Raw genomic sequence first — 144,179 nt, 5'->3', positions numbered from 1 at the left:
GGTTATGAGAGGAAAAGAAAAGAATCAATTTTCAAAAACATAGTATGGTCCACATAGAGTCCCGTTTCCCAATTACTACACGTTATATTTAAGGTATATCCTTAAAATGAAAACAAGATTCATTCTTACCTGTACTATATTGCCAGCCATGCTGCAGAGGCAATACCCACAAAATGTTGTCTTTAGTTTCTGGTGCAAATCTTTCAAAATCAATGGCTGTCTTGTTCAGTAGGATTTTATACATCCCCATTCTCTCAGGGTATACCCAGGGATCAATAATGTACTTTCCATTCTCCACCCTGTAGTCACTGAACTGACCAGGACTCTCCTCCCACAGAGGGAGATACAGGTCTGAGAGACTGGAGTCTCCTGCTAAAGAAACAGAAAAGCAACCAACTAGTACACAGGCCCAAGGAGGAAGGAAACCCATTGTGCCAAAGCTGGCTGGGGATTGAGATTGTGGCAGAGCTTTTATTGGGAAATGGAGGAAGAAGTCATGGTATTGCTCTTATCACAACACATCAAAACTTTGTGTTTTTTCCTGGGGACAGGAGAGTGAAGATGGAAATACCTTGCCAGCAAAAATAGGGTGCCTCCATTGTTAAATAATGTGATTAATATAGTTTGTTATTCACCTGACAGTTGAAAAAGACTATGGAAAATTGCAATGTTTAGTGACTATTTTAAACACTTTATGTTTACATTGTATTTTTATGCCTACTAAATTAAGTACACACTTGCACATATATCTTGACCTTATTCATCTAGAAATTTAAAGATGTCGGCATTTACTTATCTTTGGAGAAAAGAGTTTACAAACTAGGCTTGAGATAGCTATCATTGGAAGAGTCCACTGGCAAGGTTGGCCCATGGCTCTTAAAGTTCCCAAACAAAAGTCAAGTGACAAGGGAGATTCACTGTGCCTAGACTGTGCAAACAATATGGTTTATGCTAAACACCTGCTGTCCTTGTAGAGTCTGAGATTTTCATACATGGCCAGCCCCCAGTAAACCAAAGGATGCCCACATGACCAGCCCCCAGTCAACAGCTTGAGAACTGCATCTTTAATGAGCATCCCTGGACAGAAACATCACACATGTTGCTGCATTTTTGTTACTAGGGAGAATGTATGCTCTGTGTGACCTCTCATAGGAGAAAGAATCACATGGAAATCTACACATGCGTTCCTCCAGACTCTGCAGGTGTCTTTTCACTTCTGTTCAGTTGTGTATCCTTATTACAACACTATAAAGCATCTTAGCCATGAGGATAACGATATGCGGAGTCTTGTGAGTACTTCTAGAGAACGTTTCAACATAGGCCCATGATGGAAAACCTTCACATACCCATTAGGTTATCTTCACAGAAGGCTAAGCAAAAACTTTTTAAACATTTATTCAGTATGTTTATTGAATATGAAAAATGCTCGCTCCCATACTGAATTATATATCTCTAGATTCTAGAGAAAAAGACCAAGTTTTTAATAGGCTCTAATTTCAGGTGTGTAAGTTTCAACTAATATAAAAAAGAAATTCCTGATGATTATAATTTTTTATAAAGGAATGGACTCTTAAAAGGGCTGAGCTTTCTCCATGCAGAGGCCATATAACCAATGTTGAGGGTGGGGGGGTTGTGGAGAAAATTTATATGTTGGCTAAGAATTAAAATAGTTGAATTTTGGAACTCCTTCTGTGTCAGAACCTAAAGAATAGGTTAGGATGGCCTATAATATTATAGATAAAATACTGTCTACAGAAACTTCCCAGGTGTTCCCTAGCCTACATTACGATTACAAAATATGTTACCAATGATATTAGGGTGTTCCTTTCTCATTAAGAAAAAGTTTTAATGTACAGAAAATATGAAATAAGTAGAAGTCTAGCATACTAGGATTTATAGTAATGTGTAAAGATGTACTGAAAAATATGTGAATGATCCACTTAATAGAAGTTTCTGTTGCAAGGAAAAAAGTTGAAGTATGCCTGTATGTCCAATAGACCAAGCCTATTTTTTGGCAAAATCTCCTAGTTAATTCTCAACTCCCCTTCCTCCTTAGAATTTTAGTTGGGAATATGGACATCTAGAATCAAGGCTACATTTCCAGTATCCTGTGCACAAGCAACCATGTTACTAAGTGCTGGCCACTGTAACATAAATGAAAATGGTACCCCATGTCCCTTAAAAGAAGAGGACATGTCACTTTCTCATCCCTTACTCTATGTCATGGCTTAGATTGTGGATGTGACGGCTGAAATTCCGTCTTGACACTTAAGGACAATGATACTATCTTGGGGATGGCAGAATGCAGAGCTGGAGGTTATATGAGTCCCGGAGAACTGTGGAGCCATGAGATATTCCTGAATCCTTAAATCCGCATTTTACCTGAGAGGGAATCAACTTTCTATCTTATATAAACCACTGTTATTTGGGTTTCACTTACACATAGCGAAAATTATTGCCTCACTAACGATTTCCAGCAGCACATTTGGAAAGCCCAATTATTAGCATCATTAAAAACATCTGTTTCATAGTAGGTCACAGGTATGGCTTATTCCTGGCATGATCCAGATTAAACATCCCTCAGCAGGATTCTACTCCCTTCTCCTGTTAATTTATTTACCCAATAGCCCTCTGATCACTCATTATTCAAATTTCCAAACATATTAATAATATAAAAGGGAAATGGTGGAAATTACTGCTATGTAATTTAAAATACTGTTATGTAAAATTTAAAGGCATTAGTTAAATATGGAAAAAATACTTAAGAACACTCATAAGGGATCAAAAATAAAATTCAACAAGTTTAAGTCATGCCTGTTCTTGGGTCGGAAGACTCAAAATTATCAAGACGTTAATTTATAAATTTAACACAATCACAATGAGAAATATTAACAGAATTTTTAGAAGCAGTATAGTTAAGTTTAAATTAAAAAAAATAAAGTAGAAAAACTCTATAAATAATAGAAAAAGTAATGAAAGTAAACTTTCCCTAACAAATATTAAAACCTATAATAAAATCTCAATAATTAAAGTAACATTAAATTTATCAATGTGTACAGTCATCAGTGGGATACTGTGACCAGATACACATAAATAGACAGATCATTGGACTAATAGAAAAAAGTCTTTTTTGAAAAAAAAGACGTGTATACAAATGAGAATTTAATGGGGAACTGTGGGGCTAGATCTGCACATTCCTTATATATCCACTGGAGGGATAGATATCGGATTTCTGCATACAATGAGAAAATAAGAGTACAAACTAAAGTAAGATATGTGTTGAAGATATATAAGAAATCATAAAGTTAATATCAGAAACTGGATCTATTGATCCAAAGATTACGAACAGTGCATGTAGGTGTGTCAAGCTAGTCAAAGAGAAAATAAATTAGAAACTTACAAATAAACTTCAAGTGAAGATCAGACTTATCATGGTATGGACTGCTAGTTATATATCCCAATATTCATTCTTCTCTTCTTTATTAGTAAGAGTACCAATGATTTTTTAGTGCAACTGGGTGTTCCTAGAATAAAGATTACGTTATCTTACCTCACAGCTAAGTGTGGCTATGTGATTAAGTTCTGTCCAATTAATAATAAGCCAAAGTGTTAGTTGCAACTTTCAGAAACCTCCTTAAGTGACAACTTGTCCTTTCCTATTTATTCCTTCTTCCTTTTGCTGGATGGAATAACTTGAGACTGACAAACTTTCTTAGATTATGAAGTAGCAAAAAGGGTAGTAATAATAGAGAAGAGCCTAGATCCCTGATATTCATGGAGCTCCAGACTACCTACTTCTGGACTCCAATTTCTAAAAAAGAAATGAAGTTTTATCACAAGACAATATTTTTTTTGAAAGATTTGTTACTATCTGGAACCTAATCTGAACTAACACTGTAATTATGTCTTTTAATATCTCTCTGCTTCATTTTCCTTAACTGTAATGTAGAAATAGCATTACATATTCCTAAATCCACTAATTATGACTAGTTCAAGTTGTTTGAAGTTTGTGATAATAGGATAGAAAATTTGTATTAGATTATTGGATAAAAAATTTGTCTGTAAATTTGAGGCACAAACACTAAAACAATTCAATCTGTATTTGTGTTTGAGGTACATGCACACATAAAATAGCTCAAACTACAAAAGATTAATATGAGATGAATACTAATATCCTAATTCATAATAGAGACACTGAGTCTTTTCAGGGTCAAGGACTTACTCAAAGTCAGTCTGGATGCAGATGGGAAACAAGCTAATTATTTCCACTAGCGTCCCAGCTTCACTTGGAGGGATACAGACTCGAAAATTTTCAAGAATATACATTCGACACTGAGAAGACAAGCAAGAAGGAAAAACCTAGGAAGAAATTTTTAATCTGGATGTTACCAAACAGACAAGAAATGAATAAGTTGGGCAAAATAAAACCCTAACTTTACCAGATTAATTAACTTGCCCATGACAGGGCAATTTTTATCTTTCTTTACAACCTTTATATTTTATTTACTTTTGTTTTTAATTACATAGACTAGGGCCTCTAATATAATGCTGAATTGTATGAGGGACAGGACATTCTTATCTTGTTCCTGAATTTAAATAGAATATTTCCATTGTTAGGAATTATGTTTTGTATAAGCCTCTGGAAAATACCTTTTATCACAAAAAGGAAATTCACATCTGTTCAGTGACTGCTAAAAACCTTGTGTCATTCATTGAGGCAGAATATTATCCAATGATTTTCATCTATTAAGCTATTCTGACCTTTTAACCTATAAATATGCTGAATTAAATTAGCATATTTTCTAATATTAAGCAACTTTGAAATTCTGAGGCAAAACCCAGTTTGTGACATGTGGTCACATTTTACCATATTTTCAAAAAATATAATTAAATTTAAGAACAAAGACAATTGGTTAGATTGCTTCTAATTAAAAATGTGATGATGTTTATAGGAAGAACATCAGGAAAACTAAATTCAAAACAGGAAATTCATCTAAACAGATTTATAAGCTAGGAAAAAAATGCAGTACAAAATATGAAATCCTCCTCTTTCACGTTTTGTATTGTGTTCTTTTCTAGTTTATAAATCTGACATGGAAAAGAAAAATAGTCTGGTTTAGCGTTCCAATTTAACTTCTGTCTTTGTAACATTTAATTTTCCTCTGGAAAACAGACAGTGATGGGACGAAGGGACTATAAGTAACTTTACGAAATTTATATAAAGCAACACATAGCAGGTAAAGAAAACTTCAGTAGCCTGTGGGGAAAAAAGTTATTTTACTTTATTTCACAAAATAATAAAATACGAATGCTTTTTTACTACACTAGTCTGTAGGTTTTATCTGAAATAACATCTTATCAGTCATAACAATGACCTACAAATCTTCCTTTATTTAAAGTATTCACTGATTCACATGGTGTTATTGTGAACTCATCTATCAAAATAATGGCAGTTAAGCATTTATTAGAATTTTTATAGGGCAGACAAAGGAAACTTAAGAAATTACATATTTTTCTATATTTAGATCTTAATCCTCTAAGTAATGAGAAATAATTTTGGCATCTGGATCAAGAGTGACCTGGTCAAGTTTTCTTTATAAGGGATATTTTATGACATATAAATTTAATGCTGTAAACACAAGCCCCCTAGCACAAGTTCAACTGGCCCCATCTTCTCAAAATAATAATTGAGTGGTCTTTTAGGAAGGATCCCTTGTCCAATTCAGACCAGTTCAGATCACTAGCCCATCAACTAGGCCTGTGCAAATGCCTGATAAGTGACTTTCTGACATCAAAGGGCTGAAAACTCCACCCTCAGATCACAGTAACACCACTATTTGGTGAACATGCATCCTATGAAGAGGCATGAGGCTTGACTATGCTTGTGCAGATTGTCAATCACCTCACTTCTCCTTACCTCCAATCATCCATCTCCACACTTAACACTGCCCCACCCCTCATCTCACAAATTTTTCCCCAAGCCCTGGATCAGGGAGACAGATCTCAGGGCATATGCCCCCTTTCTCCTTGCATATCAATCTAGCAATAAAGCTGGTTTCTTTTCTTAAAAGCTAATGCTATAATAATTGGCATTTTTTAATGTGCATCTGGTAGGAGAACCCCAACTTTGTGTGGTAACAATTTTGAAACCCACAGAAGGACTAGGTCCTGTGACTGCCCACCCAAGGCTCTGGAATCCCCAGTGGAGTGCATGATCTTTTTGTTGACCCTAAGTGGCCGCCCAGATAATTTTCTCTAGAGGCTTGGCTGATTGGATTCTGTCTCCCATTGTGGCACTCTAGACCTCTTGGTGCTTTTTTCTTTTGGAAGAAGAAACAGCTTCTGGGGCAAGATGTCTTTTGGGTGAGTGGCTTTGTTAAAAATTGTCTAATAATCTCATCAGGATTGTGGGTTAGAGTCCTCACTGGGGAGATTTTTGCTGGGTTACAGTCCCAAGGCTAGAATTGTGGGTTCAAGTCTCATTCCAAGGGAGACAATATAAAAGGGTACAGCCACTGGTGCACTCAAAGGAACAGTTTAGAGTCCTAAATTCTGAGTTAGAGTCCCAGAATACTCTGGGTTACAGTCCCAGAATATTGGATTTCTATGTCTTTTCATGTTTGTCTGTCTGACTGTTTTATTTGTTAAAATTAGCTGTTGGGGGACTGAGTTTCTCAGTGATGGTAACAAATTCTCTTTCCAAATAGCTTTGTTTCTTGCAGCCACCTTGGGAAGAGCTGCCTAAATTGGGGATAACTGTAAACAGCTGGCAAGATAACTTGGGATAATCTAAAATTACAGTGGCCAGTTTGGGTTCTTTTCGAGCCTCCAAACCAAGAAACAAGGAAAATCTTTAATCTTTAAAAATGTCAAGTGCTCCCATGATCTTGCACAATTGCTCAGAACCTAAAGGTATCAGAAGTTGAAAATATTTACAAAGAATGCAAAATCTTACCAAGCTTGTTTCGTGCCCTGAGAGCTTGGCTTGATAATCATCTGCTTGGCGGGGGTTGGGGGGATCCAAAGAATATGGTCAGACAAAAATGTGATTGCTTCTCATTTTTTGGTCAGAGATGGTTGGACAGAAATGCAGATTGCATTCCCTTTTGTGCCTAGGGGTCCTTCCAAACTGCTGTCAGCCTCAGGGGAATTACGTTGGCCATTGGAAGGAATATTCTGACTAGATAAGATCATTTAAAAGTTTACTTAAAAGCAAAGACATCAAAATTATTGAAGTAAACTTGTTGAAAGTTTTGTGACAAAAAGAAAATATAAGATATAAAAGATACCTAAAATAAAAGCCTATTAGGTCATGGCTTTACAGACATCCTTAATCTACCTTCACAGGAGGGCCCAAAATGAGCCCCTCTCAGAGTTAACAAGACTCAGAGACGTTTTTGAATGCTTCTAAGATAAAGATTACCAGAATTGTTCAGTACTGCCAGGTATAATTACTGCTCACCCCAGCTGAAATCTGACACGATATTTGAAAGGAGTTAGCAACTAATGATCAGAAATTCAGCCAAACTTGAAGCTGATATTTAGAGCCTGATGAGAATTTTCTTTCCAGGCCTTCTTCCCTAAATTAAAGTAAAACTAAGCACCCAGAGGGAAAGAAGCAAGTTAGGATGATGTAGTTGGACAGGTAGATTGAGCTATAATGCCATTTACATTACAACCCAAATTTCTGAGGAATTGAGAGCAACTATCCCCAACTTATAATCCTTGCAAGACTGGAAATGCAGCTCTAGAGGCAGTTCAGATTCTACCCATTGCCTTTATCCCAAAAAGCTTGTAACCTCTGTGGGGAACTGTTATGTAGCTCCTCACCAATTTCTGAAACTGAAGAAAAAGAAGAAAAATGGCTATAACAGCACCAACAACCAAAATCTAGCATCTTGAGTGTTTTCTCCATAGATATTAGTAGAAAAAGCTTAAAAAGATTTGAATTCAATTGTGCTTTCATAACTACTGAGCCTTATATTACTATATCTGATTCATGGCAGTAATTTTACAATGATAGCTGTGGAGTCTTCATGTATGTGTCTATATATCTATGTATATGTATATGTGTGTGTGTGTGTGTGTGAGAGAGAGAGAGATTATTTTTTTACCCCTGGATGGTATAATTTCTACAAGAGCTCTATTTAATTGGCTTAAAGTAAGCATTTATATAAATGTAATAGAAACTAACTCCAATGTTTCTTCAAGCTAGCATAATACAAAATAATCTTTGGTAAGTGAAAGTTTATTTAAGTTTGTTAGTTTGATTGAAATAGACATGTCCTCATAGTTATCAACATTGGATATGATTGAGACATGCAGCCTTTATTCTGCATTTATTGGTCAAATAAGCTCATATTATCTCTGTTACCAAACTGGTTAGCAAAAAGAACTTAAAATGATAGCTAATTTTGCCTAATGTCTCAAGAAGTTTTTAGGCAATCTGAATAATTATTGAGAACAATTGAAATAGATGTGAAAAAGATAAAAGTGTTAGGTGAACTTTTCAACAATAACTATGTGTTATAGTGAATGTACTTAACTTCAAAATCTCCTTGGTTACTTAAACTTTTAAAGTTTTGCTAGGTTAAGTTAAATGATGGAAAATTCATTCAGTGCTTAGGTCATTTTCAAATAAGATAAAATACTGAAACATTATGGCTAACCATGTCTAAGTTTAACTACTTTTGGTTTCTTGTCACTGAAAAACAAAAAAGAAGATGTTTGAGTCTATTAGTAAACATGTCTTATATTTACTATGAAGTAGCATGTTTCTAGAAATTATGAAAAGTATTTATAAACTTGTCAAGCCACAGAATGCTAATGTAAAAAACAGTTTACAATTGCCCTCTTCTTAGTTTTCACTAAAAATTAAGATCTGTAAGGGTTAAGAATTCTAATTAATATATATGATCAAAGCTACTAAAAATTAATAAGGAAAACATCTTTGTATTCAAGGAAAGTAAGATGTATGTTTTCAGTAAAGAAGGTAAAAAGAATGGAAATATTTTTGTTGTTTTGTTAAGAAAGATAAATTGGTCCTAAAGTACGAAGAGGAAAGAAAGAAGGCATGGGACAAATTCTGAATGTAAAAAGAAATTTATAGAAGATTTGTGGAAGAGTAATCCTGATTAAATTGTTGTGTACATGGTCAAGTTGGCTAAGATTAAAATGAATTTAATTAAGTGAATAAGTTTTAATGTCAAAGTAAGCTGATAGAAAAATTAAAATTTGGTTTTTCCTCTCTCTTAAAGTGTTAATTTTCCTAGACTTTTAGTCAGTTCTCAGCAAAGAGATTATAAAAGGTTTTTCTTTATTTTTGGGTAAATCTACCTAAAAGACAGAAAACCTATGTTTTGTCAAAATAATTTCCTATGATCAAAAAGCTGAGGTCTCTCTATTGGGACAACTAAGGGATTTTTTGTTGTTGCTGTTGTTGTTGTTTCACTCTCTCTGCTTTCATTTAACATCTTCTGTTGTGACCTTGGTTAAATAGGTAACTATGCCTTGCTTCCTATCTGATCAAGCGTTTTAAAATCTTTTGATTTTTTTTGCCAACTTCCCCAAAATTCAAACTTTGAGAATTTCCAATGGGGCACTGGGACTTCTCAAGGAATTTGTTATCTTTTTCTGTAGAGAAAGAGATATTAAACTAATTAGGCTTATTTGGTATGTAAAAATATTGGGAACCATTGTCAAATAAATGATGTTAAACCTTCTTAGGTTATATTACATGGGTAAATGTTATTAACATAAGAGTTTTTAAAATTAAATAACATTCTTAAAATTCTGATAGGTCCTGGTTATCAGTCATAATTATAGCTATTTTAAATTATTGTATGTCACAGACATAACCAAGTTTCTTTGTCAAATACCACTTTTAAATCTTTTGTCATTCACAGATATTTAACTATTTTTTTACTCAAGCTTTTGCAAATATGCTTCATCTTCAGAGAGATTCATGGAAAGGACTCTGACACTTGCTCTAGAATACAGGTTTCTGACAAATTTTCAGATTATAGAGCTGAAGTGGGTAAGAAATTAGAGAACTCTGACGGAGAAACTGATGACCTCATAATATGGCTAACAGAAGATCAAGATCAGGAGTTGATTACATGGGAATAAATGAAGTGATGGGGAGGATTATAATTTTTATCAAATTTTGTTTGAGTTGTTGCTGATTTTTAAAGTTTTGCTTTTCCAGATTTAAGGAAACCTTTTCTCCTTTCTTTTAAGCTAACTGTGACCTATAGAAATTTGGTAAATTATATCTTTGTAAGCAGAATTGAAATATTCATCTTTTTCTCCCTACCTGACCCCTCCAGAATTTGCAAACTCTTGATGAGTGAGTATTCTTTTTTTTTTTTTTTAAAGATTGGTACCTAAGCTAACATCTGCTGCCAATCTTCTTTTCTTCTTCTTCTTCTTCTCCCCAAAGCCCCCTAGTACATAGTTGTATACTCTAGTTGTGAGTGCCCCTGGTTATGCTATGTGGGATGCCACTTCAGCATGGCTTGATGTACAGTACTATGAATACTCCCAGAATCCGAACCAGTGAAAGTGGACTTTGCCCCCAAAGTGGAGAGTGCAAACTTAACCACTTGCCCATGGGGCAGGCCAGGATGAGTGAGTATTCTTGTTTCTATGGCAATATAGTTATTTGTATAAGTGCAATAAGAATCTGTTCTCCTTATAATAGGACACAAGTGGAAGAATTGGTTATATTACCAAGGCTTTGACTGGAATGTAATATTTGAGGGAATCATGCATAGACTCAGACATGACTAAACAGCTTTAAGGAACATGGATTGAATTTATGGAATAAAGCCACTTGAAAATATTGGCCTGGCACCTTGCTTACAGGGTTCCCAGCAACCTTACCAGGTGAATGAATAATATCACTTCCCTGGAAGGTGCAGAGAACCTCAGGGTATTTTGGAAACCTCAAAAGAAGAGAGGAATTCACCCAGATCAGTAGGTATTGCAGGCAGAGTCTGACTACAAGTCCTTGGCTTGGGTTTGCTGGTCTCAAGAGGCCTTTAAAGTTCAATCTGAGATTCCTTATAAAAAGTTACTGCAATGCAATTTTAAAAGAGTCTATATGATCAATAGCTATTCTTATCTATAGTTATGTAAATAATTTGGCCAAGTTTATTGAAATGAATTATTTTGCCAACCAATTAGTCCTAATTTGGCTATCTTTGGTAAAATGAGGGTAAGGGGACAGGCTGGTGGCACAGCAGTGAAGTCTGCATGTTCCACTTCTCAGCAGCCTGGGATTTGCCAGCTCAGATACCAATTGCAGACATGGCACCACTCGGCAAAAGCCATGCTGTGGTAGGCATCCCACGTATAAAGTAGAGGAAGATGGGCATGGATGTTAGCTCAGGGCCAGTCTTCCTCAGCAAAAAAAGAGGAGGATTGGCAGCAGTTAGCTCAGGGCTAATCTTCCTCACAAAAAAAAAGAGAGAGAAAAAAATGAGGGTAATTTTAGAGAGAAAAATTATGTTACAATAGAAACTATAGTACACACTTGGGGATATGAGATTCTAGTTCTGTTAATTGAGGTTTTTGTTTTCTATCTGTAAACTTGACTGGATCCTGAATTCTTCTAGTCTCCTAAAATATCTGGCTACAAATCTCCACACTAGCATTTTCAATTTATCCATCATTGTCATTTGGAATCATTGAGAGCTGAACCACCCTTTTTCCTGAGGGCTTGCAAAACTGAGGCTGGACAACTTGATATAAACTTAAGAGAGATTCATGCCTATTGCTGTGTAAGCCACTCAGAAAGGTGCCTGAACACGTGATGACATCATCAGAGACATTTCCAACTGCAAAAGATGCTTTGACCCTGACATCTAGAAATCTTCTTGACTTGCTGCTCCCTCGGCTCAGAAACTGATTTATAATTTGCTCCAAACATTAGCCTTATTTTTCTTTTTGTTTCTTTAGGAATGTTCCCTATTAAATACCTGGTTACTTGCTTACACAGTATAGGTCTAACTTTGGGAGCCCACATGAATCACCACCTTACTAAGAAACTGGTTCAGTGAGATGGAACAACCTGTGCTCTTTATCAGCAAGAAGAAGCTGGAGTGGTTGGTCATCACACTACATCCCTCAAGATTGAGGAATGAACATCAAAAAAGGGAAATTTGTAACCACAGGCCCTCCATGACCAGTTCAGCTGACCCCATTTTATCAACAGAGCAATTATGAGTGGTTTTTCAGGAACTGAGACCCCTTTTCCAGGTCAGGCCAGTTGAGACCACCAACTCATCAACTAGGCCTGCAAAAATGCCTGATAATTGAACTTATGATGTCAAAGGTCTGAAAACTCCACTCTTGCGTCATACTAACACCACTATTTTGTGAAAATGAGTCCTATGAAGAGGCATGAAGCTTGACTATGCTTGCACAGAACATCAATTATCTCACTTCTCCTTACCTCCAATCACCTATCTCCTCACTTCAGACCACCCTGCCCTTCATCCCATAAATATTTCCCCAAGCCCTGGATCAGAAAGACAGATCTGAAAGCATATGCACCCTGTCTCCTTGCAGATCAATCTAGCAATAAAGCTATTTTCTTTTCCCAAAAGCTGATGCCATAGTAATTGTTTTTATTTTTTTTTAATGTTCATCTGGTAGGATAACTCCAATTTTGTGCAATAACAATACAATCTCGACAAATCCAAAAGTAATGATTTGGGCACTTGGTCAAAAGTTATGAAATTTAAGTTAAAGAACAAGCATGTGAAAATAGCCCAAAATATCTGAAATATAAGAGCAATAGTGGAAAGACATTGCTTTTCAGTCTGCACTGGTGAAGCCTTTGAGATATATTTATACAACACAAAGTAGAGAATTTTTTCTATAGTGATAAAAAATATTGCTTGTTTCACTTTTTAATCACAGAGTCCAGAATGAGGTTGAGTTTTGGCAATGATTCTTTCCGCCTACACACACATCTACACCCATACACACATGCACATGCACACAAAGGTATTCATCCTGTAATCCACGCCTATAATCAGTGATGAATCTCTATGCATGGTGTGCCTGTTAAAGAAAAATTTTTCTGATACTTTTTAAAATGGTAAGGAAGACTTTATTCAAAACTATTGCAATAGAGGTATTTAAACCAGGGAGAGAGATGGAGCTCAACTCCAAATACAGCAAAGTCAGCTGGAGATTAATAGCCAAGGAGATGAGTGAGGTCAATGGATGGAAAATTACTAAAAGGAGACATCAAAGGTAAGACAATTATTGCTGCAGTGGCCTACCAAGATTGTTGTTAAAGACAGGTCAAGGACTTAGACATCAAAGGTGGGGGACAAAGAACTTGATCAGACATCAAGGGTAGAGGATTGTCTCTAAATTGCTTTGTAGGATTCTTGTTAAACTTAGACTTAGCAAGGACATATACCAAAAGCCAAGGTGGAGGCCTGATCAAGAAGAGGACATAACTAATGCTTGGTCAAGGAGAGTGTCTTTTTCATGCACCATTCATCATTGTTCTTCACCATTATAAAGTTATCTCACTATAATGCATAAACCTGATTTTTCCCACTTCCAGAAGTATACTCTCTAGTTTTTGTCAAAGCAATAGCAACCAGAGCACAATTTATAACACTCACTGTGCTCCAGGCACCCCACTAACTGCTTTATATACATTCTGACACTGAATCTTCCCAAACTCTATACAAGATGTATTTTCATCCTCCTTTTATACATGAGGAAACTAAGTTTTAGAGAATTTAAATAGCTTGAACAAGAACATCTAGGTGAGTAATACTGAAATTTAGAATGTCTAACCAGAAGACCTATTTTCTTAATCTTAACTGACCCAATGATTTGTTTATATTGATATATGTGAACATATAGTCATCTCACACAATGTTTTCACTATGAACTACAAATTTAACAAGAAAAACAAAAACTATGTTTACCATAGCACATAGCACAGAAAACCAATATAAAGTTTTTCAAAGATATTTTTAGTTACTATTAAATGCATGTGCTCCATATATTTAATAAAAGGCAAGTGCATTTAGAAGTATCTTTTATGAATAACTTTTAGTATCATTCTGTGATGATATTGAGGATTAGTTAAAACATCAGCTGCAGGAAAGCAGAATCATCAGATGAGGAATAAGAGATCATTATTAATTTATTCTTTTATTCCAGACTTGGTGCTAGGTACCAGGAAGAGAATGGTGAACATGGAAATTATGTACTGTCCTACCTACTAGCACATTCACATGGTGACAGTCTAATTTCCTAAAACTGAAATACACCGCCTTAAAAGGATTCTTCTCTCTCCCTCATCCACCCAGCCTCAGAGAACACGTGAATCACACATTTTACTTTTAATTTTAATAAGAGACGGCAGGAGTAATTTAAGAATTAGTATTGCTACATCTACTAAGACAATAAGATAAAAAGCACAATTAATTGTAGAAAATATTACCAGTACTGAAATTTGCTCTGAAGCTAACTAAATTAATGATAAAGTTGTTCTAAAAGTTAAAATGTTATTCGAAAATATGTATAATTTTTATACATGGCAATTGAACATTAGATATTATTTTCTTCTGTGTCACAGAGTATTTTCACAGAAAGGCATTACACAGCACACAAGTGTTCGTGTTCGTGGCATGTAGGTCTCACCTAGCCATGCCCCTCTGATCATACTGTGGTGCACAGATCGAGGTTTTGCCTGAGTGTACGTGCCCAGGAGGAAATGGAGGAGCAGTGTTGAGACGCTGCCACCATGTGGCAAAAGAGAAGAGGCAGTGGGTCCCAGCTAAAAGACAGAGGAGCAAGAGAAGAAACTGCCTTCATTGGAGGTTTTGAGGAAGTTGTCGCCTCCCACCACTGAAATAGCTAATCGCTAAATAACTACTGATATTTTAGGTTTACTATACCTTAAGGATTATTAAAACAAATCATGATTATGTTTATATACAAAGGTCTTTCTATTAATGATTTTCCTTAACATAGTTTTCTGATCATGCTATTTGGGAAAAAGATGAAAAGAATAATTCTATTTAGAGAGTAGGCAGTTAAATGTTTGATAATCCAACCCTTCTTAATTTATTTCCTTAACATTTATTCATTTATTCATTGATTTAGTTCAGTGGTCCTAATGATAAGAAAAGCAAAACAATTTAATAGTTTATTGGCAAAATTTTGGTGAAGATCCTTCATTTTCTTTCAGATGCATTCTTAAATTTCTTTTAACAAAATGGAATTATATTATCCAGTTTTTCAACTTAACTGTTGTTACATGTAATTTAATCCTGTATATTCTCTAGAAATATTGCTACTTTTTTTAAGTGCCAGCTCTTATAAATGTAGTTTATTCTTTCTAAGGTTGACATAATACTACCTTGCAAGTACATATAACCAGCCTCTTAGCATGGGAATTTTAACTGGTTATGAATTCTTTTATCATTTACCATTTTATTCTCAGTATCGCACATAATAGTTGACAATGAATATTTACTAATCAAAAAATGTGTATCTTCAGTCGGAAATCTTTTCCTTTAGGTTAAAATGTATATAACTTTAAATTTTGAGAAGTGTTATCACATGGAACTTCAGGAAGGATATATTAATTTACACAACTACTAGCATTAAATAAATTTGCACACCTCAACAACTCTGATGCTATTGTAAATTATTGTAATCTTTGCAATCTAACTGATTAATTACCTAGTCACTTTCTTTACCTATTTTTCTATTGAGTTATTTATTTTTCTTAATGATCGATGAAATCCACTTATATAAGATGGTCTGGATATCAAAATTTAACATAGAATCAAGAGGAAAGTTAGCAGAATATAACAGAGTTAATATGCAAGGAAGACACAGAGGAACAGAGTTTTGTTTAACATTTTGGCCAATGATGGTCTACATATCAAAGGAGACAGAGAGAAGATAGGAGACACAGACAACAAACAGACTAGGCACAGATTGAGTGAGGAGCCCACTAATGATGTACCAAATCCTGGGGACAAACACCTCTCCCTGTAGAAATTTAATGGACAAAACCAAGGACGGGTGCTCCATCGACAAACTCTAAAGTCCCAACATAGTCGCACTGTGTGCCACTTGCAGATTTCTGGCTGGGAAACAAGGCAAAAGTCAATGAGAACAGTAAATATTCTGTTGCTATTGAGTTATCACCACTACAAACAGCAGGCCCCAGGAACATGGACTCAAGAGGCCCCATCCTGAACACCTCAGGCCCTGTGTTGCTCTAAACCAGTGGTTCTCAAGGAGTGGCAACTTTGCCAACCAGGGGACATTTGGCTGGAAACATTTTTGGTTTTCATACCTGGAAGAGAGCATGCCACTGACATCTAGTGGGCAGAGGCCAGAGATGCTGCTAGATATCCTAGAATGCACATGACAGCCCCCATAATACTTACGTGGCCCAAAATAGTGCCAAGGTTAAGAAACCCTGCTCTAGATGAAGGAAAGCTAATAGATTCACTCAGTATGATCTCTCATTAAAAGAATGTCAGGGCCAGCCTGGTGGCGCAGCTGTTAAGTTCGCACGTTCCACTTCAGCGGCCAGGGTTTGCCAGTTCGGATTCTGGGTGTGGACATGGCACTGCTTGGCAAGCCCTGCTGTGGCAGGTGTCCCACATATGAAGTAGAGGAAGATGGGCACAGATGTTAGCTCAGGGCCAGTCTTCGTCAGCAAAAAGAGGAGGATTGGCAGCTGATGTTAGCTCAGGGCTAATCTTCCTCAAAAAAAAAAAAAAAAGAATGTCAAAGACTGTCCATCAATAAAACAAACACTGAGTTTCTTCACTTGCTCAAGCAAGATAAAACAGCCCAGTGAAGAACTTCTTTGAGTGACCATCGAAAGAAGAGAAGAAACTTTTATATGATAGAAATAGAAAGTTTACTGTGGTTAGACTAATTAAAGGATTGAATGTTGGACCCTGCAAACTAACAGGATTAGTACAAACATCTATGTAATTGGTTAAAACCCATCCTATTTTTCACTGGCCATGAAGGCGTCTCCCATTAAGTCCAGTGAAGATCAAGTATGTCACTGGACCCTAGTATACTTGAGTTTATAGTTGTTAGTCATCTTTGGTTAATGCATAAATAAATTTGTTCATCACCTTTAGATGATTAGAACCTATTGTGGTTAAACATAACACCCAGTTTTTTTTAAGAATCTTTTTTGTTTTGGAATAGTTTTAGGTTTACAGAAAAGTAAAGAAGATAACATGTAGGGCTCCTACATAGCCCACACTCAGTTTACCCTCTTGTTAATATCTTACGTTAGCATGATACATTTGTCACAATAACGAGCCAACATTGATACACCATTAACTAAAATCCATTCTTTTTTGTTTTTTCTGAAGAAATATCACCCTGAGCTAACATTCGTTGCCAATCCTCCTCTTTTTTGGCTTGAGGAAGATTAGACCTGAGCTAACATCTGTGCCAATCTTCCTCTATTTTTTGTATGTGAGACACATTCACTGCATGTCTGGTGAATGGAGTAGGTCCACACCCGAATCCAAACTCGTGAACCTAGGCCACTGAAGCAGAACGCACAGAACTTTAACCACTCAGCCACAGGCTGGGCCCTAAAATCCATTCTTTATTTAGATTTCCTGAGTGTTCATCCCATGCTCTTTTTCTCTTCCAGGATCCCATTTAAAATTACATTTACTTGTCATGCCTCCTTAAGATTCTCTTGACTGTAATAGTTTCTCAGACTCTCATTGCTTTTGAAGACCTTGAAAGTTTTGAGGAATGCTGGTCAGGTATTTTGTAGAATGCCTTTCAATTGAGGTTTGTATGACTTTTTTTCATGAGATTATGGATTTGGGGGAGGAAGTCTACATAGCTAAAGTATCATTCTCATGTCATCATATCAAGTGTACATGCTATCAACATGACATCGCTGCTGATATTAACCCTGATCATCTGGCTGAGGTTGTATTTGTCAGGTTTCTCCATTGTACAATTGCTCTTTTCTCCCTTTCCATAATGTTCTCTCTGGAATAAGTCACCATATGCAGCCCACATTTATGGTGGGGAGAGTTATTTATTCAATCTTTGTTTATAGTAGTATGGACTCATGAGTATTTGTTTCTTATCTTGGATTTAATCCAATACTGTGCTATTAATTTTGTTGCTCAAATCATTCTAGCTGTGACCAAACAGAGCTCTTCCAGTTGGTTCCTGCACCCCTTTGACATGTCTGCATCATTGTGTTTTATGTTTTATGTGGATTTTTTGCTCTTTGCTTTTGTTTTTTGTTTTATTTTGTTTTAGAGGTAGGGGAGAGGGGTTAGAATACTTCCTTGATTTCTGGCACCACATGATTCCTCAGACTCATCATGTGTGTTCCTTGCCCCTGTCTTGGAATCAACCATTTCTCCAGGAAGCCCCAGTCAGTTCCTTGTATTGGAGGAATAGTATTAGAAACCAAGATCTGGGTACTGGGCATGCTAGTTCTTACTAAGCTGTCCTTGTTTCTAAGCCCTCTCAGCTGACAGATCAAGGAAATATATGTGTATGTACTAATCTATATTTCTATAAGTATTCCTATAAGTAGCTGTCTGTATCTATATTAAGCTAAACATGAGTTCATACGGATGTATCCAACTCTAATCTATTACACCACGGAATATCCTAGCCTTCTCCTTTTGTTTGTCTGTAACGCCCCATTACAAAACTGAGAAATCTCGCTCCCACTATCCATGATTCACTTACTTAATTGTTCAGTTCCCATGTGTGTTAGCAGTTTCAGAATTGTTAACCCTTATCCCAATGGGAAACAATGTTACCAACTGGAGTGTAGTGTATATATGTAGTTCCTTCTACTTTTAGTCTTACAGACTCCACTTGTTTCCACAGTTACATAGGTTAGCATCTTTTGTCCTCACATCCTTTAGTGAGATTATTTCATAGTTTTCTAATATCACAGTTTGCATTCCATCCTTAAATCCCCCTAAACTCCTGATTTTTTTATTTGAATACTTTAAGGTTCATTCTTTGTGCTGTAAAATTTAATGCATAGTGTAATTCATCCACCATTACATGATCATACAGGATAGTTTCACCACCCTAAAGTATCCTCTCTGTTTCATCTACCCAAATCTCCCCACACCCCAAACCTATGGTATTCATTGATCTGTTTACCATCTCTATGGTTTTGCCTTTTTGAGAATGCCACGTAAGTGGAATCATACAATACAAGCCTCTTCAGACTGGTTCCTTTCAGTTATTAATGTAAATTAATTAATTTACTATTTATTAATAATATCACAGATTGTCAACATCTACAAAAAGCTTACCGAGATTTCGACTGTGATTGCTTTGAATCTATAGTTAAGTTGAGGAGTATTGATATCTCAACAATAATGAATCTTCCAATCAACTAACGTGGACTATCTCTCCATTTATTTTGATTCCTTTCATCACTTTTATGTAGCTTTTCACATACACATCCATACAGATTTTGTTGGATTTGTATCCAAACGTTTCAGCTTTTTGGTGCTGTTGTAAATGGCATTGCTCTTCTCATTTCTAATTCTAATTGTTTTTTGATGGAATATAGGAAAGAAATGGACTTTGTATTGTGCAACCTTGATATACTCATTTATTTCTTCCAGGAAGGTTTGCTTGTTTGTTTGTTTGGAATTTTCTACATACAGAATCATGTCAGCTGCAGATGAAGATAAGTTTTATTCTTTCCCTTGCAATCTGTATACATTGTATTTCTTTTCTTTGTTTTGTTGTGCTAGCTAGGACTTCCTGTAAGATGTTGAACAGGAATAGTGAAAGAACATCCTTACCTTCTTCCTTATCTTAGGAAGAAAATATCCAATTTCTCGCTATTCAGTATATAGTTAGCTATAGATTTTTTTGTAGCTGTCCTTTATCAAGTTGAGGAAGTTCCCGTGTATTCATAGTTTTCTGAGAGTTTTTGTCAAGAATGAGTATTGAATTTTGTCAAATGCTTTTTCTGCATCTATTGATATGGTCATATGATTTGTTGTTGTGACAATTACATTAATTGATTTTAGAATGTTGAACGAGCTTTGTATTTCCAGAAAGAACACCACTTGGTAGTGATGTATTATTACCTTTATGTATTTCTGGATCAATTTGTGAATATTTTGTTAAGTGTTTTTGTGTCTATGTTCATAAGAAATATTAATCTGTGGGATTGTTTGCCTTGTAATATCTTTATCTGGTTTTGGTATTGGAGTCATGCTGACATCCTAAGATAAATTGGGAAGTGTTCCCACTGCTACTATTTTTGGGAAGAGATTGCAGAGACTTGTTAGTATTTCTTTGCTAATTGTTGGATAGAATTCACCTATGAAACCGTCTGGACCTGGTGCTTTCTTTTCTGAGAGTTTTACATTATTAAGCTAATTTCTTTAGTAGATACAGGGATAGTAATGTTATTTTTTTCTCCTTGAGTGAGTTTTGGTAGTTTGTGTCTTTCAAGAAATTGGTCCATTTCATTTAGTTATCAAATTTGGGGACAGAATTATTCATACTGTTCCCTCTTTGTCCTTTGAATGCCCAAGGGATCAGTAATGGCAATGCTTCTTTCGTTTGTGGTATGGTCGTTCTTGTCTTCTGTCTGTCTGTCGCTCCTTTTTTTGTTTTGTCTTGGTTAGCCTTGCTAGAATTGTATCCATTTTATTAATCTTTTCAAAGAACTAGCTTTTATTTTTTGTTTCCTCTCTGTACTCTTTTTCTATTTCCAACTTTTCAAATTTCTGCTTTCATTTTTATTATTGCCTTACAGAGCAAATTTAAAATAATAGATTTCAGACAAAGTATGTTCTCAGACCACAATGGAATTAAATTAGAAATAAAAACAGAAAGTTGACTGGAAAACCCCCAAATATTTGGAGACTACAGAACACACTTCTAAATAACATGGAGGCCAAAGAGAAAGTCTCAAAAAAATTAAAATATATTTTGAATAAAATAAAAATAATTATATAGCTAATAAAAATTAATATACAGTAAAAATGGTGCTTAGAGGGGAATTTATAACCATAAATGCATATATTACAATAGGAGAAATTAGGAATGATCTAAAGTTAATAGCTTACAATTCTACTTTAGGAAACTAGAGGAAGATGAGTAAATTAAATCTAAGAAAGCAGAAGTAAAGAAATAATAAAAATGAGAGCATAAATTCAAACAGATGAAAATGGGAAAACAATATTAAAAATAATCAAAAGCAAAAGCTGGTTCTCCAAAACGATCAACAAAATGCATACACCTCTAGCAAGGTGAACCAAGACAAAATGAAAGGGTGAATTCCAAGCACCATCAATATCTTCTTAAAAGATCTTTTGTGCAGTAACTTAAGTGAAAAATGTTGTAACTCTGTCTTACATTTCTAATTGAGATGAATTGTATGGAATTTAAGTAATCTAAAAAATATCTGCCTAAATTTTAGCTTTCTGTTTTTGAATAAATTGGTTTTATTTAAGGTTGCTTAACAGCATCAGATAAGGTCAAACAAGATGACTCTTTGAGTAATGACAAGGACTGCTACTTCACTTCTATATCCCTACCCATCACGAGAAGTCTAAGCTCTATTATTATAACAAAGTGTATTTTTGCCTCAGAAATCTGAGTAGTAGGCCTCAGCTTCCTATAGCTTTATTTAATGCTACTGCAATCCTTTCAAGAAACCTAGGCTCCCAAGCTTCCTAGTGGTGCTGTAACTAACCTACTTGTTCAGTGGTCTCCAGAGGCAGCCTGGACAAATGAAAGGAAGGGAAAAAATTAGAAATTCTTCTGCTCCAGTGGGGTAAGTTCCAGGCAATCAGGAATTCTAGTTCCTTTTTGCATACACATTCCAGACTTTAAAGACAAATAAATTTTGTCCTGCCTGGGTTTTTGTTGTTGTTGTTGTTGTTTTTCTTTTAAGGAAGATTAGGCCTAAGCTTACCTCGGCCACCAATCCTCCTCTTTTTGCTGAGGAAGATTAGCCCTGAGCTAACATCCGTCCCCATCTTCCTCTATTTTATATGTGAGACGCCTGCCACAGCATGGCTTGATGAGTGGTGAGTAGGTCCACACCCAGGATGCAAACCTGCAAACCCTGGGCCACCAAAGCAAAGCACCCAAACCTAATTGCTATCTCATGGGGCCAGCCACCTACCTGGGTTTTAACCTCAATCAAATGACACCTTTTCATCTCTGATGTTGTCTGAATATTCAGAGATTACATGTCTTCAAATCTCCTTACTCAGAAAAACTGTAAAAATAAGGCACACCAGAAATTCCTAGTCACTTAAGGTATAAAGGTATTCATACCAGCTCCTGGAAACGTGGCCTTTTTCAACTTCTTTTCTGACCTCCTAGACTTTCTGAGATTCTAGTAACCCCAGGCCTGTCGTTCCTATGCAGGATCAATAAGAGGAGGATTGTCCTGTGGTCCAAATGCGCCAGTCACCAACTGGAATGTAATATAAGGAAACACGGCCTAGACTGTGTATCATTTCCCCTCAGGAAATTTATCATTTGTGTGTGATGAATAAAATGCTCTTGAAGGAGGTATGGGTTACTATTTTAACTCATCCACCAGGTAGACATAAATTAAATGACCTGGGGAGAAAAATAAAACACATATCTGGGCTAGGACTTAATTTCCCAGCAATCATGAGTTGACAGGTACCCTGCCTGCCTCATTCCCTCCTCCCAGCAGCCAATAGACCATGATAGCAAGTTATAAATTAAAAGAGAAGGAACCTTGAGATGAATGAGAATTTTAAACTTTAGAGCAGGAAGTGACATGAAATATCATAAAATCCAAAACACTCATTTTATGTCCTAGGAAACTGAGGTTCAGTCCAGAGGCACTGATTTGCCCAAAATCACATATTGGGTCAGGAACAGAACCAGGCCTAGAACCCAGATCTTGCAGTTCTTTCGTTTATAGGAGACGTGCCCTACATTTAAAAGGCTGTAGCAGTGGACTAATCAGGAGAGCGAGCTGGAGATGGTCTGGCCATATGGAAGAAGAAATGGCTCTAGGAAACAGGGGGGCCCTTTCCACCAGCAGAGTGACCTCACCAGTGAGGCAACCTGCCTGCAGGGGGCACACAGCTGCTTTCTTGAAAAAAATAGCAATCATCCTGGAAAGTTACCAAGATGGTAAATCTTACCAACCATGATCTGTGTCATTGGAGCCTGCTTGTTTGGGAACTTTGCAGAATTTTGAGATGTTAAGTTACTTCAAATTGAAGCCATAGAAGAGGGAGATGATATTTGCAGACTTTTTTTTATAACACCTTAGTTATGTATCACCTTCAATATGATTGAAAGTGTGGGTGTCAGTATAAATGTCCAGGCAGTCCAGGGTAGAGATGTATCAAACCAAGTTGTCAGTTCATGAGAAATAACACAGGCCCTTCATATTATCTCATCTTTATCATATAGTCACAATAATGAGTTAATGTGAGCATAGAGAAAAAGAAGCTAGATTTGGCTAACTAACTAACTCCAAGTCTATGCCTATATTTGGACTTAGTTTGACAGATTAGCCATGTTTTACCTTGAAAATCAGGGAACTGGCTTATAGAAATCAGAGAGCTAGTTGAGTGAAATAAATAAAAAATAGGAGAGATTCTGAGCATGGGGTGCTGACAGAGAGAACAGGTTTGAGTTAGGAACCAAAGAGCTGTTTTCCACTGAAGGAATGAAATGAGGATATAAAATGTCTGAAGATGTCTGGGTATGAGAACGAAGGTGGAGAGCACTGGTATAGGTTGCATTCAAATTCATTTTGGATTTTGAACTAAGTCTAAAAGCAGAAAAGGGTTTTTCAATGCTCTGTGGTGTACTTTTAATTTGAGAAAACAATCTAGTTTGATCAAGCATTACAGAGATTTTTATACTCACCTCATGCACAGGGGCAAGTTTCCTAGAAGCCAAAACAAAAATTCAAGCATAAGCTTCTTAGGTAAGAAGAGCTGTCTCCCTTCTCTCTCAGCCTCCAAGATTCCCATGGGATGTAACAGAACACCATCCTGCCAAAAATGTGATTCAAACAAAGACGTCATTTCACTGTGAAAGACACAACAAGACCTAGTGTTGCAAAACATTGAACAGAGTAGTAAATCTTTTGAAAAATCAGATATCAATATGCACAAACCTACAGTGGTCCCATTGGAAAAATACTTGTTATTTGGAAAGAATAATGAGATAGGGTTTTTTTTTTTCCTAGTTAATATGCAGTGTTGATCCAAAATTCAACATTGTTTCTTAGGAAGGCTCTTTGCCAATATAATAAAAGGAAAATAATTCATAGAATAATTTGAATAAAAATTCTTTCAACACACGTGCTTAGTTGTCACTTCTTTTGGAAAGAGACAACCTATTCATATTCCTATTTTCATTTTGGAGCCACTGCTCCTAATCCAGTGTTAATTAGTTAAGCAGGAAAACATTTTTAAGTGAGCTACCATCACTGATGTGTGGTAAGACCTGAATTTTAATACATCATTTGCATCAGTCCTTATAGCTTAAGGGAAGATTCACTTATGTTTTGACATTTGAGAATTAAATATGATAGATTTTATCTTTTAAAAAATCTCATTTCAAGTAGGTTAGCTGAGCTGATTTGTTTACTTAATTCCCATTGACATTCCAAAGAAATTTTAAAACATTAAGAGAAATCAGAGAAAAGTCACTTCAAGCAATTTCTGGAAGACACGCTGCTGATAAATTTAACTTGGTGAATGGTAAACCACCCAGCAATTCACTAGCCCACCTGGAGAGCCAGTGGCTAGTTTTCAGAAAGTTGTGAAAACATAATCAAGCTCCAAGCAGCAGGGAATGTAGGCAAGCTTAGCCTGAAGCAGGGCAGATGATGAGTGGGGATGGGGAAAGGGAGTTCTCAACCACGCCCTACATATACCCTATGGAAGCATGTGGCTGCTGACTCACAGGCTACCATTCCTGTCTTACACTTGGCCCAAATGGTGCACCAGTAACTGAATCCAACAGCAAATATATTTTGTTGAACAACAAAGTGCAAACAAACCTATCCATTCACATTAATGAAGACTATAACACAAATAAGATGAGACTGCACCATTGCCTACTGTTGTTCAGCATTGTTTAGAAAGTTTTAACCAAGAAAAAAAGAGAGAGAGAGGGAACGGGGAGGGAAGATGGGAAGAGAGAAGGAAGGAAAGAAGGGGAAAAAAGGAGGGAAGAAGAAAGGAAATCAACAGGATATACATATGGAAAAAGAAGGGTCAAATTTATGACTATTTACATGCAATAAGATCGTTTACCTAGAAAAGCCAAGAAAATCAACTAACAAACCATCAGTGTAGATGAGAGAGTTTAGAACAGCAATGTGTTCCTGGAATAAAAATAGAAAATTCAAAGCTTTCCTATCTTTGAGAAAAATAAAAGGTAAAACTAAAGAAAGAAAATAAAAGAGTAAACAAGACATTTGGTAATGGTTAAAGCACAAACTGATAAACAGAACAGAAAAATAAACCTAGAAATTGGCATAAATATTTGAAACAACTTGGTATATGATAAAAGAAGGATTTCAAATCAGTTTGATTTTTGAATAATGTATTGGTCTAAGCAACTAAAAATCAAGGTAGATTATTACCTCAGAAAAATTAATGCTACATCAAAGACAAAAAAAAGTATTTTAAAGAGTTAATGAAAACATTTAATTAGACAAACACTGGAATAAAATATTGATGAATAATTTCAGGTGGAGAGAAGCCTATCAAATTAAGTTACCAAAAGCAGAAACTAATAATGCATTAGTAAAGAAGATTCTTTTTATTAAAAAATTGTTTAAAATGGAAGTGAAATTTGAAAAATGGGATATGGAAACCCACTGAAATCCATAATTTTTTGGATACCCTTAATGTTGGGGGCTTTCCCATTTCAAGTTAATGAAGACTTTTCCTGGTGTTCTGCTAATGACTGAGCAGATAGAGCAGTTCTAGGAATTTCCACTACAGGTCTTCAGATACATGTTTCTCAGCTTTGGAATAAATATGGTCCTGCTATAATCTGCCCAAAAACACTTGGACCAGGGGCCATACAAGGCAGCTAGTAGAATATATGACTCAGATAAACAATGACTCAGGGTATTTCAGAGGTCTCGCAGCACCTAGTATGCCGGCTGTCAAAAGAAACCAGACATAAAGGTAACACTAGGAACTTGCATTGTTCAGATTTTCTAGAAGTATCCTTCTATTTATCTCTTGGATGTTAATATATTTAGATGTTCTCCAGAGGTCTGGCTTTATGAAGATCAGAGCATCGAACAGCTTGTCTAGAAGAGGATTGGTGAAAGTTAGCAAAAGTCTCTCATGACACAGCATTAAGGCTGCAGAAAACATGCTAGACACATATTTATTCAATTTTCTTCTTCATGACATGTATTGGAAGAGCTCAAGAGGAGATGGATGGCACATGATTGATATATTGTACAGATGTATACATATAACCTGGTACTATGCATTGTGGAAGAGAAGGGTGATGGGGTCCCATATTGAATAATCTCTTTCCTCTCCACACTCACTGAGTCCAAAAGAATTTGTAAAACAATCCTTTGATTCAGGTTTTAATCATATCTTCCAACATATACACATTTTACAAATAGTGAAGTATCAGAAGGAATTTTTCTGCCACATACAAATTATACTCAAATCATCAAGGGTCCTGAGAGGTTTCATCTAGGGTCTTAGAGCTATGCAGTATGGCCACTATGCTTGTTGCCAGCAGAGAAGAAGAAAATTTCCTCTCTGGGCCCACTGTCTCTTCTCTCCTCTGCTCTCAACTCCATATGTCCCTTGATTCCTCTGCTTCTACTCCCAAGTTCATGCCTCTTCTTCTCAGCCTGCCTTGGTACATGTCGTCAAGTGTTCCACTCCATCCACCTCCAAGGACCTGGAGTTACAAATGGAGCAGTAGAAAGCAAGTGGGAATCAAGGAATGCTTCCTCCTTGCATGTCTCCTTGGGGTTATTATGTCAAATTCCTCTCTGCCTCTTTCCCTGATTTACATTGCGTTTCCAAAAGCTAATTTTTATCTAAGATTTGCTTTACACTGGGTCCTAGAAAGAAGGATAAATGTAGGAAACGCGATCACCAATAGTTGTAAAAGCCACCATCTCAGGCTCAGGGAGTGAGGACAACAATTTAGCATAGAGGCTGGTCTCTCCATTGCGTGCTCCCTGGGTGAGGAAAGTCTTCTGCCTCATGGTAAATGACACACTGAGAAAGAAATCCAGGTGCCTAATATGATGGAAGAAGAGTAGGGAGTAGTAGAATGGAATGAAAATTGTGGGCCTGAAGGAAGTATGGGCAGATGCATGCAAAAGTATAGTTGCAAGTTCTTCTGGAGGTGTTGGTCCTATGGGTTTCCAGCAGGAAACTGAGGATCGAGGAAAATGTGGGAAATGTCTCCAGAGAACATAGCAATTTAGAGTTGATTCTCACGCAACGTCCACAGGGGGAAAGTGGGGAGGATTTCGTCTGCATCAGGGCCCTCATCAGAAGGGACCCATTTGGAGAGTCCTCTCACTTGGGATGATGCTCCAAAGAGAGGATAAAAAGACCACATGGAACCAGAGATTTGGTTCACAAAATGAATTAAAGCACACCCTCTTCCCAGATTCATCTCCCCTCTTTGAATTATCCTACAGAGTCTCTGGAGAAAGAGGCCTATTCTTCTTGTTTCATTTTGTTTCCATCATAAACCCAACTCAGCTAAGGGCTGGGGTCCTGTCAGCATTAGCGATGGGCCCAATCAATCCCTCGTTTTAAAGATGGGCTTCAGATGGAGTCATGGAGGCATCTGTGCTTCTAAATTTTCAGCTCAGATGAGAGGCAGGGCCAGGCACTGCTGACTCAGGCAGGGACAATTCCACTTTCCTAGAGTTTGGAGGAGGACCCCCGACAGCATGGTGAAGATGAGCAGACACACCCTATCCCTTAAACACTGCTACTTGGATCTTTCTCTAGCTACACTTATCTCTTAGCGTCACTGAATTATTTGTAAAACTGTTCCTGGTCAAGGCCAAGAGCAAGCTAAGCTATGTCTTGCCATGAAGAATTTGCTGAATAATAGCATTATTCTCTTTTATTTTTCAAGGCTACAGAACACACCTATAGGAAGGCCAGGAATCCTGCATTCTGCTTGGATACAGAAGGGCTCTCCAGTACACTTTCCCAATCAGGAAAATATGATCAAATGCCACTCTTTCAGGCTCCCCAAGATCTTGAGCCCTGAGTGTGTATATGAGTATTGATTCTTGATGCATCCCAGGAGATTCCTGGATTACCTCCAAATTTCTCTTGAAGGAAAGGATGGAATAGAGGGGGAAATACTGCAGGAGCTGCTGCTTTCTATATCCCTTGTGAAACATTTTAAAATTGTGATTAACGTGACTCAATTTTAAATAACTGCTGGGAAGCCAGATGGTTTCCATAAATATTCCAGATATACTTAGCAAAATATATCACCCGCACATTTATATGAAATTAAATATATTAAGGACTACAGGTATATATTTTAAGACGCCATTAAAATCTTCTGTTTCCACATAAATGAGATTTACATTCAAAATATATCTAATTTTAAATATTACCACTCAATCAACTACATTTATCAGCCCTTAGTTTACCAATGCCTCTAAAAACTGTTCTCATGCCGCTGGTTGATACGGGAATTGAAAATGGAACTAATTAACAAGCTGGAGTAGCAACTCTTTCTTACCTGAGGGAAGGATAGAGTAATATTTCCACACATAATGAAATCTTGTTAGCACAAGGGAAGAAAACATTATGTTCAAGTTACCTGCTTTCTCATGATTTTTTCCCCTTGTGGATCATATCAACATTTGAATGATCTCATCAAATAACTGGAGTTGTAAATATTAGCCTGATTTCAGCCTTTAGAGCATGGTATGGTGAATTCTCTAAAGATATGTAAATCTCTTGTTACACATCTAGTACTCCAGGGACAAATTTATTGATCACATGCACTATGAAATATCATTTCTGCAATAGAAATGTAAGTTTATACTAAAAATCATCAAATGGTGTTGAACTAAATATGATCTTAAAAATATTCAGTCAAGTGGTTAATATTTTTATAAAAGGAAATTAGGTTTCCCTTACTTTAAAAATCGTGCTGTAATATGTAGAAATAATAAATGTTAGAATCACATTGTTTTAAATCACGCATTTATAAAAGGGAACAGCATGGCTGCATTGATCCAAATTGGTGAGACTGGAGTAGACACGTGGATTCAGAACCAGGTTGACTGGCCAGCTCTGTGCCCTGTGGCTCCCCCTCTCCTCTGCTAGAAGCAAATTGCAGAATAGCTCTCCTGCTGGCCTCTGGGATGAGCAAGTGCATGCTCAGAAAAGGCCGCTAGTGCATACCTACATTTTACCTCGTTCATAGTAGCAACTATGTGATTCCCAGAAAGACGACTGTCTGTCTTACCAAACTGTTGCAAGCCTTGAAATCTGGCTCATTTTATACTGCATTTGAGGAAAGATGGCTGTTTTCTGTAAGAGAACTTAGCCACAATTTTTTAAACTTCAAAGTTATTGTCAACATCAACATTACAAAGCTGGTTTACTGATTATTAATTGGACTGATACTTTAAAGTATGCTGTTCTATTAATAGACCCATAAAATAAGTAAATTTGTTATTTCCAATTTATGATACCTTCTTAAAGATTACATTAAGCAAAACTTCCTCGGTTATTAAAGTGAAATATGAACAAGGATGAAATTCTCCAGATTACCACTAGGTGGTACCATGTAACCTATTAAATATAATCTATATGCCTGTTTTTGCTGCTCTGTTTCAGACCTTTCCCAGGTGACTTTTTAATGAATGCAAGTCCAATTATGACTAATATTTATTTAATAACGTCTATAGACACTGATCAAATAGTTTTGCACTAGGAGGGTGGTCTTGGACAAATCAGTTAATCTCCCAGTGCTTCAGTTTCCTCATTGATAAAACGAGCAGACTCTTGGTCCTCATGCAGGACACTTCACATCATGGCCCCTTGGCCTTGGCTGAATACCCAAGGGTGAGCCTATGACCTAAAAGGAGTGACTCTGAATCCTTCGCTGGGGTTTTTTCAAACTCGAATTAGCAAGAGCCAGCCAGCGCCTCCCTGGAAGTGGGAACACCGCGACGTAGGATGCAGGTGCAGAGGAAGCAGAGTAGCAAGCTGGCCTTGAATAGGAGAAATTGGAGCTGAAAAGCAGAGAAGCAGAGACAAGAAGCTGAGATAGAGAGTCCTGGCAGTGTTCATGTCCCCTGTTCCAGCTAGTCCTGGAGCTTGTGACGGCTCTGCCCTCCCAAAAGCTGATTCGTCTCACTTCTTTAATCACGTTTGACAGCAAGGTGTCCCTCCAATAAGTATCCCTTTTTGCTCCAGCTAGTTTGATTTGGGTTACCATGACTTTGACCAAAGGAATTCTTACTAATCCAGATGGTCACTCATTTTATCCATTCAAATGTGTAGCCAAACAGTTTAAAGTCCCTACTCCGTAATTTGTTCAAGTCTAACTCCCATTGCATTTAATAATACCAAAAGAGGAAAAACTCAAAGAGAGTAAAAGTCAAAATAAGGAGAGTTAACAGCAAAGTCATCTCTTCCTAACAAGCTTAACTTCCCACTTTTGTCTTTGTTAGGAGTGGCCCAAGTTTCCAGCTCTCTAAGATCATAGTATTAGGACTTCCTATGGCATCACACTTCCCTCCACCCACTATAGTTAATTCAGCCAATTCAGTTTTTGTCCCATTTGAATTCATTACTTCTTCTCTTATTTCCACAACTACTTTCCTAAACAAGATCCCGGTGACCTTAGATCAGATTACAGCAATTCCTTCCTTACTCTTTATTTTCCTCAGATTTACCCTCTCTCTGACTACAGGTAACCTCTACTCCCTTCTTCAAGTGTATCTCTGTTGATTTTCATCTCAAAGCAAAACTCAAACATTTTTGAGTGCTCTCTAGGGTCCTCTATCCCGGGTCCTAGGGTTAGAGCACTGAAAAAAAAAAAAGAAAAGAAAAGCTCTACCATCTTGAAGCTCCCATTCTAGAGTGGGGAGGCAAAGAGGCAGATAGGAACCAAATCAATTAACACAGAATATGTTAGGTGGAAGTAAGTGCTATGAAGGAAATGCTAAAGCACAGCTGTGAGGACAGAGCTTGTTTGTTGAATGGGCACAAATTTGTATAAAGAATTCAGAATATCGGGATAGTCAGAGAAGGTGACATTTGAAAAAAGACCAGAGGAGGTGTAGAGATGAGGCAAGCAATGATTTGGGGTAAGAGTATTCTTAACAGAGGGAAACAATACTTCAAAAGTCATGAGTCACAAGTCCTTTTGTAGTGTTGGAAAAACAGCATGGAGGCCAGTGTGAAAGGTGAACGTGAGATGAGAGCAGGGCAGAGAGAGTGGAGGAGCCAGATCATGTAGGGCTTCGTGAGCCATATATGTTCCTTGGGTTTTGCTCTGGAAGAGATGCCAAGCCATTTTAAGGGTTGAGCAGAGGAGCGACATATGTTCTGAAAAGATTTCTCTGGCCTCCATGTGGACATGACCTACACCAGAAAGAGAGCAAAGGTAGAAGCAGGGAGATCTTTTCAAGTAAGTGATGATTTCCTTCGGACTGCAGTGGTTGCAGCGAGAGTGGTGAGAAATGGGTCTATTTGGAATTTACTTTGTATTTAATGCTGACAAGACTACCTGATTGCTTGAGATGGTATATAAGGAGAAAGAGAGGATTCAAGAATTTTGAATCAAATACCTGGAAAGATGGAGTTTCTACTAACTGATGTTGGAAAACTGCTGAAGATACTCAACTATTCCGTAACCAAAGAGATGCTATATCTTTCACCTCGACCTCCTTCCTTGCCCTTGTCTATATCTCTCATTTCCTTTGCTTAGATTCATCCTCTCATCCACAACACTATCATTCAATTGAGAAAATTCATGAAGCACTCACAATTTGCAGAGCCCTGTGCTAGAAACTGGGAAGGATGTAAAAATATGTAAGATGTGGCCCCACACATTCCTAAAAATCTATATGAGAAAACTATATATATATATTTGTGATATTATAACAATATTATTCAAGCATGCAAATTTTTATGGATAAATAACCTTTTGTGAACAAAGACAGTGAATAGGTACAGAGGCACATAGGAAAACAGCTGAGAACAAGACTCAGCCCCTCTTCTCGAGAAGTTCATAACCGATGCTGAAAGTGTGATGGGTGACGTCATCATCCCATGGCTGGGATGTAGGAGTTTTCCATCAAGCACTAAATGAAAAAAATGAAACATCAGAATTAAAGTGAAAAGAGATCACTGTCAGCCAGAGAATTCAACAAATGGGCAAAACCTGCAGTTCTTTCAAAGCCAGCTTAAGCCTTGCTATTCCATGATGTTTTGCCTAACTCAGTGCCTCGCGGGTGAGTTTCCTCAACACCTGCATAAAATTCTCACTGGTCTGGTTTGCACTTACAGTTTATGTTTTCTTAGCAGTATACACTAGTTCTACTCTAGGATGTAAACTTGAAGACAGGAGCTTCATCTTATTTAATTCCCTTTGAACTTTATAAATACTAAATAAATATTGTGAAAAAGTTATAAATATACCTGAACATTATAAAATGTCTTACATTACTTTAAAATGCTTTTGGAAAAGAAAGGTGAGAGGGAAGAAAGAGTCTTCCCAAAGGTCCAGAAAACTTCCCCCTTTTGGAATATATGTATATTTTTCAGCTCAAAGTAGGAATCCACTAAATATTCAAGAGAATTATTCAAGTACTTGGCCTCTAATTTTAGTTCTCGGACTTTAAATCAAGCAATTTTACTATTTCCATATATTCTGTACAATTTCTACGAAGCATGAGATGTGTTATATAAAATTTCTGTTATGTGGCAATGCCTGTTATTTTAATTTCCTCTGAAGTATTTCTGACTTAAACCACTATCAGTTTGTAATAAACATAAAAAAACCGACAATGTGTGGAAACGTTACCAAGTTTAAAGCATTCTGTAAAGGTAGCATATTTTCAGAAACCTCTAAAACCTGCTATCATGCTCCTTCTGTCCCCTGGCAAGATGCTCTTGGTCAGGATGGGGCATTTTACCTAAAATGGCTGACACCAGACTGTTGCTTTGCTGATTTTGCTTTTCACACTTCAGAAGTACATGCTTATGTGGGGTGTGTGTGTGTGTGTGTATGTTTCAAACAAATATTCTTTAGATTTTCTCAGGCATTCATAGTATGAAGTCTTTGCCTTTCAAAGATGCTGAGGTTGACTAAACGTAACGGAAGAAATCACTGCACAAAGCTGATGTTTTCACTTTGAGTCAGGCACTCCTTAATTGTTTAAGCAAGAATCAAGATTATCATAATAATGTAAATTGACATATCATTTTTTTCCTTAGGCTTTTTATGTTAAAGGAAAAGAAAAAGCCAAAAAAGACAGCAAAGAAAAAAATCTTTCAAGTAAAGAATCATTGGTTCACATCCACATGGACTGGCTCATAAAATTTAGTTACTTTAATGGGTTGACTCAGTGAATGTTAAGCTTTTTCTCTTTGCTCTCGTTTTCCTAATCATTCATTTGTGTAACGATTTTATATTCTTCATTTCTAAAGGAAATCCAAAAGGCTCTTCACAGTCTTCTTTCAGAAAAGAAATTTAAAATAGTAAAAGAAAAATTATAATTTATAAGATCACTCAGCTACATCTCAGAGACAAACATCAACTAATTATAGTTCCATATATAGCAATAAATAATTGGAAAACATAGTTGAAAAATGTGCAATTTACAATTGAAATAAATATTTTGAACTACTTGAAGATAAAACCAAAAGACAAGCACAGGACTATAACAAAGAAACATTGTTAAGGATCGTTTTGAAAAATCAAAATCAATGAATAGATTGTTTCTATGAAAAATATTCACATGTTATAAAGACATTAATTTTCTCAAATAAATGTATAAAGTCAAATAATCACAACAGGATTTCCATAAAACTTGAGAAGCTAATTTTAAAGTTCATATGAAAGAGAAAATGGAAATAAATAGACAAGAAAATATTTAAACAAATAAGAGGGGACATCCCCTACCACATCCACATGGCCTATGAATTCATTGTAATTAAAATAGCATACATTAGCATGGAAAATGATCAATAAACAGAGTGGATGGTACAAAAAAGACATCTATTAATACTGAAATTTAGAATATTATAGAAATAGTATGATAGTTAAGAGTATGCATTCTGGAACAGGACTGGCTGCATTCAAATCTGATTCCAACACTGTGTCATCTTGGGAAAATTATTTAACCTCATAGAACCTTGATTTCCTAAGGTATAAAATGGGGGTAATAACAGTAACTATCTACTTTTAGGATTAAATTAGTTAATTCACGTAACTAATAAAAGGCTAGACTCTCCTTATCAGCAACCAAAAGATGTTATTTATAATCATCATCATCATCATCATCATAGTAAGAAGAAGAACAACGATTACTATTATCAGGCCAGTGGAGAAAGGATAACATGTTATTCATTTATTAAACCATATTTAAATGGCTACATCATGTCATTCACAAAAATAACTTCCAGATTTATTTGAAACAACTAATCATTCAAAATAAAAATGAAATTATATTTGAAATTAAAAATATGCATGAGAATGTAATTATAATTTTCTAATGAGAAGACCTTCCTAAGCTAGATGCAAAGCCCAACAGCTATAAATATAATGATCAAAAAATACATCTGTGGAGGTTCTCGTCAAGATGGTGCTGTGAGCAGACGTTGAACTCGCCTCCTCCCACAAACACAACCAGGTTACAAAAATTTTAGGAAGAATCACCCTGGATTGAAAACTGAAAACTGGATAAAAAGAACCCCCACAACAAGGGACAGTCCTGACGAAAGCAGAAGAGGCAGTAACTCCGGCCAGAGAGGAAAAAAGCCACCTTTGGGAGCAGCAGAACTTCTCAGCTGGCCAGGTGGGAGCCAACCTAAGAATCTACAACTAATTGGACATTCACTGATTAACAAAAGATATCCAGACAGCATCTCAAGACGCCTAAGAGTCTCGTGCTACTATACATCGGAAGGTGGATAGACTTCCCCCCCGGGAGGAGATGGAAATAGGTGAAAACTCTCTGACCCCTGACCCCCAACCCCCGGACAGCCTAGTTCCTGCAGGAGGCTCTCTTCCAGTGGACTCCCCCACAGCATCACCACACACCAAGGGCGGGAGTGTGCACTCACCAGCGGAGCGACGGTGGAAACAGGTGACAACAGCCCTACCTAAGCCCATGGGGAATCCCCAGGGTCCCGCACCCACCAGCAGGGAAGGCCTCCGCTCACCATTAGCAGGGAGACCCCACCCAGAATCCAAAACAAAGGGAAGCTCCTGGCAGGTGGATTCCCTGGCACAGCACCAGACCGCAAGCTGCTGTTGGGCCCACGGTCTCCTGCACAGAGGTTGGTGCAGGGGCACCCAGACTTCCCATAGACGTGCTTTGGGACATGGTTGGAGCTCCAGCGCCCAGCTCTGCGGCCCCGGGGGAGGCTCCAGGGTCCCGCACCTCCCCAGCAGGGAAAGCCTCTGCTCACCATTAGCAGGGAAGCCACGCCCAGAATCCAGGACAAAGGGAAGCACCCGGTGGGCGGATTCCCCAGCATTGCACCAGACGGCAAGCTGCTGCTGGTCTCTGGCGCAGGGGGCACCTGGACTTCCCTTGGATGTGCTGGGGGACTGGGTGGAGCTCCAACACCCAGCTCTGTGGCCGGGATGGGGGACACTCCAGGATCCCACACCCCCCCCCCAGCAGGGATGACCTCTGCTCGCCATTGGCAGGGAGGCCCCACCCAGCATTCGGAACACCAGGAAGCTCCCTAGAGCAGAATTCCCCACAAGGCAGCAGCTTACAAGCCACCACCAGGCCCACGGACTCTGGCCGTGTCCCAGACGAGGCAAGGGGCTCCCAGAGATCCTGTGAGAGTGGAGGGGGGCAGAGTGGAGCTCCGGTGAAACGGCTACATAGCCAAGGGGGGAACTCCAGGTTCCTACAGCAGCCTCAGCGAAAGCCTCTGCACAGAACTAGTGGAGAGGTCCCAACTGGCAATCACAAGGCAGGAAGGCCCTGGGGCAAAAGTAGCACAGCTAGGTGTGCTAACGACAGACTGCAGAAGATACTCGTAGCTCTGCTGGGACCTATAATGGGCAAGTGTGATCTTGTGGGCTCTGTTGGGGACAAAGCAGTGATTATAGGTGATCCTGCTCCTGGCTGCTGGGAAAGTCCACAACACTGCTGCAGACCACAAGGAGGGAGTGTGTCTAAGTGGGCTGCAACAGTAGGCACCAGCAGCCTGAGGCCCCCTTGCAATTACCCCCACAACCGACAAGGGACCCCACAGGACCACTGTGACTACGAGGGGTCCAGGTCCACTCAGTAAGAGCTGACAGGGTTCCTGGTTGCTGCAGTCTAAACAGCTGCCCCCCGACACACACCAGTCGCAACAAGTGGAAGCAGTGACAACTCTATCTCTATGCGGAGGCACAAATCCACGCCATCAAGCAGTATGAAAAAATATGTTATATCTCCAGAACAGAAGGAAAATTATAAGCACCCAGAAAACAATCCCAAAGACAATGAAATCTATAACCTAAATGACGATGATTTCAAAACTGCCATTATTAAAAAACTCAACGAGTTAAAAGAGAATTCAGATAGACAACTCAATGAGTTCAGGAGCTATGTCACAAAAGAGCTTGACACTATAAAGAAGAACCAATTAGAAATACTGGAGATGAAGAACACAATGGAGGAGATTAAGAAAAATCTGGACTCTCTGAACAGTAGGGTCGATAATATGGAGGACAGAATTAGCAATTTGGAGGATAGGAATATAGAAATGCTGCAGACAGAGGAGGAGAGAGAACTAAGACTAAAAAGAAATGAAGAAACTCTCTGAGAATTATCCAACTCAATTAGGAGATGCAACATAAGGAATATAGGTATACCAGAGCGAGAAGAGAAGGAGAAGGGGGCAGAAGGCCTGTTCAAAGACATAATAGCTGAGAACTTTCCAAACTTGGGAAGAGAGACGGAACTTCATGTGACAGAAGCCAATAGATCTCCAAACTTTATTAACACAAGAAGACCAACCCCAAGGTATATAGTAGTGAAACTAGCAAAAGTCAATGACAAAGAGAAAATACTAAGGGTGGCCAGGCAGAAGAAAATAACTTACAAAGGAAATCCCATAAGGCTATCAGCAGATTTCTCAGGAGAGACCCTACAGGCTAGAAGAGATTGGAATGAAATATTCAAAACTCTGAAGGACAAAAACTTGCAGCCAAGAATACTCTACCCAGCGAAAATATCCTTCAAAAATGATGGAGAAATAAAAACTTTTCAAGATAAACAAAAGTTAAGGGCGTTCATTGCCACAAAACCTCCTCTTCAAGAAATGCTCAGGAAGAACCTCATTCCTGAAAAATCAAAAAAAGGAAAGAGGTTACAAAATCCAGAACAAGGAGATAAGCAGAAGGACAATAACACAAAGTAACAGCTCTCCATCAGGACAAAATGCAAAAGAACCGGAAACAAGTGATAAAGTGGCAACAGTAGGCCCCCACGTTTCAATAATCACTCTAAACATGAATGGATTGAACTTTCCAATCAAAAGGCACAGAGTGGCAGGATGGATCAAAGAACAAGATCCAACAATATGCTGCCTCCAGGAAACACACCTCAGCCCCAAAGACAAACACAGACTCAAAATGAAGGGATGGAAGACAATACTCCAAGCTAATAATGAACAAAAGAAAGCAGGTGTTGCCATACTTATATCAGACAAAGTAGACTTCAAAGCAAAACAGATAAAGAAAGACAAAGAGGGGCAGTAATGATAAATGGGATGCTACACCAAGATGACATAACACTTATAAATATATACGCACCTAACACAGGAGCACCAAAATTCGTAAAGAAACTATTAACAAAACTAAAAGGAGACATCAACAGCAATACAATAATAGTAGGGGACCTCAACACCCCATTAACACCAATGGACAGATCATCCAGACAGAAAATCAACAAGGAAATTTTAGAATTAAATGAACAATTAGATCAGATGGACCTAATAGATATATATAGGACTCTTCATCCAAAAACAGCAGGTTACACATTCTTCTGAAGTGTGCACGGAACATTCTCAAGGATAGACCATATCTTGGGAAACAAAGCAAGCATCAATAAGTTCAAGAGTGTTGAAATAATATCAAGCATCTTTTCTGATCACAATGCTTTGGAACGAGAAATCAACTACAAGAATAAAGCCAGGAAAGGGCCAAAAATGTGGAGACTAAACAACATGCTACTGAACAAACAATGGATTATTGAAGAAATTAAAGAAGAAATCAAATATTATCTGGAGACAAATGAAAATGAAAACACACCATACCAAATGATTTGGGACGCAGCAAAGGCAGTCCTAAGAGGGAAATTCATTGCAATACAGGCTCACCTCAATAAACAAGAAAAATCTTACATAAACAACCTCAAACGACACCTAATGGAATTAGAAAAAGAAGAACAAACAAAGCCCAAAGTCAGTAGAAGGAGGGAAATAATAAAAATTAGAGCAGAAATAAATGATATTGAAACAAAAAAGACAGTAGAAAGGATCAATGAAACAGAGTTGGTTTTTTGAAAAAATTAAGAAAATTGACAAACCCTTAGCCAGACTCACTAAAAAAAAAGACAGAAGTCTCAAATAAATAAAATTAGAAACGAGAGAGGAGAAATCACAACAGATACTGAAGAAATACAAAGGATCATAAGAGAATACCATGAAAAACTATGCGCCAACAAATTGAACAACCTAGAAGAAATGGATAAATTCCTAGACTCATACAACCTACCCAAACTGAATCAGGAAGAAATAGAGAATCTGAATAGACCAATCACAAGTAGAGAAATAGAAACAGTAATCAAAAACCTCCCCAAAAATAAGAGTCCAGGACCACATGGCTTCTCTGGAGAATTCTACCAAATATTCAAAGAAGATTTAATACCTATCCTTCTCAAACTATTCCAGAAAATAGAGGAAGATGGAGCACTCCCTAATACATTCTATGAAGCCAACATCACCCTGATCCCCAAAGCTGACAAGGACAACACAAAGAAGGAAAACTACAGGCCAATATCACTGATGAACATAGATGCAAAAATCCTCAACAAAATTTTGGCAAACCAAATACAGCAATATATCAAAAAGATTATACACCATGATCAAGTGGGATTTATACCAGGGACACAGGGATGGTTCAACATCCACAAGTCAATCAACGTGATTCACTACATTAACAAAATGAGAAAGAAAAACCACATGATCATCTCAATAGATGCAGAGAAAGCATTCGACAAGATCCAACATCCATTTATGATAAAAACCCTCAATAAAATAGGTATAGAAGAAAAGTACCTCAATATAATAAAGGCCATATATGACAAACCCACAGCCAACATCATACTCAACGGACAAAAACTGAAACCCATCCCTCTCAGCACAGGAACAAGACAAGGGTGCCCACTTTCACCACTCTTATTCAACATAGTACTGGAGGTTTTGGCCAGAGCAATTCTGCAGGAAAAAGAAATAAAAGGAATCCAAATAGGCAACGAAGAAGTAAAACTCTCACTGTTTGCAGATGACATGATCTTATATATAGAAAACCCCAAAGAATTGATAGAAAAACTATTAGAAACAATCAACAACTACAGCAAAGTTGCAGGGTATAAAATCAACATACCTAAATCAGTAGCATTTCTATATGCTAACAATGAACTAACAGAAAAAGATCTCAAGAACTCAATCCCATTCATGATCGCAACAAAAAGAATAAAATACCTTGGGATAAATTTAACCAAGGAAGTGAAAGATCTATACAATGAAAACTACAAGACCTTCTTGAAAGAAATCGACGATGACATAAAGAGATGGAAAGACATTCCATGCACATGGATTGGAAGAATAAACATAGTTAAAATGTCCATTCTACCTAAAGCAATCTACAGATTCAACACTATCCCAATCAGAATTCCAATGTCATTCTTTACAGAAATTGAACAAAGAATCCTAAAATTCATATGGGGCAACAAAAGACCCCGAATTGCTAAAGCAATCCTGAGAAAGAAGAACAAAGCTGGAGGCATCACAATCCCTGACTTCAAAACATACTACAAAGCTACAGTAATCAAAACAGCACGGTACTGGTACAAAAACAGCTGCACTGATCAATGGAACAGAATTGAAAGCCCAGAAATAAAACCACACATCTATGGACAGCTAATCTTTGACAAAGGAGCTGAGGGCCTACAATGGAGGAAAAAAAGTCTCTTCAACAAATGGTGCTGGGAAAACTGGACAGCCACATGTAAAAGAATGAAAATCAACCATTTTTTTCACCATTTACTAACAATAAACTCAAAATGGATCAAAGACCTAAAGATTAGGCCTGAAACAATAAGTCTTCTAGAAGAGAATATCGGCAGTACGTTCTTTGACATCAGCTTCAAAAGAATCTTTTCGGACACCATAACCCCTCACATGAGGGAAACAATAGAAAGAATAAAGAAATGGGACTTCATCGGACTAAAGAGCTTCTTCAAGGCAAAGGAAAACAGGATTGAAACAAAAAAACAGCCCACTAGTTGGGAAAAAATATTCACAAGTTATTTATCCGACAAAGGGTTAATCTCCATAAGATACAAAGAACTCACACAACTCAACAATAAAAAATCAAACAACCCAATTACAAAATGGGCAGGGGACATGAACAGACATTTCTCCAGAGAAGATATACAGATGGCCAATAGACACATGGAAAGATGCTCATCATCACTAATCATCAGGGAAATGCAAATCAAAACTACACTAAGATATCACCTTACACCTGTTAGAATGGCAAAAATATCCAAAACCAAGAGTGACAAATGTTGGAGAGGCTGTGGAGAAAAGGAACCCTCATACACTGTTGGTGGGAATGCAAACTGGTGCAGCCACTATGGAAAACAGTATGGAGATGCCTCAAAAAGTTAAGAATAGAAATACCTTATGACCCAGCCATCCCACTACTGGGTATCTATCCTAAGAACCTGAAATCAGCAATTCCAAAAGTTCCGTGCACCCCTATGTTCATCGCAGCATTATTCACATTAGCCAAGTCATGGAACCAACCTAAGTGCCCAGCAACTGATGATTGGATAAAGAAGATGTGGTACATATATACAATAGAATACTACTCAGCCATAAAAAAGGACAAAGTCGTCCCATTCACAACAACATGGATAGACCTTGAGGGTATTATGTTAAGTGAAATAAGCCAGACAGAGAAAGACGAACTCTGTATGACTCCACTCATAGGTGGTAATTAACATATGGACAAAGAGAACTGATCGGTGGTTGCCAGGGTAAAGGGGGGGGGAGGGCACAAGGGGTGAAGTGGTGTACCTACAACATGACTAATAATGATGTACAACTGTAATTTCACAAGGATGTTAATTTCATAACCTTAATAAAAAAAAATAGAATTACCATATGATCCAGCAATTCCACCTCAGGGTGTACAACTAAAAGAATTGAAAGCAGGATCTTGAAGAGGTATTTGTACCCCATGTTCATAGAAGCATTATTCACAACAGCCAAAGAGCAGAAGCAACACAAGTGTCCATCCATGGATGAAGGGAGAACCAAAATGTGGTCTATATGGACAATGGAACACTATTCAGCCTTAAAAAGTAAGGAAATTCTAACACATGCTACAATATGGATGAAGCTTGAAGACATTATGCTAAGTGAAATAAGCCAGTCAAAAAGGCAAATAGTGTGTGATTCCACTTATGCGAGGTCCCTAGAGGAGTCAAAATCATAGATACAGAAAGCAGAGTGGTGGTGGCCCGGGACTCGGGGGAGGGGGAAGTGGGGAGTTAGTGTTTAATGAGTTAGTTTTACAAGATGACAAGAGTTATGGAGTTGGATGGTGGTGATGGTTATACAACATTTTGACTGTATTTGCTACCACTCAACTGTATACATAAAAATGGTTAAGATAGTAAAAAAAAAATACATCTGCATAGTAATTAAAAATTTTGTGCAAAACAATATAAAGTCAAGAGGCAAAAGACAGTCTGGAGAAAATATTTATGAATAGAATATAGAACAATTTATTATCTAGAATATTAAAAACTCCTAAAAATCAATAAATAAAATTGAATCCAATAGAAAAAAAGGTAAAAAAGATAATGAGGCAATTCAAATACAAATGGTATATAAAAAGATGCTCAATATTACTAATAATCAGGGAAATGTATATTAAGCTAAAATGATATATAGTTTTTTACGTAATATAGTGGCAACAATTAAAAAGATATCTAGTTTTGACAAAAAGGGGAATAATAATTCCTCTCACACACTTAGTAGGAAAATGCACTACTAATGACATTTTAGAATGTAAAAGGACAAATCTTTAGAAGATTAGAGGAACATTTACTTTAATCAGTAATTCACTTCTGGATATCTATTCTACAGAAAACACAGGTGCACAAGGGCATATGTACAAAGAAGTGGAGGGGTTTTTTGGTAAGGAAGATTGGCCCTGAGCTAACATCTCCTGCCAATCCTCCTCTTTTTGTGGAAGAAGATTGACCTGAGCTGACATCTGTGCCCATCTTCCTCTATTTTATATGTCGGACACCTGTCACAGCATTGTTTAATAAGCAGTGCAGAGATCCGCGCCCAAGATCTGAACCGACAAACCCTGGACCACCAAAGTGGACTCAACCACCGCGCTGCTGGCTGGCCCCCCAAAGTGGGTTTTTTTTTAAAGATTTTATTTTTTTCCTTTTTCTCCCCAAAGCCCCCCAGTACATAGTTGTATATTCTTCAGTTGTGGGTTCTAGTTGTGGCATGTGGGACGCCGCCTCTGCGTGGTTTGATGAGCAGTGCCATGTCCGCGCCCAGGATTCCAACCAACGAAACACTGGGCCGCCTGCAGCAGAGTGCGCGAACTCAACCACTCGGCCACGGCGCCAGCCCCAAAGTGGGTTTTTTTGCATTACTATTTGTAATAAAAAGTTAGACAATATAGATGTCATATATGTTGGAATATTCATAGCATGGTATACTAAGTAGCAACTGGAGAATAAGGAAATCCATATGACTTTTAAGGAAAGACAACTAACTCATATTGTTAAGTCAAAATAAAGCACTTTGCAGAACTGTATGCATAGTATGACCACATTTTATTTGTAATAAAAATTCATAAGAAAGACTAGCAAGCATATACACTAAACTGCCAGCAATTATCATCTTTGTGTTTGGAAATAGAACAAGGGGGAGATATGAAGGTAGACTCTCACTTTTTAGTCTATGTATTTCTATATTTTAAAAATGTTTTACAATAATATACTTAGGCACCACTTATATGTAAATAAAATAAATAAATAACCCTTAGTAGACTATCCTATTCTATAAAGCTCCTTTTTGGCCAACTCTATGATATTTTTGCTGCCCCATAAAGGGCCCAATCTCTTTGATTTCTCTTTCTCCATCTAAGATTTTCCACCACGCAAGGAACTTCAACCCCTTCCCCAACTATAATGCAAAACAATTCAACTCTGCCCCATTTTGTACCTCAAATCCAACGTGTAGAAATATGAAGGGAGTTGTAGTATAATCCCTTTTTTTAAAGCATATAGTTGAAGAATCTCAAAACTACTCTGAGAGTGTCTTGGTACCATTACAATTATGGCAAGTTTATTATAGACTAATTGACCCTCTTCAAAACTCTCCATCCACTTTCTTTCCCTTTAGATGCTGTGTCATGATGTGATGCCTTAAACCAAGACAAGATACTGCTACCACAGCGGTAAAGCCCAGGGAACGTTAGAGAAGGTGAAGCAAAACCTTAACATTGTTGAGTCATGAAATTAACCATTTCTGGGACTGACTAACTCTGGAAATCTGCAGACAAAAGTATCATAATTCATGCATCACACAATCAAAATAAGTAGGTGAGTGGTATTTCCACTGATCAAATTCCTGGGTTTTATTTTAAAGCTTAAACTTCATGTTTCAAGATCTTTTTTCTATCACTGCCTTATATGGACTAGAGAATGCAAGGAAGCTAGAAATGTGTGTCTAAGTGGTCCCAGCTGTCCTGGGTGGCCCCAGGTCCCCCCCATTCTGAAAGTTTCCACTCAGGACCCTTCTGATTATCAGCATGCTTTATCCACTCCCTGGGCTCCTGCTTATCAGGAATTCAACTTGTAGTGGCTGTATTAACTCCAGATCTCTAAATCTGAATTGATATCTCAAGCCCATCCCTAGAATTTAGTTCTGTTACCTGAGAGCACCCAATTTTTTCTCCTTTCTATTTGCAGTGAAAGCTGCACAAATGTTGAGAATTCTGGGGGTCTTATGGATCTTTAATGAATTTGTAAATTTAATGAATTTGTAATTACATGAACCAGTAATGATGTGGGGTCAATTGCTCCATCATTTACTCCAATTGAGTCAGATTTTTTAAAGTGTATCACACACAGTACTGTGGTATTCTTGTCATACGTAGATGACAGCCTTTCCTCCCATTTACTAATTTCCGAGCAGAATTTAGCTAAGCATCTAAGCATCCTATAGACTCTCCATATTAGCAACCACCATTTAAAAGTTGTCAGGTATTTGATTCAGACAGAGAGTCATGGTTTGCCTTAAGACTGAAGTACACATCTGTTGTTTTGGCATCTCAGCATCAATAATATCCCATTCTTTTGGTAACAGAGCCTTAATTTTCCTTTGGAAGACCACAAATCCCCCATTCTATTAATGTGGACTACTGGGATTGACCCTGACACTTAAGGTTAAGCAGCTAACACGTGGTGCAGAATTGGTGGTGATAATTGCACAACTCCACCACCAACGCAAGGGTGAACTCAAGACCCAGTTTGGAAAATGAGAGTCATGCCTGGAATTCCATTGGAGCAACTAGAAAACAGATGTCTTTACTCTCCAAAGGTTGCTGAGCCTGGAAGTGCTGGTAGTCCCCATGAATGGAGAGCCTGCTGAGATTGAAGTCGACACCAAGGAAAGCAGAGATAGGGAGGAAAAAGACAAATGGGAGATATGTTTTGAGCACTAGAATCCGGGTATGTCAGCTGTTCCTGAAGCCAGTTCTGCCCCTAAACTACTTTTTTCTTGTACTCAGGGTTAACTACTGTTCTGAATTTTATTCTTATTTCCTTGCTTTTCATTCTAGTTTCATTTCTATGCACACATCCCTAAATAATATATTGCTTAGTTTCATATGTTTTAAACTTACATGTGTAAAATTTTTTGTGCATGTATTTTATGATTTTCTTCTTTTGCTTAGCTCTGTATTCTTCAGAACCATCTGCACTGCTGTTTATAGATATGGTTCATGCATTTTCACTGCTCTACAGTAATCCATTGAATAAATATATCACAATTTAAGTTGTTTAATTTCTAGGATTTTGGCATTACAAATGTCTCTATGAACACACATCCTGGTAAACATACGAGAAATTCTATTCTTATGATGGGAGGTGCCACATTGTAGAAACCATGTTCCTTCAACGTTTCTGCATAACATTACATTGTTTCTCAAAGTGATGACATCAACTTATAATTTTACTTAATCTTACTTATTTATACTAATTTATAAGACTTCCTGTTGCCCCATATCCACTTAAATATTTAGTTTTATCAGACTTTTTAATATTTTTAAAATATGATAGGTATGATATAGTGGTCACATTTATTTGTATTTTCTTTTTACAAATAAGACTGAATATGTTTTCTATATTTATGGGCCATTCATGTTTGCTCTTCTGTGAATGCTTATTTGTGTCTTTTGACCATTAAGCTGTTAATCTTTTTCTTATTGATTTATAGGAACACTTTGAGATACTCTGAATACTAATCTTTTGTTATAAATTTGAAGCAACTTCTCCCAGTTTGTGACTTGTCTTTTCATTCTTATTTTCACATTATCTTTTGATGAACAGAAATTCTTATGTTTAATAAAGTCTAATGTACTAATCTTCCCATTTGTGTTATACACTTTTTGAATCTTACATTTTTAAAAATCTTTCCTTATCTCAGACTCAAAAAATGTAGTTCCTAATCTTTCTTTTAAAACTGTTATTGTTTTGCCTTTCACATTTTCATCATAAATCCATTGTCAAGTGGGTTTTGTTCATGATGCGATATAGTGGTCCAATTAATTTTGTTTCCATAGACTTACCATTTGTCTTAGTACAATTTGTTAAATAATCCATCATTTCCTTGCTGATTTTAGTGCTACTTCTGTTGCTTACCAAGCCTCTTTCCTTCCTCAGGCGGCCCAGGTTCAGTTCCCCAGCACAGAACCACATCACTTGTCTCAGTAGCCAAGCTGTGGTGGCAGCTCACATAGAACAACTAAAAGGACCTACAATTATGATATACAACTGTGTACTGGGGCTTTGGGGAGAGAAAAAAGAGAGAGAGGAAGATTGGTAACAGACGTTAGCTCAGGGCAAATCTTTTCCAGGGGTAAAAAAAAAAAGAGAGACTTGATAAAGTGATAGAGCAACAAAAAAAACTTAAAAAAAAATCATTATACAGCAGGCCATTGTCATTCTATACACTAACAACAAGCAATTAGAAAATGTGCTTAAAAAGAAGACACCTTTGACAATAGCATAAAATATCAAATACTTAGGAACAAATCTAACAAAGAATGTATAAGATCTCAAAACCAAAAAGAAAGTTGCTGAGATTCAGAAAGACAATCTGCATTAGATAAAATTATTATTAATTAATAATTATTAAGTAAATAAAAAGATATATCATGTTAATGTGGAGCTAATAGTAGTATCATAAAAATAATAATCCCTTCAATTGATTAATATGAAATTCCAATGACAATACCCACAGAGAAAATTCATTACTGGTAGTGAAAGAAAGAACTTAAAATGTATGCTTTTTCTTAAAGTAGACACTTCAAGATCAGCACCATACATAAAAGATATGAGATTGTGAGAGACATAATAATGTTAAAGTCTGAGTTATTGATACTATTGTTGCTTATTGTGCTTAATATCTTACATTTGACTCGTTCAGATCTCCTCTCCATCCAGGAGGCTGCCCAGAATGGATCACATCAAATGACTCCATAGCCCTCTGGATTTAATTGGATCAACCAATGGAAAGCCCCAGCAGGAGACCAGAGGCAGGGAGGAGAATGACATCATCTTGGGCTGACTGTGACCCAATAGAAAATCACTGTTCTTCTCAAGGTGGCATGCTCTGCACAAATGTTTTTTTTCTGGTTCCATTGACCACTCTGTTCTCTCATCTTTTTAGTACTATTGCCAATGATGTCCAAGTGTGGTGATAGTTCCTACTTGTTACTAAAATACAGGTTATTGAGGTATCCATTGTGGTTTCTCCTACATCTAATCCACATCTCAGAAATACTTCCATTGTAAATAAACCCTCTTCAAATTATCTTAAATTAAGTGTGCTTGAATGAACACTTACATACAATAAACATCATTGAGTGAAGAATAAATCAAGTCAAAGTAATCAGCATCCTGTCAGGTAAAAAAGTGCCCTGATCTTGGCATAACATACTATAGCTTACAAACTTAAGTGACTAGACGTTGAATAAAAATCTTACTGATATTTAAGAACTACAAGGAAAACAAGATATAAATTTTAAAATATAGGTGACACTTTGTTCATTTTTTCTATAAATGGACAAATTGAATATCAAAATATTACCTCTGCAGTTTACTTAACAAATATGGAGTATATAATAACGCAAAAAACTACCAGATCCATTTACAGTTGGTAGGATCTTTGTTTGAATACATCTATGCAGAGGACTCTTAGACATGCTTTACAGACAGCATGGAGGAATGTAGGAAGCAGAAATGAAAAACTTCTACTAAAATTTCCCAGTGAAATGGATGCCATCCTTTTTGGTCAACATAATGAGAATTAGCCTACAGTACTCATATTAGGTTAGTTTAATTAATTTTTTTAAAGATTGGCCCAGAGATAACATCTGTTGCCTATCTTTATTTTCTTCTTCTTCCCCCAAAGCCCCCTAGTGCATAGTTGCATATTCTAGTTGTAGGTCCTTCTAGTTCTACCATGTGGGACCCCACCTCAGCATGGCTTGAGGAGCAATGCTAGGTCCGTGATCAAGGTCTGAACCGGTGAAACCCTGGGCCACTGAAGTGGAGTACAGAAACTTAACCACTTTACCATGGGGCCGACCCCTACGTTAGTTTAATTATTGATGAAGGAGGATTTAGAGTAGGTGATATAACTGATTATTAAAGCATTGCTATAGAAAATTTGACAATTCTGAGTTATTAAACTAGTGACAGTAGGGGAACTTTAATGGTAACCTTAAATGTGGATAGTATTTACATAATAACTACCTGACTTGTTAAAAAATCTCCCACAAGATTAAGATAAGATTGAAAATGGGGTTAGGTTGAAAACAGACATCCCACAAAATTTTGGCTATAATGAGTGGTTAGACATTAGCTTGAATTACCAAGGGTGAATATTCATTAGTGTTTATAGAAAGAATACAATGAAAGTTTGACTACAAATACCCAACTGCAAACCTAGACAACAGCAAAAGCACAAGTAACTAAAACATTCATGGTGGAGTAGCAATTTCTGCCATTCACAAAGCAGCCTTAACCCAATATATGAATTAAGCCATTAGTTTTAGGTCGTAATGTCAAGTTATAACATGCAAACATTTACTCTGAGAGATTGTAGAATATACTTTATTGAGATGCCTGAAATTAGGTTAAACCCAATGTATCATATGGTTTGGGTAGCCTGCTTAGAGATAAAAAGATGAATCATGGTGTTTACAGCCCAAGAAGTCTATGATTCATGAGTTATTATCTAAAATGTAATCCAGAAAGCAAATGTGGCTTGTGACTGCATACATGTCAGTAAAGGTCAAGAAAATGGCTATATACAAGCTAAATTACTCTCCAAAAACAGATGACATGAAAATATAAGTTTTCTCTGTCACTAGAAGTCTACCGATCAACCCAGCCCCTCCACTGTCCAGCCTCTCTGTGCCCAACTCCCTGCTAGAGATAACGAGTGAAACAGGAGTATTATTTTAAGATATTTACCATTTGTGTGGACAACTACAAAATAATCCAAGACTAACCAAGTATTTCTAACAGTGTGGCATTATTCATTAGTTGTAGAAATTCAGAAATGGTAGAATTTGGTGTAAATTATTCTAATAATATTCCTAAAATATGAATAATGACAATAATAGCTAACATTTATTGACAGCTTACATTGCCAAGCACATAGTAATTGTGACTTATCATTATGATTATTGCATATCCCATGCACTGTGATAAAAATTACTTTCACCATTTTATAATAATAATCATATAAATTTGGTACTTTTAATGACATGCATTCAACAATATATGTTAAATGTACAGATAAATGAATGAATGAGTGAGTGGAAAAAAACTGAGGCTCAGAAAGTTTAACTAACTTGCCTAAATTTGTATGACAGAAGGATTTGAAACTTAAGCTGAACCTTAAAATATGGGTAGCTTTTGAACAGGAAAGGAAAAGGGACGGGCCAAATGTGGAAAATGGCAAGAAGAAAGGTTGCACAAGCAGAACGAACTCCACATGCTTATGAGAAAAAGAGAGACTAAGTCTAAGTAGGACAGAGAGTATGTGTGGTGAAGTGTTAGAGAGTGCATTTTGGTATAATTGGGGACAATGCATCATGAACATGATGCAGTGACTGTAAGCAGAGTAACGTGAGGAAAATTTTGTTTAATAAAGGTGTAAACTGGCTGCATTGGATAGTGTGGATTTGGCAGAAAGAAACTATGTCATAGAGGAAGAATTTACAGCAGTCTAAACATAGAACTATGAGGGTCTTAATTTTGGTAGTGATTGTGCAGGAAATAAAAAAGAAAAAGCCTAAAAAATATTTTGAAAGAAAAAAATGGATATAGAAGAGAAAGGAAAAGATTAAGCAAGGAAGAAACTAGTGTTTAGTGGGAAAGTATATCAAATGATTTCACTAAAAGAAAAATAGATATAGAATATATTGTTTTTCTTCACTAAAAGAAAAAAGATTAGAAATTGATATCAGTTGGAGGAGAGAAAAAAAATTGTATACGGAGTTTGAGGGGATAGTGTTATCTCCAAATGTAAATAGTCTGTGATATATGAAAAGATCAGATTAAGATACAGGTGCGAAAATAGCCTCAGAGATACAGATTTCTAAGTCATGGTATGAAAAGAGGCATACGGGAAGAATACAAAAAGCAGACTTGATGGAAGAGAGGACCCAAGTTCAAGTTAGGATTGTGAAACTGAACTTAAGTTGCTTAATATCCCTGAAACACAGTTAGTCCATGTTTTAAGTGGAGAGGATAGTATCTACTTCACACTATTCCGAGCATACAAAGAGAAAGGGCGCTGCAAACTCTAAAGCTATGTAGATAAAGATACTTTATATGCTTAAGGTCATGAATATGAAAGAGTAGATACTTTAGGCGATGTATTTCTTAAGGGCTTTGAAGTTGAGACTTCAGCCTTCTTTCCTTGATTGAAGATCCACGTCTTACTGTGTTACAGAGTGGATGATTCATTATGACAGACTTTAAAAGGCCAATTGGCCTGTCTGCTTCTGCAGCACAGTAAAAATAATATGAAAGCCTTTCTAAATTCTGACCAGTTCTTTGAATAATCATCTTTGGGGTTTGCTTAATTGGAGAAATATAATTTTAACTAGCAAAACAAGGAATAAACCAGATAAATTTCCAGTTCAAAAGTTCTTTTAATGGCATATTTATGTGAGTAAAGAAGCATCTTAAATACCACTTATATTTATTCTTTATTATTAGTTTTCAACCCTGAAATTGTATAACACTAAATTATAAATTGACAATTGTAAGCACATTGACCGCTTGATTTAAGTATGCATGATAATCTATTCTTGATTTTACCAGACTTTTTAAAGTTCCTAATGCATTGAAATAAATAATGCTACCTTAGGAAAAATTTGAAACATAGATACTTGAACAGAGTGCAAGTTCTTAGAGAAGAGGGATCAGGTAGGTTTTGTGTTCTCAGAGTACGTTTATAATATCATTATCTTATTTTTAAAGATTAATCAGAAGAAATATTTTTAGTTGAATGAGATCTGTGGATCTTGATATTTTTTAAGGAAATCACAACTCAAGTGTGAGTATATAATGACAAATTGCCTAATTTAAATTGTGATTACATTTTACTTTCTTATTTTTCTTTTATTTTTGATATGCTGTCAAGGTCTGAGCTATTTATCATGGATGTCACAGACATCACAATTCAACTTACCATAAGTATTCATAGAGTTATATGGAAATTATCCCAATTCTCATTCATAAGCTTGAGCCTCCCCAGAACAGAATTATTTCTTAATTTATCTTTGCATACCCAGCACCTTGGACAGTGCTGGCCATGCACTAGGCACTTACTATTTTGGACCAGCTGAATCCGTGAATGTTTTGTCCTGATACTATAGTTGTCTTATTTATCGCTGGAGATATTAATCACGAGGGCTTGAACGTCTTTTTTATTTTGCTGTAATGGTGTTGCTTGTATGCAAACTACTCATTGTTAAACTGAGTAAATTGTTACATAATTAAATTGTTTTATTTCATTTTTAATGCAGGATGTTACATTTGGAAAATAGAATTTTGCACTAAAATTCATGTTAGCATAAAGAATTATTTTATCAAAATATTGACTTCCTTTTACCTACAAAACCACGATATTGTTGGAAAAGAAATTTAATTACGAAAAAAATACCCTTTCGAAAGCAATGTTTACGTTTATTCTCACCTTCAAGTTCACCAAGGAATTCTTAGAGGTAGGAGGCAGACCTTCATGCTCCTATCCTCCCCCCAAAAAACAAAACTGGAAGAGAAAAGGGAATTTTCCTGTTGGGTTTTTAAAATATTATTACTGTGGAACACTGTGGATTAGTGTACATTGTAAAGGCATGTACTCTGAATTCCCTTTTTCCCCCTGAATTCCCTTTAAGCTTATATCTTATAAATACACTCTTGATGATTCGTGTTACCCACATGCACTACTATAAAGATTACAGATCCCGGCAACTGTTCCTTGTATTCAAAGCGGAAACTAGAACTTAATGAAGAGGAGAAGAAAATGTACCAAAGGCAAACCCGTCTGCAAATGATCTCTGTAAACCGATGTTATTCGGTTTGCACTAAACGAGTCGTTGCACTAAATTGCACAAGAACCCTTTGTCTGCGGGACGCTGGGTCTGGCAACCATTATCTACTCGTGGAAACGACGTCTGCTGACTCCGCCCGGGCTGGGGGTGGGGAGAGTGCACCGCGTGGAGAGCTCCGCTGAGGATTAAAGTGAACGAACAAAGAGAACTCCCAGCAGCCGCCCGCCAGCGCCTCGCAGCTGCACCGGGAGACGTCAGTCACGCCCGGAACGCTGTTGGAATCCGCCTCCCTGAGAAAAGAGCTCAAGTAAATAATTGATGGAAATTGATCCAGCCCAGGACAAAGCTTTACAGAAAACCGGTGCCTCCTATTTCGAGACGTTTGGGAATCTTCTGCCAAGCACAGGATATTGGAGTGAGGCAGGCACTTTGAAAGCTTTGAGAGCGACCACCGATCTTCCATCTCGGGCGTGGCTCTGGCCTTTTTGTCTTGCCCCCCCCCCCCCCCCCCGCCCCCCGTCCCTGCCTTTTTCTCTTTCCTTTTGAAAGTAGCTTCTCTTCGGTTACTTCTACCCTCCCTTGCAATTCCGCCCCCTCCCCTGCTGGGTCTGGTGAGGTCAGCTCATGAATATCTGTGCACTTCCTGGGGAGCGTCTGGCACGGCGTGGTACCTCGCGTGTTCGCCTCCTTCGAGCCGCAGATCCACCCCAGCCGCGGACTGATGAAGGAACCGGCTCTGGGGCCTCTGAGTCTGCACATTAACGCCGTTGTTTGGAGAAATCGAACGGGTGTGGAACTGGGGCGAGCGGGCCCAAAGTCGTGCTCGGCCAGAAAGTCGCACATCATACTACGAAGCTAAACTTCCCTCGTCTCTGAAAGACACAATCATAAACCCTGAGGTTCCTGGAAGATCGAAAGGGAAGGGCTGTTGATTTGCATCAACTTGGAAACATCGCCTCTGCTGAGAAGTGAGCAGTTCTTCTGGATTTCTAAAGGGATGGGCATGAGAAATGGGGTGGGTCAGTGGGCAGATGAAACCATTGATTAAAAATGTTGGTTTGGGCCATGCTGGGGTTGCTTGGTTGGTGATTTCCACGGGCAAAGCCTTGAAGAGACACAGCATCTTGTCACTTTGTGAGAACCACGTGACAGAAGCCAGGTACCTTTGATTGTGGGAGCTGTGTTCCTGTAAAACGAGCTTTCTCTTGGGTGAGAGCTGTATGGGGCCCGAGTTTAACGTTTCTCTGGTGGCACTTATCTCCAGAGTGATTCTGCCTAATTCAAGCTTGCGTTGGCAATATAACTTGTTTGGGTGGTCCACGTTAGTGTGACCCATGCCGATGAACTAGGCTCTTCTAGGAGCATGTGGCTCCCGGAGAACATGTAGAAAATAAGTTGATGGGCAACTTATTTTTTCTCTATTGTCTTCTTTCTTCTCTATTATTTTCCAAAATGAGTTGGAAGGAGATCCTAGAAAGAGAAAGGGAGATGGAGAAGGATACTTCCAATAATTTTTCTTTATAAAATGAGGTATCACTGAATGTTGACTAATAACAGGCATAATGTTAGTAAAATAACTAACAAGTATCTCCTCTCCTAATAGGAAAAAAAATTTTTTTTAAACAGAACTTTCTGCCTAGTCATACCCTTTTCGGTACTTTAGAGAGAAATTATAGTTCTAAGGCAAAGGCACCCAATTGATTAGCTTACTAGCTAGCTGGATCACTAGGGAGAAGAACCCAGGAGGCAATGGCTTGCTATTTTCCAGATTTTAAAACCCAGTGATAGATTTGCCTTGGGAAAAATGCACAATAGAAATTGCTCTTATCGCCATGAGTGAGGATGCACCAGCTGTCTTCGATGCAGCATCATTTTATCTCAGAATTTGGTTCCATAGGAGGGACTGGGCACTTTAAGAGTACAGCTTTGCCTACGATATGTATGATATGCCCTCCATGCCATTTTCATTCTTAAGAATGAAAACATTTTATATCTAGCAATTACACTTGAAACTAAAATGATTCCACAGAACTGTGAAATTTGGGTAAGTCTAGAAAGAGTCACCACCCGTAATTTAAGAAATTGTGCACAGCCTCGAATAAACTTTTCCAAAAGCATTTTAAAAAATTTTTCCTAAAGCTAAAAAAATCCGTTTAGGGTTGCTGATGACTAAACCATATAGATGATTCCTAATGCCATTATTTTCTTGAAACTGAAGTTGATTTAAAGTCATCCATTATTTGTATTTTCTCTTAGTTCTCATCTAAAGGAAATTGGGTACATTTCTCTAACCAAGAGCATTAAGGTTTAGAGTTGTTTGAGAATAGTGCCATTTATCCGTAGCAAATCTCTAGGAACCTTCATCATAACCCTTTCCCTCTAATTGACACTTGGGAATATTAATTAAATAAAACTTTCTCCACTAAACTAGGCTTTAAAATGCAGATTTGATAGTGAGGAAAAGCAAGGTCGAAAAAGCGGGGAGGGTATTGACAACTTTAGCATGTGGACATTTCCTTTTCCTTCTGAACCTTCCTCCTGACCTTATCCTCTTTTTTTTTTTTTAAATCTCTCTCCCTAACAATTCGTTTCTGTCTCCATATTTCACTCTTGCCAAAACCTGCTACCCTAGAATGTTAGATTTAGTTGCTTTCAGGTCGTCATTTACTGAGGTGGCGTCAGAAGGAGATGGCGCCTCCCTGGGCAAAATGAGAATTGATAATTGTGCATCCTATTCCTAAAGTCAAGGCTTCTATTAAGCGCCTTCCAAAAATCTCATTTTCTAGGGCTTCTCTTGTTTAAGAAAATCACTCTTTGCTCTGCAACAATTCAGACATGCTATGCGCTTCCCTTCTCTTGTTTTTGTGCCAGGTTAGAAAGAAAGGTTGGTGGCAGTGAGGAAGGAGGAGAATGATCTGGTGATGGACCGTTCTAAATCTCATTGGGTAGATTTTTTCTAGACTGCCATGAGTCAGCCACCGACGGGGGGCGCTGCCCCTGCCACCGCCGCAGCTTGTGCCGCCACTGCTGCCACAGAAGCTCGCCTGCACCCGGAGGGCAGCAGCAGAAAGCAGCAGCGTGCTCAGTCACCTGCTAGACTGAGGGACAATTCGGTCCGACAGACAACCGCGGCCGCCCGGTCCCCTGCGGGGGCCGGCACTAAAGTCAATTCTGTTCGACAGCAGCAGCTGCAGCAGCAACAGCAGGGCAACAAGACCGGGAGCCGCTCAGCGCCTCCAGCCATCGCCCGAGGAGGCGGAGGCGGAGCGGAGAAGGCAGCGCCCCTGGCGCCCAAAGGGGCCGCGCCGGGAGCTGTCCAGACCGCGCCTGGTGCTGAAGCGGCCCCCGCGGCGACCCTGGCCCCGGTGGGCGGCAGGAGGCCTGGCCCGTCGGAGGAGCCGCCCCGGGAGCTAGAACCCGTGTCCTCTAAACTCGGGGAACCCCCTCCGCTGGGGGAAGGAGGAGGAGGGGGTGGGGAAGGAGGAGGAGCCGGCGGCGGCTCCGGAGAAAGGGAGGGGGGCGCTCCGCAGCCGCCGCCGCCGCCCAGGGGCTGGCGAGGGAAAGGCGTACGGGCTCAGCAGAGGGGCGGCAGCGGCGGCGAGGGGGCCTCCCCTTCGCCATCCTCCTCCTCTGCGGGCAAAACCCCAGGCCCTGGCAGCAGAAACTCCGGAAGCGGTGTGGTGGGGGGTGGCAGTGGTGGCGGAGGGAGCTACTGGAAGGAAGGATGTCTGCAGTCTGAGCTCATCCAGTTCCATCTCAAGAAAGAGCGGGCGGCAGCGGCGGCGGCCGCAGCTCAGATGCACACTAAGAACGGCGGCAGCAGCAGCAGCCGCAGCTCCCCGGTCGCTGGCACCCTTGCCATCTGCGAGCCCCTCGCACTCCCTTCCGCCTCCCCAATGGCGGCGGCAGCAGAAGGCCCCCAGCAGAGCGCAGAGGGCAGCACGAGCGGCGGGGGCATGCAGGCGGCGGCGCCCCCATCGTCGCAGCCGCACCCCCAGCAGCTCCAGGAGCAGGAAGAAATGCAGGAGGAGATGGAGAAGCTGCGAGAGGAAAACGAGACTCTCAAGGTGAGGAGAGTGGGGGGAACCTGGTGGGGGAGGGGAGGTGTGGGCCTCGGAGGATTAGGGCGTGTCCGGGCGGGGGTGAAAGGCTGCTAACCTGTTAGGGAGCCTTGAAGAAGGAGAGGAACAGGAAATGAGGAGAGGGGGTTCCTCGGCCTTTTCCGGATTTAAAACAGCCTGAGATAGCGTTAGATTTTAATTTAAATCCACATCTGGGCCTTCGTTTCTCTGATTTATCATGGTATGTCCCACTTTTTCATAGAGCTAGAGTAGGAGAGAGAGGCCTAAAGAGGGTCCGTTTCTTCAGTTTCTTCTCCTTCATTCAGCTCCGTGTCACTCCTGTCTCATGGAGAAGGGGCAGTAAAGCTGGGAATTTGGACTTGGGATGGGGTGTACACGGTGTATGTCGGAGGGGTGGGGGAAGAGGCTAATTTTGACCCGCGGCCTGTTACCACCTCAGAACGAGATCGATGAGCTGAGGACCGAGATGGACGAGATGAGGGACACTTTCTTCGAGGAGGATGCCTGCCAACTGCAGGAAATGCGCCACGAGTTGGAGAGAGCCAACAAAAACTGCCGGATCTTGCAGTACCGCCTCCGCAAAGCCGAGCGCAAAAGGCTCCGCTACGCGCAGACCGGGGAGATCGACGGGGAGCTGTTGCGCAGCCTGGAGCAGGACCTCAAGGTCTGCGGCACCGGGCTGGGGACGCACAGCAGGGGCGGCGGGGCGCCGGGCGCGGGGAGCGGGGCAGGGTGGGGGGAACTCTGGTCAAGGGCTTTTTGCGCTGAAGGCCTTCAGTGGTGACTGGCAAAGAGCTTTAGGGACACGGAGTTTTGCAGCGCTGACCACAAAATACCAGGATCCCGGAAGGGGAAGATGCAGAACAGACAGGTGGGTTTGAAGAGTCCAGTGGGTGTGGAAGGTCTTGCGGAGAGGGAGCCCTGTGGGCTCTCCTGGGGGTGACTCTTCCAGAGGTGGGGGGAAGAGGGCGCCTCCGTCCCTGGCGGAAACAAGGGCGTGGCAGAGCGAAGGCTCTGGCCTTGATCTGCCCTCCAGGGGTTGTCTTCCTAGTGAAGGCCAGGCAGAATCAGGCACCCAAGAGCAGCATGATGAAGACTCCTCCAGAGGAGGAGCCCAGAATAAGATCAGCATTGGGAAGGTGTTAAAGTTAAGATTTCTCTCTGCAAGACCGCCCCCCCCCCCCCGCCCCCCATCCTCCAGGACTCCTTCCCTTCTGTGTTACCTCTGCGATATCTCCCCGGAAGGAAAACTGTCCACTTGCGGCTCCTTTTGGAGAAGTAAAGGGAGAGCGAACTAAATGAAAGAGCCTCCTTCTTAAGGTGAAGTTGCTTCTTCAGAATCTCCCCCAGTGGAGAAATTTTAGCCTTGAAATGCAGTTTTTAGGCAGGTGTGGGCTGTTCAGTTCAGTTTGACTGTAGGCAGATTCTCTGACAGTGCAAATCAGATGTTATCTTCATGGCCATGAACAAGGAAACAAACATAATTTTAGTTGTATTAACTTCGTCAAAATATACAAATCAATTGTAATTATCCTATATTTGTTTTAAAGAAAGCTATGAGGAAGCATTTTATGAAAGTTGTTGTATTATTTCTCTTTTCCTCTCATTTGTTGAGTACACACTAGGCACCAGGCACTGTGCAAGCATTGTTACATATATTATTATCTCACTTAGTTCTCAAGAAGAAAACACAACAAAACTGTAAGGTAGGGATTATTAATAGCATCATTTAACAGGTGCCCAAGCTGAACCTTTTACAGAGGTTAAGTGCCAAGCTTCCAGACCTGGAACTCAACTAGTATGTGGCCAGGCTGGCTCCCCACCCAGTCTAAAACCACAGCCTGGCACTGAGTCACTACACCAGGCTGCTCCACCTTTCTTCCCAACCCTAAAATTTCCAACGTAATCTCAAAACAGGAGGCAAAAATGCGCACTGTTATTTTTTTAGAAGTTTAATCTCAAGGACTAAAATGTTTCCTAAAACTAAACACCCGGAGGTATAGGATCAAAATTCAAGCCCCGTACACCACTTGTGAAAAATTTGTTTTCTGGTCTTTAAAATGTGTATTAACAGAAGCACCTCCCTCATAGGTTTTTTTTTTGTAGAATTATAGGAGATATGTGAAATTTCTCCTCACATAATAAAACACAATTGAACATTTATTACCACACTGTCATGTAGAAGTTAAGGGAACAAAGTCAAGAGCCAGACCCCTCGCCATTTGTTACCTATATGACCTTGAGCATATTACTTCACATCTCTGAGACTTAGTTTCCTCATCTATAAAATAGGAATAATAACAGTACCTATTTCATGGGATTGTTGTGAGAGTTAAATGGTTTATGTATGTCAATGGCTTATATTTAAAACATCTGGAAAGATGCCTGGCACATGGCGAACACTGTATAAGCATTGGCTCTTGTTACTTTAGTATGAATATCACTTTAGCCAACTTATTTTGTTGTCTTTAATTATATTCTCTTGTTACAAACTGCTTTCATTTAGGTTGCAAAGGATGTATCTGTGAGACTCCACCATGAATTGGAAAATGTGGAAGAAAAGAGAACGACAACAGAAGATGAAAATGAGAAACTGAGACAACAGCTTATAGAAGTTGAGATTGCAAAGCAGGCTTTACAGAATGAACTGGAAAAAATGAAGGAGGTTAGTATTCAATTATCTCTTAATGGACTATGTATTTTTAGTTCTTTAGGAAAGATTCCCAAGGACTAATATGACTGTTAAAGAATTGGCTTTTTTAATGATTATAGGACATTTGGTTGTTCTCACCCAATATAGTGACAGATATATGATTTCATACTAATAAGTAAGTAGCAAAGAAAAAATTTTGACCTTAGCCCTTCCTCTAACCTGACATATGACCTATGACTGATGTTTCATCCTGTGTCATCCAAATGTGTCTGTTAGTTAAATTACACAGCTGAACCAAGCACAAAGGGTGTCAAGATTATGAAGAAATAAGCCCTGTGTTAGTTGAGATGAAGAGCTAGTCCAGTGAGATTACTACTGAGTTCATAGAACCATAGACTTTTGGGATGAAAACGGCCATTTAATCTAATCTAATCATTGCTTGAATCTTCCTTATAACAAATCCTCCAAATGATCTAATGCTTAGAGCGTCACCAGTGACTAACCCTTCAGATCTTCTGCAGAAGCCAGTGCTATCACAGTATAGCTCTCTTTAGAGGTTTTCTTTGCTTCAAGTTGAAATCTACTCAATTGTAACTTTAACCAATTCATCTAAGTTCTACCCTTTAGGGTAGAAGAGTCAGAGTTCTCTTCCACATCTTCTATTTGAAGATTCCTACCATGTTTCCCCTGAATCTTCTCAAAGAACAAAATCAGTATCAAAGGAAATAATTGGAGGAGGAAAGAAACAGAAAAGATCTATCAAGAAATAATTAACTTTTTGATGTTACAATTTGAATTAAAATAATATTCATCTTTGAAAACTGCCTGAGAATATACAGTGCAACTTGTGAAAACTGTTATTGAGAGTTAGCAAATACATATGTAGTCCTTAGAATATTTTCCTCTGCTTAAATATGCAGAATTTAAATGAAAATCCTAGTCTTTCCATGGACTAACTGAGATATTGCACCTTCCATTGCTGTGCTTATCTCAAAATGGTATAAAAATATATCAACCGTGTAACAATGAAAATATCAATAGTCTGATTAAGAATATGTACGTGTCAAGAATTTGTAGAAGACTGTTTCAGAGGGGTAAACCATTTTGTGATCTAAGTTTCTACTTAATCTTATATCATCCTGACTTTAAATATTTTTTAACATGACAAATTAGGGCAAAATCATTTTAATGAGATAGAATTGTTGGCTAATACCCAAGGGTGACTGTGTGTTAGAACAGAAAAACATGAAGACTGGGAGCCATGTTACTATCCTCATCTGTAACTAACTGGGTAACTTAGAAGACCTCTAACTTCTACTTGCCTCAGTTTATTCAGTTGTAAAATGTTTTTGATGGTTCTCAGCATCTCCTGTGGCTATCGTGACTTTTATCATGAAACCTAAGACATTACTATTAGAGAACAGCACAGATTTTTTTCTAAAGTTAAGAGATCAAATATAAAAATAATATAGATTTAAATATATGTTTCCTCAGCAATAATGTACAGTTGAAGTGTGTCAAAAATTGAAAGTTTGAGTTCCAGGATGTGGGTAGGTAGATGTATTAGTTTGCTAGGGTTGTCGTAACAAAGCTCCACAAACTTGGTGGCTTAAACAATAGAAATCTATTTTCCTTACAGTTCTGGAGGCTTGAAGTCCAAAGTCAAAGTGCTGGTAGGGATTCCTCCTTCTGAGGGCTGTGAGGGAGGGATCTGTTCCAGGCCGCTCTCCTTGGCTTGTAGATGGCCATCTTCACGTTCACGCAGCATTCTCTTTGTAGCTGTCCATGTCCAAATTTCTCTTTTTTGTAAGAACACCTGTCTTATTAGATTAGAGCCTACACAGATGACCTCATTGTAGCTTGATTGCCTCTGTAAAGATCGTATCTTCCAATAAGGTCACATTCTGAGGTACTTGGGGTTAGGACTTCAACAGATGAATCGAAGGGACACAATTCAACTTTTAACAATAGCTACTGAATGCCTTCTTATAGTCCAAGAGAAAGTTCATTGTCAGTCCCATTAGGCTCCATTCCAGGTTCATACCTCTCTTGCCTTCTTCCATATTCTGCATTTATACCATTAAAAACATTCAAGTCAAAAAAATTTCACTTCATTACCAGGGATGAAAGACAAATACCTTGTGATTTGGTGTCATGTGACTGTGTTTCAAGTTGGATTTAAGAATGGCATAAGAGATTTCTGATTTTCATCCTGTTCCAGGAAAGGGGGAAATGCCTATAGACTGGCTGTCTGTAAGCCAGACAGATGGGACCCCTCCCGTCTTCAAATAAAAGCCAAAATAATCTGGCTACTGAAGAAGGACTGGAACCTGCAAATGTCCTCAAGGAGAATCATTGTGAAGATGCATTTCCTTGATTCTGTTCCCCACACTCTTCCCTATGACTACTTCTTCCTTCAGGGCTCTAACTCTGGATTGGAAAAACACTGTTGTAGAACCAAGCAGTGTGGGTATATATGTTCATGCCAAAGGGGCAATTCACATTCTCCCTGGAGTTATAAAAGCCGAATTCCAATCCCTGATTAGGGACTACAACAGTAAAATTGTAAGGAGTTTAGGAGCAGGGATGCAGGACATCAGTTCTTAAAGTAACCTTTTACTAAAAAGATGGGCTCTAAAATAGCATTTATAGTTTGAGAAGATGGATGGTGGTGGGGAAAAGAAATAGAAATAGAGAGGAAGGACAAACGAGTGGAAGATAAAGATCTGGGGGATTCTAAATGTAATACAGGGAAAATGAAAATATTCTAGGAGGGAAGTTCTGTAATCATTCATTTGAGATTGCCCTTCATAGTGTTCAGAAAAGTGTCAGAAGTAGAAAAAGTAGTTTGGAAATATGTTTAGAAATCAGAAATGGTCCATTAAAATAAGATTTTTCTAATGGTACTTCTGTTATCTTCCAAAAAGATAGCTCCTAAAACTAAGCTGCAGTAATAACTGGCTCATTTTGTGGGGTAGGAGTTGTAGGTTTGAAGCCTGACTTGTTCTTGTATGTCTGCAACAGCTCCACTTAATCATCTGCTTCTGGATTGTAAAATGAAAACATATTCAAGTCCTTGGTGGGTTGTAACCATACGACTGTCATCCCTTTGTGGCAGTCTACCAGTGGAGAAAATAGAACCAGGCCAAGCTTTCCATTATAAAGAAAAGACGTTAGTTAATGGAGCAAAATCATAAAATGTGAAATAGAATATACTAGAGAGAAGCAATCCTCCAACTCCCAGTTTTTAGTTTCTTATATGGAGTCAAAATGGATGTTGAACAACACAACTGGGACCAATAGCCCATCTGTTGAAGTTTGGAAACCATTTACTAAGAGTTTAACTGGCTTTGGGGGTGTTGACCAATTGCTCTCAAGGCTAGTGGCTGCACGAGGTTCTGTGCACCTGCTCACATCCATCTGCTTATCTTCTCCCCCTAAGAGTATGGAATAGGTACCTCGAGATAAGAAGAGTTGAGTAGAGTCAGGACGGAGGTAATTACTGAGTCTACTGCAACTCATTACTTGTATCAAAACAGCTGGTATTCTGCCAACTGCAAACAAGAGGGACCTCTTAGGAAGCTGCCTTAGAATCTTAATGACATTCTCTTCCTGATTATAAAACATTGATTGCCTCTAGCAGTATGCTTTCTTGCAGTAAAAAATGCCTTTACCTTTTTGTAACCTGGAGAAAAATGATGAGTTATCTTCCAGCATCACAAACAATTAGAAAGACAAAAGTTGTTGTAAAAGTTATTTCATGGAAACTACAACTAGTCTTTGAATGCCGGGATGGGTTAATGCACAAATAGCATAAAGTGAGGATATGGAGGAAGCTCTATCTAATATGGAGGAGGCTCATGAGAGGCGAGTCTCTGCTACAGTTAATTGAAGGTCACTGCCCTTCATGAACTCCTGTTTCTATAGGAAGAACCTTTCTTTGCACAACTTTATTTCAAAACCCCTTTGCTCTTCAAGAGGGAGAGGTCTTCTCATGTCACCTTTAAGGTCTGTTTTTGAGAAGCATTGATGATAGTCATTTGAGGAAAGAAATAACCAAGAGAGGACCTTTGAAGATGGAAAGGGGAGAAAGAGTAATTGAGATGATGATGATGATGAGAACTGTTTATTACATCTTTTTCATTTCAGAATCTGTACTCTTTGTGTTGTCTCTTCCCTCACCCTCACACAAGAGTCTTAAAAGAAAATGATTTCCTTAACTTTTCCTGGTCTCTGCTCTCTACAGGGCTGTTAACTGGCCAACAGCAATAACACCATCTGTCTTGGGACTTTTATTCTCTGTGCACTTGGCTAACATATCTTATCCATTACAATGAACTTTCATTGTAGGACACAAAAATAATTAATACTATAAATTGCAACAGTAGTGTCCCTGTTTTTTTTTTTCTTTTTTAGAGTACATAGGGAATACATCTATTTACTCAGACTCTCTTTACAGATATAAGACTTTAATAAACAAAAGCTTGTCCTGCATGTTTAAAATTACCTACTTATTTTCTTATGCAAAACAAAGAACTATATTTGGTTTTAATAGGGCTTGTTTATCTAAGTTTTAAAGTGTAAAAAAGAAATATTGAGTGATAAATCAGCAAAGAAGCAGTCCAATAGTTTAAATGGAGAATTTCTTTGGCATTTGAATATTTCCCCCTGGTTCTGGTAGTTAATTTATAATTTGAAAAATGGAACAGCCGTCATTGATATTTTTTAAGGAAATTGCTGTAAATATTTTGAAATGCATCAGTTAAACACCGTGACTTTAGTCACATCTCAGAGGCAATAGTTTGTTAAATCACGTAGGCAGGAATAATAGAGACTAAATTAAAAACAGAGAAGAGTGTTCCAGGTAAGCACTGGAAAGCTTATCTTCTGGGGCACCATATGTTGTGAATGCATTTTTAAAGATGTATTTATTTAGTAATTATAAACTTTATTGGATTTTTTTTCGTGAAATTATATATGTAGTCGCATGCACTCTAAAGTGATTCCCAAGACGCAGTCTTGGTTAAGTGGCCCTTTCTTTCACCCAGATGGCAAGCCTTCAGCAAAAGCAAAGTAGGACATAGATGAGAAAATCTCTGTTGGTGGATTATTTCATGAAAGATATTGAACTTATATTATAAACTTCAAATTTCTGGTTTTTTACATGAAAATACATATCAGCATCACATACCCTACATAGTTGATCAGATCCCAGTTCTTCTGTTGGCTGGAATTTTGAACTTTATATTCTTGAAACAGTAAGGCACTGTACAACTATGGATTTTATCTGATTAATCATCTCCTATGAGTATACACGCAGTTCCCATTTAAAATATCTGTTGATTTTGATGTTTGCAATGTCTTGGCTTCATAGAAATTGTTGAATGAATGTATGTTGAAATATTTGTTACATTTGCTGATAAACCATATCCATGAGAGCTGAGTTTTCAACCCTGGACTCTACTAGTTTAATGGAGGTCTGGGGATCTAGGCTGAACTTTGAATGATCCATGCCTGAAAGATGAGCAGCTTCTCGGTGTTTAAATATCTCCATAGAAGTATGTTACCTACATAGTTACTGAAGGATTGTTTACTTTTCTAACTTCTATATCCAGCCTGCCTTAAAAGGGGATTTGAAATGGTTCACAATAAATAATAACCATTGAAATCAGGGTTTAAAAATTTGGTTGAGAATTCTGGGAAGATGAAGGAAAACTTAATCCAAGAGATGTCCATTGTTATGAAACGGCTCTGAGTTTAATAGCAATCCAGGCAGAGAGAAAAATATTGAAAGAAATTCTTTCCTAGCTATGACCAGATATGGAGGCAACATCAAGTTTCATGTGAAACCTCCAGAGCAACCGTGAAGAAAGTCAATTATGGTACAGCAAAATGTTGACAGTTATAAACAGATTTTACATGGCAACCAATGGATGGATGCACCTTCTAAACAATTGTCAAGTTCTCTTCTATACAATCAATAAATTAGGAATTAAAGTTTTGCAGAAAATAAAATTCAGACATTTTGTCATTAGCTGTGAATTTGAGTGTGGTTTACTAGAGAGTACCTATGTCATAGAGTGTGGAAATTGTCTTTGAGGGTTCACCTCTCATTCCCTGTGACCGTGCATAAATAACTTGAAATATATAGGCCTCTGTTTCTTTATTCATAAATGCAGAAGTTAAATGGAATGCTCTCAAAGGTTCCATAAAAATGTCATTTTCTACTTTGTCAGCTATCCATCTCTGTTCTCCTTGAAAGTTTTATTCATAGTTAAGTATACCATTCCATTTCATTATTATTATTTTATTACTGTAATTATCTTTTTCATTTATTCAATCAACAACTATTTATCAGACAGTAATTCATGACCTGCTGTAATGTGGCCATATAGATACCCACAGAGATACAGACATCAAAGCATTGCCTTAAACTCAGAGTTGGCACTCAGTGAGAGTTCTGCTGAAGGGTTTTTAACCACGGAGACTAAGACCTACAATGTTCTCTGTGGTTGTTGCTACTCCTCAGCATTCAGGCCCTGGTTTAGTGTAGAAATCAGAACTGAAGACCTGACACATGGGGCTCAGGACAAGTGGTGCCTTCGGAATAATCTGAGCCATAGTTTGGATTTAGCCTTAGCTTTCCACTCCAAGAGGCCACAGAGATCTCATGGTAACCAAAAATTCCCCATCTTGTCCAATAAGAAATAAACCAGAAAATTGAATGATGGTGCCTAGACGTGCTAAGTTGTACAGAACATCTCTGAGGTAGGTTCTTTACTGTGTAGACTGTGGGGTGGCTTCTTCCCCTGGAAGACTGCCAGGTTCTCACCATATGGATGTGGCCTTGAGTTAGCGAGTGCTGGTCATCAGTGGAACATCCAAACATTTGTTTTCTGCTGTTATTGAAATTTATTTTCATCCCCCTGTGACTTCTCTGATGTTTTTTGAAGGTGAAAGTCTTTATATTTCCAGGAGCATAACAGGAATCTCTTGAGGTCACTTGGCCTTTGTGTGTGTGTCTGACAGACAAAAACCTCATGTAGGACCTACCCCTTTTAAACAACTCAGTCCTTTCCTTGAGGGACTCTGAGGGGTGTAGCTGTGACCTGACTAGTTCCTGTGTTGCCTTCAGGCTTTTGGGTAGTAATTAATGACTCCCCTCTACCACTCCCCTCTACCGTGGCCACTGTTGGCTGCCTGAGGAAGGCCTTGTCTCTAGCAGTGGCAGAAAACAGCATCTGCTCTCTGTCTCAGCCCTTTCCTCAAGGCTAAAACCCAAAAACTTTAATCTGACTTTAATTTAGCAAGCTTTTTGCAAGCTTTTATTGAGCATATGTGTAATTTATATAAGGGGATTAACAGTTAGTGTCACCATGAGAGTAGTCCCTGACATCAAGTTAATTATTTTCTGATAGAAAAGACATTCTTGTAGAGGTTGTACTTTGACAATAGTTACACATATGCACACTGTACTGAATACTTTGATCTTCATTACCTCAGGAGGGTAAACTCTATGAGGACAGGGCTGATGCCTGTTTTGATCACTGTGGCATTCTCAGCATCCAGTTCTGTGCCCAGCATGTAGTCAGTTAGACCACATTCTTCTATAATATTATAACAACTGTTATTTCATATTTAATTTGTATATATCTTTTTCCTGCACTAGACTATAAACTCCCTGAGCATAAGGACTGCGTCTGTCTTACTCATCATTGTGTCCTCAAAACCAGAAGTTGTTGATACAAAGTTGATAAACAATAAATAATGTTGAATGACAGAATGAATGGAAATTAGGAGAGGTGTTTCAGGCCCTATGTTGCAGGGAGAACAAGAAACGTGACTCAGAACCAGCCCTCTTTCCACGGTGCTTAGTGACATACAAACAAGATGAGAAGGAAGCAGATGAGTAACTGCAGCCTCACCCTGCTTCCAGAATAGAGGTCTCTTGAGACTTTGTTACCTCCTAGAAACTTCCAGTCCTCTACCTTGCTTCTCTCAAACCCCAGTTATTCCCCAGAAGCAAGTCTTCCCTGAGACAAGGTCTCACAGGCCCCTTGGAAGGGGGAATGAGGACAGGAGCTCAAAAACAAGACGATGGCTCTGATGGCCTGGACGTCAGCTCTGCAGTTTAACTTGTGTGTGCTTTGATGAGAAAATGTGAAATGGAGGTTCAGAGAATGAGAGAAGACTGCAGATTCTGGCACTCCTAAAAACTGTCCAACTAAGTTTGATTTAAATCTTCAAGGTTTGGGACAGTCAGTTCAGCAGTTAATTTGGCTGGAGAGGTATGGAAAATTACCCCAGGGCTTCAGTTGCTCAATAGGCACAAGCGTTGAGTCTAATTATAAGCTAGTCACTGTGCCAGATACTTTATGAATAATTATGTTGTTAATAGTTTCATTTTAGAGATAAATACTCAAGGCTTAGAAAGGTGAATATCACTAGTCGGCAGGTTGGGTCCACACTGGTCGGTCTGCCTCCAAGCCCACAGATTCCACTGGCCGGTGCTGCATGGCCTCACTGCTGGGACTCAGGCTGTCCCTTCCACAGCCATTTCCACCTTCTTCCTGACCCACAAATGACCTTCCCTCTTTAGGGGCCTCAATACTCCTAGAATCCCCAAGTTCTGCACCTCTAGCACAGTTTAGGAAATGCTCTGAGCAACCATTGAGAGAAGGATTCCAAGGTGTCTATAGGAAGAACCTACTCTGTCTCAAAGAAAGAGAATCTTTGGAGGAAAACAAAAACCTAGGACTATGGGGCTAGAAAAAATGTTTTCAGGTCTGTTGATCCTATCTCCTCTTTTTACAGACTTAATACCTGTGTTATTTCAGATAAGTCACTTAATAACCAACTCTCAGTTTAATCACCTGTTAAAGGAAAATGAATATTTTCTCTTTCCGGTCTATTCACAAGGATAACAAGAGATAATATGTGTGAAAGTGCTTTATAAACTGTAAGATACAATATAGACATCAGATGTCGTTTTTGTTGTTATCATGACTTAGCTCTTGATTAGCTGATTAGGACTTAACTCCTAGAAATAATTTTTAAATCCATGAGGTTGAAATTTTAGATGGATCTAAGACCTCAATTCATTTGTACAGGCCTTTGAAACACTTTTGCTTTCTCTATTTCCATGAATGTCTACCATTCTCTGAAGCTCCCCCTTTCGTCTCACTTCACTCTGAAGCCATTCTAATTTCTTCCACCTGTCCTTTTCCCTCTTCCACTAGGCATGTCCTTAGTCGTTACTGCTTCCCCAACCATTAGCTCACATTTGCAAAGGTTTTGGGGGATGTGCAGACAATGCAGCTGCACTGTCTGCCCCTGCGTTCAACAGGGCTAACAATGCTGACTTGTCTGGATAAATGTCTCTCTCCTACGTTTGCTGCTCTATAAATGTTCCTCTTAAAGAGAAATACCTTAACAGAGAGAGAAGGGCTAGTGTATTCAAGCATAAGCTACATTAGGTTGTTTTGTAGTTTTTATTGACTCCATAGCTAAATTCTATGCTCTTTGAATTTTAGAACCATGTTTCTATTTAATTCACACACACAGACTGTTATCAATAAATACTTGGGCAAGAGAAGAGGTGTTTAAGAAGATATGATCGCTGTCAGGGGAGTTCATTTTTAGCTCTTTAGATTAGAATTTACTCGGTTCCTTTGTTTTCCAGTACTTGTGTTACATTTGAGTAAATATAACATGCAATTTAACTTTATATTATGAAGTATTTTCCAAATTGAAAATTCAGTTGTATCTTGAAGATTTTAGACTTGATTTTAATGGAATACAGTCACTTATTTGATATCTCTGTTTTAATTCCATTTTTACATTTCAGGGTCAGTTAAACTGATCTTTATCCAGATGGTAAATGACATTTGAAGATGACATTTAAAGATGCCATTTAACTTCTCTCCTGACATTTCCGTTTTATGCTTGTATAGTTCACCTAATGGGGCCATTTATATTCAGCTTGATTCAGCTCAGAAGCACTTAAAATTAAAAATTCAAAGTATTCTATATTCGTCTGCTTACTAGCTCCATTATTTCCGATTTGTCTGGCCAATTAATTATAGTGGTGAGTGGTTAATAAAATAAACTACATTGTTTTTTCTTTCCTTCACGGAGTAAGTGTTCTTACCGTTACATTGACCAGGAACCCTGAATAATCGTAGAACTAATTAGACTGCCCAATTGATTATTGTAGTCAAGAGCACAATGAATGACTAATATGTTGGTATATGGTTGTATCCACTGCCTCCTTGCATATGGAAGAAAAGATTCATAGAACTTTATGATAGCCATTTGTGTGTATTCAGGAGGATCTGTTACATGGAAAGTATTGTCTTTCAAGGATAACATACAGCTATCAAATTCGTTTATTTAGAGGTATGGCTCGATTTAAATTAGAATAATTATGTTCTACAATGATTTGGAAAGTAGTTATCCTATTTTTAATGCTACTGGTATTAACCTGAAGTTCTTTTGTAACACATGTATGATTCTCAATTTTCCCAATTAACAAATTCAAGAATGAAACAAGGAATTAAGAATTCTTTCAGTTAGTCCAATCCCTTGGATTACTATCTGGTCTTTGTTAATTTAACGTGGGATTATAGATTAAGATTGTTACTATTAAATTATTCATTGATATAATATATAGTCTCAATTTAAAGGATTTTTTTACTTCATACGTAATTATATAGTCATATGAACAATTCTGTATAGTCAAACAATTTCAATACTTGCTGTCAATGATTTTAAACCACAACTTCTGTATTTCTGAGACTTCAACTTTAAATAATTTAAATAATACTCTTGATTTTTTTCATAAAAAATTTGTAGATGCCATATTTTCTGAGCCTTTGCACTTTTGAAAACAGCATTTGGATGACTTCAAACAGGAACGGCAGAATGGAATAATTGAGTCAAAAATTTTTCTTCTCAGGGCTGGCCCGATGGCCAATGGTTAAGTTTGGCATGCTCCACTTTGGTGGCTCAGGTTCAGTTACTGGGCGTGGACCTACACCACTCATCAGGGGTCATGCTGTGGAGACTCACATACAAAATAGAGGAAGATTGGCACAGATTTTAGCTCAGGGTGAATCTTGCTCAAGCAAAAGGAGGAAGATTGGCAAGAGATATTAGCTCAGGGCAAATCTTCCTCAGCAAGAAAAAAAAATATTTTTCCCCATATTGTATATTCTGTTCCATTAGCCTCTGGCATTTGTTTTGCAGTGGAGAAATGTGAGATTGGTCTGACTTTGATTCCTTTGTGGGTCAAATTATTTTCTCTCTACATATTTATGGATATGTTTCTTTACCCTTTGCATCAATCAGGCTCCTCCAGTAGGAATTAGAACTCACCTTAGATGAGTCAGATGAGTAGGATTACTCACAGTGTCCAGGGCAGGATTAAGGGAACATTCTCTTAATTTGGCCTGATGAGGCATTCAGGGAAGACCAACAACACTCAGAAACCATGAACACTTCTAGAAATAAAGATGCTGCTGAAGAAATGTTGGCACAGGGGCCAGTGAAAGCTGGAAGTGTGGAGGAGGGTCCACTCAGTGGGAGCCTGTGCTCTGGAGGGGTCTTAGCTACTGCCCAGATGTGTTATTGAAAAAGTGAGGGAGCAAGGAGAAATACCTTTAACTATCTCTCCTCCTACCTTCCATTCCTCAGCATTTCCACCAGGGCCTTCTATTGGCCAAACCCAACTAGAAGGCAACTGGTGGGAGAGGGAGCCCAGGTAAAAAAGTATGCAGAGGTTAGCCTCCTGGAGCTCAGAGTGGGGCAGAGAAGGAGCAAGAATGAATCTGGGTAGCTAAAGGAGAATAACCAGTTCAAAAATATTGCCAGGATATATCTAGGTGATGGTCTTTGTTTATTCTAAAAATTAACATTTATGTATTAATTAGCTCTGAGAGCTTTCTTGAATTATAGGCCTAATAATCACATGCACTTTATTTTTTCTTCTTAGGATTTGCTTCACTTTGTATTCTTTACTACTCTCTTCTCATCCTTTAACTTTCTTTTTATCCTTTTCACCTGTATCCTTGGACAATTTCTCAAGTTTGTTCTCAATATAGAGTTAATTTCCTGCCATGTCAGTTGGGCTTTTTGAAGACTCCAGTGCAAAATTTAATTCTTGCATTGAATTTTAGTATCTTCTGTGACTTTTCTTATTCTCAGCAGTTCCCTACTCTTCAGAGCTTAATCTTCTCTATGACCTTCTATTTTTAGTTCACAGAAGCCGTTATCTTATTAAGAATATTTTCTAAAACTGCCTTCTGTTTTTCAGAGTAAATTTTCAGACGTATATTTTTGTTTTTTTCCCTTCTCTTTAGCTGAATGCTTTTTTTTAATTGACCCAATACATTTTATTTTAACAGGTTTATTGAGGTATAATTTACATACATAAATTCACTCGTTTTAAGTGTACAATTTAATGTTTTTTAGTAAATGTACGTGTGCAGCCATCTCCATAATACAATTTTAGAATATTTCTATCACCCCAAAAAGATCCCTAGTGCCCATTTGCAGTCACCTTTTGTTCTCACCCCTAACCCTAGTCAAGCGCTAATCTGTTTTCTGAATCTATAGCTTTATATTTTCTGATTATTTCATACAATTGTAATCATACAATATGTGACCTTTTGCATCTGACTTCTTTTGCTTCACCAGTATTTTTAAGGTTCATCCTTATTGTAGCATGTATCTTTGTCTAACCTACAGGATAATTCAGTCTACTGTTTTAATTTAAGAGTTTTCTAGTTTTATCTCTTACATTCAGGTCTATGATCCATTTTGAGTTAACTTTTGTGTATGGTGTGAATTAGGCATCTAAATTCATCTTTTTTTGCATGTGGATTTCCAGTTGCACGAGCGCCATTTGTTGAAAAGACTATCCTTTCCCCATCGAAATGCCTTCATCCAATGAACTTTTATCTCCTTTCCTACTTTTTCTGTCTTTTTAGAAAATGTTATCGAATGTCAGTCTCTCTTTTTAAATTCATTGTTGGCTCAAGAAACTCACTGGGTAGCTTTTTTGTTAGTCCCTCTCACTACCCACTGAAGTTCCGAAGCTGAGGTGCAACTTGATATGCACAACTCGCCCCCAATTTCTGACAGCTAGTAGACATTCATCTAGTTCTGACCTATTCTGAAGGACTGTAGGAAAGTCTATTACAACAGCACTCAAGTCCATCGACTTTGAGGGAGATTTGCAGTTTGTCGTTGTTCTGGTGCCTACCTTTCGTATATTGGAAACCATAAACCCTAACATAGATGCTGCCAAGGCTTTTCTGCTTCTGCTTCTGCCTAGGAAGCCCTGAATAAGGAAAGAATATATTTCATGATTCATCGCACAAGTAGTTACCTAGCTCCTTCCCTGCTTCGTTCCTACTTGTATTGGGGTTTTAATAATCAGAGACTTGCTGATTGCAAATGGGCCAGGCCACTTCTCCAAATGCACGATAAAGCCGTATCTGTGCAATTCTTATGCATGTATTGGGTAAGGTAGAGTTGGGATGTCTAAGTCCTGCCTAGTTGTTTATTTTTTAATAACTTTATTGAGGCATGCTTTAAATGTTATATAACTAACCCATTTCAGCTGTACAATTCAGTGATTTTTTTAGTAAATTTTCCAAGTTGTGCAATTATGATGATAAATCAGTTTTAGAACATTTTTATCACCTCAATAAGATCCCTCAGGCCCATTTACTGTTAATCCCCATTCTTTGTCTCCCTCTCGCTACTCCAAGTAACCACTAATCTACTTTCTATATCTATTGATTTTCCTTTTCTAGAAGTTTCATATAAATGGAATCATACAATATGTGGTCTCTTATCTTTGGCTTCTTTCACTTAACATGTTTTTGAGGCTCATCCATGTCATATTATGTATCAGTAGTTCATTTCTTTTTTATTCTGAGTAATACTCCATTGTGTGGATGCCAATATTTTGTCTGTCCATTCACCAGTAGATGGATATTTGGGTTGTTTCCAATTTGGGGCTATTATGAATAATGCTGTTAAGAATATTCTTGGGGACCGGCTCCGTGGCCGAGTGGTTAAGTTTGCATGCTCCGCTGCGGCAGCCCAGGGTTCGGATCCTGGGCACGGACATGGCACCGCTCGTCAGGCCACGTTGAGGCGGTGTCCCACATCCCACAACTAGAAAGACCTGCAACTAAGATATACAACTGTGTACACGGGGGGTTTGGGGAGATAAAGGAGAAAAAAAAAAAAGATTGGCAACAGTTGTTAGCCCAGGTGCCAGTCTTTAAAAAAAAAAGGAAGATTGGCAACAGTTGTTAGCTCAGTGCCAATCTTTAAAAAAAAAAAAAAAAGAAAAGAATATTCTTGTGCAAGTCCTTTTGTGAATGCAAGTTCTCATATCTCTTGGGTATATACCTAAGTGTGGAATTGCTGAGTCATATGCAAATTTATGTTTAACCTTTTAAGAAACAGGGATGTCTAGTTTTGATTGGTCTGCATCTCCAATTCTTCTGTTTCAGGCAGTAAAGTCTACATAAAAGATAGTTTATATTTCTTGGTTGAATTCCACTGATGCTATTGTTAAAGGGAAATTTTCTCAGATTATAGCAAATGCTTGACTATTAACCTTAGTTTCCAGTGTTATTACATCTACGGTTTTATCTCTGCCTTTAAGTATAATTTAATAGGAAGAAAGTCATAGTTTAAAGCCATATTAACCAAAATTCTTTCAATTTGAGTAACAATGTAAAAAGGGTAAATTTTCTTTAAAAAAGATAATACTTTAGGAAATGAATTTGGTTCATCTATGATTACTTACCATAACTTCCTTAATGTGTGGATTATTTTATTCTTATTCCAGTGATATCTCATGCCCTTATGTTCATGTATGAACTCCCCAGGTACTTATTTATTACTTGTTAAGGCATCTCTATACGTGTAGCTGTTAAGTTGCTCTCATGTCTAAAGAAGATGTGTGTGGATGTGTGTGTATTCTTCAAAGTTATTCAAGGGACTAAGGAAATTTACTTAGCCTAGACTATGGTACTTGTTTTTGTTCAAATTAAAATTTCAGAAATTTAGTGATTTTCTATTTATTCCAAAATAACATTGAAATTAGCTGACTGATTTGATCAAATACAGTACACTTCCAAAGGATATCATGATAACCCTTAATATAAGTAAATATAATAACCCTTAATATAAGTAAAATCAGATTATGACTTATTTCAATGAGCATGTTTTCTGATATCTGTAATAGCTTTCAAATGATCTGTTTGGTATATGGATAGAGATTACAGATTTTTTGATTATTCCTTGTGTTTTGGAATTCACTGAGAAATTTTTAAGATGTACTAAAATTCCTCCCCAGACCTAAAACACATACATATATACACACGCATGCTCCAACACATACACCACACATATATTCACACACACACGTGTGCACATAGACATGCACAGACCCTCATACTCATTTTCTCTACTAATATGCGTATACACATACAAACAAAACACACTCCGTGGGTATGTTATTTGATTTTAAAAGCTTGGGTTCAGTTATTTGCCCTTTTAAATATACTCTGTGAATTTTTTGTTAAGCCAATTACTTCTCTATCTACTTCTTTTGTCTTCAAAAATGGGAAAGGGCCAGTTTTCCAGGAATAGTTGATGTCATTGAATAAAACCATGGGAACAAGATTTTTTTCTAATCCATTTAGATTTTCAGAGAAAATATTCTATAATCATACTTTATTCATGATTTTTACTTACTTGGCACATGGGTAGAGGTTATAGAAATTGTGATTGTCATGCTATATTCATAAATATGTTCATGTTTTCATAAATTTGTAATCAGAAGTTAACTCAGTCTTTCGTCTTATGCCATTTGTTTTCAAGTTATTTCAACTATGTCTCTAGTAAATAAAAGAACATCCAGGCAGCATCCTCCTTAGCAGCATCCTCCTTAGCAGCAATCAAGAAAGATATAGGCAAGGACAAAACAAAAAATCAGAATCATGTCAACATACTAGGGTTAATGAGATGAAATTTAATATGAATAAATGTGATATCCTACAATTTGATTTTTTTTTAATTTACAGAAATACAAAAAGAGAGAAATATATTCATAGCTATTTACACAAAAAAAGACAAGGAGTTTAGTTGATCATAAGGTCAACATGAAACCATGTCATATGACAAATGCTCGAAAGAACTGGGGAGAATGTATAGCCTGGAGAAGAAAATCCTTGAGATGTTAATATCACTGCATTAATAAGGTAGAAGCTGGTTGAGACACAGTATAAAAAAGACTGGACAAGTCATTGTTTCAACTTATAAATACTGGCTGCAGTTTTTGTTTCTTTGCCTCAGTATAGAGAAAGGCCATAAGGAACTTCTGTCACTGCCTAGCCATAATTTCTAAATGCATCGTAGTTACTAAATGCAATGGCGCTTAGAATCCAATTCATTAACTAGAGCAAATTAGAAGGGGATATAAATCTCTGCTTTTGCTGATGACGTTCATAGCTTAGTAAGCATACATTTACTGTGGGTCAAGTATCTAAGATATAAAATAATTTTTTAATGATGATTATTTGAAAAGTCATTAAACAGATTCTCAAATTTAAGACAATCTTGGCTGAGAAAGCTTCCAATCCTAAATCCATTTGCTTGTGTGGGACTTTCTGAGCCCTTTGCATTGTACCTGTCCAAGTGTAATATATAGAAGATAAAGTAGATTTATTCTTTGAATCACTTTAAGTGATTTTTAGCTTTAAGTAGATTTAAGATCAAAATAAAGACATTTTATCCATTAGAGTCACTGGTACAGGATTGTGTTGCCTGCCTCATATAGAAGCAAACCCCTGGAAAAGAGTAAGCAGGGTCTAGATGGTGCAAAAAGGAGTCCTGTAAGATACTGACTGGAAGACTGGGTTTCTTGAGCCCCTTCCATAGACATGACCTTAGCAGTCCAGGGCAGAGTCTGAACTCTCCACTGTTACTAGGGGCTGAGGAGGTTATATGAATGAGTGAAACTGTTTGTGCTGAGTGATGGGGCACCCTGGATATTGTATGTCTCAATATTCAGTTCCAACCCAAGGTTGCCACGCCATAACCAAGACCCAACTTTACCAGGTCTTCCAATTTTTCAAGTGAAACTGGAAATCTTGATTTTTAAAATGTATATTGTCTATATTTTAAAATTTGGCAACTAATTCCAAAATTTTTAAAGCACAATTGTGGGCTATCACTTTTTAACCTATATGATACCTACCTGCCATCTTGTAATAGCACTTGAAGCATATTTTTTATAAGATTCTGAACTTGATACAACAATGAATATTAGAGAAGCACATGTTATCATGTTGCCGTGGTTTTTTAAAGCAAGATGGTCTTGCATCGGGTTCAGTTCATTATTGGTAATTTGGAAAACCTTCTAACAACCTGTACCCTGCTCCAAAAGAGGGTTTCTACAATGACTGAAGAGTTTTTTTGTATCAAAAACTCTCTCACCAGTAGCCTTGAGCCCCTTAGGGGTCCTAGAGTAGCTTAAAGAATACAGAGATTGATTCTCCATAAGGATCTAGAGCTCTTTTGATCATATTGTGTGAAGCACACCACGAAAGGCAGGCAATTACTGAGCCCAAAACTGACTTTTTAAAGGGGATATTTTCCATGGAGATTTTATAAGCCCCAGCTATGACAAGATCATCTCCAGTTTCCTCCCAACCCCACTTCCTCTGGTTCCATAGCAACCACATCCCATTAATAAGAGAAGCTCCATTTGTTTTCTTCTCTCTGATAAGCCATGGTCCTTAAGACCTCTTAGATTTTCTGGAGTTAAGGTCACTCCTTTGCTTTCAAATTTCTGTATTACCTAAATTTCACTGTACTAGTCATGGAAAGTAAGTTCCACTCTGAAAACCTTCAAGCACTATTAGCAAACAGTATGCTAGGAAAAGAACAACAGTGTTCTAAAGTAATTACTAGCACCAAAGAATGACTTTTAAAGGGGAAAGAAACTAAGCAACTCTAGAGCCTTGCAAAGTCATTTGACTCTGAGGAGAGAACCCTGATTCTGATACAGGTGAAGATTCGAAACTTTTTTTCATTGGTGGCCTGGTTTGATAACATGTTCTACAAAGTTCACTCATTGGTATTCCTTAGCAATAAAGAATTCATATAGCTCTATAGTCAATCTGACTTCAGCTGTAGATATCTGTGTCAGCACAAAGGGAGAAGGATGCAGGAGCCAAGAAAAGGAAAATTCATTAGAGTCTTTTATTTTTTTTAAAAAACCTTACAATACCAAAGAACAAGATCCCAACTATTTCAATTTGGCATTGGTTCGTGGGTTTTACAGCAAAGATGTAGTTTTTCTGTTTTTTAAACTGAGTTCATAATAGTTTACAACATTGTGAAATTTCAGTTGTACGTTATTATTTGTCCGTCACCATGTAAGTGCTCCCCTTCCTCAGGTAACCACTGAACTGTTTTCTTTGTCCATGTGTTTATCTTCCACATATGAGTGAAATCATATGGTGTTTCTCTTTGTCTGGCTTATTTCATTTAACATAATACCCTCCAGGTCCATTCATGTTGTTGTGAATGGGAAGATTTTGTCTTTGTTTACGGCTGAGTAGTATTCCGTTGTGTATATATACCACATCTTGTTTATCCAATCATGGGTCAAGGGGCACATGGGTTGCTTCCACATCTTGACTATTGTGAATAACCCTGCAATGAACATAGGGGTACATAAGTCACTTTGAATTATTGATTTCAAGTTCTTTGGATAGATATCCAATAGTGGGATAGCTGGGTCATATGGTATTTCTATTTTCAGTTGTTTGAGAAATCTCCATACTGTTTTTCATAGTGTCTGCACCAGTTTGCATTCCCACCAGCAGTGTAGGAGGGTTCCCTTTTATCCACCACCTCCCCAACATTTGTTATTTTTGGTCTTGGTTATTATAAGCATTTTAAAGGATGTAAGGTGATATCTTAGTGTAGTTTTGATTTGCATTTCCCTGATGATTACTGATGTTGAACATCTTTTCATGTGCCTACTATCTATCTGTACATCTTCTTTCGAGAAATATCTGGTTCCCTTTGCCTTGCAGAAGCTCTTTAGTCTGATGAAGTCCCTCGCACTTGATTATTGTTCTTTTGTTTCCCCTGTCTGAGAAGACATGGCATTCAAAAAGATTCTTTTAAGATCCGTGTCAAAGAGTGTACTACCTATATTTTCTTTCATAAGTTTTATGGTTTCAGGTCTTACCTTCATGTCTTCGATCCATTTTAAGTTTATTTTTGTGTATAGCATAAGATAATGGTCTACCTTCATTCTTCTGCATGTGGCTGTCCAGTTTTCCCAACACCATTTATTGGAGAGACTATCTTTTCTCCATTGTATGTTCTTAGCACCTTTGTTGAAGTTTAGCTCTCTGTATATGTGTGGTTTTATTTCTGGGCTTTCAATTCTGTTCCATTAATCTGTGTGCCTGTTTTTGTACCAGTACCATACTGTTTTGATCACTATGGCTTTGTAATACATTTTGAAGTCAGGCATTGTGATGCCTCCAGCTTTGTTCTTTTTTCTCAGGATTGCTTTAGTTATTTGGGGTCTTTTGTTGCCCCATATGAATTTTAGGATTCTTTGTTCTATTTCCATGAAGAATGTCATTGGGATTCTGATAGGAATTGCATTGAATCTGTAGATTACTTTGGGTAGTATGGACATTTTAACTATGTTTATTCTTTTGATCCATGTGCATGGAATATCTTTCCATTTCCTTAGGATATCATCTATTTCTTTCAATAATGTCTTATAGCTTTAATTGTACAGGTTTCTCAACTCCTTGGTTGAATTTATTTCTCGATATTGTATTCTTTTTGTTGTAGTTGTAAATGGGATTGTATTCTTGAGTTCTCTTTCTGTTGGTTCATTATTAGAGTATAGAAATGCAACTGATTTTTGTAAGCTGATTTTGTACTTGCAACTTTACTCTAGTTGTTGATTACTTCTAATAGTTTTCTGATGGATTCTTTCAGGTTTACTATATATAAAATCATGTCATCTGCAAACAGCAAGAGTTTCACTTCTTTATTTCTGATTTGGATTCCTTTTTCTTGCCTAATTGCTCTGGCCAGAACTTCCAGTACAGTGTTGAAGAGTGGTGAGAGTGGGCATCCTTTTCTTGTTCCTGTTCTCAGAGAGATGTTTCAGCATTTCTCCATTGAGTATGATGTTGGCTGTGGGTTTGTCATATATGACCTTTATTATGTTGAGGCAGTGTCCTTTTTATCCACATTGTGTTATGAGTTTTAATCATAAATTGATGTTGGATTTTGTTACATGCTTTCTCTGAGTCTTTTGAGATGATCATTTGGCTTTTATTCCTCATTTTGTTAATGTGGTGTATCACATTGATTGAATTGTGGATGTTGAACCATCCTCATGTGCCTGGTCTAAATCCCACTTGATCATGGTGTATCACGTTTTGATGAATTGCTTTATTCAGGTTGCCAATATTTTGTTGAGGATTTTTGCATCTATGATCATCAGCAATATTGGCCTGTAATTTTCCTTTTTTGTGTTGTCCTTTTCAGGCTTTCGTATCAGGATGACGCTGGCCTTGTAGAATGTGTTAGTTCCATCTTCCCTAATTTTTGGAATAGTTTGAGGATAGGTATTAAATCTCCTTTGAATGTTTGGTAGAATTCTCCAGAGAAGCCGTCTGGTGCTGACCTTTTATTTTTGGGGAGGTTTTTGATTATTGTTTCAATCTCTTTACTTGTGAATGGTCTATTCAGATTCTTTATTTCCTCTTGATTCAGTTTTCTGAGGTTGTAAGAGTCTAAGAATTTATCTGTTTCTTCTAGATTGTCCAATTTGTTGGTGTATAGGTTTTTGTAGTATTCTCTTATAATCTTTTGTAATTCTGTGATATCCATTGTAATTTATCCTCTTTCATTTCTAATTTTATGTATTTGAAACTTCTCTTTTTTCTTTGTGAGTCTGGCTAAGAATTTGTCAATTTTTTTTATCTTCTCAAAGAACCATCTCTTTGTTTCATTGACCCTTGCTACTTCCTTTTTTGTTTTAATTTCATTTATATCTACTCTGATTTTTATTATTTCCCTCCTTCTGCTGACTTTGGACTTTGCTCTTCTTTTTCTAATTCTGTTAGGTGTAGTTCAAGATTGCTTATTTGGGATTTTTCTTGTTTATTAAGGTGAGCCTGTATTGCAGTGAATTTCCCTCTTAGGACTGCTTTTGCTGCATCCCATATGAGTTGGTATGGCATGCTATCATTTTCATTTGTCTCCAGATATTTTTGATTTCTCCTTTAATTTCTTCAATGATCCATTGGTTGTTCAGTAGCATGTTGTCTAGTCTCCCCATCTTTGTCCCTTTCTCAGCTTTTTTCTTGTAGTTAATTTCTAGTTTCATAGCATCATGGTCAGAAAAGATGCTCATTATTATTTCAATCTTCTTAAATTTATTGAAGCTTGCCTTGTTTCCCAACATACGGTCTATCCTTGAGAATGTTCCATGCACACTTGAGAAGAATGTTTATTCTGCTTTTTTTGGATGGAGTGTTCTATATATATCTATTCAGTCCATCTGGTCTAGGTTTTCATTTAATTCCACTGTTTCCTTGTTGACTTTCTGTTTGGATGATCTACCCATTAATATGAGTGGTGTGTTGAGGTCCCCTACTGTTATTGTGTTGTTGTTAATATCTCTTTTAGCTTTGTTAATAGTTGCTTTATGTACTTTGGTGTTCTTGTGTTGGGTGCATAGATATTTATAAGTGTTATGTTTTCTTGGTGGAGTGTCCCTTTGATCATTATATACTGCCCCTTTTTGTCTCTCTTTACCTGTCTTATCTTGAAGTCTACTTTGTCTGATATAAGTATTTTGATACCTGCTTTCTTTTGTTTGCCTTTAGCTTGGGGGGGGGGGGGGGGATCTTGTGGTAATGAACTCTCTTAGCTTTTGTTTATGTGGGAAAGTTTTTATTTCTCCATCACATCTGAGGGATATTTTCACTGAATAGAGTATGCTTGGCTGAAAGTTTTTGTCTTTCAAAGATTTGAATATAGCATTCCACTCTCTCCTAGCCTGTAAGGTTTCTGCTGAGAAATACACTGAAAGCCTGTTAGAGGTTCCTTTGTAAGTTATTTTCTTCTACTTTCCTGCCCGTAGTATTTTTTCTTTGTTGTTTTCTTTTGCCAGCTTCACTATTATATGCCTTACAATTAGTCTTTTTCCGTTGACATAGTTAGGAGATCTAGCTGTTTCTTTCACATGGATTTCCATCCCCTTCCCCACACTTGGGAAGTTCTCTGCTATTATTTCTTTGAACAAGCTTTCTGCTCCATTTTCCTTCTCTTCTCCCTCTTGAATGCTTATAATCCTTGTGTTGCATTTCCTAATTGAGTTGCATATTTCTCAGAGACTTTCTTTATTCCTTTTTAGTCTTTGTTCTCTCTCCTCCTGCATCTGAAACATTTCTATATTTCTGTCCTCAATGTTGCTGATTTTTTCCTCCATGATATCAGCTCTACTGTTCAGAGAAACCACATTCTGCATTATCTCATCCATTGTGTTTTTCATCTCCAATATTTCTGATTGGTTCTTCTTTATAGTTTCAATCTCTTTTCTGAAGTAGCTTCTGAACTCATTGAATTGTCTATCTGCATTCTCTTTTAACTTGTTGAGTTTTTTAATGATAACTATTTTGAATTCTCTGTCATTTAGCTTATAGATTTCTGTGTCTTCAGGATTGATTTTAGTTTTTCTGGTTTTTAAAAGTGTTTATTTAGGGGCCAGACCAGTGGCGCAGTGGTTAAGTTCACACACTCCACTTTGGTTGCCCGGGCTTCACTTGTTCAGATCCCAGGTGCAGACCTATGCACCACTTGTCAAGCCATGCTGTGGCAGGCATCCCACATATAAAGTAGAGGAAGATGGGCACAGATGTTAGCTCAGGGCCAGTCTTCCTCAGCAAAAAAGAGAAGCACTGGCAGCAGATTTTAGCTCAGGGCTAATCTTCCTCAAAAAAATAAAAATAAAAAAGAAATGAAAGTGTTTATTTAGGCATTCAGGAGATAAGGAAAAAATAAGTTTAGAAGACCTCATAAGATGGGAATGGGGCCTTTGCTTATGGGACAGAAGAAGGAGATCTTAGAATAAGAGGGTTGATTTATTCATTGCAGACGTGGGACTCCACCTCTGTGACATACACTTCTGTATGCTAGATACACCTCTCCACGTTTGTGACATGTGCCTCTATGACAATATCCAGAAGGGAGTTATCATCTTCCTCAAGAATGCAAACTTCACAGCTTTTTTATTTATTAGTATCTTCTGGAAACAAATTCCAGATTTAAATTGTTGATCAATTTTCTTTCCTGTATCTTCCTAGGCTGTTTCTTGGAGTAAATGAATAAATAGCGACTTTCCTTTCCACTCTCCTCCATTCTGTCCTTTTCTAAATTCTGGCCCTCTTACCTAACAATCAGTAGAAGTTTGGAAAATCTAATCCTTAAATTACAATTAAGAATTTTCTGAATACAGCTTCCTTTGAATTTATGTTGAATATGTCTTTATGTTTTGAAACATAAAGACCTAAATTGACTTAAGCAAGGAATCTTGTAAAATTAAAGTTATTTTTCTTCCACTGCCTAGGAAAACTATAGTAACAGAAGGACAAGCAATATTTCCAAAACTAGGGTTGTGATTGACAGATATAAATTAGAAACCTAGATCTCAGGGAGAAGGGGCAGAGCAAAATGGCGGGGTGAGCTGACCCAGGATTCTCTCCCCTCCAAAATACAACAAAGGATTGGAAAATCTGAATTTAGGAGAATAAATCTAATGCCAACATGTTAGAGACCTACAGTACCAAGAAGGTGGAGATCATAAACCTTGCTGACGGCCTCCGAGGCACTGGAACGGGTAGGAGAGAACATCGCTCCCTCCCCTAGAGTCTGCGATCACTGCTGCGCGGGTCTGGGAAGGAGCGGGGGAGGAGCCGCACAACAGAGGGATCATCCAGGACCCCTGCCGCTGGTTCAGTGGAAACCAGCTGATGGGGGAAAGCTTCTGTGCACAGGGACCCCATAAACCCAGGGCCTCGGGAGACCAGAGAACAGAACTGATCTGAATCCAGATCTGTGTGTGAGAATAGCAGCCCCTCCCTCCTGGCAAAGCTACTGGGTAGCCGCCATCTTGCCCTAAGGCGGAGAGCTCAGAACACACGGCTCTCGACCCCCATCTAGTGGCGACAGGCTGTAACTGCAATGGAATTCTACCACCGTGTGAAAAAACTGCTCCTCTACCATCCAGCAATTTATAAAAGCCCCAGACCAGAAGGAAAACAATAAAAACATAGAATTAAGTCCTGAGGACTTGGAATTAGGTAAACTAAGTGATAATGAGTTCAGAGCAGCTATAATCAAAAAACTCAATGAGGTAGAGAGAAAGAGAGAGAAACAAGCCAATGAGTTCTGGAGTTACTTCACAAAAGAGATTGAAATCATAAAGAAGAATCAAACAGGATTACTAGAGATGAAAAACACTATGGACCAGATAACACAGAATACAGATTCTCTGAATGCCCGTGTAGATACCATAGAAGAGCAAATTAACTTAATTGAAGATAGCCAGGCTGAATGGCTCCAGACAGAGGAAGAAAGAGAATTAAGAATTTAAAAAAACGAGGAAAATCTCTGAGAGATAGTGGATTCAATGAGGAGTAAGAACTTAAGGATCATAGGAATTCCCGAGAACGTGGAAAAGGAAAATGGAGCAGAAAGTGTGCTTAACGAAATTATTGAAGAGAACTTCCCAAATCTAGGGATTGATGGAGAAATGTGTGTAGAGGAAGTTTTCAGATCTCCTAGATTTGTCAATGTAAAAAGACCTACTGCAAGGCACATAGTAGTACAATTGGCAAGAAGGAAAGATAAAGAAAGAATACTCAGGGAAGTAAGAAAAAAGAAGAGAATAACCTATAAAGGAGCCCCTATCAGACTTTCAGCATATTTCTCTACAGAAACCCTACAAGCTAGGAGAGAATGGAGTGACATATTCAAAGCTTTAAAAGATAAAAATCTTCAGCCAAGAATACTCTATCCAGCAAGAATTTCCTTCAGATATGAGGGAGAAATTAAATCTTTTCCAGACAAACAAAAGTTAAGGGAATTTGTAAATAAAAGCCCTCCACTACAAGAAATCCTCAAGAAGGCTCTCATACCTGAAAAAAGAAAAAAGGGAGAAAGGGGTCACAATCCAGACTAGGGAGACCGATGGATAGAACCAGAACAGGATAGCAAATATTCAACTATAGCATTAGGGTAAAGGTAAGGAAACTACCAAAGCAAGGACGATCTTATCACTCTAACTACAAATTCATAACACGAAGTTTGAATAAGAAATGAAAATAATTATTTAGGAAGGGAAGAGCAAAGGGTCTAAATCAGTATTGGCCAAGTAAGTAAGAGACCACCAGAGAATAGACTATAATATACACGAGATTCTAAATACAAACTTCAGGGTAGACACTAAAATAAAATACAGAACAGAGTCACAAATCATAAATAAGGAAAAATCTAAGAAACCCAGCATAAGAAATTTCAGTATTAAATGGGTAGTCTAAAGCACACAGGAAAAGAAACACAGGAAAACACGGTAATGAGTGACAGATTGACAGCATTAAGTCCACATGCGTCAATAATCACTCTCAATGTGAACGGATTGAACTCTCCAATAAAAAGACACAGAGTGGCAAAATGGATTAAAGAACAAGATCCAACAATTGGTTGCCTCCAAGAAACACACCTCAGCCCCAAGGACAAACACAGGCTCAGGGTGAAGGGGTGGAGGACAATACTTCAAGCTAATAGCAAGAAAAAAAAGGCAGGTGTTGCAATTCTTATATCAGACAAAGTGGATTTCAAAATAAGACAGGTAAAGAGAGGCACAGAGGGACAATATATAATGATCAAAGGGACACTTCATCAAGAAGAAATAACGCTTGGGGGAGGGTACGGAGGGGGAAGTGGTGTACCCACAACATGACTAACAAAAATGTACAACTGAAATTTCACAAGCTTGTAATCCATCATAACATTAATAAAAAAAAAAAAAGAAGAAATAACGCTTATAAATATCTATGCACCCAACACAGGAGCACCAAGATTCATAAAGCAACTATTAACAGACCTAAAGGAAGATGTTAAAAACAACACAATAATAGTAGGGGACCTCAACACCCCACTCAATCAATTGACAGATCATCCAGACAGAAAATCAGCAAGGAAATAGTGGAGCTAAATGAAAAACTAAAACAATTGGACTTAATAGACATATATAGATCACTTCACCCTAAAAGAGCTGAATACACACTCTTCTCACAGGGAACATTCTCAAGGATAGACCATATGTTGGGAAACAAGGCAAGCCTCTACAAATTTAAAAAAATTGAAATAATAACAAGCATCTTCTCCAATCATAATGCTATAAGGCTAGAAATTAATTACAAGAAAAAAGCTGAGAAAGGCACAAAGATGTGGAGACTAAACAACACACTACTGAACAAGCAATGGATCATTGAAGAAATTAAGGAAGAAATCAAAAAATACCTGGAAACAAATGAAAATGATAGCATGCCATGCCAACTCATATAGGATACAGCAAAAGCTGTATTAAGAGGAAAATTCATCACAATACAGGCACATCTTAACAAACAAGAAAAATCCCAAATAAGCAATCTTAAACTACACCTAACTGAACTAGAGAAAAAAGAACAAATAAAGCCCAAAGTCAGCAGAAGGAGAGAAATAATAAAAATCAGAGCAGAAATAAATACTATTGAAACAAAAAAGGCAGTAGAAAGGATCAATGAGACAAAGAGCTGGTTTTTTGAGAAGATAAATAAAATTGACAAGCCCCTAGCCAGACTTACAAAGAAAAAAGGGAGAAAGCTCAAATAAACAAAATCAGAAATGAAAGAGGATAAATAACAACAGACTATGCAGAAATACAACGGATCATAAGAGAATACTACAAAAAACTATATGCCAACAGACTGGATAACCTAGAGGAAATGGATAAATTCTTGGACTCCTACAATCTCCCAAAGCTCACTCAAGAAGAGGCAGACAATTTGAACAGACCAATCACAAGGAAAGAGATTGAAGCAGCAATCAAAAACATCCCAAAGAATAAAACCCCAGGACCAGATGGCTTTCCTGGGGAATTCTACCAAACTTTCAGAGAGGATTTAATACCTATCCTTTTCAAGCTATTCCAAAAAATTAGGGAAGATGGAACACTTCCTAACACATTCTATGAGACCAACATCACGCTGATACCAAAACCTGACAAGGACACCACGAAAAAAGAGAACTACAGGCCAATATCACTGATGAACATAGATGCAAAAATTCTAAACAAAATTTTGGCAACCAGAATTCAGCAGTTTATCAAAAGGATCATACATCATGATCAGGTGGGATTCATACCAGGGACACAGGGATGGTTCAACATCTGCAAATCAATCAACGTGATACACCACATCAACAAACTGAGGAATAAAAACCACATGATCATCTCAATAGATGCAGAGAAGGCGTTTGACAAGATCCAACAGCCATTTATGATAAAAACTCTGAACAAAATGGGCATAGAAGGAAACTACCTCAACATAATAAAGGCCGTATATGACAAACCCATAGCCAACATCATACTCAATGGGCAAAAACTGAATACCATCCCCCTGAAAACAGGAATGAGACAAGGATGCCCTCTATCACCACTCTTATTCAACATAGTACTGGAGGTTCTGGCCAGAGCAATCAGGCAAGAAAAAGGAATAAAAGGAATCCAAATAGGGAGGGAAGAAGTGAAACTCTCGCTGTTTGCAGATGACATGATCTTATATATAGAAAACCCCAAAGAATCCATTGGAAAACTCTTAGAAGTAATCAACAACTACAGCAAAGTTGCAGGATACAAAATCAATTTGCATAAATCAGTATCATTTCTATACTCCAATAACGAACTAACAGAAAAAGAACTCAAGAACACAATACCATTCACAATCGCAACAAAAAGAATAAAATACCTTGGGGTAAATTTAACTAAGGAAGTGAAGGACCTATATAATGAAAGTTACAAGGCCTTTCTGGGAGAATTGGATGACGACATAAGGAGATGGAAAGACATTCCATGTACATGGATTGGAAGAATAAACATAGTTAAAATGTCCATTCTACCTAAAGCAATCTACAGATTCAACGCCATCCCAATCAGAATCCCAATGACATTCTTTACAGAATTAGAATAAAGAATCCTAAAATTCATATGGGGCAACAAAAGACCCCGAATTTCTAAAGCAATCCTGAGAAAAAAGAACAAAACGGGAGGCATCACAATCCCTGACTTCAAAACATACTACAAAGCTACAGTAATCAAAACAGCATGGTACTGGTACAAAAACAGGTGCACAGATCAATGGAACAGAATTGAAAGCCCAGAAATAAAACCACACATCTATGGACAGTTTATCTTCGACAAAGGAGCTGAGGGCATACAATGGAGAAAAGAAAGTCTTTTCAACAAATGGTGCTGGGAAAACTGGAAAGCCGCATGTAAAAGAATGAAAATTGACCATTCTTTTTTACCATTCACCAAAATAAACTCAAAATGGATCAAAGACCTAAAGGTGAGGACTGAAACCATAAGGCTTCTGGAAGAAAACGTAGGCAGCACACTCTTTGACATCAGTATTAAAAGGATCTTTTCGGACACCATGCCTTCTCAGAGAAGGGAAACAATAGAAAGAATAAACAAATGGGACTTCATCAGACCAAAGAGCTTCTTCAAGGCAAATGAAAACAGGAATGAAACAAAAAAACAACCCACTAACTGGGAAAAAATATTTGCAAGTCATATATCTGACAAAGGCTTAATATCCATAATATATAAAGAACGCTCACAACTTAACAACAAAAAATCAAACAACCCAATCAAAAAATGGGCTGGAGACATGAACAGACATTTCTCCAAAGAAGATATACAGATGGCCAATAGGCACATGAAAAGATGCTCATCATCGCTGATCATCAGGGAAATGCAAATCAAAACTACACTAAGATATCACCTTACACCCGTTAGAATGACAAAAATATCTAAAACTAATAGTAGCAAATGTTGGAGAGGTTGTGGAGAAAAAGGAACCCTCATACACTGCTGGTGGGAATGCAAACTGGTGCAGCCACTATGGAAAACAGTATGGAGATTCCTCAAAAAATTAAAAATAGAACTACCATACGATCCAGCCATCCCACTACTGGGTATTTATCCAAAGAGCTTGAAGTCAGCAATCCCAAAAGTCCTATGTACCCCAATGTTCATTGCAGCATTATTTACAATAGCCAAGACATGGAAGCAACCTAAGTGCCCATCAACAGATGAATGAATAAAGAAGATGTGGTACATATATACAATGGAATACTACTCAGCTGCAAAACAGAACAAAATCATTCCATTTGCAATAACATGGATGGACCTTGAGGGAATTATGTTAAGTGAAATAAGCCAGCTAGAGAAGGATAATCTGTGTATGACTCCACTCATATGAGGAATTTAAAAATGTGGACTAAGAACAGTTTAGTGGATACCAGGGGAAAGGTGGGGTGGGGGGATGGGCACAAAGGGTGAAGTGGTGCACCTACAACACGACTGACAAACATTAATGTACAACTGAAATTTCACAAGATTGTAACCTATCATTAACTCAATTAAAAAAAAAAAGAAACCTAGATCTCAGGGAGCATTGTAAAGATGTGTACATCACTTCTTTCTGAAAACGAAGAATAAAAGCTAAGTTCAAATGGAACAAATGCTTCATAAATGTGCTGAGCCAGACCCTGTAATAAACTTGACCGTTAGGATGAGCTTTGTTAGCTTTTAACTCATGTCACACCTTTTGTGCTAATTGAACACCTACTTTTATTGAAAGAAGCATCTGCAATTTGGAACAGAAAGGTGAGCTTTTAAAATAATTTGTTTAAAGCTCAGTTTTATTTAAACACCTTTTATGGAATCAAGATATTGGCAAAGGCAGGGGGAAAATAAAAACAAAGAAAATACATTGAGATTTATTTTTTCTTATGTTTGATAACCCCCTTCAACTCTTTTTCCTGACTTTTTACATGTGTCTTTTGCTTTTCTGGGTTTGAATATGGATTTTTTTCAAAAACATCATCTGAGTTCATTAGCCTAATGCCTTTTTTAATCCCAGTGGTGAAGAATATTCGGTAAATGTGTCAGGCTTTGCAGTGTAAGCCATCCCAAAATCTCTGAGCACTTAGAAGGCCAGGGACAGAGGAGAAATTGTGGGAGAGGAGCTGATAAGTAGAAGCCACAAAGGCACATAGGTCTGTCAAAGCATATTAGCACCAGATACTCTTTACAAGATGATTTTGAGACCTGGACTGTGGTGAAAATGGATTGGTAAAAATTGAAAAAAGTATTAGAACGGGAGGAAGGTATATCATATGTTCCATTTTAAATGCTTTTCAGCGCATACATTTTTTTCTCTTTAGTCTTTTTGTTGAAAAGTTTGAGACATTTTTATTTTTCCAGCTTTAAGTGGAACTTTCAAAATGGGCTTTTATTTATTTGTTTGTTTTAACCTTCTACCAACTTCTTGGGTTAAGATGCTTCAAAAACAAAGTGATGTACAAAATAAGCTTGATTATTAATAAGGAGCCATTTCCTCATTCAACTGATATTGTCTGAGCAACTACTTTGTGCTAGGTGTATTTCTGAGAGCCCAGAGCTCTAACACAGAACAATACAAAGTTCCTGCATGAATGGCACTCACATTCCAGAATGGAGAGACAGACATGAAACACATACAGAAGTCAGATGATGAGAGGGGCTATGGAGAAAAATAAAGCAGGGTTAGGAAGACAAGAAGTGTGTGGAGCAAGAAAGTAGCAGAAGTATTTTATATGGAGTTATTTGTTATTTTATATGAAGTGGTCTGGGCAGGTCTCTCTAATTAGGGACCCTGAAAGAACTGTGTAAGTGCGTCTTGAGAGCAGATAAAGGAAGAGTGTCGCAGGCAGAGGAAAGCCCCCAAATCTGGAGCATGCTGGGCATGTTTGGGGAACCATAAGGATGTTTGTGACACTAGAGCAAGGAAAGCAGAGGAGGAGTGTGGTGGGAGATGAGGTCAGAGAGTTTGTTTGGAGTTGGAGGTGGCGCTGACCACATAGGGGGTGGGGGGGGGTGGTTCTCAGAGCCAGCTGCACATTATACTCACCGTGGGAGCTTTGCAAAAATGCCTCGGCCCAACCCAAGAATCTATTTTAGTTGGTCAGGGTTGAAGTCTGGTCAAGTCTTTTTAAAACATTAACAGAATAGATGGAGTGTGTAGCTGAGATCTCCTGTGCCTTATTAAGAATGACTATGACTCTGAGTAAGGTGAAAATGGCTGGAATATTTTGCGCGGGAGAATGACACGAACTGATCATCCTGGCACACCTCCTTCACCCTCATTGCCCTCAGCCCCCAAGATGATACCTTAGTGTAGCATTTGGGACGTGCCTCACCCTTTGAGGGGAGAGAGTGGAGAATGTGGTCATGAGCAACATCTCGAGTGTCCTCACCTGCCCCTCCTCTGCCAGGCTCTCAGGTCGGTGTCCAGGATGTACACTAATAAAAGGGAAAGAGGAGGACTTCCAGGGACAAGAGCCCCTCCTGTTCCTTTCCAAAACGGGTTGGCGCCTGTTTTAGTCTATTTGGGCTGCTGTAACAAAATTCCACAGACAGAGTGGCTTATAAACAACAGAAACTATTCCTCACAATCCTGGAAGCTTGAGGGCCAAGATCAGGTTGCTAGCATGGTTGGGTTGTGGTGAGAAACCTCTTATGAGTTGCAGACCACCAACTTCTCTTTGCATCCTCACATGGCAGAAAGAGGGCGAGCTACCTCTCTGGCTTCTTCTTATAAGGGTGCTAATCCCATTCAGGACCACTCCACCCTCATGACCTAAGCACCTCCCAAAGGCTCCACCTCCTGATACCATCCCATCGGGCATTAGGATTTCAACATAGAATCTGGGGAGACAAACATTCGGACCATAGCAGAGCCAGAGTTCCTGCCTCTCAGTTTCCCTCCAGCCTTCAGCCAGAAATCCTTGTCCCTCCCTCCCAATGTTGCCCTGAAGTCACAAGTATTTTCAGGATGACTGTGAGAACCAATGGGTATGAATGTCACTTCTGCTGACCTTAATGTTGAAAACACATTGCTCGTGTATAATATACGTAAATTAGTGCCCTAAACCCCTGCAGCCATGGTGTAACAGCATAGAGAAGAATATGCTCGATGATAATGTCGCCCTGCACTTTTCTTCCTTTGGAGCAACTGTAATGGAGTTGTTCAGAGTAAGAGTTCTGAAGCTGGATAACTTACATCCTGTTTCTAACTCTTACTAGCTGAGTGATTTATCCTTTGTATGCTTCACATAATGATAAACTCCTAAGACTGTTGTAAGATTAAATAAGTGGATACATAGTGCTTAGAAATGTGCATAGCACAGATCTAGTGCTCAATAAATCCTAGCCATTACTCCAGTTATAGTTTCCTTCTTGATTTAATCACAACACAAATGGATCTCTCTTTAATTTTATCTAAAACACAGGAGACTTCTACACATGTCTTTCAGTAGCATTTTACACGTTGAGTAGTATTTATTCTTCTCTGTTGTTTAATTGCTGAAAACATAAAGATGCTACGTATTAAGAAGTGTACCAAATTTCAATGGAGGAAGAAAGGCAGTCTCAAAGCATTTTTAGAACACAAATAAGCCATTTTATATAATTGCTTTGCAAGCATAATTTTTGGCAAAACTCTCCAATTCCTGACCTTCACGTGAATAAAAGAACAGCAGCCTCTTTTGGACAGGCTGAGGCTGGGAATGCAAAGAATTAAGACAGGGACAAGACGTGTCGTCAACGCATTTATCTAGAGAACCATCTGAAGTGCCTACTGTGCAAACAATGATGAAAATATGAGATATAGTTCTAGCCTCCCTAACTGCTCCCCTTATAGAGGTTCCTAGATTTAGTGGATGAAGATGAGGCAGGATGACAAGAGGGGAGGGGAGGAAATTTTATCCTCAGAGGAAAGAGACTGTTTGGACTTACATTATTTCTCTAACTGAATCTCTCATCTTTGTTTCATAGGAGTCAGAAAGTTAATAAAACTTACTGGAATATGAAAAGGTTGTTAAATATTTATTGAAAATTTGAGTGTGATACTTAAAGGTACTTGTAGTCCTCGAGGTGCCTTAAAGGCAAAATGCTTTCATTCAAGGCGAAACCTTTTTCTGGAGCCTTGTTTGAGTTTGACACCCTAGCTGAGTGATATTTAAATAAAAGTAAGATAGAAAATGCCTCTTAGGAAAGAATGGCCTAGTTTCAGCATTTCTCCTTATATTAATTTAGAGGGCTCATTTTAACATGGCCCACAGGATAAAGTCTAAATTTCTCAGCTCCACAAGCTGACCTCAATCCTGTGTCTTCTTCTACTTCATCTCTCTAGTGGCTCTACCTCCATTACTTCTTTTCAGAAGTCAGTGAATCTACAAAGCACACTCATTCGTCCAAGTCTTTGCTCCTATTGTTTATTTGATTTTATTCCTATTGAAATATTCCACATCCTTCAAAGACTGGCCCTTTTGGATGATTCTCTCTGATTTCTCCAGATCTGGAATCATAGCTGCTTCTTTGTTCTCTCAGTCCTTTGTTTGTTCTTCGTTCACTGTCCTTAGATAATTCTGTCTACTGTTCAGCTAATTATCTGCATCGTTTTATCATCAAGAACAGCGAACTCTTTAGGGGAGAGTAAAATATTTCTCATTCATATGGGATACCGTACAATACCCTGTATATGCCAGAATTCAACAGGTACCTGTGGAATGAATGAACAACAAAGACCAAAAAAATTCTCAGAACTAGAGCATCCTTTCTCTCATTTCCCTTGTGTGCCATCCCATCATCTCATGTCCATTTGGACTGCCACCTTTGTGTCTTTGTGTTTCTTCTATGACCAGCTGATTATGGACACTCCTAGCTAAAACCCTTTAACACTCCTAACTGACCATAGAACAATAATTTAACCTTAGTGAAATAAAATCCAAACTTTATTCAGTGTCCTTTAAGACCTGACTTATGCCTCCAGCAAATCTCCTGTCACTCTTCTACTCAGACTTTGTTACAGCCATGCTGAATTTCTTTGCATCCCAGAAATGATCTTCCTACATGGGATGCTTTGTTCTTCCCTTCCCCTCCTCTCCATCTTCGACTGGCTGACTCCTCATCTACCAGATTCGACATAAGATGTTACCTCTTCCTGGAAATCATCTCTAGCTCCCTATACAATCTCCAGCCCCAGGCCGAATTAAGCTTTCCCTTTTGTGATCTAGGAGATAAGAAATATCAGAAAGACTTGAGTCAAGAGGTGATTCCGCTAGTTACCAAGTACTGACTTTAGACCGGTACTTCTCAAGCTTTGCCGTGTATCGGAATCCCTGGAGAGTTTGTTAAATCACAGCTCACTGGGTATCATCGCCAGAGTTTCTGCTTCAGTAGTTCTGGGATGGGTCCCAAGAATTTGCATTTTGAGCAAGTTGCTGGGTGACACTGATGATGTTGTTCTGGGGATCACACTTTAAGAACCACTGCCTTAGACAATTTGTTTAACCTCTCTAAGCTTTAGATTTACCATCTGCAAAGTGAGGCTAAGAAGGATGTTTTAAGAATTAAAGATAATGTATGTAAAGTCTTTGACATTAATTCATACTCAATTAATGCCAGTTAATATTGATTTTACATTATCATTGCTTTCATTACACTGTATTAAATTGCAGACTGAACAGACCATTTGCCAAATACACTAGGAACCCCACAGAGAGCAGAGACTGTGTTGCTTTTATTATTCTTTTATCACAGGTGCCTTATGAAGTCCATTAGTAAGCACCAAATAAACGTATAATGGAATAAATTCAAAGTAAAAGCATGCAGTAAATATTTAATAAAATGAATTTAGTGCTTCTTTGTAGGTAGCCCCTACATAGAATGTTCCATCATTCCCTAGTTCAGCTTGCTATGTTTTTGGTTTTCTTGCGACTGTTTTTGCTGATTGGTTCCTAAATCACTTTTGGTTATGGTGAATCAGTTCCCACAGCTTTTGTTTCTAAGAATATTGTACAAGCAACATAGAGGGTGTCTTTCTGTAAAGAAGTAGAAGTAAATTACCACGTGGACTATTCATTTCACTGTAGTTTCCCTTTCACACTGAATGAAAGCAAAGGCAGCACTGTATTCCCCTGCCTTCTGTGCCTGAGCATATGCTTTCATGTAACACTGGATATGGGTTAGAAATTAACATGTAAAGAATTTAATTGGCAGTTCTTTGCAAATCCATGAAGTCTCGTCTTTTGAGAAGCTTTCCTGCTATTACTGTCAGTCCATACTCCCGTCCTCCTCTTTGACCTCAGAATCTGATATTTTATTCACTTATTAGTTCAACACATTTTTTTTTTCACCATCTTCCATGTGGCAAATAGTATTCTCATGGTGGTGATGCCATTCAGGCAAAGTCCCTGCTTCACAGAACCTGAAACATGGCATTTACCAACTTGTCGTGTGAGTCTTGGCTTCCTTGTCCCTCGTGCTAATTGTGAGCTTCCTGATGTTAGGCGCACTATCTAATTGATCTTTCAGTCTCCAGCTCAATATCTGATCTAAGATAGATATTCATACATATAGGTAATTATTTATACAGAGAGACATTCATTGGTGCTTAGAAATGGAACTGAGTGCCAGAGATCATATACTGTTGTTCTGTGAGAAGATTTAGCACTCAGTAGATACGTATTCTTTGACCTACAAAGTGTTGTTTGTTTGAATTTCAGTTAAGGCCAACCAATAAAACCTGGGATTTACATAACAATCCAGATTTCCAGCTTCTCTTGAAACCCACATTCCTGTATTGCACCAATCAGCTGAAGCTAATTCCCACTCCTCCTGCTCCTTTAGATGGAGCACAGCCTCTCCATTTCACAACAAACCCTACTATTCCCTATTGTATCACACGTGTGTGTATATGCATGTGTGTTTCGTGTTTGCATGGATGTGTGGTGAATAAAGAATGAAGTTCTTCAAACTCTAAATAAATCCACTGAAAGTTTGTCTTTACAAATTTATAGCAATATAACTCCAACACTGGAAATAATAACTTATTCTTTTTTTCATTTAGTGATATGGAATGCTAACAAGGATTTGCTTTCATTTGGAATACATAGCATAGTGAGTTATCAATCTAAATTTTGTCCAAATTGTTTTTCTGCATTTTCATAGGTTTTCTGTATTTGTCAAATTAATTAGGTAACTGCTAGCTACTCTTCTACTGATGTGCATTCCACTGCAAAGTAAAAATATATCTAAATTGATCTGATTTGGGTTTTTTCCCTCCTTTATGATTATTGAACTAAAACTTTTCATTTGCCTTGGTTTTGTCATATGAGATTAGGAAACAAACATGAAATTGAACTAAAATTATAGTTTAACAAGCTAAATATATTCATGCTTTGTTTCAGCTATCCTTAAAAAGAAGAGGAAGCAAAGATTTGCCAAAATCTGAAAAAAAGGCTCAGCAGACTCCCACAGAGGTATGTGCAAATAAAATTTCAACTAATATATCAAGCACCTGTTAAAGTATATAATAATACGCTAGATCTATAAGCAAACATAATAGCCAGATACACACATGTGAAACAAAGTTAAATTATGCGTATCAATTAGGTAGCTGTAGATACAGATACTGGATGTATAAAGCACGCAGTATGTTTGCTTATAAAACTAACACTGACATCCCTATTATAATCGCTTTTACATTGTAAGCACACAGAAAAATGTCATTAGTACTTTATATGTTGCTATATTTGAGAACTGTACCCGTGGTGCTAATCTTGTTCCCTTATAATTAATAAGGTCAATAGAATGGCTGTTTCTATAATATTGAGGAGAGGAAAGAAAGGAGTGCTGTGGGAAGGGATGGCGGAGGGGAGAGAGAGGCTCGTGATGGCTTTGGAGAGACCTAGAACGAAGTAATGTTCTATACCAGTGACCAGGAAAGCAAAACCAAGGAAGCAAAGGAATAAAAATAAAACTTAAAAGATGTACTCAACATGGGCTTGTTAATCCTTAGACACAAAGCCACAGTATAAAGACAAGCCCTGCTTTCAGGGTGAGCAGAATGTGCTGATGGAGGCAATAAAGGAGATTTCAAAACAGAAAAGGACATATTTGGGGGCAGAAGTGACATTATGGCTCTCCGAAAACACTTGCCTAAATACTGACTTTTAAATGTGTAAGTTGGAATCTATAGTACTATGACATACTTTTTTCTATTCTGACAAGGTGTTTTCTCATTAATTTTAACTAAAGCAATATTTAAATATACAAAATTTGAAAAACTTTTCTCAATCCTTTTTTTAAAAGCATAACATATTAAATGTTTATTTTCCCTTTCCTCTCTCTCCTTGCTCTGTTCTTGGTTAATTTTATTCCTGGTACTTGCACAAGAAAATTTACAGGCGAGAATCTCATACTAAGATCATTACTGGTTTTTTTTTACTTTTCTCTGCATTCCTTTAGTAAGTTCAAATATGTTTTGTCACACAGTTTTCCCACTGCCTTTGCCATAACTTTAGGTACCTCAGTCTCAATATTTTGCTGGGGGTCATTTCTCATGTGGCCATGAATCCTCTTCCTCACCTCATTTAGGGAGAAGATGATATATGCTCCCTTTTCTAAAATCTTATCAGCTTTCATCAGCAGTTTGTTTTCTTTAATTCACATTTGTCGTATTCTTATACTTCCCATGTTAAAGTTTATTTTATTCTCTTCAACAATATTCTGTAATCCAGGAAGTCTAAACTGTTTGTTCCTGGCTCTACAGACCCCACTCCGTGTGCCTGTGGGCACCTTTCAACAAAACACATCCACAGCTTTCACCAGTTCCTCAGTGGGACCTGGGATCTTACAACAGTCGAGGTATATCACAATCAGCCAGTTTTTATTTCATGAGCACAAAGGTGGTGGGAAATTTATAAGTATGCTACTGTGGCCTTTGAAGTCTCTGCTATCGTTTCCAATTCATTTATTTTCAGAGATTATTACCTTTCTTTTTCAAAATCCCACCCCAACAAATTGATTAGACCTGCCTCGGATGGGAGATCTCAATTACAGAATAGTCCATAGACGATTCTATTGCTCAGTCAAGGCTGAGGACCATTGATTCACATACTTAATATTACTGCAAGCATCCCCATTCTACTGTAATTCTTGTTTACATATTCATCTTCCGTACTTAGCAAGGGTGTATTGTCGACAGGGGCGTCTTATTCAGCTTTGACTCATCAGTATCTAGTGTCTGGCACTCTGCACATGCTTAATATGCAATTTTGAATACTCCCATGTCCCCCTTTTCTAAGTTGGGCCCTATGAAATTGCCAACATGCTGTTGAGTTTGACCTACAGAAATGGCAGTTTTATATGGCTCAACCTACTATTATTTGTATAGCTTTGCATTTCATTTTGTTCATTTGCCTCAACTTCTTTGATGTATTCCTTACATGCTCCTCCAGCAGCACAGTGACTTTATTGACTGAGAAGTGGTATTGCATAGCAACTAGGAAGAGTAACTTTAGGCCAGGTTGCCTAGATGGAAATCTCTGCCATATACCAGCTATCTTGCCTTAAACATGTTACTTATTCTTTCTATGCCTCTATTTCCTCATCTATAAAATGGGTATCATAATAGAGAGTTGTACAGATTAAAATAATTAATATATGTAATTTATTAGAGTGGGATTTAGCTTCTAGTAGTGGTCAACACATCTGATGCCTTTTATTTCACCCGATTGTCTTACTATTCTCTCGTGCCTCTTTTCTAGAGGCAACACATGCAATGGAAAAAGTATGAGTTTTAGAAACTGTCTGAATACACATGTGCTCTGTCATTTATTAACTTGTGCTCTACCATGTTTAATAAACCTCTCTGAAGCTTAACTGCCTTATCTGTGAAGTAGACATAGCATCACCTTCCTCACGGGGTTGATGTGAGGATATAATGACATAAGGAATATGATGTTCAGGCTCTGCACACTCAGCAGACCTCAAACCTTCATACTAATTCTCACTAGTAGATGGGAAGACATGAGCCCCGTGCCCGGCTCTCCATCTCTTCCATCTCAGAAGCTCTGGGACATATTTACTAAGCATCTCTGGCAAAAGCTCACCATAGTCCTCACCTCCACCACCAGTGGTTGCTGCTTCTACCAGAATTTATCTGAAGCACAGCTGACTCAGTGCTGGGAAAGGCAGGCATTTCTAGTCCCATTTTTAAAATGAGGAAAACAAAGTCGACAGAAGTTACATGATTGACCCAAAGTACATACTTAAAAGAGAATTTTAGGAAATTGTCCTTGGGAAATATGCCCTTGAAAACAATCATATGCTTTTATATTAGCTCTCAGAGAAAGAGTTGAGTTCCATTTTTCTGTTTGTACTTTTCAACTTAGTTGATGATTAGAATTTGAAGGTTGTCCTAGGAATATGTGAGAAGAACTTCCATAGGGTCCATGCCATCATCCTTTTATGAGGTAGAACCAACTCTATCCATTTCAGACTGATGGGAGTACATCATATTTTAAAAGGGATCTAGATGGAACACCTACCAGTTTCTCCTTGGATGGGCCATTCCGGTGTTAAACTCTCCCTACTTTAAAGGCCTGTAAAAACAATTCTCCCTTGAATAAAGATGGAGGACAGATTACTTTCCATATGGCAGGGTGCTTATGAGCCTAAACCTTAGTGTCAGACAGAACTGAATTCAAATTTCACCTTTGTCCTTTGCCACTTATTAGCCGGGTAACCTTGAAGAAGTTATTGAACATCTTTGAACCAGGTATTTTGATACCTACTCATAAGTTTACTCGGAACATTAAATTAGGTCATATGTATAAAGAACTTTACAGAATTGGCTGAGAGTCAGTACTCAATAAACGGCAGTGAGTGCACATTAACCATGTGTTCCTTCCAGGAAATGTTTCATATTTATCACAGTCAAGGGAATTCAACCCATACAAAAAACAAAACAAGCAAAATTAACACTGTCGAAATGACAGCCAAACAGTTGTGTGCAGTTACAACATATAATAATCTCTGAATAGTGATGGCCACATTTTTTCTCTTTATATTCCCTTGTCTTTTTGTTTCCAAGATGTACTATTGTCCTAATCTCTTATTTGCCAAAGAATTTAAATGATTTGGAAAAAATATACAGCATCTACTTCTCTCTTTGTGTCTCTCACTAAATCCTAAATACAAGAAAAAGGAATTATTGTTTTGCAGGTGTCCTTTTTTGGTTGTTTTCTTGATTTACATAAAAATGACCTCCTACCCTCTTCCGCTCTTTTCCCAAATGAGGAGGACAATGAAGATCTGAAATGCCAGCTGCAGTTCGTGAAGGAAGAAGCTGCTTTGATGAGAAAGAAAATGGCCAAGATTGATAAAGAAAAGGACAGATTCGAACACGAGCTGCAGAAGTACAGATCCTTTTACGGGGATCTGGACAGTCCTTTGCCCAAAGGAGAAGCCGGGGGGCCCCCCAGCACCAGGGAGGCAGAACTCAAGCTCAGGCTGAGGCTGGTGGAGGAGGAAGCCAACATCCTGGGCAGGAAAATCGTCGAACTGGAGGTGGAGAACAGGGGCCTGAAGGCGGAACTGGACGACCTGAGGGGCGATGACTTCAACGGCTCGGCCAACCCGCTCATGAGGGAGCAGAGCGAATCCCTCTCGGAGCTGCGGCAGCACCTGCAGCTGGTGGAAGACGAGACGGAGCTGCTGCGGAGGAACGTGGCCGACCTGGAGGAGCAGAACAAGCGCATCACGGCGGAGCTCAACAAGTACAAGTACAAGTCCGGCGGCCACGAGAGTGCGCGGCACCACGACAGCGCCAAGACCGAGGCCCTGCAGGAGGAGCTGAAGGCGGCGCGCCTGCAGATCAACGAGCTCAGCGGCAAGGTCATGCAGCTGCAGTACGAGAACCGCGTGCTCATGTCCAACATGCAGCGCTACGACCTGGCCTCGCACCTGGGTATCCGCGGCAGCCCCCGCGACAGCGACGCCGAGAGCGACGCGGGCAAGAAGGAGAGCGACGACGACTCCCGGCCGCCGCACCGCAAGCGCGAAGGGCCCATCGGCGGCGAGAGCGACTCGGAGGAGGTGCGCAACATCCGCTGCCTCACGCCCACCCGCTCCTTCTACCCCGCGCCCGGGCCCTGGCCCAAGAGCTTCTCCGACCGGCAGCAGATGAAGGACATCCGCTCGGAGGCCGAGCGCCTGGGCAAGACCATCGACCGGCTCATCGCCGACACGAGCACCATCATCACCGAGACGCGCATCTACGTGGCCAACGGGGACCTCTTCGGACTGATGGACGAGGAGGACGACGGCAGCCGCATCCGCGAGCACGAGCTGCTCTACCGCATCAACGCACAGATGAAGGCCTTCCGCAAGGAGCTGCAGACCTTCATCGACCGCCTCGAGGTGCCCAAGTCCGCGGACGACCGCGGCGCCGAGGAGCCCATATCCGTGAGTCAGGTACAGTTCTGCCTATTGCGAGCCACGGCGATGGCGAGTCTGGTCCGCGGAGCCGCGGTCCCCAGTGGGGCGTCTCCGCGCACCGACCTCCACGCCCCGCTTTAGGGAAGTCCCGGCTCAGAGCCGCTCTGGGCTTGGACAGCACTCCTCTTCTTTCACACTGTCCTTCAGGTCTGAGATTTCCGTACTCCAGTCGCAGTCGCTCAGTATTTCACCTCGTTCCGTTTAAAAGGGAAATTTAACCCCTTCCTCCCCCAGTTTTTGTGTAAAGATGAAAGGATGTTTTAGATATCATTATTATTATTACTACTACTACTGAAGGTCAACATTTTTATTATTACTCTACTGACTCCTATAGATCGAGCTGCAAGAAGATCCCGAATAGGAATCTTCAGTTGTTGGTTTGCGGTTTTCGAGCCAAGATCCAAATTGAGTTTAAGTAATTTTTTTTTAAATTACCAAATAAGCAGGATTGATGCATAACTATTGGTAAATGTGGAACCCAGTGGTAAAGAGAGCTGGTGCTGTGTCTAGAGCCCTCCCAAAACAACAGATGGAAGCCGCTCCTTTACCATAAGTCGAAGTAACATGATCGTTATTTCTGGAAAAAGTCACAGTCAGCTGTGTAGTGGGAAATCTCAGGACTGGGGAAGGAGTGTTACACCTCAGCTTTAAGGCAACACTAATTCAGAAACTAGTAATAACCATTCCCGGACAGGGAAACCAGCATTTTCCTTCATCCTGATTTGTAGAGGCACACGTGATGAATTGGACTGAGCTGCTCTAGCCAGGTATGGTGGCCAAAGACCAATGCATTGTGTCAGTTAATCACGTAAGAGAGAATTTATAAAACAAAACAGGCAGCGCTACCCGCTCTGGCAAGCCTGGCGTCCTGTATCTCTCGGAAAACCCACAGAAGGACAACAGCATGCATGGCTTTTAAGACACACAAGTCTAAAGATCAGTTTATATACAGAAGCATGACATTAGATTAACTGCCTTTTAGTCACAGCTAGAAAAATTTCAACCCTATCGCTTATTTATCTTGCATGTTGCTCTGCTTTGCTTTGGGGGAAAAAAAAAGATTTGTGATAAAACTCGTTGGATTTTGAAAGGTTAAGGCTCTTTTTTCTGTTTATTATATAAAATAATTGGTTTTTAGTTTTCTTGTTGAATATTTTTGAGTACTTTGAGCATGTCGTTTTTCAATTATATTCTCAGGGGAAAAAATAGACACCAGAGGGAGAGAGAGCACTGTGTAATAGGTTTCAGATTTTGTAAATAGAGGCTTAAGGAGGGTTCTTCTTTATCTTAAGTTGAATAAATGCTTAGATTAGTTGATATAAATCTGTTTTTTAAATTATTATTAATTAACTTTTCTCTTTGTGTTTGCATTTACCTTCCCAGATGTTCCAGCCTATCATTTTACTTATTCTCATTCTTGTATTATTTTCATCACTTTCTTACACAACAATATTTAAACTTGTCTTCCTCTTTACACTGTTTTTTGTACTGTAAATCTTTCCTCATTTACCATTCATTGTAGTATTTTCAGTTTGTTTGTTTTGTTCACCCTTCAAGACAAGAAGTAAAAGAAATATTATTTCTGTAGTAACCAATGCTATAAAAACACTGAAGACTGCTTGTTTCTTTAAAAAGACACATCTTGCCACTACCAAATTCAATAAGAAGGCCACGCACTAAAATATTTCAGGTAAGGAAGTAAGTGTGACCTTTTTTTAATAAATCATTTTAATTTTGCTTCTTTCTTTTATATCTTGAATTGTACTCTTTGATAAATAATTGCAAGAGTGGCTGTAAAAATTGAGAATCTCTCAGTTTTTTCCCATTTGTTGACTGGCATGATAATTCAAAAGCTGGACATTTACAAGTTGATCACATTTCAAAAAAATAAAGAGATTTATAAACTACCTTTGCTAGGTTAAACTAGACTAACAAGATAATGTTGATATTCAATAAATTTCAATGAAAATTATGATGAATGAATGAAATACAACCATCGTGGAAACTAAATAATTTGTTGCAATGCTGATGGTGTTCTGTCTAAAAAGATGTGTGTGGAAGCATGAGAGTGGATTAGGCCTTAGTTTACTGAGAAAATAATTATCCCCATCCTACTGCATTAGATCAGCTTCCAACCAAACCAGCCGTTTCTGCATTTACCTATTAAACTTGGAGTTCTGTCCTCTATAATACATTAGCACACAGAACTGCCTCCAGAGCAAGAAATATGCAAGAAATACAGTATGTGAAATATTTTGAGTAGGGAAAGAAATAGACATTCTCTAGAATTTCATTAAATCAAAATCCGAGGCCAGTAGCATAGTTCCAGTGGGAGTTGCTCTCTAAACATAAACTTACTTTGATGAGCTTGAACATCCCCCTTTCTTCTCCTACCTAAAGTGGCCTGGATAGGTTCCATTTAGCCAAAAGGCTTTATTCCATCCGTCTTGTTGGCAGTTTACCCCATGGAAAGCTGAAACGCACCACAGCCCCCAAGATTCAGGGGCACCAGGACTCATTGAAGTCTTGTACTTGGAAATATTTGCAGGATGGTTGGTGGATATGAAAATCTGTTGGAAAGTGAAGTATCTTGCCCCTCCAGGGTAAGAATAATATGTGGAAAATCTTTGCTTTGTTACACAAGTTGGTACTAGTAACAATCTGTTGAATCCTCATGCTCTAGTATATTCATTTCCCTTTGAGGATTAATTTTTTAAAAATTCACAATAGTTGAAAATTCAGTTTAAAATGACTGCTCTTAATCCCCATGTTTTAAAATTTCTTTTGGGTTTTTATTCCGTTTTGTTTTGGGGGGAGGAGAGACCTGGAATGAGGAGAGATTAACCAACAGTTGGAACCTGTTACTGCATACCTTTGGCTTTTCGTCTTAGAGATTCAGAAGGCTAGGTAGAACTTCATGACAAAAAAGAATGAAATAACATAAGTGCTATATTTAATCAATTATTCAAGTGTTTACTTTTAAAAAATTTCATCTCAGGGAAAGCAACCACTTTAAAAATCAAAATTTGCCTGTTAGATCTTTGATAAGCTTCCAGACCACCATCTTAGAGCAACTGCTTTGGCAAATGGAACTGAAACTAAATGTGTGAAATTTATCTGAAATGTTTATTGCCTTTGGAGCCACATACACCTGGCTCAGCAGTGATTCTCAGCTACCTCTGGAGCATTTGGTAGTTTATGGAGGCATTCTGGGTTGTCACAATGACTGGGAACCTCTCTTGGCAGTTAGAGGAAAGAGGTCACAATTTCAAGTAATTGTCCTGCTCAAATTGCTAAGATTGTCCCTGTGGGAAAGTGTGGTTGAACTATCTAAAATATGTATGCCCGGCCTGTACCAACGTTACGGTGAACTACACTATACTGGCTATATAGAATCATTCGTTGCCTAGGTTTGGGTAGAGCTTAAAGTTCCAGCCATTCAGTGGATGTCCACATCCTCTCTAGAGCATTTCCACCTTTGTCATACGGCCTTTGCCAGAAGACCCGTAATGACAAAGCCGTTCTATTTTCACACCTGTGATGGTGTTAGAAAACTCTCCTTTCATTAATACAGGTTCTTGAAACCAACAAAATCACAGAAGACAAATAGGAACAGTACATGACAGAAGGGAGAACCAACACGAATATTGTGTGTGTACAAGGTCACGCACACACCTGGAGATAAAGGCACACGTGCACAGTGAATTAAAGCCTCAGGATGATCCCACACACACCCTGACAACCCACCACTTTGTCATCATACAGTTATCTCTGCCACGAAGCTTCCTCATGTTGATCTGGAGAGGATATGGTATCCCACAAACCCACCAGCAATGATGGATGCCAACTGACTCTACCCTGCAAACCCAGATGAGAAGGCATACACAAGAGATGTGAGAATGGAGCAAAAAGATAGAGCACGGCTCCTTTGTGTCTTTAGCAAACATTCTGAAGTGTTGACTATGTTAGGTATAGAGAAAGTGAGGTTCAGTTCCTACTCTTTTAGAGCTTTCAGTTGATTAACCAGGACAAACATGTAAACAGCCAACTCGAACATATATTTTTATTGAAGTGAAAAAAAAGGCTTGTGGTTGCAATTTATTATTTATTGGACACCTGATAGTGTGTTAGGTTTCCCTAAGAAAACGTAATAAAATTCCTAGGCATTCTTGGATGGAACAATATCATAAATAACTGCAGGGGGTGGGGTGATATGTACCTCAATGATATCCTGTGACCTGAGTAAGAAAGGAGAAACTAACCAAGGGAGGTGTGGGCTCCCAAAACACCAGTCTCATCCTCAGATCTCTTGTTAGGAATTAAAGTCATCTGGCAATAGGAGTGTTAATCTCACCTATGAACTCCGAAGGCAATGACTTTATAGAAGAGTTCCGTGAGAATCTTGAGCTCCATCCAGGCCCTCCATATACGGAACCCCAGTAAGATATTGGGGAGAGGAAATAGGACTGACTTAGCTACTGCTCACGGATTCTGGAGCATTTGGGCTCGTTCTGACAACTCCTCTGAAGTTAGTGAGGCAACTTTGCTGTATATTCGAACTCCAGGGAGGCTTTTTCCAACTCTGCCCTGCCCACTGCATAGCCAGCTTCCCAGTTTGTGCCTGTGTGAATGCACACACCTCTACCACACTGTGGTGTGTGATGAGAGATGCATCCAGCATCGGGGAATTCAGACCTGCCTCTATCTCAAGGGACTGCTGGGGGCCAGTAGTCGGCAGGTGATCTCAGCAAACTGCCAGCAGGCACCAAGTGATCTTGTCCCTTGGCTTCTTCCTGGAACTTCAAGCTATTCTGTGGGCATCCAGCATCTAGGGAGCATCTCTCCCTTACACTACAGGACACAAACTTGGTAAGAGAAGTTAACAAATCTGGTGCCCAAGACCTCAGAAAGAGAATCCCCAGCATCTGCTTCCCCTGCCCTTTGATCCTGTTACTCGCATTATCTTTATTGTATAAAGCTAGTTCTAAAAGAGGAACACTCAGGCTTCTTTGTTCATCGAGAGAACAAAGTCCCCCAAGTGTCGAAACAAAGAGACTTCTCCTATTTGTACCTTTGGAGCTGTGCTATTTAAACATCATGCTGAAAATAAATTCAAACAAACAAACCTTATTGTAGAAAATTCCATTGCATGCACATTCTTGGGAGTAGGAAGAAGTGTCTTTGGTAATTTGGCCTAGATTCAAGAAAAAAGGAATTCTGTTGGCTATTTTTAAAGCATAATTGAGTCAAACTCATAAAACAAAAGAAAATTCAGCACAGAGCCTGGAATGTGTATTGGCCTGCGTTCCCCAACCCGCACTTCAGTTCGTGTGGTAGAGTGGGATACAGTTATGTAAGCAGCTGCCAGGGAAGTCTGGAATGTCACTTTGGTAGCTAAGCCTTAACTGCAAATATTCACACAGTGTTTGTAGCTACAGTCTTATAGAATTACAGCCAACTTTTATCTGGTAGAGTTGTGCTTTGGGTCAGATGCCCTAATTGTATGTCAGGATTGAAGAGAGAAAACAGTGAAGGATAACATCAGAAAGTGAGAAAAGTTGACTCTTTCTTAATCTACAGGGATTTGGTCCAGTTCAAAAACAATATTCGAGAAGACTCTACTGCTTAAACCCTGGTTCTGAACCAGTTAGATGTAATGAAAGATAGTTTTGCTTCTATTTTGTAATTTTGATCTAGCTTTTGATAGGTGAAGTGATTGCAGACCCATTTTGATGAAACTAACATTTTATGAGTGGGTCCTGGATTCCCAACAGCCTACTTGTGGAATTTCAGAGGGAAACTCATTCAGAGTAAGAAGACTTTATGGCCCGGAGATGGCAGGAAAACCTTTATAGTAACAGTAATAGATGTGTTAACGTACTAAATGCTTCTAAACGGTACTGTTGTGTTGAGCAGTTGGGAGAAGCAGCAGCGGTGGTAGCTATTTTAAATGTTGGCCATTCTAAAGTGTGTGCAAAATCATAGAATCTCTGGGGCCTGCCTGGTTGCCTAGTGGTTAGGCAGCCCGGGGTTTGCAGGTTCGGATCCCGGGTGCGGATCTACACACCACTCATCAGGCCATGCTGTGGTGGCATCCCACATACAAAAATAGAGGAATATTGGCATGGATGTTAGCTCAGTGACACTCTTCCTCAAGCAAAAAGAGGAAGATTGGCAACGGGTGATGCTTCAGAGCCAATCTTCCTCACCAAAAAACAAAAACAAAAACAAAAAAAAACCAAAGACTCTCTAAAAGTCCTCTCCCTGTAACTTAATGAATACATTTTAGTCCATGCCTTCTCTGCTTAGGGACTCACTCACTCTAAACTGCTCACTCCCAGTTTTAAAATAACACTGTGGCTGCCCTAGTGAAGTTGTGGGTAATTTTTTTAACATTTCCAGGAACAACTTTCAAGTAGAGTAGTGTTATAACTTCACTTGATCAGAGTCTAGGAGCAGCCTCTTAAAAGTAAGAAGAAACTTCAGAAATCTCCACCTTTCACGGCCCACTGTTAAGCCAGGCCATGTTGTCCTAAAGAGCCTCATCTTATATCTCAGATATGTATGTTTGATTAACTTAAATGTAGTGATATTTCCTGATTATTCAGTTTCATTGTTACGATTGTAGAAGGTTTTTTAGTTCATAGTTGTATGAGTTTTCCTATGGCTATTTTTCAAAATAAGGTACCATCAAAACCCAACATCTGAAAATAAAATTATAAGATTTTATAGATTTATAAAATTTACTATGACATAAGAATTAGTGGTTTTAGCAATTATTCAGGCTTTTCAAAAATGTTCATGGACCTTTATTGACTTGTTTATTAGAATGTTTCTTTGAATGTTGTCTGAACTAAAATTTCTGTTTAAGGGTATCTCAAGCTTAGTTCATATTTTGCTTTTATTTTGATTATTTTTCTTTTAAATTATCAGTACATTTTTAGATATGTTAAATAAATAACGGAAAGTTTTTATCTTGTACCTAAATAAATATTAAATAAACAGTAAATTGGAGGATTGCACTTATTTAAAAACTAGAACCTTTCAGCAAAATTTAGAATACTGACTCATTTCATAAAATGGCAAACGACTCTGAAGTATTCAGGAATGGAGCGACTGTTTCAGGAGCTTTATTCTACTGCATTCTCCAGAGATGGACCTCTGGAAATTATTGATTCTGAAAAAGTGTGCTTTACGTGTTTATTGTCTGTAGTCTCTTCTGAGTGTTTTGATTTCAGCTGCTTATATAATCTGTGTTAACAAACAAGATGTGTGAGTGATTATTGAAGGCTGGCAAACAACATTTGTTCCTTTCTCAGATTGTCCAACATCATGTACCTTTAAAGTCAGCAAGTCAGCTCTTTAATTTCTTGTTGAAAGTACCTGCCTTAACCTCTGCGTCTGAAAATTAAGAGGATGTGGGAGGCAGAGAGAACCTCATCAATTTGCCCAGTTGCCTCAAATGATTTAGTAAGAGAAGAGAATTTAAAAGCTTTTTATTAAAAAGCAAATATCTTATAGTCTTTTATTTCCTAAAGTCAGAAAACTCAGTTTAACATCTAATTTACAATTCTCTCTCTTCTTTTTCATTCACCTGTGCAGTTTTTGCACAATCCATGTCATTTTCGCTGTATTACTAACTCCTGGCGAGATAAAACAAAATTAGATTTTTTAAATAGAGCATCCTATGTGTCAGCCTAGATCAGTCATTTAGAACTTTGGAACGGGAGTTCAACATGACAGGTCAGCAAAACTAATTTGTTCTGGATTTTAGGTGACTCCTAGGAACCTGAGCTTCTTTACCTAAAAGGAAATGCGCGTCTGCCGAGGCACCAGGGCCAGTGCGTGGGGGGTCTTGGCATGACTCTAACGGGTTAGACTCCACAGTGTGGGGAGAGCCACAGTGAAGCAGGCACAGGAGGTAGTTGAAGGAAAGTGAGGACACCGCAGCACTGGACCTCACAATCTCGAGGTGAAAACCTTCTCCAGGAGAAGCCCCTCATATCTCTGGTCTCATTCCTCACTTTAGAGGGAATGTAATTTATGCATAAGTAGCTAATGCATAAGATATTTGTAGAAAGTGGATAGATTCAAAATAGCAGAGTGGATTCAAAGTGGTCAGAAAAGAAAGAATGAAGTTACGAGAATCTTACCCTTCAAAATATTTTGATGTCAACAACGACAACAGAAGAGTAGAATTTAAAGGCCAGGCTCAGCCATCAAGGCATTGTGTTTACAGTCTCATGTGGACTTCCAGAGACCTCGGTGTGGAGAAAAGGTCTGGCTGGCCCTGCAGAAGTCCTCTAATCAGAGTGGGCCCACGGCTACGCTGAAGTGTGACTTTGGGCCTCCCTTTCTGTGTCATCTTCTCCAGATCTCACATCATGATGGCACATGTCTTTTCATCTGGGCACCAGTACTTCTCATCTGAATCCCTCAGAATCTAGCACCTGCTCCTACAGTTCCTCATTCTGATCTTTCTTCCCTCTCCCCACTCCCTCCCTGCCTTGTGAATAAAGCAGTTTCCTTTCCCGGGCTCCAGTCAAAATTTACCTATACTGACTTGTTCCTTCTGGTCCTTCCTGTGTGTTAGCTGTTCTCCTTTTCTGTGCCAAGGTGTGACTAGCTAGTAACTGTGTCCTCTGTCAATGGCACCTTATTAAACAATTACTGAAAATATAATGCTACTACCTAATGGTGATAAATCTAAAATTTCTGGTGGAAGATAGGGGTGGGCTAGCAACTCCTTGGGGTGAGAAGAGTAGGAATTAATTCCTGTGTCCTTTAAATTGTACTTGCTAAATGGCTTCTCTTGGCTCGGCTTTACTTCTAGAAATACCTAACAGAGAGGAGTGACTCAGGGTGGCCCTCTTGTGGGGGACAGGCATTCCCAAGGCCCTTTTCTGGAATGAGAGGAGCCCTAGAATTGTCCGTGTATTATTTAGACTTTGTTGTCTTCATTAGCAACATCTCCCAAATCAGGAATCTGGAAATAATGTAATGAGATGCTAAAAACAAATTTGAAAACAAGCAAGATCTGTCTCTAGTTTTAAATATCCCACATTTCTAAAATGTTTTACTGTTTTGTTTCTTCAGAATACAGACCAGCATTTAAAAAGAGCAGATAGCTTGAAACTGTTTCTTTTGAATATTTCTGTCATCTGGAAGTGCCTGTACATAAGCCCCATGACAGATCTGCTTGGCTGAAAAGTCTGTTGACATGTCACCAGCCCTCAGAATAGAGGAGAGAGCCAGCATCCCATGATTCTAGGGGGAAAACATCCAGCACTGGGAAAATAGCACATTAGCTGAAACACGACAATCTAAATATGTAACTTCCATGGATGATAAATAGTCTGTGTGTGACTCTTATAATTTTATAACCCAAAACAGATTCTTGTAAGTATCAAAATTTTATTTCTTTTACTAACACAGAGTCCAAACTCTGTCACTGTAGGACTCAAATAACACAGGGCCAAATTTGACAGAATCAGTTGTGCAACTTTATAAAAATTAAGAAACCTGTGCCATACCACTGGATAGTCTGATTCAGAAAGTCTGCGGGAAAATTCCAGTTTTGGTAATTTTTAAAATAATTCTCTGAGTGATTGCAGTGTACAGCCAGGGCTGGGAGTAACACTACGCTGTCTCCTTGAAGGAATGTTGTGGGGACTACAGGTGAGGCTCTCCACACTTGTTTGTAAGTTTACTTCAAGGTGGTGAGCCACTCAGGACGTGGGCAGTCACGCTGCAGGTCACACTTCAGAAATCTTCAGTCGACTGAGCTTGTTGAGGACAAGGACCTGTCTTATTCTTCCTCCAGTCCTCAGGCTCTAACACTACACCTGGCATAGACTTGATGCTCATAAATATTTGTTAAATGGAATGTTCATTGGAGTGCCCAAGATCTCTCCCTAGGAATGGAAGAAAGTTTAAGATTCAAGAGAGTTCTATTAACCAACTGAGATCAGATACCGTAAAACTGCAAAGGGCAGATGTTATTCTAGAAGGAAGGATTATTTAAAATACGTCGTCTGTAGTAGCCTCTAAACTTTAATATGTGTAAGAATGAGTTCAGTTTTTCATAGTCATCTCTTTCCACTTTTTTCCATATCCTTTCCAATGAAAATAGAAATACAATACCCCTTTACTGGTAAATATGTTAAAGAGTAAAGGAAGAAGGGACTGAAAAGCTATACAAGCAAGAAGTCAGAAGCTTCCCAGTCTTATGCACAGCCAGTGTTGTCATAGCATAAAGAGATTAAATAGATAATTGCTTTGTGACGCTTCAACATCTTCCTTCCAACAGAATAGTATAAATTAAATGTATACTGACATACTAAAGGCAAAGTTGATGTATTTGTCCCAACCAATCAAATCAATCAACCAATTGATTTTTTTCAACACTAAGTTAAAATCATTTCATCTTCATATTTTGACCCAGAATTTATATAGCCGGGGATCAAGCCTCTTTAGATAAATAGTCATCAAGATAAATATTCTGCTATATGACTCCTATTTTATACTTGGAAGATGGAGTGTCATCTCTCTCATTTGAACTTGGAAGAAAATTGAATTTAAAATTTGACAAAGCCAGAAATCAGCCTCTCATGACCAAAACTCTTATCCCTGTGTTCTATTCCCTTCCCTTAAACTCCTTGGAATTTTGAACGTCAAGGCACACCACCTCAGATGGAAATGAGAAGACCTGGATCCTATTCCTGGCATTGCTAGTAAGTGGCTTTGTGACCTTGAGCAAATGACTTAACATCAGAGCCTCTTTCCTTAGTTGTAAAATGAGAAGGTTGGCTAGATGATTTCAGAGGTTCTTTCCGGCTCTAAAATCCTGTAAGTCTGGAAGCACCTGCTAGTGACATTTGTGTGCTCAGTAGTCATCTTTCATCTTTTCCAAAATGTTTTAGTTTGTGGCTTAGTATCATTATTCATATAGACCTTTTCACATCCTTTCCAGGATTTTGTTTCTTGACAGTAGCCACTGTTTCTACATTTACTTTACATAAAGTATTACTATGTACATTATTTTTGCATATTTGTTATTCGTTGAAATAGGATTAGTATGTCATCAACTATGATTGATTTTTCCAAATTCTCTCCAATACATAGAGCAATAATTTGGGTCAATTTCATATTTGAAGGTTTAAATATTTAAATAGTTTAAAAGTAGTCTGGATTACACAACAAATTTCATTTTTTCCATAAGGTTTGCAGCCATTCTGACACCTGATTGCAAATGGCAAGGATTTCAAGATGTCTGAACGTCACTGGAGGGCTGAGTACACGAGTATCAGTCTTTTAAGTCCATTCATTTTATGTACATAACAGTAGGAACTTTTCTTAAAACAAAAGCTTTTAGTGGAAAGGTTCAAAAATGCCTGCACAGAATATTTATTGCCTTTGTATCCTATCATCTAATTGTGTGACTTTACCTCTTTTGGGTATGAAATACAGCATGGAAATTTTAGCTAATATATATTTTAAAATATTCGACAGAGAGGGTTGGTAAATACTAGAATAAGTGGTAGACTTGGAGTGAAATTCTTGTCAAAATCTTTCCCTAATTTTTGATTCTATATATGATTTAAGGTCAGCTTTACTATGACGAGAAGCAGATGAAGCATCTGCAGTAAATAATTACTGGGACATCCATGAAAAAGGGCATTGAAATAGGTACTACTGACTGATAGTATAGAGAGAGTATAGTTCAGCATAATTTCTCCTGTAACTTAGCCACATATTATCTGAAGTTCTGATAGGATCTAGAAACAGTCTTAATTTTACAAAGGACGTATGGAAATTAAGAGGTCAGAGTGGAAGAGAAGGTAGGGGGACACTATTCTTAGACAATTCTGTATAGATGCTTTGAGGCAGACCCCGCATCCCGACCCCAGGATCTTCCTCTTGTCCTCATAAGGATGGAGATAGAAATGTGCTATTTCTTGTGTGCCTGGTGCTCATACTCTTACAACTTCATGAAGTAAATTAAATTATCCCTTTAAAGAAGTAACGGAAACCCAAAATTCACATAGATAAGTCGTGGCAGTGGGCTTGAAATCAAGATCTCTGTGACAAAATTCCAGGGTCGCAAGTTAGAGAAACCGGTTCCAATCCTGCCTCCTCTGCTTGGGCGCGTTTCTAGGAACTTCAGCAAACTGCATTACCTCTCTGAGCTGTGGTTTTATCAGTAAGACTAGGTTAATAATATTTGCAGACGCAGTTGCTATGAGAGTGAACCACGATAAAGATGTATTCGAAGTAGTCAGAGCCTTGCAGAGAGCCGTCGCTCTATGAGTGGTCACTGTGACTACTAGAACTGTTGCTGTTATTGATTTTGAGATTATGATGCCAAGTTTGCAAGGCATAGAGTATGATTTCATTCACTTGTCCTACGTGTGCTAAAGTCCTACTATGAACAGGTTACTATTATTAAATTTGTTAGCCCCCCGTGAAATATTTAACTGAAAGCAGACAAAAATAATGTGAAAGTGAGTATGTAATGCTTTAACCACCACACAGAGGTAGTTCTTCAGACTTGACGATAAGGCCTTATTGTTTAAACTTTTATCTAGATTATTTGCTGAATTAGACACAAATTGCTCTAGACAATTTCTTCACCTCAATTAAACCAAACATGAGCAGATGCATATGTGTACAAGTTCATACACAACCTGGAAATGTTGCTGGGGAGGATATCCAGGGCAGATCGATTTGGTCATGCCTTAGGGAGCCTCTCCATACACTTGGGCTGCAGCACACTTCAGCTGAAAAAAAGCATGTGAGTACCTCATGGTTTTTTTTCCTCCCTTAGTAAGTATCATCCTTTCCCATCGGCCGGATTTTTTCTAGCAGAAAGACATGACTATCCCTGTAGATATAAGCAGCAAACTGTCATAGAGCTAGGAGGTGGGTGTTTGTATATGTCCCATTTCGACTTTATTTAAAGATAAAAGTTTTTAAATCTTTTTGAAGCCATATATATCTTTTGAGATCATATGTCTATAATATTGCTGCATATGTTCTTCTGGCACCTCCAGACAGCAGTTTCTAAAGGCACTGAAAAGTGCATTCTGACTCTGGCTGAGAAGGGAAAAGAGAGATGCATGCAAAGAGATAATTCTTTCCTATAAAAAAGGACTTTACTTTTCCAAATAGAGGAAATCTAAAATTGGCCATTGTCTTCGTGTGATATTAACACCAGCTCTTTTGGCAAGTTTGAAAATACTCAGCTCCATTATAAAAGCTAAAAATGTCCTGGACCTGGAGTTGTTTACCCAGAGTATGAGCTGCTCTAAAGTTACAGGGTTCTGGTTGGAAGAGGTGGCTGGAAGGCCGCCTCCAAGTGACTGACGTCACAGTAGTCTCAGCTGCCGCTGTGAAACTGAACTGAACAGCTTTTTGATTTGTAAAAGTGGTGAAGGTTTCAAAAGGACTTGTCAGTACCGCTCTGTTGAATGGTCGGGCTTATTTTGCATTCCCTTTTCTTGCAAAGAAGCAAGATTCACTGAGCTGAGTCTTTTCTCTTTAAAACAACTAGCTATCCTTCCATTGCTAGATTGACCAGTGGTCGAACATCCATAGGCTTTCTCCCCGGAGCAAAAAGGTATGTTTCTTTCTGGCAGTTTGAATGCAAGTGACTAACTGTGGCAAAATATAGTGTGGCTGCTGCAGACGTGTTTTAAACTGTGGATACTGTTTAAGAGGAGGGTGATTTCAACATCTGCCTGTTTCAGTGTCTGTGTCTGGGCTTAAAATCAGTGGGGCGGGGTGTGTAATGGATTTCACTGACTCCCAGGGAAAAGAGGGTTCAGCTGCTGTGAGTGGATTTCTCAACTCTAGACAGACAGTGCCATCCGCTCTCTGAGACTGTGTTTTTGAAACACAGCTTCTCAAGACTTTGAACAGCAGTTTGCCTACTGTGGGGTTTCTCTAAATATATTCACTAGAGTGCTATTTTCATTAGGATGTGGGCTTCTTAACATTTGCAAAGTAAAGTTCACAGCCCTTGAGATGGCTGATATTTGAAAATTGCAATGAAAAATAAATAAATGTAGTTTCATCCAAGATGATGGTTTGCTCGCTGCATGGTGTTTCTGTAATTTGAGTTGAAGTGCGTGCCATTCATAATGGGTTTATCTGCTGTTAGGAGGAAACCTTACCACTACATCATCTACTGTTTAAGATGGTTAATTTTAGATATTTGGTTACCCAAGCCAAAAGTTTCTTTCAAAGCTTCTATTTTATAAGTTAAGAGAAGTCAAATCGATGCACCTACATCTTGGATGTTTTCTTGTTTGACTAAATAACTGGAGAGAAAACAAGGAAGGAGAAGATAGTAAAATGAGAATGAGAAATTGATTTCTCTGCAATTACAGCAGTATGGGAACATGAAGACCATGCTGAAATAGCAAGAAATAGTAATAAAAAATATTCCCTTTTGCCCTGTAACAAAATCAAATCCTGGTTCTCTTTGGAAAGATGCATTTGCCACGAACCATAGGGGAGGAATAAGGTCTGTTAATCAGTTAAAATGATGCAGGGGATTCAGAGTAGCTTGGAGAAAGGGCTAGAGAAACTTGGAGGCAAATGGTGCCTAACTCTGCTGGGTGTAGGCATGGGAATCCTAATCCCCCAAAGTTAAGAGGAAGCAAAGCATCTCCAGGGTAATGACTCTTCTAGGAATCGTGAGAGTGACAGTCCCTACTGTGTGTGGCATTGCTACTCAGAGATGTAATCTTCTACAAAGGAAAAATCTCCAGTTATCTGAAAAGTGATATGTTTAGAGAAAGGAAATAGGAGAGCAAGAAACAAGTACTCTGAACAAAAGTCTCAGAAGAGAGAAGTAGGAAAGGAGTTAACTCCCCTAACACTGTCGTTTGTTTGGCTAGAGTCCAGTTTTCAGTGGGGGAGAGGAGGTTGAAATGGTAATGACCAAGGTGTAGTAAGAATGGAACAGCCCTCAGACAAAGAAGTGTGACCGAGGGAAATTGAGGCTAATGTGGGGAATGAAAATGAGTCATTGTGAGACTCCTGTGTTACATTCAATTCTGCTTACTAGCAGGGCCGGAAGGTTGGCAGAACTGTTTTCCTCCCATCGCCACACTTCTGCAGCCCACTCACAACTCTACAGTTCTGGCCGCTGGCCTTGGGGAGGGGGAAGTAGGTTAAAGTGGATTGTGAAATGCTAACTTAGAGTTGTTGGGTGAAGAACGTGTGCAGGACTAAGTAAGGCAGCTCACTCTATCCTTTCACATTTGCTCTAATAAATTTTTATTCTGAATGAAATTCTAGAAGAAGTGAAATGAAATGGAGAGTCAAAGGGACACGGGAAGGGGTGCAGATAGCAGAAATCCTGCTCCTCCACATAGATGCCAATATCTGTGGGTGAAAAAGAGTGACGGCTGAGAACAAAGAGAACTTTTATATTTGCCTCGGTTGAGTCGCTGAAAGTGAGTTTTTGAGTCTGCTGAACCACGTTAGCCAGTAACTTCTCCTTGTAGAACATTATGTCCCTACCAAGTTGCCTCATTAGTTGGAGTTTTTTTAAAAAAATATTTAAGGAGAATTATAACAGGCAGTTTCATATAAGATTTGTCTGTTCGAATTTTTACTAACACTTAAAAAAAATCCCTAAATATTTAACTTGCCCTTTATCCTTAACATATTTGAAAGTTAGTGAAAGCAAAGAAAAATCACTGAAAATTCATGTGAGGTCACAGAATTAGACTTGCTTTTGTCAATTTTCTAGTTAGTAAGGATCAAAATCATCAATTTTGTCCCAGAGAAAGAAAACAGAGAGAGGAACAGATGAAGGGAAGGAGGGAGGGAGAAGAAAAGAAAAAAGATGGAGGGAGAGAGGGACAGAAGGAAGAAACCAAGAAGCAGACGTTTATCCATCACTCACTATGATCCAAAACAGGGTTAGGCGCTTTTATTAAACATTCTCTCTCTTCCTCATTTAAGCCTCACGACGCCTGTATGGCCCTCACCTTATTTTTAGAGGAGAAAGCAATATATTCAGCCATATTACATTCGACATTTAGGACAAGACATAGATGCAAAGAAGGCAAAATAAATCCTCCCACAAAAATTGGCACAGATATCGCTCTATAAGAATTCACTTCCAAAGGCTTGTGTTCGATCCATAACCACTATATTTCCTGGCACTAGATATTGCTCTGGCCCTGGTTAGGGGAAGCTCTGTAGATTGGCCCTTCTCCATAGTAAGTGATGAGTTTAGTTCTTTGCAATGAAGTACAGGATTGTGTCTGCTTTGGGAACATTACCTGGATTCATGTATAGTCCTGTTACCAGGAGCAAGCCTGATTTAGAATTTTCCTGGACTATCTTCAGGTAGGTAAAAAAGAGAAGGGTCAGATGCCTTTTAACCCTGGTCTGGAAGTGTTTGAAGAAAAGTTAGAAACAGAAAGAAAAATTGGAGCCATGTGCTACATAATTGTAGGAGAAACTTTACGATGATTTCTGGACATTTCCAGTGTTTAAAGACAGCATGAAACATGGAATATCGTACTACCTCTTCCAGGTAGCTTGAAATTAGTCTGCTTCCTTTCTATAACTTCCTTGGTTAAATCTGTAACTATCTCTTGATTTCTTAAAATACTTCACTCTTCCTAAGAAGTTCCAATGTTAAGTACCCGCTAGTAAGCAAGATGGATAGTTTCAGATCACAGTTAATTATGTACAGCTTTAAAATAGTCTGCAAGTCTCTGAAAATAAGCACTGTCTACATTTCCTGTGAATAATCATGAGATGAACCAAAAAGATTACTGGGTAATCACGATCAATGACAGATTCACCAAAACAAACGAAAACCAGAATTCTGTATATTCTTTACTATCTTCATTTTGTTAGGTCTTCATTGACACATTTATTTGGGGACAACTTGTGTTTGTTACAGCAGGTACCTGGGCTCACTGGCTCACAGGTGTGGAGAGTAGCAAAAGGGAGGAAGGATGACAGGGAGGATGGAAAATGACATCAGACAGGAGCATGACTAAGTGGATAAAAGGAGACATGCCAGCATGTTTAATGGCTAAACCTGAAATTCTTTCTCTTGGCTGAATTAATCATAGCATTGTGAGTGCCAAAGAAATAGGTAAAAATGATCAAAGTATCTGTAGCAAATTGTTTGAGAGAAGAATAACAATATAGATCCCAATATTATTCGAGTGTTTTTGAAGGTGGAGCCCTGCATATAGCACTAACGTTCTTTATCCTTATTAGTCTACTGTAACTCATTGATAGAGTGCAGCTCAAAAAATATATGTTCGGCCCAGTTGACCACTCAGACATTCATGTTCAGAACAGTGTGACAAAAATAAAATTCGTCTTCAATGTTTATCTTTTATTCGGGAAATGAAATATGCAGCCGTCTTGTGTGACTACGAAACGGGGCTTGCTGCCTGGTCACATCGGCTTTATTCCACAATGCCAGCACTCAGGCAGCTATTGACTCTCGGGAACTTTGCTCTTAGTAAGCATAAGCTGCCACCTGGTAAATTAGGACATTTTGGTCATGGCCTAGAAAACTGAAGAATTAGACTTCTTATCGGCATGATTATCTTAGACGGAGATACAAACATTTTAAACGTGTTGTTCTACCCTTTAAAAAAAGTACTTGACTTTATTAATAAAAGTTTATTTTCAGTAGAAGTCAGAGCAAGGTTTTTTAAAACAAACCATAAGGAAAATTTTTAAATTTCTCATACTACTTTGCATCCCATATGTTATTCAGTCTTTATAACAACTCTGTGAATATCCCCCATTTTAATGTAAATAAACTAAATCTCAGAAGTTTTAGATGACAGAGTTACCAATCTGGTATTTTAAATTGCATCTACAGACCGTGGATACACAGACCCTAAATGCTAGAAATCTAATTATTTCAGTCACTGCTTAATGTGATCAAGGATATCCTTGCAAACCAAGCAAAATGTTTTCTTCAGTTCTCTGTATTCAGTATCCTAAATAGGTTCTCATATATAGTCTATTGGAAAAGAGAGCATGGATAAGTTTTAACATAGTTCCCTGGATAGTTTTGCTGCTTTTACACTTTAATTGATGAAGTAAAATAATGAAAATGTTTTTATGGTTGAGAAAATGTTTGGTTTCTTGTTGATACATCAATCCCAGATTGACTACCAGCTCTGGGGTCTTATTAATAGAGTTACCACATTTCGCATGAGCTTGAACTCTGAATATAACATGGAGGCTGTAGTCCAGCACTGTCTCAGGACTTTGTCACAGAAGTACATAATCTGGTTGCATCAGAACAGAAGGAATAAACCTGTTGCAGCAGAATCTACCACAGTTGTGTAGATATGACCATACAGTTGAATTTCCTACTTCCACTCTTAGATATTCATGAAAAGCTCTATCTTTAGATTAGGTGGTTAGTTAAAGGAATACTTACATTTCACATGTGCATTTACCCATCTTGTCCACTATAATTTTGCTGTCTGGTCTCAGAAAGGGGGAAAAAAACCTTTGGACAATACTTATTTTTTTGACTGGGTTAGTTTCTTCTTCTTAAGCAGATTGTTGTCATCTCTTCTTTTGAGTCCAATATTCCTATAGTTTATGTCGATGGCTCTTAACGAAATGATGAAATGTTTCCAGAAAGCACACGGATTTGGAACTCTCTCTTGTTATGTTTATATTAGGCTTTATTTTAAAGGCAAGTGAGACTGCTTCAAATAAAACAACCCCAAGCTTCCAAGAAACAGTTAAGAGAAAGCAGAGACGAGCAGAAACACGCCTTCACTAACACTCACACGGTTGCCATGGATGTTCACAAGCAGTGGGAGAACACAGAGACGAACTGGCACAAGGAAAAGATGGAATTACTGGACCAGTTTGACAACGAAAGGAAAGAATGGGAAAGTCAATGGAAGATCATGCAGAAGAAAATAGAAGAGGTACAAGTTGATTTGTTTTGAATGCATGGTAAAGTTAAAGCTCAGAATAAAAATTCTGTTTAAGTTTGTATTGGAAACCATTTCAATTTCCTTATTCCACCCAAGAGATGCATGTCTCCGTGACATTTACTAGACCAAAAATAGCATAACCTTACCCAGTGGTATCACAGGGACTATGCCTTGCTTGAAAATTAAGAACTTGAAATAACACTCTAAAGTGTATCAATTTATTATTTTCTGACTAGAGCGCCTTATCAAAAGTGAGGTATGTATTTTGCATGAGTTTTCAAATATAGGGCCCAGGATGAGGACGTAAAAAGGGCGTAATTGGTGGAACATATGTTATCAAAATTACAATTAGACGTTAAAACAGAGGTCTTTCCTAAGATGATTTATGAATAATGTCTACTAAAGGAGATTACATATCAAAAGGAGTATCATATAGCAAACAGAAAATGACAGTGGACATGATATTTATTCTGGCAGGGTGTGCCACATTTATTTGCACATTTATTAGGAAGGGCTTATGAAAAATGACATGCCACGACTCTGCTACAAATAGTTCTTGTATCCCCATTAACCATCCCTCAGTCTGCTGGGCCTGGAATATTTTCTGTAAGTATTTACATTGATGTGTATTTAATCTTGCTCCAACTGAAAATTATTTATATTTATCTTGCTTTTTTCTGATAACATCCATGGTATTGACTTAGACGGTTTTGTGCACATTGCCAAAGTGGTTATTTTAACAAACTCCTTGGCCTTTATCCACAGGCAATCAAAGCTGATGCTTTGTGTTTATAGTGCAAATATTTGTCTTATTAACAACTATGTAATTGGTTGTGAATAAAATACAAACTGGCATGCTAAATGGAAAAATCAAAGAGTAGCTATTCCTCTAAAATAGAGCTGAGATGGCAGGCATGTAGTGAACGATTAGAGATTGAAATTGAAATTGAAAGGAGAATCCACTTCTCGTCCCTCTAGAGTTTGGAAAATGTGTTTTGTTCACTTAACTCCTCCACCCAGGCACTCGGATTGGGAGATGCCTGGGTCAAAACAGAATCCAAACTCCAATTAGAAACCTGAAGTCATGGGTCATTGGCTCCCAAAGGTTTGGATGGTCCAGGTAGTTAACAGTCTCAGATAATTCTAGCATCCAATCAAAATAATTTAAGGAGTCAGAATTAGTCTAGCCAATTGTTTAAGCCACGTAGTTAAAACAACCTGCATCTGGTTAATTTTGTTATTGTCGAGTAATTATTCTGACAACTCTGTAGAGTCCATCTATGGTAAATATTAGCCATATCAATTAGCAGGAATTAAGCATACTTTAAACAGGATGATAGTCCATAGAAATACTATCCATTTCTGCATCAAGGAGACAGAAGAGCTGTATTTTTTTTTTCTTAGACAGTAGCTGTGATGCTATTTATGTCTTGCTGTCTGAAGTATACAGCTCCATACCTGGGAATATGTTTAGATAATGTGCTTACACTTAATACCCATTGATGATGCTCTTCATCTGAATACTAGCATTGTGCTCCCTTTATCATACTAATATATATTTCTTTTCTACTCCCAGCTTTGTAGCCTGTGAGAACATACCTTTTATATATCCCTTCTTATAGGCTGCAAAGCTGGGAGTAGAAAAGATTAAGGAAGACAGCAGGAAAGTATCCACACATGTCACAGAGAATGAAGGCAATCTTTTAAACTAAAAAAATCAACACCCGAAAAAAATTATAACATGCCACAAGCATAATAGACTATATCTGTTTAACAGTTATCACTAAGTTCTGTGTATTAAATCAGACACACATTATTAAGCCATGTATTAGAGAATTGTAGATTCCCAAGTGCACACACATAACTCTGGTGATTCCAAGTGATAATATCATCTAGTGAGAGGATCCAGTGTTGGATAATTAAGATGCTAATGATTCTCTGTTCAGCCTCTATCCACAATCATTGCATTTCGTTTGCAAATCCAACATGTAGATACTTTGATCATTTGAAACCTGGAATAATACAGATAGAAACCCGGGATAGAGTTAATAGATGCCTTAGAATTTCTTTTTTAGTCACATTGTAATCTTTCCTGCTTGTCTCCTGTGTTCAGATGATCAGATAACCATTGACAGGGGTGGGTACCAGGTAACACAGATTCTCTTAAACAAAATAAATGGTTTTCCATCAATAACATTATGTTACTTGGTTATTAATACCTCTCTTAAGTCCCAAGAGAACTTAAAATAGGATATAAAATTCTATATAAGGTAAAATATGCCAAAACTAGAAGAGAAAGATGAGATGAAGACAAGAGGAAGGATCGTATGTGAAATGCATGCAGCAAGTCTATCTTCCTAGTAACTAGCACAAAAATTATCAGATGCATATTTCTCAATATTCAAAATACAAAAGCAAACCTATTTTCCAGGAATAGTACTTTTGTCCCTGATTTTAAACTACAGAAATTTTTTTCTTACCCATGGTTTTTCGAAAAGAGGACAATGTCACCAGCAGCATCCTTAGATTTTTTTTTTTTGTAAAGATTGGCACCTGAGCTAACAACTATTGCCAATCTTTTTTTTTTCCTGCTTTTTCTCCCCAAGTCCTCCCAGTACTGAGTTGTATGTTTTAGTTGTGATTCCTTCTAGTTGTGGCATGTGGGACGCCGCCTCACCATGGCCTGACAAGCAGTGCCATGTCCGCACCCAGGATCAGAACCAGCGAAACCCTGGGCCGCCGAAGCAGAGCGCACAAACTTAACCACTCGGTCACGGAGCCGGCCGCAGCATCCTTAGATTTAATGTAGTACTTTTGAGAGTTGCTTCTTGTAATATCCTTCAAGGTCAGGCAAAATCATAATGCCCACAACAGTTCAGTATGAATAATTTTACAGGGGACAACACAATTGATTCATGGCTGCAATCTGCTGCTATTCTGATTGATCTTGTGATAGATTTATGAATATCTAAGGAAATAAATGTACTGTGCATCCTTCAGGCATCAACTGTATGTAGTGCTTCTCTCACCTGAGATTTGGGTAAATATTGAGCAGCAATAAATCTGTATTATATTCCTTGAATAATAGATGTGGTGCAGATATAAGTTGTGGATTTAAAATGTAGAGTCATGTGCTTCAATAGTTTTCTGACAGTCTCCTTTGAAATTTGACAAGCTTTCCCAGAACTCAAAGAAAAAGCCAGTCATCCCTCTGGGGCCGGCCCTGTGACGCAGCGGTTAAGTTCACACGTTCCGCTTCTCAGTGGCCCGGGGTTTGGCGGTTCGGATCCTGGGTGCGGACATGGCACCACTTGGCAAAAGCCATGCTGTGGTAGGCGTCCCACATATAAAGTAGAGGAAGATGGGCATGGATGTTAGCCCAGGACCAGTCTTCCTCAGCAAAAAGAGGAGGATTGGCAGATGTTAGCTCAGGGCTAATCTTCCTCAAAAAAAAAAAAAAAAAAAAGCCAGTCATTCCTCTCTTCAGGGGTGAGCTGAAAGAGTGCCTGCAGGTTAAACTAAGCCCTCATCAAGAGATAATTTGGAGTCTACTTTAAGATAGACTGATAGATGGTCAAAGCTTTAGAGTTCTATTATATCACTTAGGGGGTCACATTTGTTTTAGTCAGGGTGAGGAGCTTTTTTAGAATGGGTATAGCCTTGGCATTAAAAAAATCACAGTAATATCCAGCTCTTACCAAGGTAACTTCCAAAGGAAACATCCTTTGATTGTAAAACGTGTATTTAGAAAACAGTGAACTGATTTAACATATGAGATTCTCAACAGTTAAATTGGCATACGAGTAGGACCATATATTTCAAAAACAGGACTGTAATATTAGTTAAATTCTTGCTTCTCTCTGAAACCAGTTAGAGAGCATGGCCAGTAATTGATTCAGGTCGTTCAATTTTGTGACTGCTTCTGTATCATCATGACATCTATATATAGATACAGGCTTATTTTATTTTTAAAGGAGTTTCTTTCTACTCCGAAAGATAGAAATTACCATCCATGCTTTGACCTACTAAAAATAGCCTTTATGGTTCATCAAACTGTTTCGGCTAATCCAAATTTTAGAAGCACTGTTCAGAGGCATAAGCATTAATACCCGGGGCAGCATGTAGTACTATAGCAAAAAGACCCTCACAACAGTGTGCTTAGTATAAAAAATATTGACAGAGTGAATTAGGGGGCAGAAAAAGTTTTTTCTTTGTTTTTCTTACAGCTTTGCCGTGAAGTAAATCTTCGGAGGAAAATCAACATGAGTGAACGTGCTAAGATCATTGATCTTGATCATAAGAAAGCCATTCAAGAACAAGTAGTAAAATCGTCTTCAAATTACCCCAATTGTGGACAACGTGAATTTACAGGGATGAATCACAGGGATGATCTGGAAAAAGGAAATGAAACAGAGCAGAGCTTACTCAGTGAAGGAAATCAAATGTGTAAGGAACAAACAGCAAGAAAAAAATCAAAAGTCGTGTTCATGGATCCTTTGGCCACAGACAACCAAAAGGAATGTGAGGCCTGGCCTGACCTGAGGACTTCTGAGGAAGAGAGCAAGAGCTGTTCTGGCGCCCTCACCACAGTAAGTAAGATGTGATTGGCCTAGAACTCTTGCTAAGTAAATATTTACATTTCAAAGTGCTAACATGCTATTGCTTATATGTAAAGGCTCTTGAAGAACTTGCCAAAGTTAGTGAAGAATTATGCAGCTTTCAAGAGGAAATTCGAAAGCAATCTAACCACAGAAGGTAGGCCGGTATATCTATGATTATTTGGAAAATTAAGAAAAAATATTATTTTCAATTAATGAATCCAAACTGCCTCTTCCACACACTTAGTGAGAATTAACAATGAGTTATTAAAATCTATCGTAGAAGATAAAAATTTTCAGTGTGTATTTCTCTGTTCACTAGTTCTTCAAGCAAATTTTCTAATTCTCTTTGCAATTTGGCTATTAGGAATGCTTTACCCATTTGTTGTTTAGTCAGGAGGTACCTCCATGATAAATTCACAAGCATCTTCTAATGTAGTTCCTTTTAATTTTGAGTATTTCGCCGGTGGAAAAGTATACAGCAGGGTTAATCCAGTTAAATACATCTTTAAACTATGTCAGATTTAACAATGTGGTGTTTTAATTACATAATGATGTTCTACTGAAATATTTTATACGTAAGAGTTATTTATTTCTTTACATTCATTATGTATATAATGGAAGCATACATAATTTTCAGAACAACATATTGTAAGTATGTACACACATATGTACAATGGTATAAAAAGCTTCAGTTCAGAAACACCTATATAATTGTCAAAGCAAGCTTTAGCCAAATTAAAAAATAATTTTGGAATTTTCTACAAGTTAAGTAAAGGTGGATTGTTCTAGGATCAACATCTATCTCCCAGTGAGGCAGTATGCTTTCCTCTTTGAAAGCTACAGCAATGTGTACCCTTATTTTTCTTTAGCTCTTAGGAAGCTCAGGGAGAATTTTTGTACTGACTTAAACAATAGATTTTCTTATCCAACCATGTTTTATACATTATTTTACCATCTACTTGTCCATTTAGCTTTTTCTTCCTATTCTCTGTTAATGCATACTTATCTATTTATTGTAAGCTTTCTCAGAATATTTTATAAGTTGAAAAGATATAAATATGATTTATATTTATCAATATGATTAATTAACTTTCATTTTTGAATCCATATTGCTGCTATATTTAGGTTTTTATTTATTTATTTTGTTTTTGAGGAAGACTGGCCCTGAGCTAACATCCATGCCCATCTTCCTCTCCTTTATATGTGGGACGCCTGCCACAGCATGGCTTGACAAGCGGTGCATAGGTCGGCACCCGGGATCCAAACCGGTGAACGCCGGGCCGCCATAGCGGAACGTGCACACTTAACCGCTGTGCCACCGGACTGACCCATAGGTTTTTATTTTGAGGGAACTCAGAAAAAGACTTACTTGCCAATTTTCTTTTACAAGTCACACTTGGTATAATATGCTCCTCGTTGCTCCACGACCTTTAGAAAAAAGTTCAGAATCCTTAACACATAATTCGAAGACATTCCAATTTAACCTCGTGTTTGTCTCTTCTATTCCTTCATCCTCCCCACCTCCAAAGTGCTCAGTGTTCCTCGAATAACCACACAGTTTTTATTACAGCTCACTTTGCCTATCACCTTCTACTCCACTCACCCAAAAAAGTCTTACTTTACTTTCAACCCCAAATGAAACCCTGCGTTTAGTATTATTCATGTCTCATTGCACTTTTATTCAGATTTCTGTCATACTACTTAGAACGTTATTTCAAATTCAGGGAGAAGAACTTGAACTCACATGACATAAGGAGTAGGAATTCAGTAGGCAGAGTTGAGGTGAAGAAATGGCAGGAAAAAAAACCCATGGAAATGGGAATGTCAATAGCAGACACCCAAGAGACTGCAGCGTCTAGTCTGATTGTAGATGAAGTTGCAGATAATAGACAAAATGAGAGACACGCTTGGAAAGATAGTTTGAGTCAGAGTAGGTAAAGCCTTGAATGCAACACTGAGGTGGACTTTGTCCTACAGTGTGAGGGACTTGGAGGTTTTGGCTAGGGGATTTACGGAGAAATGATGTTTAAGGAAGTTGTAACTCCTTTTCCTAAAGCAGAAATCCATTGCTTAAGCTATGGTTTCTTTTAAGAGCCTCTCCTAAATAAATTTATTACTAATATATACCATGTTTTATAATCGTTTAGGATGAAGTCAGACTCTTTTCTCCAGGAAATGCCAAGGGTAATTAGTATGCCTCATGGAGACCACATGATCAGTGATGGCCAGTGCATTCTTCCAATCAATTTAGAAAAAGACAAACCAAAAAATAGAAAGAAACTAAACTGTACCAGTGTGCTCCAAAGCAATTCTGTGAAAAAATGTGGAATTGATACAATTGATCTGCCAAGAAATGAAACTCCACCAGTTCCTCCTCCAAGAAGCACATCTCGAAATTTTCCCAGCCCATATTCTGAACAAGCCCATGAAAGTCTGAAGGAGAGTTTAGACCACAACAGCCGGGTAGCCCAAGGGGGTCAAGGTGAAAGGAACAGCAATCCTCATTTCCTTTTGAGGCTCAATGAGATGCCTACGCTGTGTCTAAATGAAGGGAAGTCTTTGAAAGATGGTATCATGTTTTCTTCTCTGGCACCAGAAGCCAAAATAGATAACAAGCCTCCATATAATGAAAGTGTTGGACTTAGCATGTGGGCATTCGACGTTGGGAAAAGTACCAAAAATAGTCCCTCTACATCATGGTTTCAGAAAACCTGCTCTGCTCCCAATAAGCCAAAATATGAATATGAAAAGATGATCCCAGATCATCCTGCTAAATCTCATCCTGATCTTCATATAAGCAATGACTATAGCGCTTCAGTGACACAGAGCAGTGGCCCACTTAGAAGTTTCAGTTGTGGCTTTGAAAAGTCTGCTAGGAATGAAAAGCTAGCAGTGAAGACTGATGAATTTAACAGAACTGTGTTTAGAACAGATAGACATTGTCATGCAATACAGCAAGATCAAAGCTACTCAGGATCATCTGAAGATCGTAAGCCCTGTGATACCTTAATTACTCATATAGGTAACATATCAGAAGATGACAATGTATCTGATATTCTGAAAACCAGTGCCCACCTGCCTGTGCCCAGGGAAAATGTGCCTGATAATCCCACCAAAAAATCTACAACAGGCCTAGTCAGACCAAAGCAAGAACACGTAAGTCCTAGCAGTTATCGGAACATGCTCCACGAGCATGACTGGAGACCAAGTAATTTGTCTGGCCGACCAAGATCAGCTGATCCTAAGTCAAATTATGGTGTTGTGGAAAAGCTGCTGAAAACCTATGAGACATCAACAGGGTCTGCATTACAAAATTCTAAGTGCTTCCAGGATAATTGGACCAAATGTAATTCTGATGTCAGTGGTGGGGCCACATTAAGTCTGCATTTAGAAACACTCCAAATAGAACAAGAGCTTCAGCGAAAGGCAGCTATGTTTGGGGCACAGCAAGTGAAGCAAGGAGCAGATTGGAAAAAGATAACAGAGGTGAGAAAGCAATGAACATATATTGGTAGAACTCCATCTATTTTTGGAATAGCTCAGAGCTATTGCCTGTTCATATCAATAGAATGTAAGCAAGTGTTTGGCATCTTCTTAACTTCTTGACCTTGCATTTGTGTATAAATATAGACCTTAGCATTGTCACTCAACATGAACGTTTTATAGTTTTTAAGAGTAGGAGTAACCCATTATAACTTTTTTCTAAATTCTGAAATGGAATAAAATAGATGTAATAAATGGGCATAAGACCCTCAAGATCAAATATTTGTTGTAAGTTTCTTTCTTTAAAAAATACTCCAAATGTGCATTTGTTGATTTATAGAATTTTATTCTTTTAAAGTGTTTATATTTTTAAAAGTAAATGGGGAATAGTTCAAAAATAACTTGCACTTTTCAGTTATTAGCTATAATTGCTTCAGTTATTCCCAGCATTTGATTCATGTTCTTTCACATGGGATTAGTCACATGAATGTGAGTATGGGTAAAATGCATCATTTAAATTAGTGCCTTATAAAGTTCTCTTAATAACTTGAAGAGCTAAAAGGCAAGTACATGAAAATAAAAAATGATGTGATAGCTTAAAGATTTTTAAGGTCATTCTTTTTTTGTATAAATTCTTAGCTTGGAAATTGCCAAAAAAAAAAAAGATATTTAAATAAACTGTTTCCTTTTTTGTTCCAACCTGTTTGCAAAAGAATATAATCTTCATTAGTTATAGGCTAAAAAGAGGTTGACGAGATTGCTATTTACAATGATGAGCTACCCAACAGTCCCTTTGTATGCATAATTTACTGAACATTACAACATGACATATTGTTACAGTTGGCCAATGCTTTGAAAATCCCAGTTTTACATAATGCAGTGTTTATGCAGCATAGTTTTAAGCTATGCAGGTTCCTCTTTCTGGTGTAAAAAATTATTTTTCTGTGGTTTTCAAACCCTAACAAAAATATCGGTTTTCATCTATTTTATCAGAAACCTTACCTATTTCCACAAAGTACAAATAATTATCCTGCTTTTTTATTTCTCTGTTTTTTAGTCGAGCCGATAAATACCTGTAAGCTTCTGTAGCTTCAGATTACAAATGGAAACATTTATACAATAACTAGCCCAAATTCTCATTACCTAACAAGAAATATTACTAAATATTTCCCATTTCTACGTTAATTGGGGGTTTGGGAGGGGTCCTCTGCTGTAGACCCTTAGGAGTAGTTCTCCAACCTCCTTCCCTGGAAAGAAATGGAAAAAAATAAAATTCCAAAGAGATAAAAAGAAAATTCAGGTTACTGTCATAGAAATAGAGACTATCCTCACTGCCTATGTCAGATGAAAGAGCACAGGCTTTGTTAAGAAGGTCAAGAAGAGCCAAAGTTATAAAATGTGTCCTGGAGGCTTTTTAGTTTTTTCAATTGCAAGGGTCCAAGAATGCATTTCTTCCATTAAAATATATAGAAAGAAAAGAAGGAAGAAATGAAAGAAAGAAAAGGAAAGAGAAGGAAAAGGTTTTCACTCATCAGAGATGCCCAATATAGATAGTAATCGTTTATTAGCAATTAGAGTGAAGTTATATTTAAAATATTTTAATGATAATTTTGAAACTTTTGAGAGAGAGTGACTGGTTCTTAACAAAAAAAAAAGCATCAGGTAAATCATTTTAGTGATTTGTGTACCTTTTGTTTATGATCTCTAAAAGTATCAATAACTTGACATAAATGTACACAGTTTCTTTTACAAGTTATCTTTTTATTTTTAAATAACACTAAAATGTCCTAATATCCCACTAAGAAACATGTATAGTTTTATCATATCAAAGTTATCTAATATGAACTTTTGAATCCTCAACTCATTAGTTCTAAAAAGAGATCAGTTGTATTAAAATTTGTCACCATGAAGAAATCTGCAAGATTTATCAAATCTTATTACAGATTTTAAGTATCTTATTAGAAAGTGAATTACTTTGCTTAAAACATTCAAGACCACAAATATTAAACAAATATTTTCTTTAGTTTTTGATATTTTTTCTTACCTGTAAATATGCTAATACATTAATCCCATAGTTGAAATTCATAATATATTGAGCCCATTATTTGTGCCTGTATAGTGCAATGAATGTCTTCATTTGTGTCATAGGAATCCATGGCAGTGACATCCTCACATGGAAGAGGATTTTCCCGACCTGCCAGACCAGCAAATCGCCGTCTCCCGTCCAGATGGGCATCCAGATCACCATCGGCGCCCCCTGCCTTTCGGAGAACTGCCCACAGTTATACCGTTTCTCTGCGATCTGAAGCGTCGATGGTCTGAGTCTCTGTCCTGGATTGCTAGGTTACAAAAGTCGCAATTGCCAGACAGCGTTCTGAGTGTTTACAGCCAATCGTCTCTTCAGTATCTTTCAAGATCACTGGGACAAACAATTTAAATCTTAACCTCCCCTCAGTCTTCAGTGTTTTTAATCTATAGAATAATTATCTTCCTTTATTTTGATTTCTTAGATCAGAATTTTTTAATGCCATCCTCATGAAATTTGCCAATATGATTTAAGTTGAAACAATGTACTATATTGTATATTCTAACTTTCTTGCAAGTGGCAGAAAAAGCAAGGTTATGTGCATGGCCACGTGTTTGTAGGTGCATGTGTTGAAATAGGAAGTAACTTAGTATGTATTTAGATAAGAAAACCTTATGTGCTAGTGTTGACTTTGAAATTATAACATGAATACCTATATATTCTTTGTGTTTATTTAAAATTTTTAAAAATATACAGTATTATTTATATTTTGTAAACCTTTTAATAGGTATCCACTTAAGGCATTTGAGGTACGTATATTAACTAACTGCTTCCTTGGCCCCCATTGAAAAGTAATTATACACATGTCTAACGTTGGTAGATTTCTATATACAACTCATAATTTCTTAACCCATATGAGGATAGACTAATACCATTGATCTCCTTGTTTTCTCTTTTCAATGAATGAAATTGTCACAAGTTTAACAGATCAGCCTTCTAAAGCAAACATAAAATGTTCACAAAAGCTTTGCTATATCAGTCGGTAGTCTTACAGCTTGCACCGTATACTTGATACTCAGAGCCAGTATCATGAGACTGCCTTATAAACGACATGACTAAGTAATGAATTTATTTTGTCAACTTCAGTAACAAACATTCCTTAAATGGGATATGAAAAGAAATTCAATTATGTTGAATTCTACTTTTTGTTAAATTTATTGTAAGCTTTTAGTTCAGCTACTTTATTTGGAGTCATACATATTGAAAGGTAAGTCATTTACTTTCGCCTTTTTTCTGATGTTTTCCCTAAAATAACTAGATGAAAGACTAATCCACTTTTTTATTAACAAGAAAAATCAGGAAGGATATTTCATTGAAAGCTGAGTTATAATATATTTCTTAGAGTGTGCTACATTAAAAAGCCTTAAAGTAAACTTTGGCATCCATGAGTAGCATAAGAAACAGAAACAGTTTTTTTGGCCAGAAATTGCGAATAGTGAACACATAAAATCTGTATTGAGAACTAACAGAAATATGAATGTCGAGGTGCTTGAAATTCTACATGGAAGCTCTTAGAAGCAACTTTGCTCGCCATTGTCTCTTATAAAACCACCTATGTTATTAGAACATTAACTCTATTTAAGCTTTTCTTTTACTACAAAAAAGGTTAAGGAATTCTTATGACAAAAGTATTCAAAAGGCCTTCTGCTTACAATATATTTTCACAATTTGGAGAAATTCACTTCATTGTATACCACAACTTGAGGTAAAGTAATAATTTTCAAATCCCAGACTGCCTTAAAAGGCTCAAGACTGTTGCATAGTGAGGGACTGATTCATGCTTTCCAATAAAGATAGTTTCCAAGAATTGAGCTGAATTAAACTTCTAGAATGTGAGGTTGGAGCAGATGCAGATGGTAAGTAAGGGGTATGGATCTGCTCTTAATTCTTCTTTCTTTCAGGGATATCCTTTTCCATAGGAAGCTATCAGAGAAAAGTAATCTAGACACCAAATGAAGTCACTGATATAATATGCTTTTCATCTAGAGGGAAGAAAACACTAGGGAGGTGGTAGCCTGCGGCATAAAATGATGGACCTGTTAACGAGATGCTGCTGTGTGATATTGCAGAGCCTGCGTAAGAACTGTGCAACATCTCTGCTCCTCTCCATCACCACCCCAGGGAGTCTGATGCGGATCTGTGTTTCTCTTCTTTAACTACTTGTCAGAATATTGAGGATCACTTTCTAAAAAGTAGATTCCTGACTTCACCCCATAATTACTAAAGCAGAATTTCCAGGGGTGGGGAGTGGGAATCCTGAATCTTTAGTAAAACAAAGCAAACTATTTGATGATTAGGGGGATTTGGAAGCAGTGACATTGGTTGATACCCTAGTGGATGGGTATGGTTGGGGAGTCCCGCTTCTTCCCTGGAACTTGCCTTTGTTATCTGTAAATTTCAAAGGTTCTATTATCAGGCTTCGCAATTTTAAGCCACCTTTTCTATTACCATTTCAATGAAACAGTGGGACACATTTTAACATTTTGTGTTAACTAAAATCATAGAATATTAAAGCTGAAAAGAACTTAGCATACAGTCCAACTCCTTGAATGTAAGGATGAAGAAACTAAAACAGATTATTTGAATGTTCTGTTTTCTCTCTTAGAATATTTTATAATTTTTCTATGAAAACAACCTATGGGTAAATGGAAATTATCCTTGAAAAACATTTTTCTGATGTATTGTGATTTTTAACTGGTAGTTTTTCTACTTTGCATGGGCATTGTCTTCCCAACAACGTGCCATTCATTATGCCATCATCGCTGGACTTAAGGGATTTGTAAACATTTCAGAAATATCTGACTAGAAACACTTGTGTTAATAGAAGTTTTCCCTAGCAGCTTTTGGGGGAAAAATCCAAGTTATTTCAACAGAAGGTCGCTGATATTATGGGTTGACCTCAGAAAGGAATAAGAGTGAAGCAGAGAAGAGTGCTTGAGTTTCTTTGCATGTGTGTGTTTGTGTGTGTGTGTGCACGCACAATGCTTGCACACGATTTTCCTGTATTGCCTATGTCCACAACCGAATATAAAAATATAAATGACTTTTGCATAATTCACCTTATCGAAAATTAGCCACAACTTTCATTTTTTTTACATGGACAATGAAGATGATCAGATATTATCATGCACGAAGCACAGTTTACTTCTACAGAGAGCATTTAGCCAGACTCCATGTCATCCTGAGAAAACATCTGGACCTTAAAAACAGAATCTGCTGCGGGCCAGCCCGGTGGCGCCGCTGTTAAGTTTGCACGTTCCGCTTCTTGGCGTCTCGGGGTTTGCCGGTTCGGATCCCAGGTGCGGATGTGGCACCACTTGGCACGCCCCGCTGTAGTAAGTGTCCCACGTATAAAGTAGACGAAGATGAGCACGGATGTTAGCTCAGGACCAGGCTTCCTCAGCAAAAAAGAAGAGAACTGGCAGTAGTTAGCTCAGGGCTAATCTTCCTCAAAAAAAATTTAAAAAAACAGAATCTGCTTCCCTACAAAGATTTTTAAAATTATTTTTAGGCACATCTGCTGACAAACAAGACTTGCTGTTGAAATCTCCTTCAGCTCTTGGAAGCTATCAAACAAAATAGGTGTGGAAACACCTGCTGTGGCATCTGTATACATTGAGAACATTTTGATTTTTCTACGGTGATCTTCAGTAAAGCTGAAAATTTTATAAAGTCTAAATTCAGATATGTACACAGTTCTACCTAGCTCCTTCTAAAATATCTCTATATAATAGAATCTAAAAGTCAAGCCCGCCTGAATTCCTGCACAGACACAACTCCACATAATTTCTCGTACACTGACATCCACTCTGTGCCCATTTAGCTACTTATGGAGTCTGATTAAGTTTTGTTTGAAAAAGTAATACTCCTCTGAAATCTGCCTTTACAAGGTAAAATTCATTAAATTATTTTTAGGCAGATTCAGAGTTCCGTCACCGGAACTTGCTTTAAATTCTGCATATTTCTTCCTAAGAAGCAAGTACCTTTACCCAAATTTGTAACTATGACTTATTTACTTTATCATAGCCCAGAAAATACGCTCCTTCATAAAATGAGCTTCATAAAGTAAAACTCAAAATAAAGATTTGGAGGAGGACTTTTCAGGCAAGTATCTACTGAACATTTTTTACTGTAGGAATTTTTCTTGGCATAGGAAGTAGTTTTTGTTTCATTGGGGAAAAAAGCATAAGGCTTAAAATCCGATACATATTGCAATATCTTATGAATCCAACAGGGAGGATTGGCAAATTCTGAAAAAAATTCTGCTTGTATAAAGCTGTTATGGAATCTAGATGGGAGGGATCAGTCTAGAATAGGAAGGACCTTAGAAGTCACGCAGAACAATCTCATTTAGAAGTGACAAACCTGAAACAGCATGGTCTGCATGGCTGCCAAGGTTGCAGGGATGGGAACCAAGCCAAGCTCCAACAGCAGTGTCCTGCCCTCGCTGTATACCCATGTGCATCTATGACTTGATGGTTTGCAAAGCATGTTCATATTCCTTGATTTATTTACTTCTTACAATGAAACTTCAAGGCAGCCATTGTGATTTCTAATTACAGCAGGAAAAATTAAATAGCTGAGATAATAGAATAAATGTTTCCAAAAAAAAGTATTTAGAAAGAAACAGTTAGCTCTTCAGACTCCTAGTCAGACTCTTTTCACAAAGAAGAGGAAGAGACGGCAAAGAGTGAACAATTGTGTTTTATGCATGACAATGAAATTGTTTATTTTGCTTACATTGAGAGTTTCTCTTAATTTTGTCTTTCAATGACCTTAACCAAAAGTCATCATTCATGATTTATATGGTTTCGATGGTTTCAAGAGATCATATTCAAGAAATCACAAAGAAAGCTCACTTTATCAAAATATTTTTCATTTTTAATGCCTATACTCTGGTATTATGTAAATTTTGTATGTAGGCCAAAATGTTGAAGGTAAAACCAATAAGTATTTCAATAAATAGCCAAGCAATCCTTATCTATAGCATCAACTGAATCCTGACCTCCTCAGTCTTCAAAAGAATCACAGAAAATTTTCATGCTATACATCTTCAGTGTACTTCAGAGTAAATGAGACCATTTTGCTGGAAACACGTAGTTATTTTCAATTTATAATCTCAATCCAACCTTAATTGTGTCTCACCAATTTCTTTTTGAGGCTTTATTCTCCAATTAAATTATTTACTCATGTAATTTTATAAAAATCATTAAACAAATTTAATACAGGTATTTGGGATCTGCAGATTTTTTTCTAGATAATGCTGTTCAGCCTCAAAATAATGCCGAATTACCTAACCTGAATTACATATTTTTTCATTTCAATCTTTGCAAGAAATTTTGTGTTAAAATTAACTCAGTAAAATGTTCTCTGAATTAATGATATCTGGTGTGAAATAGTTAATTTGCAATGAAAGCCAGGCAACCATTCACAATACTTTTAAAGAAAGTAAATGTAAGAGTAAAAGCGGACGATAGTCTCTATACATTAAAATTCAGGAGATAAATCACTGGGAATAAAGATTCTTCCTCGGAAATCCAGGGCAAGGAGAGGGGAGCTGAGATGAAATATCACCTTGTTAAAAAGGAAACTCGTGGTGGTGTAGCCCAGTGAGTCAAAGCTAAATAAATTCCTGATGTATTCAACTCAGTAAAAGCAAGCAGTAGGCTTTCCCTGGCAATTCAAGAACCTGCAGAAAGCACAACATCAAGGACTCCAGGGTGGACCATTCTCAGGAGTCAGGCAGGTGACATCCTCAAGGAGATTCTTCATAAAACAGCAGACTCGATGCTGAGTCCAGGGCCAGGGTAGGAATGATGTGTCCAGGAAAGGATATTGGCAAATGCAGGATACTAGATCAAGAAGCCCAGTCCTGGGAATCAGCATGTAGGAAAGTTGAGATGCAGCTAGAGGTAAGGAGGGAAATTTTCATTGAAAATAGGAATGGAGAGGTCTTCACCAACACACCAGATCTTTACTGAAGTTGGGAGGCAGGAAGATTTGGGTTGCAAATGATGGACCCATTTGTAGGCGACTAGGAGTGTAACCATCACAAAGCTGAAATAAATGGAGGGTCAGTGCAGCTTGAGCTCTCATCTGGGATATTTTTATAAACTAAAATTTATAGGAGGCCATCAGAGGACCCTACTGTGAGGGATTAAAAAAAGACAGGTAAAGATGATGAGGTGTGGACTGATAACTCTCTTCTCTTCACCTTCTATTTATTGTTATTTTCTTGTGACTCTATCACCAGAATCTAAAATTTTTATCTAGATAAGCTGATAAAATAAGCCATCTATACCCTCATATAATAGATCATAGAGCAAAGTTAGATACCCTGGAAATTTAAAGTGATATTTTTCTCCAATAAAAATTTAAAAATAGGCACATAATCGGAGTAAGACCATTTTTAGAAGAACTTAGAAATTACACAACATTGTATATATGAAGTGAGTGAGCATAGGGAACACGCAAATTGCATCCAAGAATAGAATATGGTCTCAAAGAAAAAAATACAGTGTGATTATAACTAAAAATGTAAAACTTGACTGCTCTGATCTCTGTCTGAATGGAAAGGAGATGGACTGCATGGAGCCCAGGAAAAGGTACCCTGAGAGCAAGAATATGCAGTGCTGGTCCGCTGCTGTCCAGTGGAAAAGGCTAGAGTCTGAGAACATTAAATTTCTGGCCACAAGACTATTCTGTCGTGGAAGCAGGAGGCTCCCCCAGACTGATCTGTGCCCCACAGATATCCCTCAACATCATCCAATTCCATCAGTTCACTCTCCACGCTAACTCAAGCAGCTTCAGATTCTCAAATTAACTACCTAGATATTTAGAGAAGTAAGAGAGCATCTAGACCAGTGTTTCTTGAATGTTTCCAGAAAGTTCCCTAATAGCAAAGAAAAGAAATGGCTATCCAAACCTCTCTGATGGTGTCTAAAATTCTTCAAATTGGGGGGATTGTATCTTGAACATTTTTGCAGTCTTTAAAACAAAAGAGATTTTGTCTGCTTTGTTCACTGATTGTTCCAAGAACTTAGAAAGGTGCCAGCACATAGTAGGCTCGATAAATATTTGTTGAACAATTAACAAAAATTTTAAATGTTTTAATCACTTGCTATCAGGAGACATAAAACAGATTTTCCTCTCTTCAGCCTTCTTTACTCACAGCTGGACTGAATTTACTTATTTCATAAAATTGAGCCAACTTGAATTTACATTGTATAATAATTTCTCTTCTTGTCAGTGTTACCATATTTTGAGACTGTGAACTCACTTAAAAGTTTGCAGGCAAATTGAAATAGTTTTTTTTTTTACTGTTTTTGCAAACTTTATAAGTGTAATCCATAAGGCAAGATGACGAGAACACTATCAAAGAGATAGTACACCGGAATGGTGAGACGATTGCTGGTGGACATTTCGTTAAGCATCTTTTAGCTGACAAGTCAAATGATTTATGTCATGTGAAATATCGTAAGGCTATCTCTTTTATTGTTTTCTGGGGAAAATAGTTGAAGGGCCTTTCTGAAGGAAAAAAAATAACATTATATGAGCTAACTTTTATCACATGCAATTGAATTAAAATTTCCAAAATTTCATTGTCGATAAAGTCAACACTTCACAACTCTCACACTAATTCTGCTGCAATCTTATCACATCCGGTGAGAACTTTCACAAATTCATTTTCACAAAGAACTCACCCTTAAAATGTGTTTGCTGAATATGTCAACTTTGAGAACTATTGTTTATTATTAGGCAAAGCAATGATTCATCATTTTAACTCTTGCTTTATTCTCACTTTTTCTCCATTTAATTCTCCATTTAAAAACCAGTAACTCCACTAATTGAAAATCTGATCAACGTTTTTCTCTACCTAAGCCAGCACATACATATGTTAAAGAGCAAGTTTTCAAACTTATTTTCCATTTCTTTACAAATTTATCTAAAAAGATAAGTACCTAAATAACTATGTCTGCTAATTTTCAACAAAACCCAGCATTTCTTTCCAGCCCGTTAATGCACAAAGAAAATCAAGGGACAAACTCTTTGAGGAGATATTGACGGGCTGCTTCAGAGGTGCTGATCCATGCAGGATACAAAAGGATGACCTTTCCCACCAGTGTCAGCTTAGTAGATTTGTTACCCTGCATGCACCCATCAGTATGTGTTTTTCCCTTCATTAAAAATAAATCATATATATTTAAAATATTTTTACTGAATATTTTACTATAAGTTATAAAATTAATGAACAAAGATCAGCATCTAATCAAATTGCTAAATTATTAGTGCCCATGCTTTCCAATTTAAAATAAAGAGCAAGGTTAGCATTCATCTCTCAACTAGTCATTCTAGCATACCCTTCTGGAGTGTTAAAACTATTGAGCATCATTCAGTATCTTTTTCACCTTGCCAGTTTCTTTTTAAGCCCCCAGCAGGTTTGACCATAACTATAGCATGGAGTATTACCAAGTTTTTTTTCTTTAGATAGACTTTAAATTAATCCTCCAGCAATTTTGTCTTTTTAATTGTGATTTTCATTCCTGGTCAATATATTTATTTGTTTGTTGGTGCAACATTTTCTGGTTGTTTGAAGAGTTCATTTTCAATGATACCTACAAGAACAGTGATGTTTTATGCAATTATTCTCAAGATTTTTAACCGATGAAAGATTTCAAGGATTAGATGTTTGGCGGTTCCACAATATTATGTCTCATATTTTAAATATGCCTCTAAATACATCCTACTACTTTTAGACGGCAGCTACCTGGTACCAGTTCAGTAGTAAAGAGAATGGTCTATAATCTTTTGCACCATCAATTTCATTGGTAAGACATCTCTCCGACCTTTACTGATTTCTGGATATACTAAAAATTTTAAATTATCTTTTCTATTTTACCCAATATCCAGCTTCTGATCCAAACTTCCTATATCAAATCACCTAATGCATTTCCTGTTGGAAATATAATTTTTAAATTATTATACTTTAAATGTATAAATGAAAATGAATGGTAACATCACGCACACAGTACGGATATTTTGGTACTTATTTGCTATTGCCAGGAAGTAGAACTAAAATCAAGCACTTAAAAACAAAATATATAGTGAGAGTAATTGTTAGAAATTCTTAAACTCTATTTTGGAATCAATGACTTTTTGATTCCAAAGAAATCCTTTTGATTCCAAAAAAATTTTGATTTACATTAGGATGTAGTCTAAAGTTTAAAAACAAAACGCTGACTCCCGCAGTAACAAAATAATTTCTCAAAAGACTAGCTGTGTGGGTCTCTGAGGACACTTGAAGAAATCACTTTTCAGCTTTTCCACTCTGGCAGCCAGTGCCATGAGCAACTTTAGCACACTCTGTTCTTTTCCTAGTATCATGTCCAGATCAATTTCTTGGGACTGCAATGTTGACACCACTTTATTCCCTAAGCACAAAAGTACCAAAGTTTCCAATTAACAATTATACAAAAAATGTTATGCTTTCTGAGCTTACATAGAGCAACAAAATATTCACGAACAAAGAAGCCAGATTTTCTTATTTTCATTGAGTTGGCATGTACCAAACACATTTTTTATTTTGAAATAGTAATAGACTCATGGAAAGTTGGAAAAACAGAACAGTGTACCACGCAGGCTTTACCCAGCCTTCCCTGATGATGCATCTCATAAAGCTGTAGTATAAAGTCATAGCCAGCAAATTGACATTGGCATGTTTCTGTTTTAAAACCTGCATTCATTGTGTGTGTGTCTGTATGTGTAGTTCTGTGCACTTTTTTCCATGTATAAAGTTGTATAATTACCACCACAATCAAAATACAAATTTGTTCTATCATCAGGAAAGAACTCCCTTGGGATAGCTCTTTGTAGTGTGTGCTCCTCCCCCACCACACCTGTCCCTATGCCCTGGCAGCCACTAATCTGTTCTCTCTCTCTGTAGTTTCATCATTTCAAGGGTATTGTATGAATGGAATCATACAGCATCTAACATCGTGAAGTTAACTTTTCTCCACTAAACATAATGTCCTTGGGGTCCATTCAGTTTGTTGCATGTATCATTAGTTTACTACTTTTTATTGCCGAGTAGCATCCTATCGTATGGTTGTACCACTGTTTGTTCAACCATCCACCCACGTAAAGACATTTGAGTAGTTTCCAGTATTTTACTATGTAAACTGCTCTGAACTTTCATATACAGGTTTTTTGTGAACATAAGTTGTCATTTCTCTGTGAAAAATATCCTAGAAGAGTACAATTGCTGGGTCACATGGTACATGCATACTTAGTTTTGTAAAATCTGGAAGACTATTTTCCAAAGTGGCTGTACCATTTTACATTCCCAACAGCAATGTATGAGAAATCCAGTTTCTCTACATCCTCAACAATATTTCTTATTATTTTTTATATTAGAAGTTCTAATAGGTATGTAGCGATGTCTCATTGTGGCTTTAATTTACATTTCCCTGATGCACCAGAGTGGAGGAAATCAGAGCACCACCCAGCCCACCTCATACCACCTTGGTCCACCTTAATGCCAGGCAAGGGCAGAGGCTCTGCTCCCCACTGAGCCCTGACGCCAAGGTGGGTGGGTGTGCAAAGTAAAGAATAGCCTGCTCGCACCTCCTCATTCTACTTCACTGATACCAGCTTGGGGTGGAGGTTCAGCTTTAAGCTGGATCCCACTAACACTAGTCTTGCAGGAATGTGAGACCATTGCTGCCTGCTCCTCTGAGTGGGAGGTAGAATTGTCTCCCCACTCATCTCTGCCAAAACCATGGAGTGTATGCAGTGGGTGAAGTGGACAGGGTATTGTATTGTATTGGTGTTTTTCTAGAGTACAGTGAATATTGTCAAAAAGCTTTTATGTTCTGTTACATTATCTTTTCCTGGTCCTTTGACGAGGGCAAATAGGCTTTTCTTGGAATTATTTTTGTCTGTGCCTATTGATGGTCCATGTTGCAGGCTTCCCCAGTGCCTGTCTGGGATATGTGGAAAGGAAAAAAACAAAAAACAAAACAGAGAGCTCAAATCTGTGTCGTGCCTCACATCCTGGGGTAACTGGTCACTCTTCCATTTTTATCCCAGCTTTCAGAGTCTTCCAATTTTCTTTATTGTGTTATGTCCAGGGTTTTTAAGGAGGACCTGGAAAGAATTTGCTGGTTCATCTTGGCCAGAACAAGAAGTTCTCTCCAAATTATTTCTTTTTTGTCATGGCTTTATTGAGATGTAATTCATATACCACAAAATTCTTCATTTTAAAGTGTAAAATTCAATGATTTTTAGTCTATTAACAGACTTGTGCAACCATCACCACTATCTAATTTCAGAAAATTTTCGTCAACCCAAAAAAGAAATCCTATGCTAATAGCAGTTACTCACCTACCTGTCCTCCACCCTAAGCCCCTGGGAACTACTAATCTACTTTCTGTCTTTATGGATTTGGCTATTCTGGAAATTTCATATAAATGGAATCATATAATATACAGCTTTTTATAACTGGCTTCTTTTACTTACCATAATGTTTTCAAGGTTCATTCACATGGTAACATGTATCAGTACTTCACTTTTTTTTATTGCTAAATAATATTCCATTGTAAGGATATACCACATTTTTTTCCATTCATTAGGTGATAGGCTTTTGGGTTGTTTCCATTTTGGAACCATTATGAATAATGCTGCTAAGAACATTCAGATACAAGTTTCTGTGAGAATGTAAGTTTCATATCTCTTGAATAGATATCTAGGAGTGGAATTTCTGGGTCATTTGGTAAGTCTATGGTTAACATTTTGAGGAGCTGCCAAATATTTGTCCAAAGTGGTTTCTCCATTTTACAATTCCATTAGCAATGTACAAGGGTTTCAATGTGTTCACATCCTTGGCAACATTTGTTATTGTCAGACTTTTTGATTTTAGCCATCCTACTGGGTGTGAAGTGGTATCTCATTGTGGTTTCAATGTGCATGTCCCTAATGACAATGATGTTGAACATTGTTTCACGAGCTTATTGGCTATTTGTGTGTCTTTATTGGAGAGCTGTCTATTCAGGTCCTTTCCCAATTTTTAATCATATTGTCTTTTATTGTTGACTTGCAAAAATTCCTTACATATAGGGAATACAAATTCATTATCAGATATGTGATTTGCAAATATTTTCTCTTCTTCTGTATGTTATCTTTTTGTTTTCTTGATGGCGTCCTTTGAACTTTTTGACTTTTTGATGAAGTCCAATTTATCTATTTTTTTCTTTTGTGCTTTTAGTGTCATATCTAAAAATCCACTGACTAATTAAGGCAAGGTCATAAAGATTTACTTCTACATTTTCTTATAAGCATGTTGTTGTTTCAGGTCTTACATTTAGGATTATGATCCATGTTTAGTTAATTTTGTATATGTTGTGAGATAGGGGGTCTGACTACATTATTTTGTATGTGAATACACAATTTCTCCAACATCACTGATAAAAATTAATAGCTCGTATACACACACACACACACATATATATACATACACACACGTATATATAATGGTTCATTCCTGGGCTCTCAACTCTATTCCACTGATCTCTATATCTATCTTTATACTAGTACCACACTCTCAATAACTGTCTCATTATAATAAGTTTCTGGGCCCCTTACATTTCCATATGAATTTTGGTATCAGCTTATCAATTTCTGCAAAAGAAGAATGCAGCTGTGTTTTGGTAGGGATTGTATTAAATCTGTAGATCAACTTGAGACTACTGCCATCTTAACAATATTATATTTTCTGATCCATAAACATGTGATGTCTTTCCATTTATTTAGATCTTCTTTAATTTCTTTCAATAATGTTTTATATTTTCTGGTGTACAAGTCTTACACTACTTTTGTTAAAATCAGTTCTATGTATTTTATTCCTTTTGATGCTATGGCACATGGGATTTTCTTATTTTCAGATTTCTCATTACTAGTGTATAGAAATACAATTTATTTTTGTATATTGATCTTCTCTCTGAAGTCTTGCTGAATTCATTTGTTAGTGCTAATATTTTTGTGTGTAGGGTTCCTTAGGATTTTATACATATAAGATCATAGCATCTGCAAATAGACATAGTTATACTTTCTCCTTTCTAATAAGGATGTATTTTATTCTTTTTCTTTACTAATTGACATGGATAGAACTTCCAGTACAATGATGAATAGAAGTGGCAAGAGTGGACATCCTTGTCTTATTCCTAATCTTAGAGAAAAAGCATTCAGTCTTTCACCATTAAGTATGATGTTAAATGTAGGTTTTTCATAGGTCTCCTTTATTGGTTTGAAAAGACTTCCATTTTATTCCTGTTAGTTGAGTGGTTTTTTTGTCATGAAAGGGAATTGGATTTTGCCAGATTCTTTTTCCGCATCTATTGAGACAATTGCGTGATTTTTGTATTTTATTCTATTGCTATGATGTATTACATTGATTGATTTCATATGTTAAACCAACTTTGAATTCCAGTAATAAGTCCTACTTGGTCATGGTGTACAATCCTTTTTATATGTTCTGGCTTCAGTTTGCTAGTATTTTGTCATTGAGGATTTTTGCATCTATATTCATAGTGGATATTGCTCGGTAGTTTTTTTGTGATGTCTTTGTATTGTTGTGGTATGAGGGCAATGTTGGTAATATTGGCCTCGTAGAATGAGATGTGAAGTGTTCCCCCAGCCCCTTCTATTTTTTGAAGAGTTTGTGAAGGATTGGTGTTAATATCTCTTTAAGTGTTTGGTAGAATTCAATAGCAAAATCATCTGTGCAAAAACTTTTAGGAGTGAAAAAATATTGTCTTTTTAAATATAAATCTTCAAGTAAAATTTTCATTCCAGAAAGGTGTGTTGAGTTTATAATATGAAATGTCACTTCCATTTTCATTTCAGAAGCATGAATGTCCTTCATTATTGTTTTGTGAAATCATATACCTTCTTACAAAAGGAGCATAACTTTGAGGTGAATTTTCGTTCTGGCACCAAAGACCGATGTTCTGTTTGTAGTATAGCATTTCTAATAGCTTCTTATCAGTACTTTATCAGTCAAGATCCAGTCA

General features: G+C 37.9%; 3 protein-coding genes across 6 annotated transcripts in view; 2 read left to right on the top strand and 1 right to left on the bottom strand.

The window, feature by feature from the left end:
* C24H6orf58 (chromosome 24 C6orf58 homolog) overlaps positions 1-430 on the bottom strand; it is a 17,745-nt gene extending 17,315 nt beyond the window's left edge. Inside the window, 1 exon segment of the mRNA XM_014853485.3 lies at positions 130-430. Within this exon segment, the coding sequence (XP_014708971.3) occupies positions 130-430 (301 nt within the window).
* Positions 431-53,277: 52,847 nt separating this feature from the next.
* On the top strand, positions 53,278-102,501 carry MTCL3 (MTCL family member 3). Of its 2 annotated transcripts, none has more exons than XM_044757223.2 (7): positions 53,278-53,414; positions 55,318-56,513; positions 56,968-57,192; positions 59,035-59,193; positions 95,887-95,958; positions 99,782-100,948; positions 102,365-102,501. In XM_044757223.2, the coding sequence occupies exons 2-7, from the start codon at positions 55,413-55,415 to the stop codon at positions 102,473-102,475; spliced, it is 2,835 nt and encodes a 944-aa protein (XP_044613158.2). In that variant the 5' UTR covers positions 53,278-53,414; positions 55,318-55,412; the 3' UTR covers positions 102,476-102,501. The 2 variants fall into 2 exon arrangements, with proteins under 2 accessions (XP_044613158.2, XP_014708966.2); XM_014853480.3 differs by having other exon boundaries at positions 99,782-100,957.
* Positions 102,502-102,534: 33 nt separating this feature from the next.
* On the top strand, positions 102,535-135,093 carry KIAA0408 (KIAA0408 ortholog). Of its 3 annotated transcripts, XM_070496168.1 has the most exons (7): positions 114,389-114,599; positions 116,288-116,445; positions 119,680-119,934; positions 124,170-124,532; positions 124,619-124,698; positions 126,692-128,030; positions 130,176-135,093. In XM_070496168.1, the coding sequence occupies exons 3-7, from the start codon at positions 119,800-119,802 to the stop codon at positions 130,347-130,349; spliced, it is 2,091 nt and encodes a 696-aa protein (XP_070352269.1). In that variant the 5' UTR covers positions 114,389-114,599; positions 116,288-116,445; positions 119,680-119,799; the 3' UTR covers positions 130,350-135,093. The 3 variants fall into 3 exon arrangements, with proteins under 3 accessions (XP_070352268.1, XP_070352267.1, XP_070352269.1); XM_070496167.1 differs by lacking the exons at positions 114,389-114,599; positions 116,288-116,445 and adding an exon at positions 102,535-102,671; XM_070496166.1 differs by lacking the exon at positions 116,288-116,445 and having other exon boundaries at positions 113,899-114,599.
* The last annotated feature ends 9,086 nt before the right edge of the window (positions 135,094-144,179 follow it).

This window comes from Equus asinus, chromosome 24 (genome assembly GCF_041296235.1).
Source record: "Equus asinus isolate D_3611 breed Donkey chromosome 24, EquAss-T2T_v2, whole genome shotgun sequence".
Lineage (NCBI taxonomy): Eukaryota > Metazoa > Chordata > Mammalia > Perissodactyla > Equidae > Equus > Equus asinus.
This window is presented reverse-complemented; position numbering and strand designations above follow the sequence as displayed.

Coding starts and splice junctions, on each gene's coding strand:
- MTCL3 (XM_014853480.3), top strand. CDS start 55,413: ATGAGTCAGCCACCGACGGGGGGCGCTGCCCCTGCCACCGCCGCAGCT. Junction 56,514..56,967: donor AGGAAAACGAGACTCTCAAG/GTGAGGAGAGTG, acceptor TTACCACCTCAG/AACGAGATCGATGAGCTGAG. Junction 57,193..59,034: donor GCCTGGAGCAGGACCTCAAG/GTCTGCGGCACC, acceptor GCTTTCATTTAG/GTTGCAAAGGATGTATCTGT.
- KIAA0408 (XM_070496167.1), top strand. CDS start 119,800: ATGGATGTTCACAAGCAGTGGGAGAACACAGAGACGAACTGGCACAAG. Junction 124,533..124,618: donor GTTCTGGCGCCCTCACCACA/GTAAGTAAGATG, acceptor TTATATGTAAAG/GCTCTTGAAGAACTTGCCAA. Junction 124,699..126,691: donor AAGCAATCTAACCACAGAAG/GTAGGCCGGTAT, acceptor ATAATCGTTTAG/GATGAAGTCAGACTCTTTTC.